The sequence below is a fragment of the Molossus molossus genome, unplaced genomic scaffold (genome assembly GCF_014108415.1).
Source record: "Molossus molossus isolate mMolMol1 unplaced genomic scaffold, mMolMol1.p scaffold_m16_p_12, whole genome shotgun sequence".
NCBI classification, from domain to species: domain Eukaryota; kingdom Metazoa; phylum Chordata; class Mammalia; order Chiroptera; family Molossidae; genus Molossus; species Molossus molossus.
The window spans coordinates 85,625,764-85,729,219 of record NW_023425347.1 but is presented as its reverse complement, the minus strand read 5'-3'; the positions used below and the strand labels follow the sequence as shown (position 1 = coordinate 85,729,219).

General features: G+C 53.5%; 2 protein-coding genes across 9 annotated transcripts in view; both read right to left on the bottom strand.

The window, feature by feature from the left end:
* Window positions 1–21,739: 21,739 nt before the first annotated feature.
* Window positions 21,740–87,012, bottom strand: AHDC1 (AT-hook DNA binding motif containing 1). Of its 3 annotated transcripts, XM_036257281.1 has the most exons (7): window positions 86,922–86,947; window positions 73,470–73,582; window positions 43,444–43,621; window positions 38,232–38,343; window positions 38,048–38,085; window positions 32,736–37,643; window positions 21,740–21,977 (listed from the first exon to the last, which is right to left on the bottom strand). In XM_036257281.1, exon 6 carries the CDS (start codon window positions 37,567–37,569, stop codon window positions 32,779–32,781), a length of 4,791 nt encoding a protein of 1,596 aa, XP_036113174.1. In that variant the 5' UTR covers window positions 37,570–37,643; window positions 38,048–38,085; window positions 38,232–38,343; window positions 43,444–43,621; window positions 73,470–73,582; window positions 86,922–86,947; the 3' UTR covers window positions 21,740–21,977; window positions 32,736–32,778. The 3 variants fall into 3 exon arrangements, with proteins under 3 accessions (XP_036113174.1, XP_036113175.1, XP_036113176.1); XM_036257282.1 differs by lacking the exon at window positions 73,470–73,582 and having other exon boundaries at window positions 86,922–87,012; XM_036257283.1 differs by lacking the exons at window positions 73,470–73,582; window positions 86,922–86,947 and adding an exon at window positions 52,376–52,433.
* Window positions 87,013–96,035: 9,023 nt separating this feature from the next.
* Window positions 96,036–103,456, bottom strand: part of FGR (FGR proto-oncogene, Src family tyrosine kinase) — a 20,243-nt gene continuing 12,822 nt past the window's right edge. For 4 of the 6 annotated variants that reach the window (XM_036256290.1, XM_036256294.1, XM_036256293.1 and 1 more), the window contains exons 6-13: window positions 101,450–101,553; window positions 101,038–101,187; window positions 100,229–100,384; window positions 99,946–100,125; window positions 99,302–99,378; window positions 98,889–99,042; window positions 97,191–97,322; window positions 96,037–97,081 (exon numbers count right to left, since the gene is read on the bottom strand). In XM_036256290.1, the coding sequence (XP_036112183.1) occupies window positions 96,873–97,081; window positions 97,191–97,322; window positions 98,889–99,042; window positions 99,302–99,378; window positions 99,946–100,125; window positions 100,229–100,384; window positions 101,038–101,187; window positions 101,450–101,553 (1,162 nt within the window). In that variant the 3' untranslated portion in view covers window positions 96,037–96,872. Of the gene's footprint in view, window positions 97,082–97,190; window positions 97,323–98,888; window positions 99,043–99,301; window positions 99,379–99,945; window positions 100,126–100,228; window positions 100,385–101,037; window positions 101,188–101,449; window positions 101,554–103,456 lie in introns of all 6 variants that reach the window. The other 2 variants (XM_036256295.1, XM_036256296.1) reach the window with 1 other exon arrangement.

The window sequence follows — 103,456 nt, the reverse complement described above, 5'->3', positions numbered from 1 at the left end:
TGGAGGAAACTCCTACCATCTGGGCTCTTTGTGGCAGAGACTCTTCTGTCCTCCAAGGGAGAGAGAGAGAGGGGAGAAGAGGTGAGAAGGTCCAGGCGTTGAACAGGGATGAGGTGGCGCTATAGCAGGAGCTGGGGGTGTGGGTGGGAGCTGGCAGACTCCAGCTCCTCTAAGACCAGGGTTGGGCTTGGCAGGACAGGGCCTCACAGCCCAAGTCCCCACCTGCAACGCCCTGCCTCATCCCAGTACCTGGATTAAGTGACTTTTCAAGTTGTAAAACTACTTCTTGATTTGCAAGGAAGCGGAATCCAAGCCTGGCCCTGTCCAGTGGCTAAGCAGGGAGAAAGGGAAGTGTTTCCTTTTATTCTCCTTTCTGTGTAGGCAGCACCTTGCAATCCTGGTGTACATCAAAGCAGGTAATATTCAATTTTGCAAACCCAGATTAAGGTCACATTTTCCCCAACTGTTGCTTCGATTGCTGCTCCTGCCACTCCCCCTACTTAAAATCCTTCTCTGTCTTGCCCTCAGGATGAAGCCCTGGGTGGTCTGGCCCCTGTATACTTCTTGGATTTTTTCTCACTTCACTCTCCCCCTGCCTTCGCTTCACTTCTACTGGCCTTTTCTCAGTACTTCCAACAGACCTTGCCCCTTCTTTCCTCTGGGCTTTCATACAGACTGTTTTCTGTCTTGACTGCTTTTCAGCATCCCCTGATACTTAAAATTAATTTTTAGAGAGAGAGGAAAAGAGAGGGAGACAGATAGAAACATCGATGTGAGGGAGAAACAACGATTGGCTGCCACCTGCACACTGCCTATTGGGGATCAAGCCTGCAACCTGACCATGTGTCCTGACCGGGAATCGAACCAGCGACCTCTTGGTCCATGGGAAAATGCTCAATCACTGAGCCACACCGGCTGGGCCCCCTGATACTTTTGTTTTATGTTTAGTGCTTTTGATGCCTAAGAAATCTTTGCCTATCCCAAAGTCATGAAGATATTTGCATATATTTTCTTCTAGAAGCTTTATAGTGTTAACTTTCACATTAAGGTCCATAATTCATCTTGAATTAATTTTTGGTGGTGCAAGATAGGAACTAAGAATCGTTCCCACTCTGTTAATTTCTACATATTCTTTACAGTTCAGCTTATACCTCACCTCCTTTGGGAAGCCTTCCTTGATTACCCTTGCACTAGATCAGGTCCTCCCACTTCACAGCCCATAGCACCTTCTACTTTATTGTAGCACTTGTCACACTTGTAATTAAATAACTATTTGTGTAATTAGTTGTTTAACATGTCATCTCCTTGAATATACTGTAGCTCTGTGAGCTCAATGCTTGTGACTATCTTTTTAAAAAAAAACTTTTTACTGAAAAATACTTTCAGGAAAGTATACATATCAAAATATATACCTTGGTAAATTTTCACAAAGTGCACACACTATGTAATGGTACCCAGATTAAGACATAGAACATTCTGATGCTGAACATTTCCTATACCCAGAAGCCCCCTCATGTTCCTGCCAGCTATAACTGTCTTTTTTTTTTTTTTTAATCCTCATCCGAGGACATTTTTCCATTTTTTGTACAGACAGAGTGGGAGGGAGAGAGAGGAAGAGAGAGAGAGGGAAACATCGATGTGAAAGGGACACATCGAGTGGCTGCCACCCGCATGACCAACCAGGGCTGGGGACAAACTGCAACCGAGGTACATGCCCTTAGCGGGAACCGAACCCGGGCCTCTCGGACCGCAGGTGGACGCTCTAACCGCTGAGCCAAACCAGCCAGGGCGCTGCTTTTTTTTTTTTTTTTTTTTTTTTAACCTTTATATTTTCAGCACCCAGCACAGGCATTATTAGGCTCTCAAAAAAAAAATCTTTGTTGAATGAATGATAGTTGGCGATGCTTAATTCTTCTTCAAAGAACTTGACCTGGAATCGAATACCTCAACGCTAGCTCCAGCTCAGTGTGATCTTGGAGAAGTCCTCCCTGCTTTCTGGGTCTCTGTTTATGAAATGAGGGTGGATGGAGGTAGGTTGGACTAATCATCTCTTTGGGGCTTTTGCAGAGATGGCATTTGGGGCAAAACTAACCGCCCAGGTTCTGACAATATGTTGTCAGGAACTCTTTTGGTCTCCTGCCTGAAAATGAGGACCTGGGAGGAATAGAAACTTGATCCACATAGTGCGTCAGAAGCCTAGACCTTAGAGTCAGAAGACCTGGGTTTGAGTCTTGGCCTGACCTCTAGGTGACCTTGGACAAATCTCTTCCCTTCCCTGGACTCCCTGGTCTCTTTACCTAAAATGAGGCCTGGGTTGACTTTAAACACTTGAGGGACAGTGATGCTGCCTCTGGGCCTCTGAGCACCAAGGTTCAGTTCCTGGAGCACAGGCAATTCTGGCTCTGGGCTCCTCCCTGCCAGGCACTGTGGGGGGAGAAGAAGCACACGATGTGATAACCGCCCTGGGGCAGGGAACTCAGAGTCTGGCCAGGGGGACCCAATGTTCAGCCAGGAACCAAATGGAAAATGGGCTGATGGTCCAAGTGATTCTCTGTGTGTGGGGCTGAAGGGAGAAGAGCTGGAGTGTTCCAAATAGGGGTAGGAGACCTGGGGTTGGGGTGGGGGGGAGACAGAAATGGCTTCCTGGGGGAGAAGCCTTTGGAAATTGGCAGGGCAGCTTAGGGGCGCTTCCCAGAGATGGGAGGAGGCAGGAAGGAGGAAATTGGGTCCAGGTGACCACAGAGCAGCAACTTGGCCAGGCAGTAGAAGAGGAGGGGCTAGCGGGAGCTTGGGCAGCGGCCCCACGGCCCCACAGCTGGGCCTTAACAGGGGCGGGGCTGCTGCCTCTGCTCTGGCCCTGGGAAAGCGCCATCTTCGCAGGCCACAGGCTGGGAAGAAGGGCTTCGTTGTGAGCTCAGGCCAGAGGAGCTTCTCTCTGAGCAGCCCCCAAGGCCCTGCCTGGCTGTGCTGGGACTGCAGAGGATGTGGGGCAGTCAAACTGCAGTCTCCCAGCTCCTTCCACGTGACCCTCCCTTCGGCTTGGATCACATTTCTGCCTCTTCCTGGCTTTGCAACCAGGGGGCACTCAGAGCCCCTTTACTGAGTCCCATTCCTTAGACAGGTGACTGAGGCAGAGTGGTTGCTAGCCAAATTCATAAACTGAGTTATAACTATTATAGTGGTAACACACAGCAGAGCCTATAGTTAAGAGCTTAACTGCCAGGTTCCACTCCCAGATCTTCCATTTATGAGCCCTGTGAGCTTAGGCAAGTCCCTTAACCCTTCTGTGCCTCAGTTTCCCCATCTGTAAAGTGGGATGATAATATTACTTGTATCAGCAGTTGTTGTGAGAATTAAATGAGATAATAAATGTAAAACATGTGAATATGAAGCACTACCACTTTAGAAGCAGTAAAATGCTCAAGTTTGGAGTCACTCCTCCGGTCTGAGCCTCAGTTTCTTCATCTCTAAAACACTGCTAATTCCTACCTTCGAGGGCATTTGTGAAGATTAGCAATGGTGAGCTAGTCCCAGTAAGAGTACGTCAGAGGCCCTTCTCCTCTCCCATCCCCTCCTTGCCCCACCATCTGCATGTTCAAGCTCTATTCACGCGTCCCCAGAAGAGAGCTGTCCTTTGGTCAGCTCTTAGCCTAGGAATCTACCCTGGTCATGGGGTCTGGACTAGGCCATGGCCCATTCAGGCCCCCGAAGCTTGCTTAAGGGACTCTGGGATCTGGGTACTCAGAAGTGGCCTAGAACGGGGTAGAGATGGGCTCAAGGTGTGCATGGCCTCTTGGCTTCTCTGACTTTTCATTTTGTGGAGAAAAGCCCGATACAGCTGGGCTAGAGGGGGCCCTCTGAAATGCTGGGGCTCCTGACTCCCTGGTTGCCTGGACCTAAGGGCCAAACTAATTAAGAACAAATGACAAAACCCAGTACAGCACATAGTAGACACCTGGGAGAGAGTAAGAATGGCTGCCATCCATTATCTTCACAACAACTCTGGAAAGCAGGCACTGTTGAGCCTATTTAAACAATGAAGCAGCTGAGACTCAGAGAGGTAAAGTCACTTGCTTGAGGTCACACAGCTATATCTAAGGGTACAGCTGATATTTAAAGCTGGATCTGATTCTGAAGGGGCTGCTAGCCAAGGGATGAGAATCTCAAGGTCACCAGCAGATCCTTGTTGGGGCTGGGCCAGGAGCCAGAGGCTGGATGGTGTCTATCCCAGGAGGATGACCAGATCCACTCACGATAGAGAGGTTTAATTCACCCTCAGAACCTGTCTGTGAGCCCATCTCACAATCCTCTAGCAGCATTCTAGCTAAAGTTGTTTATTCATCCTACATTTGAACCCCCTCCAGTGTACGGAGCTATGTGCTGGGTCCTGGGAACCCTGGGTAAATCAGACTTACGACCTTTGGAAACTGGGCCACTCACTTAACCTTTCTGAGCCTCAATTTCACATGTGTAAAATGGGGATGATGATTAGATACTTTCTTACAAGGTAGCCATGAGGATTAAATAATGTTGTAAACATAAAATTCTCTATAAAGTCTAACACATAGGAAGAAGCATTCAATGAGCATTAACTGCCTGTGATGAAGTGTAATGGGGGCATAGAGGAAAAACGAACTCTTGTCAGGAAATAGGGGTGAGGTCCTTCTTGGAGAAGGGGACATCTGTGTTGGGCCCTGACGAATGAAGAATTCACCTGGAGAAGCGGGGGTGGGGGGACATTCCAGGAGGAATGTGCTACATGGACAAAGGCCCAGAGATATGGAAGGATATGACCTGTCTGGGTGTGGCTGAGCAGAGTCAGCTGGGAGGAGTGATAGGAAATGAGGCTGGAAAGGCGGTTTCAAGGGCCTCAAGTGCCTGGCTGCCGAGTTTAGACTTTAAAGGACTGGGGACAGAGCAGGATTTTAAGAGTCGGGCAGGGACATAATTGTGCCTATTTTAGAAAGATGATTCTAACTGTAATGTGGAGAATGGACTGGAAGGGGAGGACTGGATGTCAGGGAGCAGATCTGAGCATGCTCCTGTGGGTAAAGTCCCTTAGTGGCTCCCACCTGCAGTTCAGGCTCTGGCCTCTCTTACACCCCCCCCCCCGCCCCCCGCCCCCCGGGATATCTTTCCCCTCCCTTTGTCCAGCTACTTCCTTGTCCTCCTTCAGGTCTCAGTTCACCACACTCTCCTGGAAGCTCCTCTAGGCCCCCACATTGAGGGTGTCTAGATTAGGTCCTCCTTCTCCTCCTCCTTGGTACTTGTGGACTTGCCCACCTCCCTGAACGGACTCAAGCCAGAGCAGGTCTGTGTGGTCCTGCTCACTGCTGTCAACAAGTCCCAGCAGAGTGCCCAGCACATAGAGGCACCCAGCCTGTGATCAGATGAGTGAGTGAACCAGCGAGTGAATGGATAAACCCATGAGAGGGCGGTTGTGGTAGTTGGAGTGAAAGTGAGATGGGCCTGCAGTGGCAATGAGGAGGGAGGAGATGGTGAGGGAACTGACCGGACACACGACTGATGACAGGTGAGCCCAGGGGGGAAGAAGAGTTGGCGATAACTCAGAGCTTTTCTACCACCCTGGCCAGGTAGTTCGGTTGATTAGAGTGTTGTCCCAATACACCAAGGTTGTGGGTTCAATCCCTGGTCAGGGCACATGCAGGAAGCAACCAATGAATGCATAAATAAGTGGAACAACAAATCGACGTCTGTCTCTCTCTGTCTCTCTCCCCCCCCCCCTTCTTTCGTCCTCCTCTCCCTGAAGTCAATAAATAAAAGAGAAAGAAAGTAAATAATCTTTTCAAAAAGTATTCCCTACCAACACACCCTCTCCATTTCCTTCCCAGCCCTCTTCATGATTGTTATCATGTATCTGTTGATTTGTATTTTACTTAAAGTGTGTCTTCCTCACTAAGTTGGAAGTTTCTCCAAGTCAAGGCTCTTGCTTATTTTATTGACTGTGTATACCTGTTGTATGACTGTGTGAATGAGTGAAGGAAGGAGGAATTTGAATGCCATGATAAGGAATTTTACTCTTGACCTCAGGGAATGGGGAGCCATGGAAAGTTCTTAAGGAAAGCTGTGTCAGGATTCAGCTTGCGTTTTGAAAGCTCACCCGGGGGCTGTGTGGAAGATGGATTAGGAGGGAAGGCAGGGGGAATTGAGGAGCCACAGGGGGAGACAAAGACATAGCACCTGGGGCTCGGCTTAGGAGCCCCCCTGCCCGTGGGAGCCCAGAGCCCCCTCCCTGTCCTTCACCACCCCTGTTCAGGCCTGTTGTCTCTGAGCCCAGCGGCGGGCGGCGGGCGGCGGGTGGCGGGCGGTGGGCGGTGGGAAGAGCAGGGCTGGCAAAGCTGACACTCACTAATCATGGCCCTCACCCTGGAGCCGCACTGACTGTCTGGTCTCCATGGAGACACGGCAACCTCCGGCCACTTGTTAATGGCAGCTCAACAAGGCTGCAGCAACAGGGACAGGCCTGACCAGAGTGCCCCAGCCCTGCACCAGCTGTCCCAGCCTGGACCCTTGCAGCAAACCTCAGGGGGTGCCTGAGTTGGGGGACAGGACCAGAGGCCTGGTGGCTGGGAGGCTCCCCCAAACCCTCTGCAGCCCCACCTCCCTTGGCACTGCCAAGCAATGAGAGGGCAGAGACAGCCTCTGCCCTGGCTGACTCCTCCGCAGGGCTGCTGGGAAGCTGAGCTCATGCAGGTCACCCAGGCAGGGCCAAAGGGCTGGAGGGGGATGGTGAGGAGAGTGTTGGGGGGACCTTCCTGCATCCCACACATAAGAGGAATGGAGGGGAGGGCACTTTGCCTGCCCTGACAACCCTCTGCTCTGCTTGCCCGAGGCAGGGACCCGATTGGGAACCATCTGTCCAGAACCTCTTCCCTAGTTTGCTGTCACTACATCTGAAATCTGAAATGCCACCATTAGCAATTCATTCCTTTGGGAGGCATCTGGCATAGCACAAAAAACACTGGTTTTGCAATCAGGCAGGTCTGGGTGGAAGGCCTGACCCTGGTTCTCTACCTATGAGCACTGATTTCTGTAGAATGGGACAAAAATCACACTTGCACAGACACACATTCAAGCATGCATACTACACCAGGCTTCCTCTGACTTATCCTAGAGGCCTGAGCTCAATAACTGTGACTCCTCCCAGAGGCCTTTCTTCACCCCCACAGATGAGCTGGGTGCCTGGTCCATAGTTCTCAGCACTGATCCCCCAGCGTTCCCTCATCACCCTGCTGGATCTGTCTGTTCCACATCTGTCCTCCCCACAGACTGCCCTGTAGCATCAGGAGAGAGAGAGGTAGAGGTTTATGGTATCAACAAAGGAGGTGGAGAGCCTCTTTCTGCCTTTCGTCCTCCTTCCTCCTCAGGAGGGTGCTAAGCCCCAAGAGCACTGGTTGAGGGCCTCTCTTCCCTTCTCTCCTTCATACCTGTTTTTGTCCATCTGCCTGTCCATGCTTCCATCCTGCAAACTCTCCCAGAGTGGGAGCTCAGAGAGGGCTCAGGTGCAACCTCAGCCTACAGGCGAGGCAAAGGCCAGATTCCCCTTTTCCAAACACCTGAGACACGCCCTGGCCGGTCAGGGCCAGCCTGGGGCCTTGGTACAGCTGTCTCCCCCACTGTGTTTCTCCTTCATCACTCCCTAGGCAGCTGTCCAAACTGAAAGGACCCTTGCAAATAAATGGTTTAGCCCAATCCACTGCAGCCAGATGAAGAGACCAAGGCCCAGAGAGGGCTGTGGCTTGCCTAAGATCCCACAGCAGCTCTGTTTTGAGTTGACAATGTACCAATTATGTGGGCCTGCTTGGGAGGCGGCCTTTGGCTCTCTTGGCCCTGCTGACAGCTGTGTTCCCAGTGGCAGCTGGAATGCTGGTGGGAGGCCCGTCTGGCCTTTGCACCCTGACTCCCCAGGGCAGAACCAGGTGGTTCTGGTGGGGCCCAGGGCTGCGGGGAAGGGGGTTCTCAGAGGGGCAATGGAGGGGCATGGAAGATGAGAGAGACAGCACAGCATTGATTTTAGAGACTAAATCAGAAGCCCTGAATTTCTGTCCCAGCTCTGCCACTCACTTGATGGTAATGTTGGGCACCTCATTGACTTTTCTGAATCTTAGTTTTCTCATCTGTAAAATGGTGCTACCTTTGAAGAATAAAAACATTTTGTCAACAGTGAACGGTGTACAGAGGTGAGGGATTTTTACTGCTGGACAGAAAGGCTGAGCCTGAGAGGGGAAAGGACTAGTCCGAGGCCACGGAGTGAACCCGCGTCTCCCTCCGGAATCCTCTTGCCCTGAACTGATATCAGCTTTTGGAGCTGGAAGAAGTGTCCAGTCCAGACTGTTCACTTGCTGAAGGAGAAAACAGGACCAGAGAGTAGGAGCAAGTGGCCCAAGGTCACCCAGTGAGTCTGGGGCCAATATGGGCCCAGAGCCCAGGCTGGGCACGAGGTACCCCTGCCCAGCTGCCTTGCTTGCTCATCCAGCCCCCTTGGTTTTGTCTCCCCCAGTGAGTGGGCGCTGAATGGGCCCAGCTTCCTTCCTGCCGCCCTGCCTGCCGTCTGCCACGTTGGCAGCCGCCTGCAGCCTTCTCGCCCCTGCTGCTGCTGCTGCTGCTGATGCGGCATCAGCCGAGACCAACCCGCGGAGAGTTTGCCCAGAAAAGCCAGGGCTGCTGGAGCAGGGGCTGGGCTGGCTGACTCTGCCAGATGGGAGGGAGCGGGAGTGAGCCAGCGGGCAGAGGGAGGGAACAAGGGCTGAGCCAGCTCTCCACCTTAACAGCCCTTCCCCACCCTCAACAGCCAAGGGAGGGAGGCAGAGGGCTGGGGTTAGGGGCCTGGGGGCTTGAGGGTCTGTGTGTGAGGTTCAGTTAGCTGGGTTTGTTTTTGTGAGCAAGCACACTTAAGTGTGCAGGGAGAATCATGTTGGGGCGATTTGTGAGTCTGTGTTTACCTCAATGTGCACAGGTGATGCTGTGTGTGAGTTTGTGCTGGTTTGTGCATACACAGGGGGCCACTGTGTGCTTGTGTAAGCATAAGGGAAAGCTGTGTGTGTCCTAAGTTTGAACACATGCCTGTGTGTGCACATGGAAGACAACTGTTAGTGACAAGGAATCCAATCTGTGCGTGCACAAAAGGGTCAACTCCTGTGTTTGAGTTTGTGTACTCAGGTCATGTCTGGGTGTGTTCAGGACCCCTGTGAATTTGTTCTTGTGTACAAGAGAATAAGGATGTAACTGTGAGTGTGGGCTCATCTGTGTGTGTCCAGGGGACAGTGATTGTGTGTGCATGGGGAAACGGCTGCATGCAGCTGTGATTTAATGCCTGTCTCTGTGCCCAGGAAGACGCTGTAACCATGTGGGCTGGTGCAAATGTCCAGGGCATAGGCATGTGGTGTCTCTCTACCCAGCAGACCTTGTCGTGTAGTTATCTACGGCAATGCGGGGGACCACCATGTGTGGCTGTATATGCTTGGCTGTGTGCACAAGAGGACAGGCGGCATGGCGTTGTGTCCCTGTGTTGCAGCCTCACAGGGTGGTGGCAGTGGTGGTGGTGATGGTGGTGGTTGTGCTGTGCCGGGAAACAATATGCTAGGGGTTTCACTGGTTTCTCTGCACGGCACAGCCTGTGTGTGACTGTGCTCGTGCGTGTCTGTGAGCACCGCGTTCTGGAAACCGTGCGTGCTTCTGAGTCTGTGGTAAGCTAAGGGTAAGAAGGGGGAGTACTCGGCTGTGTTTGTACTTGTCTGTGAGCCGGGGTCAGATGCGCTCCACGTGTTACCTCCTGTGTGCACAGGTGGCCGCTGTGTCCAGCCGTGTCTTTGTGTGTTTCAGGTCGTCTGAATGTGCACAGGAGGAGGACATGGAGGGAGGACTTGAGTGCGTGCCTGTGCAGGCACCTTTAACGTGGCAAGTCTAAGAAATGTCGGCCTTCTTGGCAACGGATCTGGGCTTGGTTCCACTGGGGGTGTCTGCAGAGAGGGGCTCTTAGAAGGGACGTGCTTGAACGAGAGAGACAGGAAGGGAAGGAAGGGGGGGCCAGCCCCAGCTTGGGGTTTCCAGGAGGGAAAGCCAGACATTGGAACTTGTCAACGCTACCTCCTTCCCCGCCCCCACCTCCCGACTGCTGCCTCCCCTCCTGGCGCCTGAAAGCTGCTGGCAGCTGGACAGACAGAGAGACAGTGCACACATAGACTGGCTCTCCCGCCCAGAGCCGAATGTGAGCCCCTAAATACACAAGCCTGCACGCCAAAGGTCCAGAGAGGGCAAAAGATGTTACTAAGGCTTTGGGGGACACATGTGTTTATATGTGTTGGGGGCAGGGGGTGTATTGGCCTCTGGTGTATCAACTCAGATGAAAGTCCAGGCCTAGAAGGGGGAGGAGGCTTCAGGAAGGGTGTGGGGGAGAGGAGCGAGCCTCTGGGGAGGGGGCTTTTTACTGCTCTAATCAGACTTGCAAGGCTCCTAGGCCCTCTCCCTGATTATGTAACTGCTGCAGTGTCTTTGAGAATCTCATTGCCTCAGAAATCACTGACTGCAACTCCCTCTTTGTACAGAAGCAGAAGAGGGACCCAGAGAGGGACAGCAACTATCTGGGGTAGCATAGCAGAGGCAGGACTAGAACCCAGGGCTTCTTCTCCCAGTCGTGTCTGCTGTTGGCGCTGCATGGGTCAGTCAGTCCTATTCTTCCCTTGGCTCATTTAGCCCTTTCTTCCTCCCAGGTCTGTGTGTGTGTGTATAATTTTTTTTTTTTTTTTTTTGTCTGAAGTGACCTGTCTGTTTGCTTGTTAGTCCATCTGTTTGTCACAAGGCTCCAATATCCTCTAGGGCAGCAGAACCTAGAAGAAGAGAGTTTGGTTCTGGGCCAAGCGCTACTGGGGAGGTGGGGGTGGGATGTGGAGATGGAGAAATAGGAGGAAAGGAACTTAAGGAGCGAGGGAGGAGGGGAGAGTGAAGGGAGGAGGCTGGGGGCAGGTCTGGGAAGCATAGACTCTCTTTTGCCTCCACTTCCAGCCTGGGCACCAGGGGCAAAGTCTGAGCTCAGAGGGAGTCCTGCCTCTCAGGGGCTGGGATAAGAAACCCTAGGGTTTCTCTATGACTTGGACTCAACCCCCAAACCTTGGGGGCAGTAGGGTTGGAATCTTGGGGACAGCATTCTGGGTGCTTGTGTGGTGTGCAGTGACCATACTCATCCAATAAGAAAGGAGAAAGGGCCCTGGCCAGTTTGGCTCAGCGGTTAGAGTGTCAGCCTGCGGTCCAGAGAGACCCGGGTTCGGTTCCCGCTAAGGGCATGTACCTCGGCTGCAGTTTGTCCCTGGCCCTGGTTGGTCGTGCTGGTGGCAGCCACTCGATGTGTCCCTTTCACGTCGATGTTTCTCTCTCTCTTCCTCTCTCCCCCTCCCACTCTATCTGAACAAAAAATGGAAAAATGTCCTTGGGTGAGAATATTTAAAAAAAAAAAAAAAGAAAGAAAGGAGGAAGGGGCTGTGTGGGGAGGGTGATTGTAGATCTGGGTATAAATTGACTTAGAGTGTATGGCTTCTTTGGAGCATGGGAGTTGGGTGTGTATGTGAAGTTGTGAGTGTGCTAGGACTCTGTGTGTACAACTGTGAACGTGTGACAAACAGGTTTGGACTTCACTGGGTGAGGGGAGAATTGCAGGAATGTGTGTATGTGTGTGTCTGAGAGAGGCAGAGACATTTTACCCTGAGGGAATGGTTGTGTGCAGGGTATGTGTGGAGTGCATGAACAGGAGGCTGTATTCTGGATGTGTAGGTAGGTAAATTGTATAGGTACAGCGTGTGTGTGTGTGGCTGGATTTATGTGGGTACAATGTGTTTGAATTTTTTTTAAGTTTAAATTCCATAAAAAGTCCTGTAATTTTTTTTAAAATATATTTTTATTGATTGTTTTAGATAGAGAGGAAGGGAGAGGGGGAGAGAGATAGAAACATTGATAAGAGTGGAACATGGATTGGCTGCCTCCTGCACGCCATACTGGGGATCGAGCCCGAAACCCGGGCATGTGCTCTCACCGGCAATCAATCCAGCGACCTCTTGGTGCATGGGCCAACGCTCAATCCACTGAGCCACATTGGTCACGCTCATGTGTTTGAATTGTATGAGTATGTGTGAAGTGTGCAAATTGTGTGTGTGCTGCTGTATATACACATCTGTGATTGTTTTGACATACATAGTGAAGTTGTCTATATGAGTCTTGAGTAAGGGTTATGTGTGCAATTGTGTGTATTTGTGGGGCAGTGAATGTTAGGGAGCTGTTTGTTTGTTTGTTTGTTTATTTATTCTCACCCGAGGATATTTTTCCATTGCTTTTTCAGATAGAGCAGAAGGGAGGGAGGGAGAGTGAGAGAGAAACATCAATGTGAGAGAGACACATCGATCGGTTGCCTCCTGCACAACCACTACTGGGGCCGGAGATCAAACCTGCAACCCAGGTTTGTGCCCTTGACTGAGAATCGAACCCAAGACCCTTTGGTCCATGGGCCGACACTCCAACTGCTGAGCAAAACCAGCCAGGGCTTAGGGAGCTGTTTAAATGTGTGGTTGTATATTTTGAGGGATTGGGTTATATCTTTATATAAAATTCTTTATTTTTTGTTTATTGTCAAACTTCCCCTACCAGAATGTAAACTCTATAAGGGGTGGAATATTTGTCTATTTTGCTCATGGTATCCTTAGTATTTAGAATAGTGCCAACACACAATAGGCACTGAATCACATTTTTTGAATAAATGATGAATGTGTGCATGTTTGGCGAGGTGTGGGAAGTGTGTTATATATATATATGAATTATGTGTGCATGTATCTGGGTATGTGAATAGATAAACTCTGTCCAGGTGTGAGGTTTTAGGCATTAGGGGCATCTGAACCAAGTGTGTGCAAAGGTGCATGTGTGTGTCTAGATTTGTGACTGTATACCTGAAGCTGTGCCACTTATGTGAGCATTGGGAGTGTTGGGGGATGTGGCTGTGTGCGTGCACAGTTGTGTGTGCCTGTGCACTGTGCATGGGGCGGGAAGGCGCTGTTGGCTTCTCCCAGCCTTCAGCACTCACTCAGCTTCACCCCAGGTCGCCTGCTGTGAAATGTCAGTGGCAGAGAAGCTAAAAATATCCCCTCTCCTCCTGCTCACTGCTTGGGCTGATGGGGCTGTGGGGCCCCAGCAGACCCCTTGGGCCCTGGAGGGAGGAGGAACTGCTGGATGAGGGGCAGGGTGTGGGGTAAAGAGAAGGAGGCCCTTCTCAGCACATTCCCTCCCCCTTTTTCCTTTTGGGCTCCAAAGCCAGGCCCCAGGTTCACCTCAGTCAGGAAGCCCTCGAGAACCCCCCAGGAGCTGCCACATGCTAGCATGTGTGTATGTGGTATCCAAAGCTGCCTGGGAGGGAGCTAGGGCCTCCATCAGACTGGGGCGCAACTGAGCAGTGCCTCTTCTGTCAGTCCAGGGACTCGGAGGACAGAGCTTCAGATAGGGGGCTCCTGGGGATGGGCTGTATCTTTCTGCTCAGTCTGGTGACTCTCAGGGAAAGAGTCGGTGCCACTTCCTCCCTAGAGCGGAGGGTCAGGGGTGCAGCACGGGCTGTATGGGCTCATCTGGCACTGGTCCTGGGGCCACCAGAGCTCTCTGACCCCAAGGCACATCTGCTGCTGCTCAGAGCTGTGGGTAGGGAGGAGTCTCAGCTCTGCCCACACCCTAGGCCGGCATGTGTTTGTTACGGGTATGTGTGTGGGTGCGGTGGGACATGTCAGGGCCCGTGGTCTTTGAGGGACCTCTTCACATGTTGGGCTCCTGGGTGTGTCTCTGACTGTGTCAGTGGTGTCAGTGACTGCCTGCCTTGAGCATTATGGGCAGTCAATGAAAGTTTGAGGTATTGTGTGTTTTCCTTTTTCTTTTCATCCTCACCCTAGGATATTTTTCTATTTATCTTCAGGTAGAGAGAGAGGAAGAGAAAGGGAGGGAGAGAGAAACATCGACGTGAGAGGGGCACATCGACTGGTTGCCTCCTGCACGACCCTGACCAGGGCCAGGGACGAACCACAACCGAGGTACATGCCCTTGGCTGGAATCGAACCTGGTACTCATTGGTCCACAGGCCGACGCTCTACCACTGAGCCAAACTGGCCAGGGCTATTGTGTGTTTTTCTGTGCGTGAAGGTGACTCTGTGTGTGGGTCTGGGTTTCTCCATTTCATAATGCAGACCTGCAAACTCTAGCTGGAAATGAACTGTGTTCGTGTGAGAGTGGCTGGCATAAACATGTGGGTGTTTCTGTGTGTCAGTGTGTTGAGGGTGTGTCTCTATCAGATGGTCAGTGACTGTCTTCTGTATCAAGAGGTTTGTGGGTATGTCTGTTGGGGTTTCAGTCACTTGATTACTGTGTTTGTGTGTCTGTCTGCCTGAATATCATTATGTCAATGGGCATCTCTGCCTGTGCGTGTGCTTGTGCATGTAGGTCTGTATATCCATGTGTTCCTGTGAGTGCTGATGTTCTCTATGTGGGATAAAATCTGTGCACAAGCTGGGCACCCCTAGTTGTCCCCCAGACCTGCTTAGTCTCCCGCCATTTCTGTGTTGAAGGCCTCAGGTTGTGTCTGTGTATTTGCATACATCAACTCTCCCCAACACCAAAGCCTTCAGCTCTGAGATCTGCCCTCCCACTCTCTGCAGCTGGACTTGGGGAGGGAGCTGAAGCAGAGGGCAGGCAGGCACGGAGCCCACCACAGCCGGGTCCAGGGCCAGGCTGCCACCAGGGCCCTGCCTCAGCTTTCCTCCAAGCAAGTGCTAAGCCAGAACCTCAGTTACATGTAAACACCAGCTGTGTCAAGACTGCGCAGCTTCTTCTAGGTCAACAGACAGCTGTGGAGTTGCTAGGCAACTGCCTGGCTCCCCCCATTAGGCCCCCTCCCACTGCCTGTACCTGCAAACCCTCTGCTGGCTCCCTTCACCCCAGGGTACTGCCATGCCCCTCCATGCCAATTAAAACAGTGGGGCTGAGGGGGTAGGGGGGTCAAGGCTGCCGTGAAAGTGGAGCTTTGGGACTGGGATCAAGGTATGGGGAGGTGCTAACCCTTCCGGTGCTGCTGGCCCCTCTCCTCAGTACACAGTGCACTTCTCACCACTTCACCAATCATACTAGAGCAGAGCTGGAGTGATGGTAACTGATGCCCACCTCCTCCGTAGGTCAAGCCAGAACTGTAGGAGAGATGCTGGAAGCAGCTGGAGAGACAGGCGTGTGGGTTGTATTAGCGATTGGTCAAGTCCCCAGCCCCTCCCCAGCCTAGCCCAGGGAAGAGACCGGAGGGCCCGCTGGCAACAAAAGGGTTAAGTTCCCCCTTTCTTCCCCCCCCTCCCAGGATGGCCACCCCCATTTCCAAAGCAGCACCTGCGCTCCCAGCTGCATGCCCTGCTGTGTCCACTTGATGCCCACTTCCAGGCTGGGTAGCGCAGCAGCGCCCCAGGCCCTCAGCCTCGCCTAGCCTGGGCCTACTCTGTGGGGAGCCTGGGAGGCGAGGGTCCTGCAGCCCCAAGCCCTTTGAGTGGGGTTCGAGGACCAGCCGCAAGCCAGGGTGACTTCGGAGGAGCTGGAGGAAGTAGTGGGAGGAGGCAGCCAGGCTGCAGGGGGGCAGCGCCCCTGGCCGCCCCATTAGTATGCGGCCCTGTTCCACTCGCCATGGCAACCGCTCCCCCGCGCCTTGCAGCCAGGCCGCCCCGGGCGCAGTGCGCACCTCTCCTCCCACAGGTGGTGACACGCACCAGCGGGCACACACGCACGGGCACGCACACTCTGGGAGCCCGCGGGCGCCTGGGGGCAAGCTGGGGGCGCCAGGTGCGCCAGGGCCACCCTGTCCTGCCCCCCCAGCCTATGGGCGTGTCCCCAGGTGCTCCAGAGTGAGCCTCTAGGGGCGGGGGTGTACCTGAAGAGGTTCAGCCCATGCCAGGGTGTGTTCTTCTGTGTGCCTTTTGTGCCTGTCTCTGGTGTCCTTGAGGGTATTTCCCTGTCTGTGCTCATGTTTTTGCCTCCTTTCCTGAATGTATGTGGTTCTGAGTATGAGTGCCATGGTGTAATTGTGCACAATTGTCTTGGCTCTCTGTGCCATACTGTAGAAAGGGGTGTGTGTGTGTGTGTGTGTGTCTGTTTGCATGCCCGTGGTCCTGGGTTTCCTCTGGATGTGTGCCCCTGGTGTGCCTGTACCTGGATGAGTATTTCTTTTTTTTAAAAATATTTTTATTGAAATTTTTAGAGAGAAAGGGAGAGACAAAAACATCGATTGGCTGCCTCCTGCACGCCCCCCCACCGGGGACTGAGCTGAAACCCGGAGCTGAAACCCTGGCATATGCCCTGACCAGGAATCCAACTGGGACCTTTCAGTCCATGGGACGACGAATAATCCACTGAGCCACACCGGCCGGGCTGGATGAGTATTTCTTCGTGTATGTGTTGTGTGATCCCTTGGTATCTGTGTCTGGCATCCTGGTGTGTTTCTGGGCACAACTGCATGTTGCATTGTGTATCTATGTGTATGTCCCTGTAAATCCCCGAGAACCCAACTCTCCATGTCATTATGTGTTCCTGTGAGTGCCCTGAGTGTGTGTCCTGGAGTGTGGCTGTGTCCAGGGGCTGCTGGCTCTGTGCCCTCCTCAGCTTCACTCCCTGCTGCCTGAGCAAGCTGACACCTGCTCCCTGAGCACTGAGCCCCCTCCCCCAACCTGGCAAGGACAAGGAAGGACACGGAGACAGAGGCAGAAATGGAGGCAGAGACAGAGACTTGGAGGGGGATACAGAGAGCCAAGTAGGCTGGAGAGGTGGTAACTCTAGAGTCATGTGATCAGCCTTACAGTCCAAGACCCAGAAGAGAGAAACAGGGATGCCAAGATCAAGATATTAGAAAGAGGGAAACCCAGAGTCACAAAGAGACCCAGAGCACCAAGTCCAGAACTGCTGAAACAGACCAGAGATCAGGATGTGGGTCCCTGGCCTCCTCCATCTCTTTCCCTCCCTTCCTCCTACTCTAGAGTTTCCAGCCCTAGCTATGCCTCCTCCTCCACACACCCAAAGCAGAGTTCTCCTGGCCCTGGGACTGGAACCTAGCCTCCTCCTTGCAGCAGCTGGCTGTGTGCGTGTGTATGCACGTGCCACCATCTGTGTGCTGTTCTGGGCTGGTGACTACCTTGCACACAGCTTCCCCCCCCCGCACACACACAGTTGCCCATATTTTCTCAGGCCCAGATCATGCACACAATGCCACACAGTCAGCCATGCTCACTCAAACCTAGAAACATGCCCTGGGTCTCCCTGTCCCAAACACACCTGCACAGAGGGCTGGAAGATCCACCATGCACATGGCTGCACCAAGTCCCACCTTCCTAAACTCTCCCAGCCAGCTACTCATCCCTCAGCAATCTCTGAGGGGTTCCAATCCTCTGCTACCCACAGGGAAAGGTGGAGGACCAAATTGGTCAATCCCATCAGACTATATACTCAAAGACATGGACCCGATCTCTTTTGTTCACTATTGTATCCCCAAGTGCCTGGGAGAGTACCTGGAATCTTGAAGGTGCTTAAGAAATATTTGGTAGCCCTGGCCGGTTTGGCTCAGCGGTTAGAGCGTCGGCCTGCGGTCCCGAGAGACCCGGGTTCGGTTCCCGCTACGGGCATGTACCTCGGTTGCAGTTTGTCCCCGGCTCTGGTCAGTCGTACGGGTGGCAGCCACTCGATGTGTCCCTTCACATCGATGTTTCTCTCTCTCTCTGTTCCTCTCTCCCCCTCCTACTCTACCTGAACAAAAAATTAAAAAAAAAAAAAAAAAAAGAAATATTTGGTAAATGAATTTGTTCATAGGGTGTCTGACAGCCACTCAGAGAATCCATAGTAATTTACAGCCACTTAGAGTGAAAAACACGAATGCACACCATAGTGTACACACAAGAAAGCATCTGATACACACCTAGGGCACCTTGAATATAGATGTTCACATAGGTGCCTGCTTGTGTGCAAACACTCAGCACAATAGCTAGATTAGAGGTTCTCAACTTCAGCTGCACAGAACCACCTGGGGAACTTTGAAAAGTTCTGATGCCCAGGCCCACCCAGATCAATAAAATCAGAATCTCTAGGTTGGGAACCACTGATCTAGATGAATGGACTCAGAAATGTTGACACAGGGTTATTAACAGGGATGGTGGGGTGGACTTGAACATTTAACAGTATAGTGAACAGACTACTGCAATCTCAGGTTTGAACCTTGGTGTCACTATTTACTGCGTGGTCTTTGTAAATTACCTCTCTGCACTTGATTTCTGTAAAATGGGGATAATAATCATTACAATAAAGCCTCATAGAATTGTTGTGGAGACAGAAGGAGCTTATGTATGTATATGTATGTTAAATATTTAGAACAGTATCTGGTACATAGTGTTGTAATTATTTCCAATTTTTATTTCTATAATGAAACATTCTTATTATAGAATGAATCAATTTTAGATGAATTTTATGAGCAGAATCCACCCCCCCCCGCCCAAATTGTTATGAAAAAGTAAGGGCTCAGAGTTAGATTCCGGGCCGACCTGCTTCTGCCACTTCTCATATAATCTTGGACATGCTTCTCATATAATCTTGGACATGGCATTTACTCCAAATCGCTTGTCTTTTAATTTGTAAATGAGTTGAATAATCTTTCTCTACCTCAAGGATTGTTTTGAGGAATAAACACCTCCAGAAAGTATTTAATAAATGGTGGCAAAATCCAAATATCTAAGGGCCACATTGCCTTGATGCATTCTGGGACCAGGTGTGGGACTGTGGCAGCTGTGGTAAGACGGGATCAAATAAATAGGTGCTGTGCCCTGGCCGGGTGGCTCAGTTGGCTGGAGTGTTGTCCCTTACATCAAAAGGCTTCGGGTTTAATTCCCAGTTGGGGCGTGTTTGGGAGGCAACAGATTGATGTTTCTCTCTCCCAAATCAATAAAAACATATCCTCAGGTGAGGATTAAAAAAAAAAAAAAAAAGTCCTGGCTGGTTTGGTTCAGCAGTTAGAGCATCATCAGCCCACAGACCAAAGGGTCTAAGGTTCAATCCCCCAACCCGCTTAGGGGTTGTTCAGGAGGCAACCAATCAATGTTTCTTTCTCTCTCTCCCTCCCCACCTCCCTCCCTCCCACTCTCTACTTCCCCACCTATCTGGGCAGGGTCTCTGCCGCCCTTCCCCAGAGTGCATAGAGAACCTTAAATCCCAAAGGCTGGGCCCTTGGCCCTGACAGATCTCCTGAGTCTGTTCCTCAAAATATATCTGGGCCCTCCTTACCCCTTACTAAGGCGTAGAACCCTGCCCTCCCTGAGCCCCATTCTCTTGCTGACCCCTCCTTTCAGAGAACCATCCCGGAAGCTATAAGCCCTTCTCCGGGTTCCCATTCCTCTCCCAGTGTCCCTCTTTATAGTGAATCCCCAATCCCCTTACAAAACCCTCAAGTTAATGAGCCCTCTTGCTGGGCTATAATCACCTCCCTGAACTCCCATTTCCTTCATGCCCCCCACCCAACTCCAATTCCGTAGTAGGCTACCCTTCCTCCCCATCTCAAGCCCTCAGTCTCCCCCACCTGGACAGCCCTAAGTCTCTTCTGATTCCTCAGGAGCCCTGACCAATTTCCCCCTACAGGCAATTCTAGGGGCTGAAAACAAGACCCCCATCCCACTGGTTCATGCAATGCCATCCACCCACTCCAACCAGCGTCCACCCTGCTGTCTTGCCAAAGCTTTCTCCCCTCCCCACAGTGTCTACTCCAAGCAGACCTAACTATGTGTGACTTCCGCCCCCTGCCACCCTCACACCTCCAGGCTTTGCATGTTCTTTCCTCTTCCGGGAACAAAGCTCCCCTCCCCGACTCTCATGGGGTCTTACTACTCCCCGCCCCCACTTCCAGCACCTTACTGGATTGTCAGCTTGAGCGTAGTGTTGATGACTTTGCTCTCACCATGCGGGAGGGTGAGGACAGTGTCTTCATCTGACTCAGGAATTCATGGAGGGGCCTTGGTGGGTGGATGAGCTTCACATCCAGTCCAGAGGCCGGTTTCGTTACCTGCCCCTCTCTGAATCCTCTGGCCTCCTCTTTCAGACAGGAGCACCCGGAAGGTGGTGGTCTGTCTCCCTCTCAGAGGGAGGGTTCCTTTGACTCTCCAAGGGCTGGAACTTGCTGACTGGGTCAGGGAGGGACATGGAGAAGCCACCCTGGGCAGAGCTTTAACATACAATGGCTCTACAGGAAAAGCTGCTTTGCTAAAGACCAGGCCGCCCAAGGTGGGCATCATTTGGTCAAGCAGCCAAGAGTTCCCCGAGGTCAGGGAGTGGGAAACAGCTCAGCCCTTCCAGGTCCACCAGAAACAGGCACAGGATCAAGAGCTGTCTTTGGATTTCCAAAGTTTACAAAAGGTGGGAGGAAATCCAGATCCAGCATTTGGGGCTTGGGATGGAAAGGTGAAAGCAGAGAAATACTGGGTCACTGGCCTAGTCACACCCTGCAGGGCAGATGTAGATATTGCAGCAAAATGGGGGCCTGGAGACAGAGGAGACCCAGGCCCTGGGGCAAACAGGGAGACAGACACACACACAGAGGGGTACTCTAGTCCTTGTGGGAAAAGGTGGTATCCCACAAGGGTTCCTGGGCTTAGGATGGAATGAGTCTCAGACAAGTGTCCCTGAACCAGAGTAGAACTGTGCGTGCAGCCGAGGATGGGGAGACACAGGACTAATGAAGGAGCTCAGAGACCTGGGACCTAGAGCAAAGTGAGGTGGTCTAGAAGTAGGGGAGACCAGAGACTTGATTCACAATGGGGGTTCCTCAGGGAGAGGGAACTAAGACCTGGAGGAAAACAGGGGTCCTAGAGGCAGGCATCCTGTACTTTGAAAAGAATGGTGGTCCAGGGGCAGGGGAGACCTGGGGACATAAAAACAGGTCCAGAGAGAGGCAGACCTGGGACCTGGGATACAAGAGGGGTCTCAGAGTGAAGGGAGACCCAGGACCTGGGGCAAAATGAGGATAAGAGGCAGAATCCCTGCACCTGGGACACTAGGGGCCAGGAAGCGCTGGGGACAGACTGGGGAGCTAGAGGCAGGGAGACACAGGGCTTGGGAAGGAATTGGGGTAGGGGGCCCAGAGTGAAGGTGACTCAGATCTCAGGCAAAAGGGAAAACTAAGAGGGAGAGAACACATGGCAGTATTTCAACTCCTCTAGGGACCTAGCGGCTGGTGACAAAACCCAGGCATGCCCCTTCCATTCCACCACCCTCACTCACCCCCTTTCACAAGACACAAGGTGTGTGTGTGTTTTTTTTTTTTTTTGCTTTTTTTTTCCATTTCTTTTTAATACAAACTTGGATCTTTGGGTGTGTCCTGCCAACAGAAAACAACAACAACAACAGAAGAGAAAACCCAAGAGTGAAAAATAAGAAAGAAAAAAAAAAAAAAGCTCCCGCAAGAGGTTCTTTTCCCTCCCCCCACCATGCGAATTTGCACACCACGGGACCACAGCAGGTTTACAGAATGCAATATACAATCCACAATTTATAATAAAACAGTATATACAATAAATAGGATATTGTTCATTTCTGTCACACGACCTGTAGATAAATTTCTCAGTGCATACTTGCAGGGCTCTGGACGCTTCGGCCCCGCGCGCAACCTCTTGCACACGCTCGCTCTCTCGCTCTCTTTTTTTTTTTTGTCTTTTTCTAAAACTGTGTTTTGTTTTTAAGTTTTGTACATTTTTAAAAAGTATTTACAATTGCTGGTTTTGTGCAGAAAGGGCTCACCTTGGGCTTCTGCGTGGAGGAGATGGGCAGGGAGGGGTGGGGGAGGTGGGCTGCAAGGGGTGCAGGGGGGGCGTGGGAGGCAGAGGGGCAGGCGCTCCTGCCAGAGGACGATGTGGACGCTGGGAGGGGTCTTGGCGTTGGTTTTCTGAAAGCTGCAAGGAAACACAAGAGAAGAGGCAGACGTCAGTGACAGGTAGACGCTGAGCTCTGAGAACGGGGAGGCTAAGTGTTGGGACCCCACCCAGTTCCTACCAGGATTCTGAGAAGCTAACCCCATTGTTCCTTCTCCCACAGAGCTCCAAACAGTCCCCCATGAGACTCTGGACTGCTCCTGGCTTTCTCTGGGCTCAGTTTCCCCATCTGTAAAGTCGGTGTGTGGTCCAAGACCCACTCCACTGAGAGGTCAAGGAGGTGCAGGGCGAGGAGTTGGGGTTCCAGGCAGTGCAACTTGTTAAGAACTTGAACTCTAGAGCCAGACACAGCTAAGTCCAAAAGCTAGCACCACCATTTAATAGCTCTGTGACCTGGGGCAAGCTGGCGAATCTCTGGGAGCCTCAGTTCACTCATCTGAAAAAAGGGGACAACAGAACTATCCCATAGGTTTGTTGGGAGGATTCAGTGGTAGGTAAATGCATAGTAAATGACACTAATCACCAGTCGTTATTATTTTCCTGGAGCCTGGGCCAGCTAGGCTCTCCAAGCCTGAATCTCCTCATGTAACAATGAGTTTAGAAATTCCTATAACCTAGGCTGTTCTGAGGAATGAACAGCCTAGACCGGGGGTGGGGGGGTGGGGGGCTTAGCACAGCACAGCTGTGAACTGCAGCTTTAATTTCTTCTAAATCCAACCCTCTCCCCAGCCCCCATCAATGCCATTCTGTTCCTTAGAGAGGTGAGGTGAGGAGGAAGTCTGTCTGAATAAAGGAATAAAGAAGTTGCCCAACACAATACCATCTGTTTTGGCTGTAGCTCCTGCCTTCCTGAAGCTCAGGAACTACCTAGAAGGGGTCCTGACTTCCCTATCCAGACCCCCGTTGTGCTGGGATGAGCAAGGTGTCCAGAGGGGCAGGGATGGGCTCGGTCATTCTCAAGACCTCCAGTCATTAGCCTGACCCTTTCAGAGTTCTGTCCTCTCCGAGCCCGGAAGTTCATGTCTCCCACACTTGGGAGAGTGACCATCCCACCAGAATTCAGGGGCAGAGGGAGGGTGCTAAAACCACCTCCTAAGACTCCTCAGCGAGCCAGCCCACCATCCCCCACCCCTACAGGAAGCAAGCAGCCACAGAAAGCCTGCCCTCCCTTGTCCCTTCTTGGCTTCCCTCTCCAACAGGGTCACATTTAAATTCTGCTCAGCCTCGGCTGCTGTCTGCTGGGCAGTCAGCCCCAGGGAAGACTTTTGTCCTGAGGTTGGACTTGCCAGTATTCCCCCAAGGCCAGGGGACCCAGGTGGGTTACTGTAAGGTGGGGGCAACACCCCGCCCAGGTGTCTCAGCCCAGGTGGCAAGCAGAGGTGGAAGGGGAGGGTGGGAGCTGTATCTTTGTTGAGCTGTCAGGTCTCCTGCAGGTGAGGGGAGGACGGAACATTAGCCGCAGGGGTAAGAGGTATGCCGTTAGGGTGACAGCTGTATTACAACTGGGGTGATTGGTAGAAAAGCAACTCTTGGGGCAAGGGGTGCCGTTGGGATGGATGTCAGTGCTCGCAGGCAGGGTGATAAACAGGAACAGCTGCAGAGATAAGCAGGGTATCCATTAGGGGCAGGACTGTTGGATGTGGGGGGGAAGGTTCAGCTGGAGGGCTGGAGGCACCTATCTATAGGACAGTTTTATGCAGTTTAAGAACAGCTGCTAAGCTAAGGAACCTCCTGTTGGGGTGACAGGTATAATGTGTTGGGGAGACAAGTGAGGGGGAGACTTAGAATGGGCTGTTCCAAACCACTTAGCAAGTGAATTCTATCAAACCCCAGCCTCTCCAGTTCCCTCTAAGGGCCCCAGGGCAGGCTGGGAGCCTCCTCACAAATCCCTGTCACCCCCACCCCCTCCAGCCCTTAGCCACTGCCAGTGACCCTCTCCAAGCCAGGTCTCCATGGTGATCTCAGCCCAGCAGGCAGCTCCTGCCAGAACCATTCCCGTGGTGCTGGTGGCTGGGCAGCAGGGAGGCTTTCTCACCCTCTGCTAAGCCATCATGTCTCACCTTCCTCCTCCCACTGCCCTCCCCAGCTTTCATGACTTGGCCAGAATCTGGGGGATGGTGGGGGATGGGGAGAGAATCAAATCCAGAGGTTCCTGAGCAGGAGAGAATGGAACTAAGGCTGACATGCCAGGTGGCCCAGGGCTGGGCATTGGAAACAAAGCACAGAACAAAACTGCTAGTCCCTGCCCTTGAGGGACTCAGAGCACAGAGGAAGCAAAGCAGACCCCAAACAAGGAAATTACAATGCAGGGAGATGAGGCTACGCCAAGGAAAGCCCTGCGGGGCTCAAGGAGCACAGAGGGGCACCTAACACCGCCCTGGCAGGAGGAGCTGTGGCTCTTCTGCTCACTGCTGAGCAGTGCCCTGCACACGCTGGGGTCAAGGATGTGTGCTGACTGAACGACAGCAACGATGGAGAAGACCGGTCTAAGTCTGATCAGGTCGTGCACACCTCCTGGATGCCTCCTTAGACCACCCTGTTACCATAGCTACCAACGCACTTGTCATTTCCCTTCCCTGCTCCTCCAGGGCAAAGACCTGTGTGTGGTACCTCTGTATCCCCAACACCAGCAGGTGCCTGGCGCCCCAGGGCACCAGCCATTGTTCATGAGACTTAACCTTTTAGTGGCTCCATAATGAATGACTGCAGAGTCACTTGCTACTGAGTCCCTGCACTCCTGCAGTTTTACTGTCCGAGGTGCCAGTGCATTAAATGGTCTCTGCTTGTCAGTGCAGGCTGGTACTGGGGGGTGCACCAAGGGGCAGCTGAGCAGGGCCTCAAAGTGCTGCAGACTGTACAAATCAGGTTGTCTGGAGAGAGCTGCTCTCCTCACTAAAGGAGCACACAGTCCACATTTGTTTAAGTAGCCAGCAGACATATATCCACACCCACTGACTGCAAGACACAAGCTAAGGTCTAACCACCACCCTGCAGTCACTGCCCTGAGAAAGGGGCTTCTGCAGTGGAGCAGAAGGCCAAGAGAGCACATGGGGACTGCGACTGGTCGGCTCTGTGACCTAGGACAAGTCCTTTCCCTCTCTGGCCTTCAGTTTCTACATAAAATGAGGGGCTTGATCAGGTAATGGGAGAGATCTTTGGACACTGAGTGCCCCGAAGACAAGTGGTCAGAGGCAAACCACAGCTGCCCAAAGGCTAATCTACCCTCTCTGACATTTTCAGGCAAAGTCAGGCCAGCGAGCCCCTCAGATGTGGAAAGGACACTGGTTCCCTTGGGGCCCAGATCACACCTGAGAGATGGAGATTCGCCAAGGGGTGAGGCTTCCAATTGGGAATGGGTAGACTGTGGGGTGTGGCTCCCCTCTCACTCCAGGGAAGTTTTAAAAAAATCTGTGTTGCCTGGCCAGTGTGGCTCAGTGGTTGAGCATTGACCCATGCACCCAGAGGTTGCCGGTTCGATTCCTGGTCAGGTCACATGCCCAGGTTGTGGGCCAAATCCCCAGTGGGGGGCATGCAGGGGGAGGCCGACTGACGCTCTCTCTCATTGATGTTTCCATCTCTCTCTTCCTAAAATCAATAAAGGAAAAAATAAAGAAATCTGGGTGTTGCCCCATGAACCAAAAACGTTGCCGATTAGATTCCTGGCCAGGGAACATACCCAAGGTTATGGGCTCAATTCCTGGTGGGGGGTGCAGGAGGCAGCCGATCGATGTTCTACTCTCACATCGGTGTTTCTCTCTCCCCCTCCCTTTCTCTCTCTCTAAAAATCAATTATATATATATATATATATATATATATATATATATATATATATAATATAATTTTATCCTCACCTAAGGATATTTTTCCATTTTTTGTTCAGACACAGTGGGAGAGAGGGAGAGGAAGAGAGAGAGAGAAACATCGATGTGAAAGGAACACATCGGGTGGCTGCCACCCACACGACCCAACCAGGGCCAGGGACATACTGCAACTGAGGTACGTGCCCTTAGTGGTAACCGAACCCAGGTCTCTCTGGATCGCAGGCCAATGCTCTAACCGTTGAGCCAAACTGGCCAGGGCTAAAAATCAATATTATATATACTAAAAAATCGGTGTCCACCAGAGAGATGCTTCCTAAATAGCTCTCCTCCTTAGGGACCTCCCACCCTCTCCGCTGCTGGGCATAGAGCGATACTATGGGGAGTTCACATCCATGGTTGCCCATCAAGCTGTGTGACCTTGTGTCTATCTCCCACCTCTCAGAGCCTCATACTTCTTACCTGTCCTGGAAGGAGGCTTACCACCCCCCACACCCTCTCCAGCCTCCTGATAGGAGATGCCTGTGTAAGGACGGTGATACTGATGGGTATGTGTTGGGATGTGGCTGAAGTAGAGGCTAAGGAAAGGGCAGGAACAGTGTGATCCCCAAGGACCCTTCCTGGCTCTACCATGTGGTGCTTCCCTGCCTGGGAGGCTGTGTGTCTTCGGGGGAATCCCTCTCCCTCTCTGTAAACTGGGAGGGTTGTACTTAGAGATCTCCAAAAGCCCAGTTAGTCCTGCCCTACTCTTAGGAGAGTATCTGGTAACAGCGGGGGTGAGAGAAATCATCTTCACTCATTCCCCAACACTTACCCTTCCCTCTCATAATTCTCCCTAGTCTACATACTGTTCTTTAACTCCAGGGGAAAAAAAAACAACCACCAAAAACCCTGACCCTGAAATGCCTCAGGCATGATGAGATACTGGGGAGGGAGATGGGGACAGTGCACAGACATGAGTAACTGGCCTAAAGGAGCTGATGGCACGGGGAGGACATTCCCAGGAAGGGCTGTCACGAATGCATAAGGGTTTGGAGATTAACTGAGCCTGGGAAGGATCCTGGAATGCTTCTTGGAGGAGGTGATGTCTGAGTGAAAGATAGGAACTGACAGGTGAGAGATGGATGGTGAGTAGGAAAGGGTAACCTAGGCCAGAGAACAGCTAGAGCAAAGGCACAGGGCACGCTGGGGAAAGCGCCCCACCCCCACTCCTGATTCTAGTCCAGAGCTGGAAAGGGAGGGTGTATGAGGAGGTCAGGGCTGAAAAAGCAGCTTTGAATACCGGGAATACCAGGCTAGGAAGCTGGGCTTTATTTTGCAGGGAAGGAGGCTGGAGAGGGGAAGGTGCAGTCAAAAGGTGTTAAGTGCTCTGGCCTGTGTAGCTCAGTTGGCTGGAGCATTGTCCCATGCACAAAAAGGTGTAGAGTTTGATTCGAGTTCGATTACTGGTCAGGGCACATGCAGGAGGCAACTGACCGATGTTTCTCTTTCACATCGATATTTCTCTCAAATCAATAAAAAGAAAAAAAATTTTTTTTAAGGTAGTAAGCAATGAAATCATAGGAGCAAATGTGTTTTAATCAATTCATACAATAAATATTCTGGGGGCTCCAGACACCATGCGCTGAAGAACAAAGCACTCCGTTGGCCACAGTGGGGGGAATGGCCTTAGGCAGGGGGACAGGCGTTGGGGCAGGGACTGGAAAGGCGCTGGGTGCTGACCCAGGTGGCTGAGCTGGCGTTACAGCTTCTGAAGTCTCAGATTTGTTCAAGACCCATTTTCTGCCTCCAAGAAGACCATGCTGCCTGCCCTGCTCACGGTTCAGGAGGGTGCTCCCTGGTGTTTCTGGTGGGAGTGTTTTATTCCCTCCCCTGGAGAGTGATACCCACATGGAGGTTTTTAATAAACACCTATTGATAGGCTGCAAACTCCATGAGGGCAGGACTCTGCTTGTCTTGTTCGGTGGTACCCTCGGCACTAGCGGCAATGCCTGGCCCAGAAAAGTGGCTGGTTCATGTGCTTTCACTACAGAATTAACCTACTTCCTCCTGCCCATCAGCACAAACAGAGGGCACTACAGAGCAAAAGTTATGGTGACAAAGGTGGCGAATCTTCCAGGAGAAAAATCATGACCTATTACAAAGTCACAGGCAATCTGTTTTAGGTTATCTGCACGGAGAGGACCAGGGGGGGTCAGTGTGTGGACAGGGTTTTAGCTGACCTGGGTGCTGATGTGCATTAGGCTTCAGGTCCTTCGAGGTGGGGGCCTATGCCTTACCTTGTCTCAGGCCCCCTAGGAAGGACTTAGTTGCTAAGGCAAAGACCTAGGTGGCATTTCACCTTCCACCAAAAGCCCCAAATCCACACTGGTTACAAGAGCCTTCCTAGGAGAGAAGCAGGTTGAACAGGGGAAGGAGGCCTGGCTGCAGAGTCCTGAGCAAGCAGGAAAGGGTCAGGGTGTGTGACTCACACACACTGGATCAGAGGCCCCAGAATTCAGTCTGCGGGGAGTATCTTATCCTCTATTTACCAGCCACTGATTACGTGCTTACTATGTGCCTGGGACTGGGCTAAGTGCTTCGCGGGTAATCTCATTTAATTCTCCTAAGAGACGCAGCAAGGTGACGTGACTCACCAGGTCACTTGGCTGGTATGAGATGGAATCAGATTCTGCACAGAGGCCTGTCTGTGCCCACAGGCGTGCGTGCTCTTAGCATCCCCCCCCCCCACCCTTTCAGGGTTTTGCTCCCTTGGGTTCTTCTTCCAGGGCCACAGGGATGTGGGAGAGGAGCGTGAGAGGGCATGTTCATGGAGAGATTAGATTTCCAGGAAATGAGGGCTCAGCACAAGAAGGCCTGGCCTGAAAATGGCTGCAGAGGCAAGAGATAGGATTGGAGGGAGGATAGCCTCAGGGATTGAGAAGAGGAGCCCAGAAGAGGCAGGGCAGGACTGGCTGACCCCTGACGTGAGGGCCTCTCGCTGAGAGCCAGAAGCAAGATCAAATGACCTCTTGAGGTTTCCAGACACGAAGAGACAAAGCCCAGAGCAGCCGGGGCCTGGCCCAGGTCCGGGCATGCCTGCTGACCCTGGCTGGATGGTGGCTTTGGAAACTGCTTCCTGCTCTGGTCAGGCCCCAGCTGGTGTAACCTTGGAAGACCTGTGACATTTCTCTTGGTCTCAGGTTCAGGCCTGAGAGGGAATAGGGAGGAGAGGGGGACTCGAGATTCCTAAACACCTTGGAGGGCCCTTCCTACCCTCCCACCCTCTTCCCAGGGTCTGGTAGAGCCGATCTTCAGTCACAAGAGCCCAACGAGGAGCCAGTCTGTCTGGCTCTGCTTTCCATCTAAAGGACTAGAGGAGATGTGTGCAAGGGCCCAGGTGCCCTCTGACCTCCACCCCTTTCCTTCTCTGTCCCATTAGCTCGACTCCCAGACCAGTCCAGTCCCACATTCCCTACTGTGGTTCCTCTGAGCTCTCCTCTTCTCATTCCCTTTGGGGTGTGACCTGCCCTTGCCCAGTTCCCTCTGCCTGGAATGCACTCCCCCATTCTCCAGTGTCCAAATCTCGCCTATTCTTCAAGGCCGAGCTCAAATGAAGCTTCTCCCACTGAACCTCAAAATCCATTCAAGATGTCAGACCCAGAAACAGTTGTAGGAAACATCCAACGAATCCGTTAATTAGGGGTGTGGGGCGGAGAGGGAGCAGTGTGGTGGGGATGTGGGGGACAACAGTATTGGGTTCAAATGCTGGCTCCACTGGACACTGTGGATCTCCTGGGCAAGGTTCTTAGTTGTACCAGTTTCCTCAACGCTCTGACTGGGGTGGGGACTCACCTCCGGGCCGCTGTGAGGGGTCAGTAAGTGGTATTGTACAAAGAGCCCAGAACAAAATATTTCCCTTTTCTCACCAAAGGGGCAGAGAGTGACCTTCCTGGTGCACAAGCTTTGTTTCTCCCTGCCTCTGGGCACCTGCCACTTTCCACCAGGTGTTTTCAGGTTCTTTGTGTACTTGTTTTAGTTTCCCGGGGTGAATGCTGACCTCTAAGAACAGAGGTCATGGCTGCTTTGTCCCATCTGGCACCGGGATGGGCATGGAGGGGCTCAAGACGTGAGGCTGGGCTGAAGGACTGACGCCTCAGTACCCGACATCAAGTGCTCTCAGCCCGTTGGTGAGTGAGCATGTCACCGTCCTCTCTGCTTTAGCCTTCTGTTGCCAGTGACCTCTGCTAACTCTTCTTCCTCACCATTCTACTTTCCTGTATCCCCAAATCTTCTCATTCCCACAATGATTTTAATCAGTGCCTGGTACTGGGGGGTTGTCCTGGAAGAGGAACTGGTGTGCCATCTTAGATAAAGGAAGACAACCCTATCACCGCCTTGGCCCAAGCCACTGTCGGGGCTGCCTGGTCTCACTCCTTCACCGCTTGCCTTGCTCCACTGTGACCCTTGACATGTCCCAGCTGAGGGCTCACCTCACTGGTTCCCTATTTGTCTTGGAACACAGTTCAAACTCTCCCCAGTGCCCTGTGTGACTCTGGCTCTGCCTGCCTCACCCCCTCACTCACTTTACCCACTGCTGTTCCCTCTGCACAGAATGCTCTTCCCATTTCCTCCTCCTTGAAGCGTCAGCTTCAGGATCCGGTCGGCCTGCTGCGGTCTCATGGCCTCCTGGCTTTTCCTCTCTTTGCAGTCCTCCTTACGGCAATATTTATCAAATGCTTTGTGTCACTCTGTTTATTGTCTTTCCCTCTAAACTGGAAGCCCCCGGAGGACCGGGACCTCATTTGTGGTATTCACCGTGGTGCCCCCATGCCTGGCACGTAGTGAGTGCTGGACAGATGTCTCTGCAATGACTGAATGCACTGGTCTGAGGATAGTGCTGTCAACTCCTAGCTCTGAGTGGGGAGCAGGGCCAGAATGTGGGGCTGGATGGTGTCCCAGTTCCTCCTGTATTCAGGCCTCACTGGTGGTTCCATTATGTATCTCACTGAGCTGTGACCTGCCCAAACACCCAGCCCCCACACCTGTTTATTTTCCCATCCAGAGCCAGGGAGGAAAGGTTTCCAGATTATTTCACATTTCTGATTATCCATGAGACATCTCCCCCTCCAGTGAGAAGGATCAGGAGTTTGACATTTTAAACCCTAAGCAGCTCCCCCCTGGCCTGCTTCAGATCTGTGGCTTTACTGCTCGCAATGAGACGCATGGGGAATGGAGGCCATTTTACTCTCAACATGGCTTCACTAGGAGGAAAAATATGCTGCCCTCACCGCCCCCCACAAAGTTGGTTCCATTGTCTATGCTATGCAGAATTGCAAGAGCCTAAGAGATGATCAATTTCTTTGAACAGATGGGGGAAACAAAGGCGGGAGTTGGGGGAGGGAGGATAAAAGCTTGGTCAAGGGCTTATAGCAAGTTGATGGCCAGTTGGGGAACGGTCCTTCTCTAAGTCTCCTGACTCCTGCATGCTGCCCTCTGCAACCTTCAGACACCAAGGGAGCTGAGGTCAGGCAGAGAGGGGGTAATAAGTTTCCACTGACATGACTTCAGGACCCTGAGTCACCCTGGCCTTGAATGGCCTCCCCAGATCAGGGCCGGGGCTTTCCAGGAGCCCTGCCGTTCTTTCTCCAGGAAGAGACACCCCCAGGAGGCTGCAGTGGCTCAGACAGGTCTGCTGTTTGAAAGTGGGATCTGATGGGCCACTTGTGGCTGTATTTCTGGAGCAGGTTATTCATCAAGAAAATTATTTCTCTAACCTTCTCCCCTTTTACCATTTTGGGAGCATTTTTTGTCTTTTATTTTCCTTTTCTAAAACAAGATCTTGGGATTAAAAAACTGTGACCCTAACTACTGAGGTCACAGTGCCTGATTAAAACATCTAAATATCGCCCTGGCAGGTATGGCTCAGCGGTTAGAGCGTTGGCCTGCGGCACATACCTTGGTTCCGGCCAAGGGCACGTACCTCAGTTGTGGTTCATCCCAGGCCCTGGTCGGGGTCATGCAGGAGGCAAACAGTCAATGTGTCCCTCTCACGTCGATGTTTCTCTCTCTCCCCTTCTCTGCCCCCCCTCCCACTCCAATTGAAGATACATGGAAAAATACCCTTGGGTGAGGATTAAAAAAAGAAAAGAAAAAAAAACATCTAAATATCTAGCCATATTTAACTGAACTCTTGGAAAAGCATCTGGCTTCAGGAAAGGAACTGGCTTTTCCTAGGCAGGAAACATCCCGCCTGGAGACAGACCCACTGACACAGGCATAGCAGGATCCCAGAACCCCTTCTCCATTTCTGGTTTCCTACCCCACATGCCCAACCACACTGAGACTACCTCAGGCCAAAGACTTTGAAAAGCAGCCTTTTAGGGTACCATGGGAGACCAGAAAAGGATACTCTGGGCCACTCGGTATAGCCCTTGCAGAGTGTATGACCAGACATACTGGCCACACCTTCAGCCTGACCCTTGCCAGACTGCATCTTGGACTAAATGAAGCTCCTAAGGAAACGAAGGAGCAAGTCAGGGTCAGTGCCTCGGATGGCCCCTGGCAGACAATTACGCAACCTACTTCCCCCTTTACAGAGCAATTCGAATACCCTCCCTTACACAAGGTCAAGTGGTGACTGTTTCCTGGGACTCAGGTGGTGCCTAGCATATACGAGGGAAATAAAAATGCTTGATGAACCAACTAGATGAGACCGTCCAGTCTATGGTTCTCTAGCCATTTCAATAGCATCCAAGCCCCATGCTGGACTCTGCAACCCAAGCAACCCGTTTCCATAAGACTGTTCCCAACACCTAATCCCTGACTCCTTACTGAATCCCAACTCCTCGTTTTCAGGCCTCCAATCCTGTCCTTAAATCTTTCCTGCTCATCACTATACCTCTTCCCTTGGCCAAGCTCTAATGTCCTCCCCCCGATCCCCCAGGCCTCTTCCCATTACACCCACATCCCCAGACTCACCCAGGAACAAAACCTCGAGGTCCAGTCGGCACTTCAGTTGGCACTACAGGGAGGTGACGGTGAATGTGTCCTCAGGATGAGGTTCCGCCATGGGCCCCAGGAAGCCGCTCTTGGGGCCCCCACCCAGGCCGGGATGCGCCTGTGGCATAAAGCCTGGATACCTGTAGGTGGTCTCCTGCAGGGGCAACAGCGAGTCCCTCGGCACAGGGGACAGGGTCAAGTCACTAAGGAGCGGGCAGCCATAGCCAGCAGCGGCTGCAGCAGGGCCACGGGGTGGGCCAGGTGGCCGGCCCATCTCCAGTGGCTCCTTGTCGGCCTTGGGCGTGGCTGGTGGGCTAACCAGGTGTGGGGCGCTGAGACACGAGGCCTCCGTCCTGCCCAGGAAGTCAGCTAGCAGCCCTGCACCCACCTTGCCTTCATAGGGTGGGCTGCGTGCAGCCGAGCCTGGTGGGTACCAATATGCTGTGCCCTTGCAGCTGGGGGAGTCGTAGTGGGGCTGGCCCAGTGGCAGGTCCCGGCAGCTCAGGTGGGCCTGTGCTGCAGCCGCATGGCCCAGGCTGGCCCCCTGGAGCCCGTGCTTGAGGGGCTCACAGGCAGCCAGCTTTGTGGGTGGTGGCCGCAGCTCTTCCTTGAAGCCCAGTGTTGGTGAGCAGGTGGGTGAGTACGCCTTCTGCAGGCCAGCATCAAACACCGTGGGCGGGTGGGCCAGTGGTGGGAAATGCTTGCCATCCAGCTCAGGGGCACCCAGGCTAGGCGAGTCACAGTGGAAGCCTTGGCCAAAGGTACCATCAGATGGCGTGGATGGGTTCATGGAGTAGGGTCCCATGAAGTCACAGGGGTCTCGCTCACCCACACCAAAGGCCCTTGACTGCGAGGGCAGTGGTGACATGCTGCTGTCCCCACTGTAGTAGTCCAGGCCGAGGTCTGGGCTGTCCTGGAACAGTGGGTTGACCGGCTGTGGCTTGGGGATGAACTTGGCTTTGGCTGCTGCACCGCCCCGCTCCTTCTTTGCTGAGCAGGCCCCGCCGCCCCGTCCACCCCGTGGCTGCCGGGGCCCTGTGCTCCGTTTGGACGGGTAGCCTGAGGCGGTGGCTGAGGCTGACGATGGGAAGCCCAGATGTGAGGCCTCGAACAGGTCGACCTTCTTCCGCCGTCCACGGCCGGGCTTGGAGCTGCTCTGGAAGAGGACACTCTGGTTCCAGTTGTAGCCAGGGGCAGATGAAGCCTCATTCCAGTCCATCATGAGTTTCTCCAGGCTGGACAGGCTTGACTGGCCCTCACTGCTCGAGGCCTCACTGTTGGCACGCCTAAAACCGCCACCAACTGGCTGATTGAACTGGGTGCTGTCGGAGGACGACTCCGAGAAGGTTTCAGACACAGCTGTCTGCTGCTTCACCTTCTGTGGCGTGTAGTTGGAGATGTCCAAGATCACGTTGGGCTCGCTGACATGGCAGTCGAAACCAGGATTGTAGAGCTGACTGAAGGCCTCTGAGGCCCAGTCCAGGCCTCCATAGCCCTGCCGGAAAGGCCACTGAGAAGCCCCCACGAACTGCCGACAGTTCTCAGGCGAGGGCTGGAAAGAGGAGGAGGAGGAGGAGGCAGCAGAGGCGGCAGAGGCTGTGGTGCCCTTGGGCACCATGTAGCCGCCAGGTGAGACAGTGCTGGCCCGGCTGTCACAGCGCAGGGGTGTGGGGGCTGAACCAGAGAAGGCAGCCCCCTCAGAGCTGTTGAAGAAGGAGGCTTTGCTTGGTGGCAGGCAGGGGCCACCGGTAGGTGGTGGGGCATAGCCACCGCTGTGGGCGCTGCTGGGTGAGGCAGGCAGGCTGTTGCCGCTGCCATAGGCAAAGCTGCAGTCCTTGCTATTAGCACAGTCCTGGCCCGTAAAGGGTTTTGCTGGGGCGAATACACTCTGTCCAGCCCCATAGCCACCGTACTGGGGGGTGTAGGTGTTGGCAGGTGGGTGGGTGGTAGGCGAGCGGGCCACAGCTGAAGGCGGAGGAGCCAGCTTTGAAAAGGTCTCAGCGGCCCGGCAGTCTGAAGTGGCGGGGGTTATCCCATAGCTCGCTGCTCGGCCTGGTGGGAAGGTCTGGCGAGCGGGCAGGACAGGCTGGAAAGAGGGGTCTGCCCCAGTCCCACTGCTGCCCACTGCTACCGGGCTGGCCTTGGCTCCCCGGCTGGGGAAGGTGGCCAGGCCTCGCTGGGCAGTCAGGGCACTGGTGGGGGGCCCCGCATAGGTGCCTGATGCCTTCCGGGACTCAGGGCGTGAGGCTGAGAGGGCAAAGTCCAAGAGGTCGGAGGAGTCATCTGAATCGAGCAGGGAGCGAAAATAGCCAGTGAAGAGGTTTTGGCGCTCCTGGCTGAGCTCGGTCTGGCCTGCAGGTGTGCCCGTGCTGTAGTAGCTGCCACGGCCTGAAGTCCCACTCTCCAGCCCAGTGGAGGCAAAGGCCCGGGCCTCAGTCCCCTGGAACCCACAGTTTCGGCCAGCTTGCCCGCCTGGGTGCCCATGGTGAAGAGCCCAGCCACTACCCTTGTCCCCGGCCCACTCGGCGCCTGCCTCCCCAAAGCCTGGGCCTCCGGGTACCTGCTCTGGGAACAGAGTCCCATTCTTCCGGGACCGCCTCTTGCGCTTGGGCTTCCCAGTCACAGCATCCACCTCCCCCCGGCCCCGTTTGCGGGGATGCCCCAGCTCAGTGAGGCCGGGGCCCCCCACTCCAGCAGCTGCCACTGCCACCACCTTCTTTTTCTTGCCGATGCCCTCAAAGAAGTCACTGAAGGAGCATCGGGCTGCCTTGGCGGCATGGCCCCCACCCCGGCCACCAAAACCACCTGTTTTGCCACCACGCCGCCGGAAGCCCTGCACACGATGCAGGAAGTGGGAGATGCTCTGGGTGTCGGGAGCCTGATGTACCGACTCGGGCTCACTGGGTGTCCAGCAACGGGGTGGAGAGCAGCGCCCAGCACACTGGCTCTGGCGGTTCAGGAAGGCCAGCTTGGCGAGGACGTCCGAGTACTCGGCCTTGCTGTCGTTGGCGTCTGCTGCATAGGATGGCTGGGGAGATGCCAGCTTCTGCTTCCGCCGCCGCCGTTTCTTCACCTCCGGCATGGCCATGGTGGCCGCTGCCACCGTGGCTGCCTCGGCTGCCACCACAGCTGGCTCCTTGGGCTTGCCGGGACCCAGCAGTAGGTTCTTAGGAGGGCGGCCACGCTTACGCTTGAGAATAATAGGCATTTCGCCAGGTGGGAAGACCACCACCACGTTCCGTCCATTGTTCTTCATCTTCAGCAGCGGGGTGGGCTCTGCTGACACACGCAGGCCCAGCTCCTTGCCTTCCACGCTCAGGCTGCTGCTCAAGGATGACACCTTGTATGTGGTCTTGTTCCGCCGTCCCAGTGACACAGGGATCTTGGCCATCTTCACCACCATACGTCGCACACCCCGGCACTTGCTTTTGCGGGTAGGAATCACTGGGTTCTGGGAAGATTCCGGCTCCAGCTCTGGGACTGGGCCTGGGCCTGGCAGGGCAGGTGGTGGTGGAGGCGGTAGTGGTGGAGGCTCAGCCAGGGCGGCTGCCAGCCCTGTGGGCATAGGGAGGGGCAGCAAGCGGCCCTCAGGTCCAGCGTCTGCCTTGCGCCCCCGACCAGCTTTCCGCCGGCGACACAGAATCTTTGGCCTATCAGTGCGCCGCAAGGCGTACTTAGGGAGACCCTCAGGCCCAGGGGGACCATGGGGTGAGCACAAGTCCAGGCGCAGGGGCTCGGCCAGTGAGCAGGGCCCTAGGGGCTGCTGGGGCTCCAGATGACGGCCAGGGACGTCAAGCAACTTGGGCAGGGGGTCAAGTCCCTGAGGGTCAAGCAGCTGTGACTCCAGGGAGTCAGGCAGGGTATCCAGGGCCTGCAGAGACAGGCTTGGCAGCCCCAGAGGGTCAGCAAGAGGTTGGAGGGGTGGCAGCTCCAAAGCTTCCCCAAGTGGCTCTAGTGCCTGTGGGTCCAGGAAGCGGGGCTGGGGGTCCAAGAGCTGAGGCTCTGGCTCAGGCGATGGTGGCTCAAGGGCCTGGGCCTCCAGCAGCTGGGCCTCGGGGCAAGTAAGAGAGGCCAGTTCATTAAGGATGTCGGCATCAGCGAGTTCGGAGTAATCAGGGCCATCTGGCTCAGGCTCTGGGGGCAGACCAGTGGCCGCGGCCGTGGCTCCAGGACTGTGGCCTTGGCTGGGCTGAGGACTATCCCGAGGCTCAGGCTCAGGCTCGTAGAGGGGGTGGGTGGGCCGCTCAGACTTGGCATGGGGGGTGGCCCGCTCTTCAGGGCTTCGAATACTGTTGGCCAGACTGGGGGAGGAGAAGAAGCTATACTGAAGGTCACCAGGGGGTGGGGCGGGCGGGCGGCTAAGCCGGAGCCCACCGCAGTCCAGGTGCACACCACTGTGCTGCAGGTCCTGGGAGAGCCGAGTCAGGTCCTTCATGATGTCAATCAGCTGCACCACTGGACGCAGATTCACCCGCCCGTTGTCCCAGCGACGTTGGGAGCTGCTGCCGTCTCCAGCAGGTGTGGGGCAGTGGGCCTGTGAGACTGGACGAGCTGCCCGAGGCGGCAGCAAGTTGTCCCCCTTGGCAAGAATTGGTAGGCGCCGGGTGCTAGGGTCCCGGCGTGGGGGTGGGCGTGGGTTCTCGGAGAAGGTGTGGGCGAAGGCCTTGTCAGGTGGGCTGGCAGGGGGCCGGGTGGGAAGCAAAGGTCGGGGAGTAGGGGGGCCGCTGGGGTAGTACTTGGGCTCCCGGAGGTAGTCAGGAGAGCTGCACACGGCACTGGAAGTCACCACCAGGCCCTGGGGCTTCACACGCATCCTGACCTTGTCCTCCGAGGGCCGCCAGGCGGGGCCGGGGCTGACATGAGGGTGCGAGAAGCCGGGACCAGGACCTACCGGGCAGGACAGGCAGGAGGTCCTTCACTGAACACCCAAGTCCTCATCAGCTTCCAATATCCTCAATGAGCCTCTGCATCCTCTCTTAAGTCCCCTCCCAAAGTCTAATCTGTTTGTTGACCTCCAGCTTTTCCCAAACCACCACATGCACCATGAACCCCTCACAGGCCCCAGTTCCACTTACTGACAGCTCACCCCCTTCTAGACCCTGGCTATGTGCTCAGGTGGAACAGGACACTTGCCTCTGAGAGGGAAGAACAGCAGGGCAGGGCAACCGCTCCAGATGAAACTTAAGGAGAGGGCCAGGCCCCTGCCAGAGGGCCAAGAAGTCCTATCAAGGCCAGGCCTCCCTCCTTCTTGCCCCCATTCCCAGGGTTCCAGGGGAACCCCAGCCACTCACCCTCGGCTCTGCCGCCTGGGCTGTCACACTGGAGATCTCTGTGGGTAACAAGACAGGCAACAGGAGATCTGAATGGTCTGGTGGCCATAGCCCAATCACTGCCCACCTGCCCACCTGCCCAGTCTTCTCCACGTACCACCCGTAGCTCCCTTGATGTTCCCTCCAGTGCACACACCCGGCTGACCTGGGAGAGAGAGGGCCCCCGTGCCTGGGGGCTCTGCTAGTTGCTGGCTGTCAGCTGAGGGTGCTGTGGAACAACTTCGGCCTGAGCCCAGGCCTCGGGGTGTGGACAGCGCCTGGAAAGGACCATCGCAGCTCAGGTTTAGTGAGCACCTACTGCACGCCAGGCACTGGGCTGGAAGCTGTCCAGGCATCGTTTCATTTAATTCTTCATACCAATCCTGTGAGGTAGGGGCTATTAATAACCCCATTTTGCAGATGAAGAAATGGTGGCTCAGAGATGAAGTAACATCATTCATTCATATTATTTATGGAGTGCCTACTTTGCACAAGGACTGGGTAGACAAACATCAGATAATCAAAATGACTTAATTATTACTGGGATAAAAGCTGTAAAGAGAAAGTGAAAAGTACCTGAGGTCAGAGGTTTATCGATCATACCAGGGAGTCAACAACAATAGAAGCTCATACTTTGGGGACCCTTTCTCTGTTGCCAAACACTGGCCTAACAGTTTATATGGATTATCTCATCTAACCCTTGGCAAACCTAAGATCAATGTGACTATCATTCATTTTTACAGATGAGGAAACCATCCATTGGAAGGTTTTAAGCACCATGAGGGCAAGGATTTTCTGTCCTGTTCACTTCTTTATCTCCCAACACCCTGATTAGCACATGGCCCACAAGTGTGAGTCAAAAAATACTGAATGAATAAAGCAAGAACACAGAGCCCTCAGTCCTGCCTTTTCCCATGGGGCTCTCATTCTTCTCCAGACCCAAGTGTGACCCAAGAAGGAGGCTGAGGGAGGGAGGGAGACAAGAATGTGGAAAGGAACATTTTCTGACATCTCGTCTACCTTTATCAGAAAGGCCCTCTCTGATCCCCCATCCCACCTCTGCCTTGGTCTGGCCCCTGCTACACATCTCAGAGCCCTCTCTATTTCACCTTCACAGTATTTATCATGACTGCAATCAATTACTTGTATAACTGGCTGTTCAGTGTCCCCCTGGAGTGTGGGCTCTTTAGGGGCAGGGACTACATCTGTCTTGTTTACGGCTGTATCCTGACCCCAGGGCCTGGGCTGTGGACACTACATAAATATTTACCAACTGATTCCCTGAGCGGGTCTGGGCAGAGCTGGGATTTAGACCTAGGCATGTTTGACTTTCAAGGGAGCCTGGGGACAAGATGGGATCTCGGGGAGCAAGGAGCTAAATGAGCTCTGACTACCATGAGGGTCTTAAAGACTGACCCTGACACTGCCTAGTGTTTGGCCCCGACCTGATCCCCAAGGTTCATCCCCTATAGACCCATGCAGACTCTCACTAGCTGTCACCCCACAGGAAGACTGCCGAGCTGACTCAGGGACAGGATGGTATGGATAAGGACACTCCTCCATTCCCCTTTGGTGGACATCGATTTGCAATTTACAAAGCACCTCCACACATATGACCCACTGAATCCTTACAGCAACCCAGGAGGCATGATTTACGATCCCCGCATTACAGAGGAAACAGGCTCAGAGTGATTGTGTAACTTGCCTGAAGTCACATTGCTGCTAGTGGCAGGATTCCTAATTCTGCCTTAAGTCCAAAGCCTCCTTCCACTCCAGCTCCTGCAACTCTCCTTCAGCCTCTCCTGAAAGTGCTCCTTCTAGAGCTGTAATCTAATTTGAGGCTGGGAGGAACCTTAAAATCATCTAACCTACTGGCTTCCAAACTCTGGGCCTGGGGGAGCTGTGGAACATTCCAGATGCCCAGGTCTTAGTCCAGGGGAGTCTGACTCATAGATCTAAAGGGACATCTGGGAACCTGTATTTTTAATCCGCTCCCCTAGTGGGTACACTGTTCTAGTGCCACCTCGTGCCCCTACCATTTTACAGATGAGGAAACTGAGACCCAAAGAGGAAAACAGACTTTGCCCAAAGCATGGGGAGGGCCCTTCTGTTGCTCGTCTAGGCAGAACATCCCTCTGTCCACTGTCCTTTCCCTCTGCAGGTCCAGGCCTTAGCTGTTCCTTACCATTGCCCTGCCTGCTGGACCACTCAGGGTTCTGCTCTCTCCATTAGCTCTCTCTGCTTCAAGAACCTCACCACTGCTCTAGCACCACTACCCACTAGTATGGGTAGCATTCCCACAGAGGGGGGAAGAGGCTCAGCCTCTGGAATCTCCAACTCTGATTTCCAACAGTATGGTTGACCTCCTGATACCTTCCTAGAGATGCCTACCAGAAGCCACCATCCCTCCCTTACTGAGTGAGGGTGGTGCTCACCAAGCCTCCCTGCGCTGGAGACCTCCCACTTGGGACCAGAGGCTATGATCTTGGTAGAAGAGAAAAATCTCCTCTCCAGTGGTTGCTTCTGTTCCACCCACCCGTGAAGACCTTTGGGCATGTCCTCCTGCCAGACCTCCTGACTCTGTCCACTGCTGTCTCTTATAGCCTTCAGGATCTGAGGGAAGCAGCTGGCTCTCCTCCCCACCACACCCAGGTGGCCATTTTCTTGGATCCTTCCCAAGAGCACCACCTATCCTATGTCTGTGAACAAAGTCAAAAGGATCCTTCTATCCCTCTGTCTGCTTCTGGGTCAGTGTGTCTGAGCCTGCCCATGGGGACACCAGACAGCTGGGAGGGGGCCCCAACCTGCTGTGCACAGTGCCGGGAAGCGCCAGCCCACATCCTTGAGTCCCCAGCCCCACCCTTGCCGCTGCGGCTGTGACCACCCCACCCCTTCCCCAGACTGCCTCCCCTTCCCCCACCCACAGCCTCCCCAGGGGAGCCAGACTGCCAGGCCCAGCTCTCACTTCCGGCCTCATGACCCTCTCTCCAGCCTGCACACTCCTCCCCCAACACCATTTCCCTCCCAGCCTGGATTGAAGGCCCAGGGATGTCCTCAAATGGAAAACACTGCATCAAAAGGGCTATTACTGCTGCTGCTGCGAGACCTCCAGCATCTCCCTCTGGGGCCTTTATCTCCCAGGATCTGTCCCCTCAGAAACTAAGCATCACCCCTCTCAATCTCCTCCTCTGCAGCCCCCTCCCACACACCCAATTATACCTAAATATCTTCTCCCACCCTGACTCCAGCCCAAAAATCGTAGCAAAAAAAAAAATAATAAAAAAATATTGGAAGCTGTCACTTATTTGGCATTTAACTGGAGGCACAGAGAGGTTAAGTTATGACCTTAAAGACAAACAGCCATGACACGGAAGAGCTGAAGACTTAATTTAGGTTTGTTGGGCTCCTCTACACCAAACTTATTCAGCCCCCTCCCCAGCAGCCTCCTCCACTGTTCTAGTCCCAACCACTAGTTTTAATTTTTGAATTCTAATCTACCCCCTGCCAGCGTCTTCACCCAACCCTCCCATCTCAGCCATTCTGATGCACTACCCTCCCTCGCCACTAGGTGTCCCCTTAGAGCCACCGATGCCCCCAAGGGGAGCAAGCCCCGCCCTGCTCCCTGGAGCCAGCAGCCCCCGCCCCAGCACAGCACACCCCACCCTACCCTACCCCCAGCCACACAGAGCTCCTTTGTGCAGCCCTCGCCCACCCCCTTCCTGCATGGAGTGGGGCACCTGGCAAGCAGGTCTGCCCTAGACCCGCCCCCTGCCAGCCCCCTGACCTGGGTGCCAGGTGTGCAGGCACCACAGCCAGCTCTGGCTGAACCCGAGGGTCACCCTGCCTGGCAGCCCTCCCTTCCTCCCTCCGAGGTCACCCAGGGACTGTGCTTCCCGCCCTGCTCCGCCCCCATCCCCTCCTGCCCTTGGCCCTTCCAGACTTCTGTCCTTGTCTTTCCCTCTGTCTCCCAGAGGACTCCCCTCCTCCAGCCCCACCAGGCCCTCCCCACAGCCTCTCACCCCCGCCCACCTCCTTCCCCTGAGAGCTCCTTGTTCCGCCCCCCTCCCACTCCCTGCCCAGGTCTGAAGAACTCCTCCTCCTGGAAAGTTGCGGCTGGAAAGGAAGTGACTTCAGCGATTTGGCCACAAGGCTGGGCACTGCTGAGCCCAGCTCAGCTGAAGGCTTGCCCAGCCCACCTCCAAAGCACAAATGGTGCCATGTACACATACCACCCCAGCATGCACCCAGAACCCTGAACACATGCTTTCCCAGTGACACACGGAGAGATCCCAATGTATACACACCACACCATCCCAGTGTACCCACTTATCACCCCAGTGTATTCAGATTCTTGTCAACACACCTATCCAGTGTACACTAACCCCCTGTACACATACACCATCCTGTGTGGCACTCACAACACTCCAGTGTTCCCACACCTGCCCAGGACACACTCTGAATCCTGCACACTCATCACTCCAATGTACCACATACACAGCCCTCAAACATCCCTAGCTCAGTCCACTTATATAATAACTCTTGTACACAGAACCCTGCACACATAAAGATAGAGCCCTACTCACACCTGTTTGCATGCCTGCCTGTGTGCTTGCACACAAGATGCTCTATACTTTTATAGTGGGTACATACAGCTCTGCATCCTCCCACAGCTGAACCTCCCCACCCTTATAATCCCAGGAGGCCCCACCCCCAGACCTCAGGCCCCAGGAATGCTCTTTTGGAAGCTGGGTGGAGTCCCCAGGCAGGCTGGGCTCTAGGGAGCTTCCTGGAGCCTGGAGGCTTCATGTGTCAGTTCAGGGAGTTGCCTCTCAAGGGCAGGGCTGCCCCACCTGGCCTCTGTGGCTCTTGAGCCTGGGTGGGCTAATCTGGGCCATTAATAGGGAAGTGGGTACTGCCCCCTGCTTCATCTCATCCAAGTTGGGCAGCCTAGTATACCTGAACTACCCAGGTCCTCTCAGCCCTCGCCTTGGCCTCCAAGCTCTTGCTTCCACAGATTTCAGTCCTGGGGGTGGGCTGCACACATCAGGCTCTCTGGTTTCCACCTCTGCCCTGAGTTCTCACTGTTACAAACTCTCTTCCCAGTTCTCTCGGGTCATCAAGAAGCAGAGATGAGTCCCCAGATGAGGAGGCGGGACTCCGGGAAACCTGCTGTATCCCATGGGCCTCAGTTCCCCTTTCTGGATAATGAGGAGTTTGAGTAAGTTGGGTTAATATATTTGGATTCTATCAAGGGCCTCTTTTGGAACTAAGCTGGGAGGGTGAAATCCCTGCCACAATGGAGAAGTAAGTCCTCCTGATGCCCACTTCATGGGGGTGGCTGGAACACAGACCTGGTTTCCCTATACACTGTTATTTACCTGAGCAGGCTGCGCAGACAGGCCTGGCTCAGCAGGAAAGGCCAGTCTTCACCAGTGATTCCAGGGTGGTCTCCGTGGCAGCCTGAGAGTTGCCCCGAACCCGGGGCCCTCTACACGCACTTAGCTGGGCAGGCTCTGGGGTCCAGGCCGATGGGTAGACAGGCAGGCAAGCTCCCATCTGTGAAAGCAAACAGCACCACAGGCTTAAGCATAGACACGGGATAAGCCAGACAGAGGGACCAGGAGGCGATCCTAGATGGGGTTCACTCTTGCATACAATTAAATCAGCTCAAACCTCATGTCATTGGGGAGTTGTGAACTTCAAAACCTTAGGTTCCTATTGGGAAGCATTATCTTTGAATGTGTAGATACACACATGCATGAACATGAACATACAGGCTATGGTGGAAAGAACCTGGCCTTGGGAGTTAAGTAGTCCTTGGCTCAATTCTCTGTGATCTTAGGCAAGTCAGTTAATTTTTCTGGCTCTCAGTTTTCTCATCTACAAAATGGGGAGGTGCACACTGGAGAAACTAAAAATACTAAGAGCTTATTTATAATGCAGGTGTGAGTTGCTGTTCAAAGTGATGGTGTATGCAGATTTCCATGAAGGGTGTATATGCAGCTGGCATTTATCCTTCTCTATCAGCTGGTTATGTCTATTGTCTTCTTAAATAGCCATGGCCCTTCTCACTACCTTGCTGCTTCCTGCCCATTTGTCTGTCTCCTTGAGGTCTGTACTGGAGCCCAGAGGGGTTCTGAGAACCAGGTCTCATGGACTCCTTACAGGTTCGAGTTGCCGGGGAATTTATATGTGTTAGAGATCCCGCTGGTATGAATGCATGTCTGAGTGCTCAGTTGTCTGCGTAAATATACCTATATGTGGGTTCCTGGGTCTACATAGCCTTCTGAATGCTTTTCTGTATATTTTTGTATGTCTGTGCAGGTATATGTGTACTGAAGAGTATACATGTATGGGATTGTGTTTGTTCAGTTATGGTGTGTGCATGTAGTGTGCCTGATGTATTCCTGGGTTCGGTATCTTCAGTTATACACATGGGTGTGTGCATCTGGGTCTATTCAGCTTTGTTTATGTCCAGCTGAGCTTGTGTTTGCATGCCTGTGAGGACAGAAGTGAAAGTATGTGTGCCTGTGTATGACAAGGTGTGCCCAGCTGTGATCAGGCTATGAGTGTGCCTCTCTGCACACACTCTGCATCCTACTATGTCAGGAGCCACACTGGCTTTTTTGCCTGTCTCAGAGCTCTCTGAATGTGTGTGTGTGGCGAGGTGGGGAGGGGGATTCTCTGCTGATTCTCTGCGGCTGATTCTCTGCTGTCCCTGCAGGTTTCCAATCTCGAGGCCTGTGACTTCGGGCACTGGTGTCATTGTGGATCAGTATTGCCTCCCTCCTACCTCTGTCTTTCTCTGGGTTTTCAGGGTCATGGTGTCCCTGTGGGTCTGTTTCACCGTGGGTCAGTGTGTGCTCATGCACGTGTCCATGAATTTGTGCACTGTATGACCTTATCACCATGTGCCTGTGTGTGTTGATGGGTCCGTGATGTCATGTCATTGTGTCTGTGCAAGTATAGCTGTGCCAGTGTCACCATGTGTGAAAGGGTCTGTGTGCCAAAGTGTGTCTGTCAGGCCAAGGGTACCTCAATATCTTGTGGTACCTTTGTGTGACTCGTCAGGGCGTGTGCACGCATGTGAGAGACTCTGTGAGACAGTGTGTGTCTGTGTCACTGTGTTTGTATGCCTGCTTCCCTCCTCCCTATCTCCTGCCTTCTCTCTCTCTCTCTCTCTCTGTAGGAGCCAGACAGCTCCCCAAGCCTGGATTAGGGACAATTTATCCACAGGCAGAGAAGGAGAATTCCAACCTGCCAGAGCCTCCCTCCTCTGATCCATCCCCCCTTTCCCTGTGGTTGGGTGGGCACAGAAATGCAGCCCAGCAGCTCCCAAGCCCTCAGGGAGCCCCCACCTCTGCAGCTCCCCAGAGGCCCAGGAGGGTGGAAAAGATGGAAATCTGGGCGGCTCCAGTGCCCTCCAAGGGGGGTGGACTGGCTGCCCCCCACCCAGGCCCCCACAGCTCAGCTCATCTTGGCCCTGTTCTCTTACATATGGTGATGGTGGGGGGGAGTCTGCATGGGGTCTGCCTGGCCCTGGGGGCGGGAGGAACCAAAGAGGCAAAGCTGCTCCCAGCCCCTCCAGAACCTGATACTCCCCAACTGATAAATGACAGTTCCCCCAAAACCCCTGAAATGTAAATGACAGGGGAACTTGCGACTGTGCCCACACAGGCTGGGGGAGCCGCTGGGAAGCAGGGGACAGTGTGGTGGGGGGAATGCAGAGAAGGGGGAGCAGGGGCTGAGCTGGGACTAAGGCTCCCTTCACGGTGCTCCAGGCGCAAGGCAGAATCACATGTTTCCCATTAGCTGCTCTGGCCTCCTTGTTCAGGGGGTGTTGGCTGGGGGAGATTTGTTCTGGTTGCAGACACCAGCCGAGACCACACAAGAAAGAGAGAGAGAGAGAGAGAGAGAGAGAGAGAGAGAGAGAGAGATTGAGTGCCAGAGGGAGAGAGAAACACACAGGGAGAATGAGAAAGATACAGAGACACACTGAGGGAGAAACAGAGACAGAGACGTGAGAGACAGAGAGACAGCAATACTAAGAAACTATGAGAGATAGACACATACAAAACGAGCGGAGAGACAGACACTGGTGATGGGAGAGGCAGACAGAGACTGGAGAACAGGGACCAGGACAGGGAAACAAACGACAAAGGTGAGGAGGCTGGTTAGAGGTTGGAGAGCCGGTCAGGGAGGCAGGTGGGACTGAGAGGGAGCGAGCCAGAGGGGGTGGCAGCACTGGGGAGGCCAGCCTGACAGACGGAAACTGAGGGGTGATGGAGGCAGACAGAGGGAGGAGACATGCACAGGGCCAGGATGAGCCAGGGAGAAGAGCTGGGTGAGGATGCCATGTGTGCAGCAGCGGGGCCAGGAGGGCAGGGGGGAGTGAGTGGGGACACAGCAGACAGGCACGGAGGGCAGTGTGGGCAGGGGGAGTGGACCTCCAAGCTGGCCTGGCGGGGGTGGCCAGCACGCCCAGAGCCTCCACCTCCTGACCCTCGAGCCTCCAGCCTTGGAGAGATAACAGGCCAGAATAGTGCTGACTTGCGGTTCAGAAATCCAATATCCTCCACGGCGCACTAATCGACTACCTGAGCTCCGGGCTGCGCGAGCTGCCCCGATTAATCCTGCGGCTCCACAGCCTTAATTAGTTTAACAGTTTCAGAGGCAGAAGAGGCAGGGAATAGGGTCCCCCAGGCCTAGGGGAACAGCCCCTCATGCAAACCCTGCCTGGTGCCCCACCTCTCCAGTTACACCTGCCCCAGTCCCAGAGGCCCTGTTGCACAATGTCTGAAAAACACTGGGTCCTTCCTCCTGGGGAACAGTCTCTAAAGTTGGCACCTGGTCAGAAGGTAGGTCATATGGGAATGAGACACCCCTCCACCCAACCCACACTTGTCCCGGTACTCAGGGCTTTCTCTGGCCACCCCTTTGGGGTCCTGTGGTCTCCATGGGAAGGCCCTGCCAACTGTCAGCTCCATACCACCAGGCAACATGTTGTCTCTTTAGGGTGAGAGACAAGCTCCTAAGTTACTGACAACCTCCCAACAGCATGAGATAATCACACATGTCACTCCCCACAACAGCATGAGATGGGCACATGGTGACATCTCATACATACCCAACAGCCAGAGAGACAGGCATATGAGTGACTACTCTCCTAACCTGTCACTTCCCATAAAGCATGAGATGGGCACATCTGATACCCTCAGACAGTAGGAGACAGGAACACAGGCTGTCACCCTCTCAACGGTGTAACTAACATACAACCTGGCACCCCTACACCCAATAATTGCATGTGAACTGAACGAAGAACCTTCCCCCCTCTACCCTGACACAGAAACAGGCCTTGCATTCCAGGTGTGAGGAAGGTACAGACCTCCCAACCCCAACCCATGGTATATGCCAAGGATACAACCTCACTCCTTCCCCATGAGTCCTCCCTCCAGACTGTGATGGGTACACAACACGTTGCCCAGACTGCTTTGGACAGGAGACAGCCCACTCTCCCACCCCTCCCCCATCACTGCCAGCCCGGGTGGTGCTGTCCTCTGCCCGCAGAGGCGTCACAGCTCACAGGGCATGAATGTCACCCCAGCACTGCCAGAGCCAGGCACAGCCTCACGTTGCCCCAGTGACAAACACCACTGGCCCCAGGAGGAGGTGGAAGCACATAGAGCTCTGGTGTGACCTTGGTCCCTGGACACCAGGAAGGGAGGCACATTGGCCTCCCTCCTGAGTAACCCAGTGGCCTGGTGCTGGGGAAGATGACTGCTGGGAAGGAAGCCACCTGGGCACACAGATAACCTGAAAATGCCACCACCCCAAGCTCCCAACCTCACCTCATTTCTAATTGAATGTAGCTGTTATCTAGAGAGGGGGTAGAATGAGGGGTCACCAAGGCCTGAAGAACAATTCCTGTAAGACTTCTTAGAGATGGGTGGAGGAGAGACAGGTTATGGGTGACTGTCTTAGGGCGCTGGACTGATAGCTTCAAATCCCCCACTGCTGCAAGAGGAGCCCCTCTTTCTTATAAAGGCCCCCCTCCTCGACTCCAAATTCAGACCACAGAGCCTGACAAGAAGGCCAAAGTCCAGGGGCATGACTCACCCAGGGAACAAGCCCAGCCTGCTGGCCAGAGTAAGGGAGGCCGGGAGCCAAGGGGCCTGGGTTCAAGTCTGAACCCCTCCCAGGCCAAGCTGAGTGACCCTGGAGCAGCAGCTCAGCCTCTGGCTTTGAAGTGGGGGGAAGGGGCAGCGGCCAAGGAAGAACCAGGGTCTGAAAGTAGCCGATGCTGGAAACCAGCAAGTAGAACACTGGGGACCACGGGGAGGACACAGCCATCCATCCTTGGTTCTACTGCTTCCTCACCTTTCTGCACCTCAGTTTGCTCATCTATAAAGTGGGGATAATAGTGCCACCCTCAAGAGACAATGTGATATGAAGTGGGCAGGTGTTCAAGAAATGGGAGCTTCTTATTGAACAGGAGAACACAGACAAAGAGAGGACAGGAAACTTTCCCAAGCCACAGAGCGTTAGCATCAGCTGAGCTCAGCCTCCACCTCCTGGCTTCCCACTAGAGCTGTTTTTTTAAGACTGCTTAGAGTTCCATGATGTGTGTATGTGGGGGGCTTAAAGGGGGGAATGCTGGGGTATTGCTGGATACGGAGCTGCCCTATCATCCAATTAAGACCAAGGAAACTGACAGGAGTCTGTCATACACCCCAACCTTTACCCTAAACTCCACTTGGCCCACCTTCAAACACTGGACAAGAGAGCGGGCCAGCTCTAAGGGAGGGAAGCAGCCCATACCCTAGCCCCTCAGGACCAGCATCAGCACCTGCTGCTTAGAAAGACTGGAGGATCTAGGATGTCAGCATCCAAGGCCCTCTTGTATAGGAGCCCAGAGAGGGACTCTGCCTAGCTTGAAGTCACACAGCATGACAGCGGTAGAGACCAGAGACCAGAGTCCTGGCCAGGGACAACCTCAGAGCAGAGTCCCTCTAGCCCCTGGGGGTGGCTGGAGCTGTGGGACCCTGAGGGACTGAGCAAAACGTGGCGACAGATGGCCTGCCGAGGCAGCGGCGATCTGGGCGGCTGGCAGGCCTGCTCCTTCCCGCGCAGGGAAACAGCTAATTTTAGCTGAGGCCTTGATGCCAGCTTTGTTCCCCCCACCCACCCGCGGAGGGAGGCCCAGCATGCCTTGCGTGCAACCCTCCTCCCCCAGGCACCTTTACTCCCCCTCCTGGCCCTGTGGTAAGTACAACCCAGACCCCAGGGTCCTGAAACTTCTGCCTGACTGGGCTTCATCACACCCAGAGGCAAGGGCTGAGCTCTGGAGTCCTGGCACCCCCACCCCAGGGCCTGTTTCCCATGACTCCAACCTCATTCCTTGAAGAGGGGCTGCCAGGAGGAGGGCTAGAGGCTAGAGGCTACTGCCCAGACTGGGAGGGAGGGCCTGACAGCAGGGGCTGCCAGTCTTGGGGGGAGAGGCGGGGCACTATCCTCCACCAGATACTTAAGGAGACAGGACCCTTATTCTACCCCTGCCCTGAGACAAACCCTTCTGTGCTGGAGTCCCTGTGGAGTTGGTGAGCAAAGGGACAGGAGTCACTCTACCCTTTCTCTCTTTATGACTTTGCTCCAGGAACTCAAAATACTTTAAAGAAGTCAAAGATAGAGGAAGGGTAATACCCCTGTGCCACTGGGGGAAACTGAGGGTGAGGCCTAGACATGCTTGTCTTTGAGTCCTTATCGCCAGGACACTTCTTGGGCCAGCTCAGCCCCTGGGACTACCCTCTGCCCCTACTCAGGCTGGCAGAAGGTAGACTAGCTAGATGGAGCCTGTCCTCTGGAACCCTGGAAAGGGAGGCCTCACTCTAGGTTCCTGGTACCCCATCCCTAAGGCTCTTTGACCTTAAACTCTCCTCCCCATCTGAGACTCAACTACACCTGCCCAATGGGGTGCCAGGACATCTGGCTACTTGAGAGGGAACTCCTTTGGGATGCTGCTGGAAGGACCCCTCTCCCAGCTCTAATCCAGGGGCCCGTAAGAGAAATGGCCAGGTGGGAAACAGAGAAATAAGACTTGAAGGAAATTTACATAGAGGGATAGAGCCAGAGAGAAGAGAAAGAGGGAGGAAGAAACCAAGGCAGAGAATCAGATTCAGGAAGAGACAGAAAGAGGAAGAATGTGGGAGCGAGAGAAAAGGGCAGGATGAGGCTGAAAGAGAAAGATGAGGAAGGAAGGAAAGGATGAGAGAGAAAGACACAGATATATGAATGCTGAAAGACAACAGTAAAAAAAAAAGGAAGAGAAGGACAGAGGAGGCAGAACAAGACAAAGAGACAGAGAGACAGGCAGGATGAGACAAAGACAGTGAGCAAGATACAAACAGAAGGGAGAGGTGGAGAAGGAGCCTGCCACAGGCAGGGCAAGGCAGAGAACTGAGGACACCACAGGGAGCTGGAGACAGACAAGAGATTGACACACCCAGAGACCAAGAGACAGTCAGAGGATGAGACATACTCAGAAAATGGGGAGGAAAGAAGGGGGAGACCCTAAGTGATAGTGTGTGAGGGGACAGCAGTAGACAGAGGCAAGGAGGGAGGGGGTATGAGGGGGAGAGATGGCGTCCCTAGAGCTGGGGGGGAGAGGACAGAAATGGAATGTGGGTCTGGGCATGAGGCTCACAGATGCATCAGCTCCGGTTTCAGCTGGGGCAGTTGGCTGCTGGGGGGGGGGGGAGTAAAGCTGGCGAAGGAGGGGGCCTGTTTCCATGGCTGCGGGCACGGCAGGGGCACAGTCTGCTGGCACTTGGAGTTCTGGGCATAGTAGGGGGCTGACTGAGGAGAAAGAGGGGGGCGATGATGTAGCTTCACCCCTGTCCTCGGGGCTTTTCCAGGAAGAAAGTTTCCAGAGAGATGTTAGGAGCTGAGGAAGGCTCTGGGCCCCGCTCTATTCCATGGTGGCTGCCAGTGGGGCACCACTTTCCAGGTCACCTGTGGCCATCCCAGGTTTCCACCCATGCCTCAGGCTGGCCCCTGGGGATCCGCCTTCTCTGTCCCCTTCGGTCTAGGTCTAGCTGCCGATCCAGCATGTTGCAGCGGAGGCTGCTGCTTCTGCTTGCAGGGGAGCAGCAAGATTGTGAATTCAGGATCTGTAATCCTAACGCAGAGCCCAGGCCTACCGGGCTCCAGTTGCCAAGGCGACGGAGGGTCAGAGGGCAGCTCGGGGCGCCCGCTCCTCCAAGTCAGAATCCCAATTGTTAAAGCCCAAGAATAAACAGCTGAAGCGGCTGTGGGGGGGCCGGGAGGGGGGCTGAGGTCTGCATCGGCTCAGTGTGGTGTTGTCAAGCGAGATGTCACTAATTGTCTGAAGGAACGGGCTGAGGCAGCTCTTAACTGCTTCTTTGCCACCGGAGACACCTTGGCTGCCTGGCCCTCATCCTCTGGGCCTCCCAGCATTCCACAGGGGCCGCTTGCTGGTAGGGGCAGTGCTGGCCCAGCATAATCCCTGCCTCCCTTGCCCTGAATCCTCACATACTTTGGCTCCCAACACTTCTCTTTGCCCAACTTGGAACCTCCCACCTGCAAGCTAAGTCCTTATGCCCCTATAACCAGTACCCCTCATTGTGCCCACAACACTCCTTGCAGCCCAGAACTGCCCCTTTGGCCTGCAAAAGCCTTCCCAGCTCCCCCAATATCTCCTCCCACCTACCCCTCCTCCCAGAAGTCAAGGGTTCTGGTTCAGGTGTATGGATTGCAGAGGAAGGTTAAGACTTCAGGTTCTTCTGATCTTTTTTTCAGCGGGGAGGGCTCGTATGGGGGAAGGAAAGACCTATAGCATCTTTCTGTGTAACTCCCTCTCTACTCTAAGTCATACACCAGAACCAAAAAACTGGATGGAGCCAGAAAACCTGGTTTCCAGCTTTGAGTGTACTAACTACTTGCTGTGTGACTTCTGATAAGGTACTGTCCCTCATCTATCATTTATCCCAAACATTTAGTAGTGCCTATTCTGAGCACAGCTATGTCTGCAACCCCTGTCCAGAGGAACTCCCAATCCAGTGGGTGAGAAAGGGTCATAATACAAGGTAGAAAGCAATCAGAGATCCATCCTCAGTAGGATATTCCATGAAAACACGGAGCAGTTGGTACACAGTAAATTGTTCAGTGGACAGCAAGCTGGTGTTAGTAGTAGTACCGGTATTGCCGTCACAGAGGGTCACTAAGAGTGTAGGTAATCAGAGAAAAGATTAGGGGGGAGGTCAGTTCTGGAAGGCTTCCTGCAGAAAGTGGTACCTGGCAAGAGTTGGACAGGTGGGCAAGAGGGTAGAATGCTCCAGGAGAGAGGTCTTGGGAGGCTCTTCAAGGGGAGCTGAGCTGTAAGATCTCAGCGCCGCTAGTTCAGCCCCTCCCAAAGCAGGAAGGGCGAGGCCTTCAACAGTCTCCCTGCCCCATAGGCCAGCCTTGCCTCTTCCTCCACCCACTGCGCCTCGGGATGGCAGCGGAGCGGTGCCTGGGAGGCGGGCCGCCTGTGGGCAGGGCTCCCAGAGATTGGTAGTACCTGGGGTGATATCACAAGGGGCGTGGCCAAGGTTTCGCGTACGCCTCCTGCCCCAGACCCCCACCCTAAAACCAAAGCACCGTCCCCCGGGAGGGGGCGCTCAGGCCGCCTCCCCACCCTCTCAGGTAGCGGGCGGGGCTAGGGCGCTGTCCGTGGGCGGGGAGCTGGGCGGGAAACAGGGGATCCCCCAGAGAGGGCCCAGCCCAGCCCGAGGCTGGACGCTTACAAAAGGCGACTTGTTCTTTCTTGGGATGCCTGCGCCTTCTCAAACATACCTACAAGTCACACTCCAGGGACAGCTACACCCACAAGTGGCTGCACAAAGCATGCCGGCGCGGGGAGAGGGAGCTGTTGCCAGCCCCGGCGGTCGGGGTTAAGAAGTCTGCCCCAATCACCCCTTGTCACAGATTCAATACCATTTACCTTACCCCATCTCACCCCAAGTGACCTGGATACTCCCACAGCCTCAGGCACAGCCCTGGGGACACTGACCCACTCACATTCTCACAACTACCCTCTCCCTTATCTGTAATTCCCCAACTTCTTGTTCTGGAGTCACCCCAGCTTCAGTGTGGGCTCCACATTGCATGTGACCTTGGCACACAATGAAGCTCATTAAATTTACTTTTTACCAAGCACTTATTCTGTGCCAATCCTTGCCATTACCCTTTATGGTGAAAACTATCAGTCCTATTTGTGCTGGAGAAACTGAGGCATGGGTTAAATAGTTTGCCTAAGGCAGAAGCAAGGATTTGAACCCAGGTCAAGCTTGGCTTCAGAGCCCATGTTCTTCCGTATATTATCTCTGCCTCCCAACATACCACCCTCGCTCCCCACCACACACACAACCACAGAGAGCAAAGCCATCTCAGAATTGAGGTGTAATACTCCACCACAAACACATCTCAGTCACAGTCTAATATCAGTTTCTTTGACTAATCACTGTGTACTGGGGGGGGGGGGGGGGGAGTCTCCTACCTCTAAGCTTCTTTCAGAAGCATTATAAATGGGGCACAGAGTGAGAGCAGGGCTAGGACAGGCCACCTATAACCTTTCCAGCAGGCTCACCTCCACCTCTCCTGACCCCAGAATGACAAAGCACTGACATACTGGCTAGGGTGCAGGCCTGCAGCTCTCCTTGACCCCTGGGGCCAGGACCCTCCCCTAGACCCCAACCCCTGCTGAGAACAAGTAGAAACAAACTCCTTCCTGGGGATGTCAAAGCACCTTTCCTGGGGGAGGCGGCTCTGTGATCCCCTGAGCCTGGCTAGGGAGAAGGATCGGGTTACTCTTTCCCCAGCTGTGCCTGGACTCCTTGGGGCTGACCTTTCACCTCATCCAGGCCAGGACCCAAAGGGGGCAGGAGTCCAGCCCTCACCTCCTGTTAACCCTCTGAATTCCTCATCTTTCCACTCCAGAGCCCCTGCCAGGGCCCCAGCAGGTCTCAGGAAGCCCAGCTGGGCATGCCAACCTTTCCCCACCCTCCCATCCTGGGGTCCGGTTTCCCAGAGGGCTTTACAGAATGCTCCTCCCTGCCCCCTGCCCAAGCTGTCCTGCTCTCCCAGGATCAGATACCTCCGCCCAAGCAGCTGAAAATGACCTGGGCTATTTTCGCTCTGGGATCGAGTTGCAAACTCCCCCTTAAACTGGCAGCTTCCCACAGCCCTCCAGGACTATTGCCCCCCACTCTTCATCCCTCACCCAGAATCACTTAAAAAGATAGGAGAGTTTGTAGAGACCACTGACCTAAGCCCCTCGGAAAGGGAGACTGAGGCCATGAGTCAGACACAGGACTGGGCAGAGAACCAGGCTTGCTGGGTTCCCGCCCAGGTCTCTTTCTACTGTCTAGCACAGCCTGCTCTGTACCCTAGATCTCAGAGCCTCTGACCCTGCCAAAAACCCAGCTGACCTCCAAGCACCAGAAAGTCACACTGGAGGCTACCCACAAGTCTCTGTGCCACCCTGCATGTCAGAAATCGCTCTACCACACTCTTTGTTTAGAACTGGGACCAGGTCTGTACCTGTATCATACCTATGTGGACCACGGGAACGTTTTAAAGGGTGCAAACTGGGAGGAAAGACAGGGAGACTAAGGCCCAAAAGAATGGGAGGTGGATTCAGGCTTCCTGAAGTTTATGTTGCACAATACTTCCAAGTTCCTAGCAGCCCCTAACCCCAGCTTCTCAGTACACCTCCTTCCATTCCTACAAACCTAGCCCCTTCCTGGCCCCTGCCCCTCCACCTCAAGCTCCAGCCCTCCTGGGCAGGAATGTGACTGGTCAGGTCTGAGCTGACCACATGAGTGGCTATAAGGCAACAGACCCCCCATCCTCCCATCCCCCCCCCAGCCTGGGGGAGCTCACATACCAAGGCAAGGTGGGGGGAGGGGGAGCAATTTAACTCTTTACAGCCAAGCTTTGGGGGAGAAAAAAAGGGGTACTCTACTTCAAATGGCCACTTCCATGAGTGCTGCAGGTAGGGGAGAACAGGAAGAATCTACTTCATCAAGGGGATGGGATGGAGGTATTTGTCCCACTAGTCCCTGTTAAGAAAAATTAGACTTTGCCACTCCAACTGTTTAATCTCATCTCCCATGGCATTTGGAAAAAAAGTCATGAGGTGGTGCTGAGGGGAGAAGGAAAGAAGGCATCATGAACCCCAACCATAGGAACCCCTAGTCTGATGGGAGAAATACAACCCTGCCCCGGGGAGTCTGATTAAGGAGACCAGCCACAGAGGCTGGGACAAAGAGCTGAGAACAGAGAGAGCATGGAGCTGCGCAGAAGTGGGAGAAAGCCAAGGCAGGAGCAGAACAAGCCAGGTGGGGTCAGATCGGGCAGCCTTCCCGGAGGCCCCTCGGCCCACACCCCTCCCCCAAGGCTCTGGAATCTCGGGGGTCAGGGCTGAGGGACAGCCCCGCCCCCTGCTCCCCTCGGGCTCAGGAATTCCACCAACCAAGGAAGGGGGGCCTGCTTCGGCCTCAGTCCAAGTTGGCTCCCACTGGACCAGGAGCTGAAGCTCTTCCTCAGCCCCCCACCCCCACCCAAGCCGCTGGGCTGGCCCCAGGTCCCCTCCCCTCCCCCTCCATGGCTGGCACTGTGTGTGCCAGGCGCTGGCAGAAAACAAACCCGCCGGGGTGGGTTTGCAGGGAGCGGGGTAACCTTGACACAGTTGCGGCAGTCGCTAATGGCAGACACATACTCCGCCTGTTCTGGGGGGACTGTTGCCGTTGCTAGGAAACTGGCAGCCGCGTGAATGGAAATGGGTCAGTAAACCTGGGGAGAGATAGTGTGACACTCGAACCACTGCAGCTGCTCCAGCCCACACCGAAATCCCTCCTCTTCAATATTTATCACTCCCGCCTGGGTCCTCAGCTTCTTCACTAGCCTGGCCCTCAGCCCCCACCACAACCAACGTTCAACAGGGGAGGGGGGAGACAAAAGATGGGGGGGTTGCTGATCCGCTTTTTTGGGGGGCCCCCCAGGCGGGATGGAACTGGTTCTGGAGGAGATTGAACAGGAAACAGAGTCTAATCCCATGGCGGGGAAGGGGTTAAAAGGTCAATTCACGCCTGTTCCTGATTTAGGCACTGTGGTAAAATTACTGCGAGTGTGAACAGGCTTGCCTGCTGGCTTGCCTACCTGCGGAGGGATTGATTAAGGCCAGGAGACCTCCCTTCCAGTGTGTAAGTGATGGAGGGGGAAGAGGCACCCATATCATGGCCAGGATCCGCTCACAGTCTGAAATCATCCTCCCTTACAACTCAGCAATCCCAATATAGCCCAAGGTTTCCTAACAGCCAGAATTAAAGCCCCCATACAATCTGATAAGCATCCCAGAGGGACAGAAGCTGCCCACTGCCTTACAATAGCATCCTGTACAGACACAAGCACCCTAAACAGACACACACTGTTCAGGAAGCCTTGACAAACACCCTGACACAGATACCCCCACAAGAGAACATGACAACTGCAATTCAGAATAGTGAAGCTCAGTTCAACACTTACGAACAAGCGGACAAACCTAGGCACTGGCAAGACTGCACTGTGTCAGACTGTGCTCAGTCTTCTACCACACTTCCCTGTAAGGCAGGAGCCTCCCCACACAGCCTGCCCTAACCAGGAGCCTGGTTCTTTGGTTTATCTGTGTGTTTTTTCCCCCCCTTCCTCTCGTCAGCCTCCCAATATACTGCCCCTGCAATTGCTCTTCTGGACACACCATCCCACTAACTAGCTGCCTCATGCACCACACCCCCCATTCCCTGGAGGCTGACTGGTCACTGACACACACATTCCCTTCCCCTAGAAGCCTGACACAGCTCTGGTTCTTAGACACAGGCCTCTCTACTGAGAGCAAGGACCCTGGGATTCTGAAGTACCACTCACTTGTGTGATCTGCCCCCTCCACCCACCACAACCTCAGCCAGTATCCTTGAAGGGTGTGTCTTGGGAAGGGAGGCACTCCAGTGTTTGGGGGGGGGGTATACCTCAACAAGAATCTCCCAGCTGACTGGGTTCTGTGTGCTCCTATCTCCTAGGATACATCAGTCAACACAGGCTCCGAGCTTGTCAGAGCTGGAAGGTGCCTTAGGGAGTCAGCAATCCAGCTTCCTCTGCTATGCAGGAGGAAACAAAGGCCCAGAGAGGGGAAGTGGCTGGCCCAGAGTCACACAGCCCAACTACTGCTTCCAGCCCCAGACAGCCTTCAGTGGGTTGCAGAGAAATGGGGAGGGTGGTACAGTCAGCCCAGGAAGGAAGGCTTCCCTGTGGCAGAGGGAGGTGGGACTGGATTCGTTGGAGAGGGTGTGTCTATAATTCTAAAGAGAAGTTTATCAGAATTGAGCCTTCAGTGACATGGGCACCTGGCAGCCTTGGAATCTAGGCTAGACAAATGTGCTCGAATCTAGACTTTACCAAAATGATCTAGTGGATACTCATCCCTACCCCACTTCCTATCCCAGGACCCCAGAGAGCTGACTCCCCAAACCAAAGGTACAGGAAGATTGCTCAGATCCCAGAAAGTAAATTCTTGGGAATCCCTGCCTTTTATCATTTAAATAGATCTACCAGGAAGCCTCTAGGGTATGCTATAAAGTTTTTATTTCAACTCCATTTTGCAGGAAAACAAATTGAGGCTCATAGAGGTGGGGTAGTTTGCTTAAGTTCACACAGACAACAAATGGAGCCTTGAGTTCCTTCCAGTACACAAGGAAGGCCAATCCAACAGGAAACGGGGAGAACTGGGGGGGACAGGGGGGAATGGAAGGGAGGGAGGGTGGGAGTTGACACAGGCCCAGGCCCAAAATTCTGGGCTGAGGGGGAGCCAACAGGCATCTGAATTTGAATCTGGGTGTCTGGGTTGCACCCCCACCCACTCTAGCAGTAGTGAAGTGAAAGGTCAGCATGGAGATGGGAGGGAGAGGAAGCAGAATTCCATCAACCTCTCAGCCAGCCTGGGCCATACCCCAGGGAGCAGGGCCAGGGGCTGCCCCAACTTCCCCCCAGCCCAGAGCTATCAGCCAACCCTGTGCCCCCACCCTCACTTGAACAGCAGAAGGAGCATTATGAGGAGGCCTGCCCCCTTCCTGGGCCTCAGTTTCCACATCTATACTAAGAGCTAGCCTTTTAAGGGCCCTTCCAGCTTTAACATAGCTTGGTGACCAGCCCTAGTTTTCAATCCACAGCACAAATTCAGAAGTCTCTCCTGGTCTGAAGCTAGTGGAAAGCAAAACATTAAATATGGTTTAATGAATAAATGAACACCCAGTCAAACCAAGTTCCTTCAATCCTCCCAGAGTGAATGAAGCACTACTTACCTTTGGAAGCCAAATTTTGAAGCATTGCTGGAGAAGGGTATTTAGATACTTTGATGACTCTGAATGAGACTGTATGTTACAAAGGTGCCCTTTATTTTCTACCCTTACTATGTGCTAGTTGCTTTAAATGTGCAACTTTAAGCCCCAAAACAAGGCCACAGCCCATCTATTATCTAGTTTTTCAGATGAGCAGAGACTAAGGAGTAGTGAAGGGACTTGCACAAGGTCACACAGCCAGTGAGGGGCAGACAAGGGATTCCAACTGTACCTGTCCCCACTACTTTTGTTTAACATGGTGAGGGTGTGTTGGGTTGGGGGCAGCAAATGAGACTGAACCTTTGGCAAGGGGAGAAGCTGGGTCCACCTAAAGTGGGGGAGGTGCCTGCTGAGTTACCAAAAGGTTCATCAGTTTGCAGAGTACCAAAAGGTACTAGAACTAGCAAAGCTGTGGGCAAGCATCCCTTCCCCTCCCCCACAAAGAGCAGGGTAGACCTCCTTCCCTCCCCCAATCCACAGTGCCAAGAGTAAGCCCTGAGAAGTCACTTACCTACTCCCCTGGAGCTCAGGGCTCCTGTAAAAGGAAGCCCCTCCCTCCCAGGAGCACTTTTCTGCAAGGTGCCCAGCCACCCCCAAAGAAATCTGCAGCCACCGTCGGAAAAACTGTCCCGAGTTTTCCCAGCACGTCTGCCCTCCACCCGCTGGGCATTTGCGGGGGTAGGGGTGAGAGGTTGTTGGGAGACTGCCTCGCCTCCGGCCTAGATGCCCTGAGACGCCTCTTACTCAAGCAAGAGGCTTTCTCTGGTCCGCTGGCTCAGCCGATCTCGGGCCTGACCGGTCCGCCCAGAGTTTCCCGCCGCCGTCTCTCCGGCTACCTGGCAGGCCTGGGCTGCCCCCTGATCCCTGCCACCCCCGCCCCCCTCCCAGATGAGGCCGCCGAGCTTCTGACTCCTGGAGGAGGTGACGGGCGAGAGGGAAACCAGGCGGCTGGGGGAGGGGCGTCGCCTGCACCTGGCCCCTCTCTGCCGCCCAGGCCGGGAAGGCGGGACTGGACCCCCGCCAGACCCGAAAAGAGCAGCGGGGGAGGGGAGGTGTGCTGCCTCCTCTCCAGCAGTGTGGAGGCAGATAAGGAGATCTCCCCCACACAACCCCCGCCGCCGAGGCGCCCCCTAGGGTCGGGCTGCGAGGCGCCCCTTCCCGAACCCGCGCTCAGCCCGCTCCCCCGACCCGCCGCGCTCTCCAGCTGCAGGAAATTCCAGAAGCTCTCCATCATCCCGGCGCAGCGCGCAGCCCGGGCTGCCAAGGCTCCCCGAAGGAGAGCCACATGCCGGCCGGCCGCGCGGCCCGCCCTCGCCCCCCCTTCCACCCCGGCCGGGCAGCCACGTCGGGCCGGGCGGGGGCCCGGCCCGCCGCCCCTTCCCGCGCCCCGGGCCGGGCGGAATGCGTGGCAGCCCCGGCCCGGGACTATTTTGAGAGGGAGGGGAGCGGCCCAGCCTCGGTGTTTTCGGCTTTTTCCTGGCCCCCGGCCCGCCAGCCCAGGCCCTCAACTGCCCACGGAGTGGGGGTGGGGGTCACGTGGCGGGGCTGAAGGCGGGGAGGGGGGCGGCGTGCCCAGGCCCGAGAGGCGCCCAGCCGCGGGCCGGACCTGCGCTCTCGGCTTGGGCCCGGCGGCCGGATTATTAATAGCGCGCCTGGTTCGGACAGCGGCTCCAGGGCGCCCGCTACCTGCACGCCCCTCCTCCCGGGAGCACAGTCGGCCAGGGCACTCCCTCCCCAGTGACGGACTCAGGCCTCACTGGATAGCGCGACGGTGCACCAGTGGCCAATCACCGGCCTCCATTTCCTTACCTGTAAATCCGGGTAAATTGGGAATGAGCTCCCTGGCTTACATAGTGGGTACCAAATAAAGATTTGGCTTGCTGTGTACCTCTCGGGCAAAATGTCTCCCTTTTGAGGAGCCTCAGTTTTCCCATTTATAAAGTGAGTAGGGGTCTGACAGGGCTCTTTCGGGGAAAGAATCCCTTACATTTGAATAACGCATTTTCATTTACAACCCTTTTGAGCTTAGCAACTACCCAGTGGTAATAACTACCACTGAACACTTGATTGATTATAAGGTTCCCATAAAGTAGGTAATAATATCCCCCTTTTGCTGATGAAGAAACTGAGGCTCGGGAAAATTAAGTTATCTGACAAAGGCAACACAATGGCAGAGGCTGGAGTCATAAACTCAGACTCCGGAGTCTGAGTTAACCAATGAACCACAGTACCCTGAGACAAGCAGGACAAACACTGCCCCCTTTTTATAGAAGAGGAAACTGAGGTTCAAAGTGTGATTTGCACTAAGTTGTCTTTGGCCAGTCAGTGCCAGAGCATCCAACAGAGACCTTCCAACTCATAGTCTAATGCCCCACTGTAGCTAGTGAGAGCCCCAGGGTAGGGTCCTAGAAATGGGCACAAAGGCATTACCAAGATGGGGCCCCAAGCTGTATCCCAGGGCCCTAGAGATCACCCTTTGCTTCCGAGGGTCAGACCCAGACTCGTGGACCCCCGGGATTCACTATCCACCAAATTATAGACATAGCCTAGCCTCAGCCATGGGGTGGGGGTATCTGGGGGTGAGAAGATGTATGCAGGTGTAACAGCCTTGTGTAACAACCTCAGACAAGGCCTGGAGTTGCGTCCTGCCCCCAACCCCAACCCCAGGCAAGGAAGCACAAAAGTTGGCAGCCCCCCCCCCCTCCTCCCAGGAAACCTGGCAGTTTATTTCTGTCTCTGGGCCCCCTGTTTCCACAGAGTCAGTCCAGGAAGGCTGGCAGCAGCTGGCTTGGAGGGGTGGAGCTCCTGCTCTCTCAAGGGTCCAGCTGCTACCCTGCCCCAGCCCACCTGCCAGGCCAGACTAGACTCCAGAGTCAGAGGTGACACTGGGATGAGGGAGGGAGGAGCAGGAGGCCAGTAGGTCAGGAGTCTAAGGGAGGAACCCCACCTCCCAAACCAGAGCCTAGCTGCTAGCCCAGGGTGAGACAGTCTATACCCAATTCAAGTCTAATAGTATAACAACCTCTGGTGTGTCCAACCCTATTTATTCCATATCATTCTGATTCATGACTCTTCTGGACCCTGGTCTCAAAGAAAATCCTGCTTCTAAACCTGTGCTGCCCAATATGGTAGAAACTAGCTATTGAGCATTGGAAATGTGGCTAGTTGAAATTGGATTGTGTCATAAGTATAAAATATATACCCGATTTTTAGTCTAAATATAAAAACAGTAAAATATCTCAATAATTCTCATAATGATTATATGTTGAAATTATAATAATTTGGATATATTGACTTAGATAAGATATGTTATTAGCATTAATTCACTTATTTCTTTTTACTGTTTAATGTAGCTACTGGAAAATTTAGATTACATATGTGGTTCCCATTACATTTCTATTGGAAGGTGTTGTTCTAGATCATATGGTGCTCTGGCTTAGGACCAAGACTTCGCCTGCTCTAGATCAGTATCTCTGTGGCTTCAGCTCATCAACTTCCCCATATCCAGACCACAGCCTATGTGTGGGTCTAAATCTCAACACCCCACCCCGCTCCACCACACCCCAGCTTTCTGTGAATTTAGCCAGAGATTATGGCTTCGTCTGCTTTAAACCACTGTCTAAATTCTTGTTCAACAATTCCCAATATCTAGATCCACGCAAGAGTACAGCTCTAGATCACCTTCCACATTATCCAGCCTGACACCCCAACCTTGTTTGCTTAGAGATCACTGACTAGTCAGATTTAAGATCTAGACACCCTAAGGAGGAATACGCTTCTAGATTAGGGGTTGGCAAACTATGGTCCAAGGGCCAAATCCAGCCTGTCTATTTTTATAATTCAAGTTTCACTGGAATGCAGCCATGCTTATTCCTTTATGTATCATCTATGGCTGCTTTCAAGGCACAATGGCAGAGCTGAATAGTCATGACAGAGATCCTGTGGTCTACAAAGCCTAAACTTTTCACTGATTTTTTTTACAGAAAGTTTGCTAACCCATTCTAGAGGGCCAACTAGTCTAACCCATCATGAATCTAGATTCCAGCCTGAGATTATGGCCTAATCTAATCTAATCTAATCTAATCTAATCTAATCTAATCTAATCTAGATCACCTCCTGCAAGAGGGTACTGCTGACCAGGATCTAAATCAGAGTTGAACATGTGCCCCATGCTGCTTGAGTTCCAGATTCTGCTCTGATCTCAGACAATGGGACCCAGTACTCTTCTCTGGGATGGAAAGGGTGTCTCCACTTCCAAATTCCCCTAGAGAGATCAAGGCCCACTGGCCCTTCTCAGTGGCCTTGGGAAGAGAGAGGGAGGGTGGGCTCAGAGACAGCGCTGGAGGCTAAGCCAAAGAGTCAGGGGTGAGCCCTTCTCTGCCAAGGGTGCAGAACATAATCAGCCCAAGAAGACAGAGTAGCCCCACATTTCACCCCTTCCCAGAAGGCTGCAGAGCATGTCACTTAGCTGGGAGTCATTGGGACAGATAACCAACCCATCCAGAAGCTAGACCAAAGGGCTCCAAACAGAATCTTTAACTCCAACCACCTGAAGCCTATCACCGGAATGAGTGGCACCACTATCCCCCTAGTTTGCCTCTTGCTCTGCTTCTTCATGGCTTTCTTTGAAAATTCTCCCACATCTGCCCTGGGCGGTTTGGCTCAGCGGTTAGAGCGTCAGCCCGCAGTCCAGAGACACCCGGATTTGGTTCCCACTAAAGGCATGTACCTCGGTTGCAGTTTGTCCCCGGTTCCATTTGGGGTTATGTGGGTGGCAGCCAGTCAATGTGTCTCTCTCACATCGATTCTCTCTCTCTTCTTCTGGCTCTCCCTCCCGCTCTATCTGAAGATGAATGCAAAAAAAAAAAAAAAAAGTTCTCAGGTGAGGATAAAAGAAAAAAGAAAATCCTCCCACATCTGCCTCCCTTCCTACCATTTCTCCTTCCTCCAGCCTAGAAACTCTAGCCTTAACCTTAGTGGTTAAATCTTGGGTTCTGAAGCTGACAAACCCAGGATTCAATTCCAGCTCTGACTTTGGGCAAGTCACTCCACCTCTCTAGGCTTCCTCAGTTTCCTCGTCTGTAACACAGAATAAAAATAATGGTACCTACCTCATAGGGTTGTTGTATAAAAACTTAATATCATGATGTATGTCACTTTGTCCAGCACCCGGCCTATAATAAGCATGAAATGCTAGCTGTTATTTTCATTACTATTAATGATCTAGCATGGTTCCACTGATGAACTTTGGCAGGTTTGTAAACCTCATACTATTTTCTTTTAAATCCTCACCTGAGGATATTTTTCCATTTATTTTCAGACAGAGTGGGAGAGAGAAAGAGAAACATTGATGTGAGAGAACCACATTGATTGGTTGCCTCCCACATGACCCTGACCAGGGCTGGGGACTGAATCGCAACTGAGGTATGTGCCCTTGACCAGAATCGAACCTGTGACTCTTTGGTCCGCAGGCCGGCACTCTAACTGCTGAGCCAAATTGGCCAGGGCAAACCTCACACTATTTTAACCAAAAACTATTTTTGCATTTTTCTGAAGAGAAGGCCCAGGTTCTCATCATCTTCTCAAAATGAATCCTTAGCCAAAATGGTTTTAAAAAAAAAAAAAAAGGAGGGTGTGTGGGGCCTTTAGTTTAATCCAAATGAGGAAACAAGAGGCACACAGAGGGGAAAAGACTAGCCCAGGGTCCCTCAGAGAACGTGAGGCAGACTGAAGCTACCACCCAGGAGTACCATCTCTGAGGCCCCCCTCTTTCTACTAGGCCAAGCTGTCTCTCTAATCTGACTTCACCATTTTGCACCTGCTCAGCAATGATAGCCTCTACCACCATAGTGGGCTCCTGACCTCCAAATGCCTCCACTGAATCTCCTCCACCTAGTACCAGACTCATCTTCCTCAAATCTCATTCTCATTACACTGTCCCTGCTCCAAAACCTTCAATAACTCCCTATTGCTGATGACTACATCAAGTCTGAGGTCTTTAGCCTGACATTCAAGAGCCTTCACAGCCAGCTCTGGCTCCCGCCAACCTCCTCACTGTTCCCTCTTGTCTGGTCAGTGGAGCTGACTTCTACCCCCCTACCCCCCAATCTCCATACCACCCACACAATCACTCAGTTCTGGACAGATCCTGCCCCTTTGCTCAATCACACAGTGTCTCAGACACAGCCAGCTTCCCCCGCTCTGCCCTCAGGGGTGCCCCTGGGTCCAGCCACTCTCTTAACTTACCCTGATCAGGCCATGCCTAGGTATGATGACTGCAGCTCTGGCTCCAGGAAGCAGGCCTCTGCCCCTGCTCTCCATCCCTCGACAATGACCCACCTTAGCCACACCCCATATGCTCTTCGGTTAATCTCTCTTCTTCTGTCCCCTAGACTTTCGAGAACACTCCTCTCATCACAGGGAGAGAGCTGGTATAGAATTATCCTCAGTCATGACTCCTGGGTTAGATTCTTCTCTTTGAGCTTCAGTGTCCTCATCTATAAAATGGGGACAGCAATACCTATACCTCATGTGATTTTCACAAAGGACACATTCCTTATAAACTGGAAGGTGCTTTTTCTACTGAAACTTGCTATACTAACAATACTAACAATATTAACAATACTAACAATAGCCTCCATTTATAAATTTATTTAAAATTGCAACAACCCTGCAACCTTGGCACTCCCTAAGCCCTTTCCTCGTTTCATTTGTCTCCTTGGCACTTACCAGAATCTAATACATCAAATATTTTACTTATTTTTGTGTTTACTGTCTGTTTCATCCTCTAAATGTAAGCTCCTTGAGGGCAGGGATTTTTATCTACTTTGGTCTCTGTTGTGTGCCCTAGAAAAAGTTCCTGTGTGCCCTTGGTAGCTGAGGACGGAAGGAATGAATCAAGTACTTACTGTGTGCCAAGCACTGTGCTAAGCACTTCTCACAGATCATCTCATCTTAGGAGACAGGTACTTTCATTACCTCTCATTTTGAAAATGAGACCTTGAGTGGTTTGCCCTGATCGACCAGTAGGAAGCAGCCTGGCTAGGATTTGACTCTAGGACCAGCCCTCTTCCACTCTATGCTCTATTTCCTGTCCAGATTAGGGGGGGGGGGGTTCTTTCTATTTCTACATTAGCTAAGCCTCTTGAATATGTCACCCTCCCTAGCTCCCTGAGGCTGTTACTCTCTCTGTGCTCCTGAGGCCACCAGCCCTCCAAACCCACATTCTGACCTCTCTCAGCCATTCCCTCCCACTTTTCAGCCGTAAGCCATGAAGTTCATCCTCACCTCAGGGCCTTTGCTGATGCTCTGTTCTCTGCCTGGAATGCACTGACTTCAACTCTACCCATTTCTCAAGACCCACCTCTTCCAGGAAGATTTGCCTCCAGTCTTTACTTGCTCCCTTCCCTGACCTCATGCCTTGTTGTTTACTGTTGGGAAAACCCACTAGAAGAACATAGGCTGGCTTGGTCCATTCCCTCATTCTTTCCTGAATTTGGAGGCCTTGCTCACCTCTGTCCGTCTCCTGGCCAGGTCTCTCCCTCCTTCCTCTGCTGAATCATTGCTCCCACCCCATGCCATCTCTTAATCAGGTTTAAAGCTCTGTGATTAAGAGCCTGGTTTTTCTTCCTTTCTTTTTTTTTGTGGTACGTGCCCCTAACAGGAACCGAACCCAGGACTCTCTGGTCCACAGGCCAACGCTCAACCGCTGGCCAGGGCAAGAGCCTGGGTTTTGAGTCTCTCAAACTCCAGCTCCACCTCGTACTAGCTGTTTCTTTAGGCATGTCACTGTGCCTCTCTGAACTCGTTTCCTATTTGCACAATGGGGATAATATGAGCACTTGCCTCATGAACTAATGTGCCTGGCATATAGTAAGCACTCAATAAATATCATATTGTAATTTCTTCTATAGCATTTTATCACGTTGCTCGTCTGTGTTCTAAGGCCTCAGCCTCCTCTCTTTCTCCTCCCCAAACAGCCCCCTCCAACATGTACTGACCATTTATTATCTGCAGCAAGTAAAAATATGTCTAGAACCCAGCAGGTGCTCAATATTGCTCATGGAATAAATGAAATAACTAGTTTAATCCTCACAACACCCTATGAGGACGGGCACTATTATCAAACCCATTTGACAGACAAGGAAATCGAGGCCCAGAGAGGGTATGCAACTCGTCATTGTTGGGATTTGAACCCAAGCAGTCAGACTCTTAAGCTGAGACTCTTTGCCCTCCTTGTCTTCACTATTCCCATCCTGCTCTGCTCCGCTGCCAACCCCCAGGCCAGGACACTTTCTTTCTCCAGAGGCTGGACCTTAGCATCTAGATGGCTGCTCAAACCCTTCACATTTTCTTTCACTAGAACCTCACAAAACCCTATGGAGTCAGTGCCACCTTATTTCCCCTTGACAGATGAGGAAACTGAGGCTCAGAGAACAGTCAAGTTAACTAAGGTCACATAGGATTCAAAGCCCAAACTCTTTCATCTGCATCTTTGTGATGTTTTTCACCCACAGTCTTATACAACTGTTGGTAACTGTTGACACACATCTGCCTTATTTTCCCAGTCAGTTAGACAGCAAGCTCTCTGAGGGCACAGTCTGAAGCCAGCCCTCCATGTGACCCTACTGTGGCCAGCATTAGAGCTGCATGGGCCATGCTCCTCCCCAGAGGATCCCTAGCTGCTGATCTGCACCTCCCAGCCAGGTTCACCTCAACACTCGACACTTGCGGGCTGCCCCACAAGGCAAGTCTTGATTTGTGAGCTCTGTCTGCCCAATCAGACTTGGGATTGGCGAGGGCAGGACCAGATCTCCTCTTCAACTTAGACTAGAGGCTCCCCAAAGATGCCATATGTCCCAGGAACTGAGGGCTCCCATCTCCCACTTAGAGCACTAAGGAGACAGTGTAGCCTGATGGTTCAGAACAAGGACTCTGAATCCCAGGAACTGAAACTCCACCAAGTTCAAAGGCTGGCTCTACCAGGGACTGGCTGTGTGACCTTGGGCAAGTCACAAGGCTTAACCTAAGCCTCCATATTCTCATATGTAGCCCTGGCCGGTTCGGCTCAGTGGTTGGAGCGTCAGCCTGCGAACCAGAGAGTCCCGGGTTCGGTTTCCACTAGGGGCACGTACCAAAAAAAAAAAAAAAAAAATTCTCATATGTAAAACAAGGATGATAATAATAGGGCTGCTATGATGATTAAATAAATATCTGTGAAGTTCGATGACTGTCTGGGACATGGTAAATGCTGTGTAAGTGTTTGTTAAATAAGTAAAAATAGGGTCCCACTTAACCACGAAAATGTCCCCCTGGTAGGGTACAGTGCAAGTGACAAAGCAAACCCCGGTTCCAAACAGACAACTGAAGGCACTCAGGGAAATGGAAACAGGTGGCCTCTGCCTCGCATCTCAGGAAGCTCCTTGTGGCAGGGGGCTTGCCACTCCTCCTCCCCCCACATCCTCCAGAGTCAGAGGATCCCATTTCCTGGCCACATCAATTTTTTGACCTAATACTTCTACCCTAATCCCCAAGCCACTTCCCCTCCTCTCCTTCCAACTGTTAACTCATTCCACACAGCCAGGCAGATTACTCCTAGAATCCAGTCCCTGCCTCTCTTAGTTGCTGTATGACCTTGGGCAAGTCACTTAGCCTCTCTGAGCCTCGCTTCCTCATCTCTAGAAGGGATAATCGACCCTGGAAGTCTGTCCTAGAGATTAACTGAAATCACGCCCATAGATGTGTTCACAGGTGCTTGGACATAGCGTCCCACAGGCCTGGCCACATGGATGGGTCTGCTACTTGGACAATGGGGTAGGGAAGGGATTACTACCATTAAAAACTGACCCCTAATTTAAAAGTTTTCCCAACCGCTCCTAAGCAATACTTAGGTTGCAAGCTAAGCCCCCTGTCCTTTAAACCACCACCCTATGGCCCTGGCCAGTTTGGCTCAGCGGTTAGAGCGTCGGCCTGCGGTCCGGAGAGACCTGGGTTCGGTTCCCGCTAAGGGCACGTACTTCGGTTGCGGTTTGTCCCCGGCCCTGGTTGGTCGTGCGGGTGGCAGCCACTCGATGTGTTCCTTTCACATCGATATTTCTCTCTCTCTCTCTCTCTCTCCCTCTCTCTCCCTCCCACTCTATCTGTACAAAAAATGGAAAAATGTCCTCGGGTGAGGATAAAAAAAAAAAAACCACCACCCTATGACATTAAAATACTGATTACTACCCTGGCCAGTTTGGCTCAGCAGTTAGAGTGTTGGCCTGTGGACCGGAGAATCCTGGGTTAGGTTCCCAGTAAGGGCACATACCTTGGTTGTAGTTTGTCCCCAGCCTCAGTTGGGGCTGTGTGGGTGGCAACCACTCGATGTGTCTCTCTCACATCGATGTCCCCCCCCCCCCACTCTATCTGAAGATGAATGCAAAAATGTCCTCGGGTGAGGATAAAAATAAATAAATAAATAAATAAATAATAAAATAAAATAAAATAAAATAAAATACTGATTACTGAGGAGTAGCCAGGGGCCTCAGGTCAGGCCTCCATTCACAAAGTTACTGCATCTGAGGCCCTAAAGTAGCCATGGGGGGGCAGGAGGGACCATAAATGAGGGGGAAGGGAAGAGGGCCCCTTTGGAGGAGAGCCAGGGAGAGTGGAAAAGACTCCTGGGTTAAGAGGGGCAAAGGGGAAGAGGGACATGTTCCAAGGCCCTTCCTCTCCCCCACAGCTAACTCAGCAATCCCCTGGCCTGGCCTCCCACCCTCTGAAAAGGGAGAGGAGCCGGCGGCAGCCAGTTACAGGATACGATTATCTGCCGTTAATTAATTAAAATAAACAGCAAATTAAATACAGCAAAATTAAAATAGCACAGGAAATTAATTTTCTACCAGCCCCACCTCACAGGTAAGATGCTTAAAGGGCCCCTTGCAGCCAGGATCCAGGGCAGCTGGGGGGTTGGGTTACGAGAACCTGCCTTACACCACAACTCCCTGCAACCACAAATAGCAGTGGCAGAATCCAGCTACCCACAGGCTCGACCACCCCAACACTGGCCTCCTGGTTCCTCACCCCCCATCTCTGAACCCAAGCCCTGCTCCTTGGGCAGTGGGTGGGGAGGGTCCTGATACCCTCTGGGTCAGGAAAGCATATGGCCCACGTCTACCACCATACAGGTCAGGACAGGAGGGCAGAGGAGCCTTGTCTTCTTTTCTCAGTCCCCTCTAGGGCTTGGGGTCAGATCCTGGCAAAGACTTCTCCCTTCCATACTGAGCACCTGGCCCCTCATTTGGAGCACCCAAAATTTCTCTCTGGGGAACCCCTCACTTTGCTCCTTCCTTTTCCTCAGAATGCTCAGGAAGAAAGCACTGCTGAGGCCCCAAATCCCAGAGGCCCCAAGTCAGGCAGACCAACCCCAGGGACATGATACACAATTGCCTCCCATACAAGACTACCTGCCTCATTGCACAGATGGGGAAACTGAGACCAAGGAGGACCAAAGAGGACCAAGACATTTGTTTGACATCATCCAATGGCTTAGTGGCAGAGCCTGGAGCAGAATCTCTAATGGGCATGTTCCACGTCACCACCGCAACGTGGTCTTTCTAGAGCACAGCTTAGCTCCGTGCTGACACCCTCTCAGCCTGGCCACCAGAGCCTCCCTCCATAATCCCATCCCATGACTCCCCCTTCTTGTGTCCCACACACAAGCCAGATCAGAGTTCTCAACCTGCCCTCAAGCTCTTGTTCACATGCTTCCCTCCACCTGAAGCTCCTTCTCCCACCTCTGCCTGCCCAAGTTCAACCAGACTCTGTAGGGTCCGACTCTGCTTGCTCCTCCATGAGCCACTCAGAGAGCCCTGACAAATGCTGCCTCACCCTCAACCTCCCAGGGTGCTTTGCCCACTCCTATGCCTGGGCCTCCCTGTTGTCTGCATGAGCAGTGGTTTTCAGTGTATGAGCTTCCCGAAGCCACAGATCATCTCGCCTCTGGGCCCAGACCTGGCACAATACCCAGCACTCAGAAGGTGCTCAGTAAATCTCATCTGATATCCCCCATGTCCTACTGATAACTGACAACTGGCCACCATTTATTAAGCATTGACTACAATTGTCAAGGAAGCATTGACTGGTTCCTGCACGTCCCATCCTCAAATGATAGACCCACCTCAAAGAGTCTACGGACTCTTTGTGACTCTTTCTAGGGTCACAGCTCAGGAACTGGAACTCCACTAGTCCTTGTTTCTAAATGAATCTCCTATCCATCCTGCTTGCCTCTTCTAGGCCAGACCACCACCATCTTCTATCTGTACTACCAAAACCTCTCAACTAGCATCCCTGCCTCCATTTTCTCTCCACCTTACCCTGTCACCAAAGACTTCCCGTAACCCACTGTGGCCCACTAGACAAAATCCAAAGCTCTGAGCATGACATTTTGGCCTCTGTTTTCTTTGCAGCTTCTCTTCTAGCCTCTGTACATCACCCCATTTTCCTAGCAAACGGGCAGGCAAGAGTAGGTTTACAGTTGTTTGTATGGAAAAAGACGTAACAGGTTATGATGATTACAATAGCTTTATCAACTCTGTTTTGTGTACTCATGACTGTAAACCTACTTTTGCCCATCCCTGTATCATAATTGGATTCATTTCCAGGCTTCGCATATGCTGTTTCCTCTGCCTGGAACACCCTTCTCATATTTTTCCTACACATTCTTCAACATCCAAGATCAAAGACTACCTTGCAATCTAGTCATACCAGTCAAGCAACAAACAAAACTGGTCACAAAATTGAGAGCTGAGTGAAGGAAGGACCTGAGTCACCACAGTATCCCCAAGGCTTAACACAAAATCAATGCTTGATCAACATTTGTTGAATGAATAGGGGAATGTGCCCTATATCACTGCTGACTAAACGGAGATGCCAAGGCCACAGTACGCAGGGTGGAAGGGAAGGCCGAGGCCAGGGAGGCTGAGGATGCAGTGGAGAGCACACCCATGCTGTCGGGGCTGCGCTGCAGCACAGCTATCCTTCTGTGAGAGACGGTGTGAGGGAGGCTCTGTGTGTGTGTGTGCGCGCACGTGTGAGAAAGCGGTGAGGATGCGTGTGGGCAGAGTGTGTGCTGCATTTGTGAATTAGTCTGTGAGAGAGAAGGTGAGGAAGCATGTGAAGGAGGGCATGGATGTGTGCGTGCAGGGGTCCGTGAGTGATGAGGGTGTGGAGAGCCTGTGTGTATCACTTGTGTGTGGGTCCATGTAAGACAAGACGAGGGTGTATGCCATGAAGGCTGTATGTGTATGTGCTGGAGGTTGTACATGTCTACTTGGGGGGAGGGGCTGAGAAAGACAACAAGGGGACACTTGAGGGTGTGTGTGAGAAATTTAAGTGTGCAGGTGGGCTATGAACATGTGCAGAAGGAAATGGTGTGAGAATGTGCAATGGGGAGGGTAAGAAATGTCAGGGCTCTGCTGAGGGTGTGGCTGCCATGGCCTCGGCCCTGGGCCCAGTGCCAGAGGTGGGGGGCTCTGACTGAGCAGAAGAGTCCTCAGAGTTCTTCCTGGAGCCACAGGCACCAGATTATCATATCCCCAGGCAGGGAGGTCGAGGAGAAAGCCCAGATGTGTGTGCATTCCTTACATCTGTCCACAGCAAAACCTCTGGGCATTTATTTGTCTTTGTCTGTGTCCGGGTGTGCACGCCTGTGCTTGTGTACGCACTGCCGGCTGTGTGTCTGTGCCTGTCTTTGTCTCTGTACGTATCTGGGCCTTTGTCTCAGTGTGTGTGGCTGTTGGTCTATGCCTGTCTGCATGACTGTGTCTGGGTTTGTGTGTGTCTGAGAGTATCTGTGTCTAAGGGGTACTATGTGTCCTCGATCTGTGCAAGTCTAAGCAGGGCTGCAAGCATCCCCCCTGGAATGCCTGTTTGTATCTGTGCGTCCATGTGGCCTTAGCGTGAATGAAGGAATGTTGTGCTTTTGAGGCTGTGGGTCTAGATCTCGGTGTAACTAAGTGTGAGTATGTGCTTGTGTCTCTGTATGTGAGACTCTGCCATATGCTGTAGTATAAAAATGCTTATCTGTGTCTGTGGGATATATGTTTGTGAGACCAAGAATATGTGTTGTCTCTGTGCCTGTGCATGTGTATGTGTGTGTGTGTGTGGATGTATGTGTTGGGTGTGAGGGTGTGAGGGGTTTGTCACAGACTGGTGAGCAAGTTAATCTCAGACTCCGTGACACGTGGAATAAAATCACGCTCCCATAATGGGATCATTCGTCTTCCTGTCCAAGGAGAGAACCAACTCTTCACCCTCCGCCCTGGGGGAGCCAGTGGGGCCAGGGCCAGGCATGGGCCCCCACCCAGGCCCACTCTGGTCTGAGCACCCCACCCCTGCCCCTCCTCTGCTGCACTAGGCCCATTTGCCTCCAGAGTGCCCTGGTGCCCAACGCGGACTGGGCTGGGCTCCAGGACATGTGACCAAGCCTTAGAGGCCTGTCCTAGGCCCCCCAGCACCACCCACTGCTGAGGAGGGCCCTGCCCCAGATGGGAGGGGGGTACAGGAAGGAATCTCTGGGCCCCTCCTCCTCCCAGAGGGGAGGGATGAGCTGCAGGCCCAGCCGGGATTTTCCATCTCTCAGCAACAAGATTCCTGGTGAGCAGGCTGCAGGGTTTGGCAGGGCGCCCGCTGGAGACCCGCCCTCACCCGCCAGGATGCCTGGGTCCCCAGGGCCAGGCAGCAGTCAGTTCTCTGGGGAGCTAGGAGGGCCCCAGAACTCTAGCCTACTGCTGCCCAGGCCTGTGGGAAAGCCAGACCCTTCCAGGCTCCTGCTCCCAAACAAAGATGGCTCCCCAGCCCCCAGGCAAACCACTACCCTTCCTCTAGCCTTGCCCTAGACTCAGCCTTTGCTTCAGAAATCCATCACAGGCCAGTCAACCAGCACCACCCACCCCCCGGCTGAACCTCAGCACATAACCAGCCTGGATTCTAGACCTCACCTCTGGGTTTGAGGGCTCCCAAGGCCAGGGCTGTGCTTCTCAGACTGGGGCTTCTGAAGACAGGGCCATGTGTCCTGCAGCTGGGCAATCCCTCTTGGTCTTAGTGCTCCTTCCTGAATGAGCAGACAGGTACCAGGAGAGAATTTCAAACCCCAGGTTGAGGAAACTGAGGCATCGAAGACCTCTGCCCTACCTACCACTATGAATCAGAAGCCAAATCCAGTAGTCTGGCCACACAAGGCCTTTATCCTGCTCAACTGCAGTGGCTGCAACTCTTCCTTCCCCACAGAGGTGCAACTGTGCAATTTCAGAAGTGGGTGAGCACCAGTTGGAGGGAGAGGGGAATGGGCAGGTGGATTCCCTCAACCCCCAGCCTTGGATGAGCAGCTGGAGAGCAGGTTTGGTAAGAGATTAAGGTTAAGGAGGAAGAAAACTGAGACGTTCCAAGATTTATGAGCTTAATTCTTCTCCCTTAAATTCCCCTCCAAGCCCCCCAGCATCAGCCTGGTCCCTCCAGGGTCATGCTGTGGCCCCAAGCCAAAGTCAAGGCCCTAACCCATCCATCAGCTGTTGCCAGGGAGTTTCCACCCCAACGAGTTCCAAAAGGAGGGGGCTCAACTGACATTAGGAGCCCAGAGTGATGGGGAGGGGGGTATGGCCCTAGAGGCAGCAACAGCCCCCTGTACCCTCCCAGGAGCTGAGGGCTCACAACCTCCAGGAAAAAAGCTAGGCTGGTGGGTGGGGTCCAGGAGGAGGTACCTCCCAGCCCTGGTACCACACCCAACCAGCCTTGCCCTTCCAACAGGCAAGGAGACCTGGGATCCCATGGGGCCCTACAGCTCACAGGGTGTGTGACCTTGGGCTGTTGCTGCTCCTCTCCAGGCCTCAGACTCCCCAGCGCATGAAGCAGGAAGTGGCTCAGAAATCCCAGGTGTCCCCCCCCTTCAGCTCAGCTCCCTCAGCACTAAGCCCTGCCCTCTCTCCAGTACAGGGGTGTCACCCAGAATCTGGGCCAGATGGGGTGAGGCTGCAGCAGCTACCTGGAGAAGTCCCTGAAGCCACCCAAGTCAGAACCGAAGAGCCTGTGGTGATTACCCCTTCGCTACACATCTACTTTCCAGAAGAGTGAAAATGAAGCCCTAAGATAGTGTCTGGGTCTGGACCAAGGCCTCAGTTTTACTGGTGGTTAAGAGTAGAAAGAACAGAAAACCTGGATTAAAATCCTAGCTGCAGCCCTGGCCGGTTTGGCTTAGTGGTTAGAGCGTCAGCCTGTGGACCAATGAGTGGTGGGTTCGATTCTGGTCAAGGGCACGTACTTCAGTTGCGGTTCGTCCCTGGCCCTAGTTGGGGTTGTGCGGGAGGCAGCCAGTCGATGTGTCCCTCTCATATCGATGTTTTTTTCTCTCTCTTCCTACCTCTCACTCTATCTGAATATACATGGAAAAATGTCCTTGGGTGAGGATTGAAAAATAAAATCCCAGCTGCACCAGAAACTTGCCATGTGAGGTCCCTTGCCTTCTCTCAGCCTCAGATTCCTCATCTGTAAAATGGGCAACAGTGCCTCCTGCCTACAACTATTACATTGAAATGAAAAAATGCATGTAAAGGCTGGGCATAGTGTAGCAAGTGCTTGCACATACTAGTTACATGACTGTGGGTAGTGCTAACATAAACCCAACTGGCCACAGGGAAATGTGGGGGGAAATGGCTCATCCTCCAGCCAGATCGGGACCCCCAGGGCCTCAGCCCAGGAGGGCCAGCCAGATTCCTCGAAGCCCCCAGCTGTCTCCCCTATTCGTTAAAGGACTCTCATTAGTGAGCCTGGGCACCTGCCCCTCCACACATAATAAGCCTCATTAGTATCTTAGCCCCAAGCTCTATGCCCAGTCTATGCATGTGCACACGCATGAGGGTGGGGGGCTGCAACAGGCCACCAGCCAGGAGACAGCATCCTCGCCAACCACACCCCCTGCCTGTCATCAGCAGGGCCTGTCACCCAGCTTGTCACCTGCCTGCCTCGCACCAGCACCACCTGTCACCCACCCAGCTCGTCACCCACCCAGCCCATCACCTGCACCACCTGTCACCCACCCAGCCTGTCACCAGAGCTGCCTGACAGGCATCTGGGTGGGGGGCAGGAGATGGGGAGGAGAAGACCACAGGGGTGTGGAGCTGGGGGCCCCAGAGACCCTGTAGGACCCCCACTTCAGCTCGGCATCCTGCAGCATCGCCATGGCAACCTCTCAGCCGCAACCACTTTCCCAAACATCTCCCGCCCCCCCCCCAAGCCCTGCTCTTAGCTAAGCTGAGGCTGAGAAGAGCCTGAGTGACAGCAGAATGGGGCAGGCAGGAGGTGTTCATCAGCTGGTTGGCCTTGGCCATCCTTCCTTGTTTGGACTCGGTTACTCCATCTGCAAAATGGAGGGGCTGGAATGGGTGAGGCCCCTGGAAAGCAGGCCATCCTTCTCCAGCCTGAATTCTCCCAGCCAGGCGCATGTTAACCTGTGAGGGCTGGGAGGTGAAACAAAAGGACAGGAGTTTCTGAGTTGTGTGTGTGTGTGTTTGTGGTACGTGCCCCTAGCGGCAACCGAACCTAGGACTCTCTGGTCCGCAGGCCAATGCTCAACCACTGAGCCAAACTGGCCAGGGCAGCTTCTGAGTTCTTCACACTCCTTTGCCCCTGGCTCAGCCCAGAGACACTGGACCTCTGGCCCAAGCTCACACAGCAAAAGAGGAAGAGTAGACTGATGGGGGGGGGGGCTCTGCCACAGGACTGCCAGCTGGAGACATCACACTGAGTGACCCAAGGTGACCAGGGGCTGAGTTGGCCCCCACCTCTGAGCTGCATTATTTATAAAACCCAGAGCTCAGAGATGAGCCACAGCTGCAATGCTGCCCCTCCAGGGGGCACATGCCACGGTGGAATGGAGAAGACAAGGTGCCTCCTCAGGGAAGGTCCCTGGGGTCCCTGGCTCCCTCCACAGCTGGCTGGGGCAGGGGCTGAGGAGGGAGAGGGGCAGCAACCCATCCTTCCTCTCCCGCCCCGGTCCTCTCCACTCCTCCAGCCAGCAGCGATAGGATTACTTCTGCATGACTGCCTGCTCTGCAGGGTTCCAGAGACCCTCCTGCCTGCAGCAATCTTTAAAATTCCTCCAGCCCAACCTCACTCCCTTCCTCCTGGCAGTGAATGCTCCAGCATCTACCGCAGTGTGCCCGCCACTGCCACCACCAAGCAGGCTGGAGCCCAGGTCCCTGCTGCCCATGGGCAAAGGAGAACCCATCCTCAGGGTGTAGCCCCGGGTCCCTCAGAACCCTCTGAGGCCCAGGCCCTGGTCCATCCCCACAGTGTGGCTCAAGCTGGGGTCAGGCATGCCAGCTGTGCCAAGGTGGATGAGCACATATGTGCAAACACACTTGGTGGATCTTGGCATGCCTACCCATGTCCTCTGCTGCCAGAGCCTGACTGCCCCCTCCCAACCCCAGACCTGACCAACCCCTCCCTACCTCACCGATCCCTGCTACCCCTGGGGTGGGCAGACAGCTGGGCCAGGCCAGTGCCTGTGGCTCCCCAGGGCACAAGAGGCAGGCAGGAGATCGATCCACTGAATTTTTTAAGGCTCTAATGGAGCCTGCATCCTAGGACTTGGGGCCTGGGACACAAGGGATGTCTCAGGGACCCCTCCCTCAGCATTGCAGTTGCTTCATCTGTCAGGTCTTGGGGGTCAGGGAAACCTTTCTAGAAGCCTTCCTCCAGCAACAGATGAGGCACGAAGAGGCCCCCGGGAAAGAGATGGAATTGGGAGGGCTGTGAGCAATACCCAGAGCCCCCTCCCCAATCTCCCCAGCCCTAATGCGGGCAGAAGCAGCTCAGCCTCTAAATCACTCCCCTCATGCTGCCCTCTGAGGCGGATTCTGTGCATCTGTAATTAGGGGGTGGAACAGATGGCGGAGATTCCGTTTAAAATCATGCATCTAGTAAAGTAACCTTCACTGTCGGAACTGACTCCCAGGGAGACCAAGCCCCAAGCCCGGATCTGGGGGGGCAGGGTAGGGAGCATGTCAAGCCAGCACCTTCACCATCTTTTTCCTGAAGCCCAAGGCCCAATGTCCCTCTCAGGTGAGCCAAGGAGGGGGGATTTGGCAAGCACCTGAGGAAGTACAGGCTGGAGGTAAATCCCCTTGTTGCCCCCATACATGCTACGGCCAGGGCAGGGCTGGGTACTCAGAGTTCTTGGCTGAGACCAGAGTAACCAGGTGTCAAGAGACCCCAAAGAGGCCCCAATCCCTCCCCCTCCATCCCTTACAAGACCAGGCCAGGGTGCCCGGAGCACAGGGTCTTGGGTGGGGCAGCTTTGAACCAGATGGGCAGCCTCACTGTCCAGGAATGAAAGGCCTGGGGCAGTGGGCGGAGATGCCTCCCCAGGCAGAGGAGGCTCTGGGAAGTGGGGGAGGTCTGGGAAGCAGAGAGAGAAAACACAAGAGTGAGCAAGTGTGTGTGCAAGGCTATGGCAGTCTGGGCGGGGGGTCTGGGGAGAACAAGGTGGGTTGAGGGAGCTAGGGAGGGAGGGTGTGCTGGAATGTGTGATGGTGGGAGTGAGGGCTGCAGACAAATTGAGGTGGGATATGTGACAGGGTGAGGGGGGGACTTGGGGGTGCAGTGAAGAGCTGCTCCTGAGTTCGTAGGGGTGAATGGGTGCAGGGTTGTGACTGAGCTGAGGCTGTATGTGTGTGAGTGCAGAGGTCTGTTTGGAGAGGTGTGTGGGCTGTCTCTGGGTTCTCAGATGGCTGAGGAAAGTTCTCGAGCTGGAGCTTGTTGGGGATGTACAGAGGACTGTCTTTTTGAGGTATTGGGTTTGTATGGGAAGAGAAGGAGTGAGTGTGTGTGTGTGTGTGTGTGTGCGCGTGCCTGTGCTTGGGAGAGTACAAGAAACTGGGGGGAAATTATCTGTTTAGAGATATACTAGAACCAAAGCTATTAATGTCTGTGTGTTCAAAGTAAATGGTGTGGCTACAGGGGTTGTTCTCATTTGAGTGGATGTTGAGGCAGTGTGTCTATGTGTATGGGGGGAGTTGTGTGTTTGGAAAGGTGTAGTGGGCTGGGGAGATGTGTTTGGGAAGGTGCGGGGCTGCAGCTGGGGGAAATGATGGGGCTGTAGGGAGAGTCTATGTGCTAGTGAGGTGTTGGGTCTCTGAGGGTCTGCACATGTGCAAAGTGTTAGGCTTGTAGCAGAGTCTTGGGTATATCTGGGGAGCTACTGGGGTTGGAGAGGGAGCTGATATATTTGAGGATGTGGTAGAAGCTATGTATGTACATGTGTACATTGGGATGTTTGGGGGTATATTTATTGCGGGTCATAAAAATGTGGGTTTTAGTTAAGTATCAGGGTTGCAAATATCTGCGTGGGTAGGTATGTATGTGGCGGCTGTGTGTTTAGGGGCACGCTGGGGCTGTGTGTGATATGGGGCAGTTGGATGTCAGGAAGGTGTTTGTATACGGAGTCACTGTGTGTCTGCGGAGGTGTTGGGGCTGTGTGTTTAGGGATGTTGGAGCCGTAAGTGTGGGGAGAGCACTTTTGTATATTCAGGAGGTTGATAGGGGCTGCAGTTGGGTCCCTGTGCCCAGATGATGGGGCTGTAGGGTGAGGGTAAGTGCCCCTCTGGAGAAATGAAGGAGAGAATCCTGGCCTCTGCTCACCGGCCCAGGGGGGGAGCTACCAACTAGAAGCCCTACTGAGGATGCCTGCCCACCCCCAGACTCCATGCGGGGGTGCCCAGACAGGCAGTCCATCTGTCTCAGCCTGTGCCCAGGCCCAGGAGCAGCCGCCTCGCTCCTTGGGGGATGGCAGCAGATTCTAGCCCACCCATCTGCCTTCAGATGGTCGAGGCAGGAGCCTCCACAGAGCTGTCTGGAGGGCATCACTCTTTGAAGAGGCATGGGCTGACAGTGGGGGACTGCACAGCAAACAGTCCTCATGGAGGCTCCTTTGCAAACCACTGACGCCAGGAGAGAGGAAGAGGGAGGACAGGGGCGGGTCTGTCTGTCCTTGTGCGGCTGTGTGGGTCAGTGCCCAGCTGTGAGCCTCGGAGCCCCTTCACATGTGTTTGCGAGGCTGGCCTCTGTTCAAGCAGCATTCTGGCCTTGGAAAACAGCCCTCAACCCAGGCTACATGCTCACAGCTTCACAGGCAGCTACCCCCTCATATATGCACACTGCCTACACTCACACAAATACCTCACACACCTTCACATCCACATAACACTGTTCCCTCAGACACATGCAGCTCCCTGCCAGGGCCCTATACCTTCATATATGTATACCCACTGCACACATACACCCACTCTGAGAAACCAGGTACAGTCACACACCTGCCACATATACATGATCCATATATACATACCTGACAATTAGCTACCACACATACACCCACACACTCCACACACCTTGGATCTTCCTGTCACACCCATGTCCCACCTCACATGCGCTGAGTTTCTTTCTCTCACACACCGTAACAGACACTTGCCATCCCTTATATCTGTATATACATGTACATTTTATTTATTTATTTTTATTATCCTCACCGGAGGACATTTTTCCATTTTTTGTTCAGGTAGAGTGAGAGGCAGAGAGACGAACAGAGAGAGAGAGAAACATCGACGTGAAAGGGACACATCGAGTGGCTGCCACCCGCACAACCAACCAGGGCCAGGGACAAACTGCAACTGAGGCATGCGCCCTTAGCGGGAACCGAACCCGGGTCTCTCGGGACCGCAAGCCGACGCTCTAACCGCTGAGCCAAACCGACCAGGGCTATATGTGTACATTTTATATGTACACACATACCTCCTCACCTACTTAGCTCTTTCACATCACACAACACACTAGCCAATTTACCTGTGCCCAGGCCCAGCTCTGCAACTTCCCAGGAGGACTCCCACCAACTGAGGGCCTCCTGCCATCCCACCCTGCCAGGTGGGTGAGAGTGAGGAGGTACACCAACCCCACCGCCACCCCCACTGCTCCCTGATCTTCATGCCTAGAAAGAAAGAGCCTTCTCTCTGCTGTGGTGACTGCCACAGTACGTGTGAGAGTGTGACCGTGTGTGTGTGTGTGTGTGTGTGTATGAACATATCCTGAGACCCCATGGTGTGGCCCATGTCACCACCTGTATGGGTAAGGTAGTATAGATACGAGTTCACTAGTTAGGTATGTGAAATTCTAAATGAGTGTGAAAGTGAAGATTTGTATGTCACAAAAAGTGTGAAGCAAGGCCTGTGTGGACAGGTGTGATCTGGGGACAGGGGATATTTATACAAGGAGACACTGAGTGAGTGGTGAGTGTAAGACGCTATTTTCCAAGGGCCCAGAGGTATGTACATCTCTAAGTAGGGGTCAGGACTGGGAGATCCGCTCTCAGCAACTCCCTCCCCTACAAAAAGAGCAGGGAGGAGGGGTCTCTGAGCTGCTTCTCTCCCTCTCTCTCTCCCTGACCTCTTTAGCAGCTGGAAACTGAGCTGGGGGTGGAAGGAATGGAGACTTGGCTGGCCTGGGGGTTTGGGGAGGGAAGCAGGAGAAAACACCTTCCAGATTCTCATCAAATCCCTGTTTGTGGTTTGTAGCCTGAAGTCTCTCCTCTCTCTCTCCCTGTCTCTCTGTCTGGGGTTCCCACTGCCTTTATCTCTTCCTGCTTCTCACTCTCTCCCATTATCTCTCCTTCTCCCTTCTCAGTCACCTGGTCACCCTGTCTCCAAGTTTCTGTCTCTCTGTTTTTCTCTCCCCAGGCTTTTTCATTTTTCTGACTCTTCTTCTCTCTGCCAGCACCTCTGTCTGTCCGTCTCTCCCTGTCCTGGTCCATCTGTCCGTCTCTCTCCGTCTGCCCGTGCGTGGGTGTCTGTGTCCATCTGTTCCACTACCCATCTGTCTGGTTGTCTGTTGTGAGTGAGGGTGCCCACTCACTCCCAAGGCACCCTCCCCCAGGTCAGCAAAGGCCTCTCCAGGCTCAGGGGGTAGGGAAGGGGTGCAGAGCTGCAGCTTCTGGAAGCTTCAGTAGCAGCTGGGCTGAGCTGGGAGTTCGGGGCCAGCCAGCTGCAAAAGTGGCCCCTCCCTTGGGCTCTCAGGCCAAGGACCCCAGAGCAGAAAGAGGAGAGAAAGCAGGGCCTCACTGCAGCTGAGTTTGCGTATGTGTGTAAGGGAGGAGGCAGGGGGCCTCACTTTACCCTCACTTCTCCATTCCTCCCCCTCACTTCTCCATTCCTCCCCAAAGCCAGGCCCTACAGGACAGGGATCCTCAGTGCCCACCTTCCTTACCCCCCAGCCAATGGAAGAGATGCTGGGATCCAGGAGGGAGGGGCAAAGGGATGCCAGTCCTTGGGGAAAAGAGGAACTGGGAGCCTTAGCTACCTGTCCATTGTGGGGGGAGGGTTCCTCCCATACTCTCTTCCAGGCAGTCCCTGGGGATCTATCCAGTTCTGGTCCCAGCTCCAGGCAAGAGAGGCTGCACAGGCAGTTTTCACCAGCTCCCTACAGGGGCTGTTCCCACCTCCCAGTTTCCCCAGAGCCTCTGATCCACAGGGATATAGAGGGATCACATGAGTGTCACCCCGTATCCGGTCCTCAAATGGAAGGTGGTTCTGGGGACCTTGGTCCTGTCTAGGCACTGGCCATCCTGAGAGGCCTCAGGCAGACCACCTACATCATCAGATTAGCGCTTCACCCACTCACACAAACATATGCACATGCTGCACCCAGCACTCTCTCGGCCAGGCACCCCACCTAGCAACTCAGAGGGTTCAACAGGGAGCCTACCCCAAGACCTTACACTCTACCCTGCACCACTCCAACAGTGGCCCCAGCACAAAGACAGCAGCTGGAGACAGCGTCCCTCAACACCCTCCCAGGATGCTGTGTCCCCACTCCCTCTCCCAGAGTAGCTCAAGGTCCAAATCCCACAATTGATGGAGAAACTGAGGAAGGGATAGGAGGACACAGTCATCCAACCCTGAGACCCTGGGGTGGGATCATAAATAAGGAATAATAGGGAAAGGAAGGGACACTGCAGAGGCAGAATCTGGCTCCTTCCTGACCTACCACGGGCAAAGTCCATATTGGCAGCACCCTCCACACAGCACAGGCCTGCTGCTGGGCCAGGGCCAGGGGCGGGCTCCCTCCCTCTAGAGCTCTCCTTGCCCCTGGCTGGGCCCCCTCCCTCTTCTTGCTTCTGAGCAGCTCTCCCAGCCCTCTCCCTCCCAGTGCTGGCTCTCTCATCTTCAGCTCTTGGAAGCCTGACTCACTGTTTCCCCTCCTCACTCCCCTCCCTCCCTCTCTCTCTCCGCAGTGGCACCTCCCCCTCCCCTGGGGGGGCTCTGGCCACAAGGGTGCCTGCCTGCTCCTCTCCCCAGGCTCCGGCCCCCCTCCAAGCCCAGGAGGCCCCCTGCAGCTGTTCCAATTCTCTAGCTACAGAGAGGTGGAGTGCAAAGAGTATGGGTCCCAGGCCTGGCCCTGCCAAGTGTCTGTGATACTGGGCAAGTGGCTCCCCTCCCTAGACTTGGTTTCCTCCTGTCAAACAAGGAGAAGGGGTCCCAACTGGATGATACCCCTAGTGTCTCTGGGACCCTAATGTTTCCCACTTTTAAAACCCCAGTGCCTCTTCACATAGCACCCACAACCTGTGGGGCTCAGAACCTGCTTCAGGCCCCGCCCCCAGGTCCAAAGAAGAACTCTGCTCTGTCCCCAGACACTGGGATAGGGCAGAGGGAAGACACTGCCTTGGGACAGAAGCATGAATCAAGTGACCCCTGGAATCCCCATCTCCCCATTTTCCCTCCTCCTGTGGGAATCTTTCTCTCTCTCTCCCACCTGTCTTCCTCCCTCTTCCCAGAGACATTTGCTTGTCTCTCCTCCAAAAACAATCCCAGCATTTGATTTTGGGTGAGAGGCCCTCAAGTGCCTGCTCATTTTGGGCTGTGGTGTGGGGAGTGGCACATGCCTAGGCCTTCATGGTCACCTGGACCCCACCTCCTGGGGCTGTGATCCTGGCTCTTCTCCTTGCCTGCTTTCTCTCTCACTCCCTCATCACTGGCTTCTGTCACCATCTTTCCCTCTCCCCTCCCAGCAAGTGGCTGTCTAGGTCTCTCTCCTCCCTGCCTCCCCCATTCTCATCCAACTCTCTCCCTGGGGGGGCCCATCTGCTGACATTAGCAACAATGTTACCCATGCTCCCTTCTGCAGTCCCCAGCTCTAGCCATCCTGGCTTCCCTTTCCAGGCTCTGTCCCAAGAGACCCAGGGGACCCAGAGACAGAGCTGGGCTCCATCCCATAATAGTGAGACTGCTTGACCTTACTCAACCAGACCATAAATGCCTGGGCATCTGGTAGGAAGGCATGGCACCCCCTGGTCTTGGGTGGCTGGCTGGCAGAAGACACAGAGCTCTGTATTCCACAAAAATAAATAAATAAATAAATAAATAAATAAATAAATAAATAAATAAATAAAATTATTAAAAAGATTGGCCTGGGGGTGAAGGGGAGTGGGGAATGAGGGAGATCAGGTTTGCCTGGAGGTAACCCCTGTCTAATGGCAAATAAAGTCAAGAGGAGGGAGTGGCCCAAAGTCAGTGTTCTAGGCAGATCTGACAATAAGCAATGTCTCTCTGGGGCTCTGCCAGTCCAGGGCACCCCCCCCCCAAATGTCCCCTGGTTTCTGCCAGGGACAGTTTGCCCCTCAAGACTCTAGCACAACCACAACACTCAGGTGGAGATCTCATCCCTTAATCTCTTCTAGGACCCAAGTCCAAACTCCCTACAGCACACCTCCATTTAACTCTGCGGGGGTTCCAGAAGCCTCTCTGCCAAGATTAAGCACACGGAAAGGGGAGAACAAAGCCCCCCCCAACTCCCAAGCCCCCCCACCAAAGGCCCCTTAAAAGCTGAGGAGCAATGCAAAATAATCTTGGAACCCTCATATCCCCAAACCAAGAAGCTACACTGTCCATCCACAGCACCTGGTGGGGGAGGGTTGGGGCTCCCTGCCCCCATGACCCTAATTCCAGACCCCCCAGTCCAGCAACCATAATAAACAGCAAGCTTTTTCTTTATGACACCAAATTTCTCCAAGCCCAACAGTTCCTTCCATCACTACCTCAGCCATAGATCACATTAAAAACTCACAGAGGGCAACTTAAACACATCACATTTGTTTCTCTCTATATTATTTCAAAAGTAACGGCATTAAAAATGGATTTTACTACAGAAAATAAATATCAGCACGTGGCCTGGGAGCCTAGGCGGAGGGGAGAGCCCACCCGGAGAATATCCCTGAGGGCTTGGGTACATCTTAGCCACTGACCAAAGAGGTGGCTGAGAGGCCAGATTACATCCTGGGGTGTAGGGGTTTGCCTGGGGAGGGGACAATGCCTGCCCACCTGGGCACCTGCTCCATTGCCAGACCGAGAGAGACTAGAGTACTGGTTTGGACTGGAACTCACTAGTCACCCAAAGCCCTCACTGATCTTTGCAATCTCTGAAGGGTGGGAGCTCTGGGGCAAGGAGTTCACCAGTCTGGGGGGGTGATGGGGTGGTATTCCAACTATTGACACAGCAGAAGAGAAAAAATGAATTCAATTTACTATCCAGTTTGATTTTCCATTACTATAAAAATAAATATACATCTGCTCAAAGGAGGGAGACAGCAAACAGTATGCACATGTCACCTGGGGGGTGTCCCCCCACAACTCGCCACCACAATCCAGCCTACCCCCCAAAGGGGGGGGTGTCAGAATGGTAATCTTTCACTTACAGCCCCAGCTCACAAAGCTACACACACCAGGCCACATGGAGCAGGAACAAGCCAACAATAGAAACACCCCAAATGCTCCTGGAGGACTCTGCCCAAGCCCAGGCACATGCCCCTGCCCTGCTAGTGGCAGCAGTGGACAAAATGTGGTCACTCTCTGACAGGGAGGCAAAACTTGTCCTCACACCCTGAGCTCTGCCCAGGGAGCTGGGGCCAAGTCCCGCCTGACACCAACTGGTCCGGCGGGAAACGCCTGCCCAGCCAGACAGGCACAGGCCCCCCAAGGGTCCCTCCTTGTGCTCAGGGACCAGACTGGTGCAGCCCAGCCCTGCCTCCCAGGGTGACGCCTGGGCCCAAATTCAGCTGGCCCTGCCAGTCAGGCACTGGTGCAGAACCGAGGGCACCAGGCTCAGCCCCTCCCAGCCCAGCCTCAGGGCCCCCAAGCTAGAAGGGAGGGGGGACTCCCCACCCCTCCACATCTGGCCCTGGCCCCCAGGGTCTGCGGTAGAGAATTCCCGCCCCCGCTTCTCTCTCTCCCTCCTCCCTCTCTGTGCCCGCTGCTGCCTCAGGGACAGCCCCAGCTCCCGCCTCCGGCCAGCAAGGCCCACATCCTTCCTCCCTCAGCTGGCCCCTTCGCCTAGCAGGAGGCTGGGGGGTCAGGCTGTTGGGGAACCCCTCCAGCTCCCATCAGTCCTCATCCCCAGCCCCCAAACTCTGGGTTGCTGTCCCTTTTCCTGTAGAACAGGAAACAAGGTTATTTCCTAGACTCAGAGCCAGCCCCCTGCCCCTCTGGCTCTGCCTGGGGACCAGGACCCAGCAGGGGAAGGCGCCCTCAGCCAGAAAGCAGAGGGATTCAGCAATTCACCCGCAACTACGGCCCAGGGGGCTGACAGCTGTCACTCAGCACCCCACCCTCTGGGGAAGAGGGGGCCGATTCAATCAGAGCCCCAGAGGAAATGCATTGATAGGCGATTATTTATTTATTTATGCAAAAGTGAGCCGACTTTGTTCGCCAGGTAACCGGGCACGCGGCCCAACCCCTCCGGCCCTAGCCGCCCCAAATCCCTCCTCCGCCCCACACCCCCTCCGGGTCATTAGGTCCCCGCCCCTCAACTCCCAGAGCACCAGCGGAACCTTGGGATTTGGGGGTTGGAGGGGAGGGGCTCCTCCCTCCGCAGTCTCCCCCTTTCCCAGCGCCGTTCCTAAAATCCAGCCTTGTTCTCCGCTCCCACGGTCCCCCCTACATGCCCCCCCCATTCTCAGCAAGCTGGAGAGCAAATTGCAGTTTTAAATCCAAAGGCGGAGGGAGGGGGAAGGAGGAGAGGGCGCGCGGCAGCGCTGGGCGCGCACCTCGCCCCCGAGCCGGGGGAGCCGCGGGGCGGCCAGGAAACCCGAGAACCCCCCCTCCCCGCCCCCCCTTCTCGTCCACCTCCCCCTCCCCCTTCCCGGCACTGCCTGCCAGGCTTCGAGCCGAGCCCAGCCGAGCCGCGGGCCCCGGTGGAAACAAAGACCGATCGCACCGCGGGCACCGCAGCCACGGGGTCCGGCGGACCGGACCGGGGCGCGCAGAGGGGGCGCAGAGCCCCCCTGGCGCGCTGCACAAAAGAGCCCGGCCAGCCGGTCCCCAGCGGGGGTCTAGGGCTGAGGAGGAGGCGCCACTCACCGGAGTGCTGGACTGCCGGCTCCGTGGGTCCGAGCCAGTCTAGGGGCTTTGGGGGGCGTCTGTCTTCCGGCGGCGGCAGCGATGCGGGGACCCGGCTGCTGGAGAGAGGAGTCGTGAAGGAGCCCTGAGCCGACCGCTGTTGCTGACAGCATGGCTCGCGCCTCGGCTCACATTCTCCGCCGCTAACTCCGCTGGACACGGCCCCCAGCTCCCGCGGTGCCCCCCCACCTCGATCACTCCTTCGCTCTCTCTGCGCCCCCTTCGCTCCCCCCCGCCGCGCACACACTCTCACAGTCCTGGACACCCCCGCCCCCACCCCCAATTGCAAACCTGGGAGAGAACGCGCCCCGCGTAGTCCTCCTCCTGCTCCTCCTCCTCCGCCCTCCTCCCTCCCGTTCTCTCTGGCTGTCTGTCTGTCTCTTTGACTATCTCTATCTCTCTCGCTCTCTGCCTTTCTGCGCTCTCAGAGCTGGGTGGGAAAAGGAAATGAGGACAGAAAGCAGACGCTGGCTTTGGGTGGTGGTAGCTGGATTCTCTCTCCCTCCCTTCCCCTCCTCCCCTCCCTCCTCTTGCCTTCTGCTCTCTCCGCTGCGAGCGGGGCTGAGCGCAGCCTGGCGGGTGGCTCGCTCTGCCCGCCCGCCCGCCCGCCTGTCTGTCTGTCTGGTCTGCCTCGCTCACTCCCTCCCTCCGTCTCTCGCCCTCGCCCTGCCTGCCTGCCTCTCTCCGTCTCCGCCGCCGCCGCCGCTGCCTCTGCGAGCTCGCCTTACCTTCGCCGCTCACCATCCGGAACCCCTGGGGGGAGCGCGCGCGCAGCACGCCGGGACTTGTAGTCCCCGCCCCGGCCGCTCCGCGCGCGGGGCGGGAGGGGCTGCGCGGGCTGTTTCGACGGTGCGACTTGGTACCCACAGGACTCCTGCACCCGAATCCCTCCCACGGGTCGCGTCTTCGTGTACCAAGGGATGCTGGTTTTCCCCAAGGATTGTGAATGTTTCCCAAGTTTCTTGACCCCGGCGGGGGTCTCTGGCTTGGGGGAGGTTGAGGGTGGGAGCGAAGGGGCGGGGTTTGCGAAAGGAATGAGAGTCGAATAGGGAGTCAAGTGATTAGCCAAAAGACCTGAGACTTTCTGGGGAGTCCCAATTAAATGGGAGAGGAAGAGGAGAAAGAGGAGGATAGACTCTGAATTCGGGGACGCTCTGCCTTTCTGAAACAGTGTCTTATTAAGTAAAGCGCAAGAGCTTCTGCGGGAGGGATGCTCCAGAAAACTCAGCCTCACCAGCGTCTCCTCCTCCTGTGACCCTGTCTCAAGCTGAACTCTGGGTTTGGCCCCCACCCCACCCCCATTCCTAGTTTTCCTAGAAGTCCAAGGGCAGCAAGGGCACAAAAGTCCTAATAATCCACAGATAGCGCGAGCGAGCCCCCGCGCGAGCACGCACACCCGTGCACATGCATACCCTTCCGAATTCCACTGAGCGTTTTCATTGGGTCAGGAAGCAAAATTCAAATTCAACAGTTCAAAGCTCCTGCTGCGGCCAGGGGGCTGGGCTCAGCACTTTCACCTACCTCCTCTTCAGGTCACATCTGTTATCCAGCTCCCAGCTCCTAGCTCCGGGCCCCCTGCCTAGCCCATCCCCACAGATGGGAGGAATGTGCACTGCCAGGGCCTGGTTACCAAGGAGAGGTAGCTGGACAGCCCAAGGAGAACTGCTGCTGCTGCCATTTACTGAACACTACAGGGCTCTTGAGTCTGGCAAAGACCTGGTGAAATGGTGCTGTTAGCATTTCCAAAGATTTGGGCACCACCGTTATGCCCAGGTCCCCCAATTAGGAAGTGGTAGAGTAAAGAAAGCCCACTGCCTAATCTCTGAGCCATGCGGGAAGTTGTGACTACCCAGGCCTCTGTCTGATCTTCGTTCCCAGTGTCTGTGAGTGGCTCACAGAGGACACAAAGATGAATAATGCATGGTCACTGTCCTGTCCTCAGGACTAGCTCTAACTGATGATGAGCTAGTCCCACTTCATCTGTGTGTCTGACCCTCTTTTGCCCATGTCTGTTAGCTTTGTCTGTCTTACCCTGTGTCTGAAGTTCCTCCAGCACTGCCTTTGTCCTTGGCCCACCTGTTTCTGACTCCTCCTTTGGCCCTGTGGGGTGATGTAGGGTGATGGCCAGCGTGTGACAAAGGTAGGTGGTGACATTTTGCCAAATACAGCTTCCTGTCACCACCTTCCAAATACCTCCATTTCTTCCAAGCCCTTCTTCTAGGACAGTTTGGAACCCTGAGAGGGCAAAAGAAGGAATCTGGGGGTCACTCTTTATTGGAACTTTTGGTTGGAGGGAGCAGCAGCAGTGGGAGAAGTCTAGGACTCTAAATGGTACACCTATTGATCTGGCATCATGGGACTAGCATGGCCAGCTGGAGGCCCCTGTTTGGGAGCAGCTTCTCTTTGCAGGCATCTTGCCCTAGCTGATCCCCCACTAGAGAGACTTTAACATTGGGAAGGATTAGAGAAGCCCAGATTTCCCTTTCTTTTAGCTTCCTTCACATCCTTACCTATTAGGCTCTACCCCACCCAGTCTGAACCAAGTTTTGGGAAGGAACTGAATGAGGTAATACTGATGGCTGCAGGGAGATAGGGAGCCCCAGGGATATTGGGATAAAAAGGAGTTTGGGAGGGGAGAGGTTAAGTGATGAAGTGCAATGGGCAAGGTTAGTAGGGTCCATGGCTCCATGGAGAAAATAAAAGTTAGGTAGGGTTTTCCAAGCATGCCCCTCCTAACCCAAGCTGCTTCAGCTATCCCCTCCCCAAAGACAGAGTGTGCTTTTAACCAGCAAGATGTTGGGCATCACTGGAAATAAAGAATTACAGGGCTTCACAGTTATTTGGGGGCTGGTCTCCCCCTTGGAGCCTCTCCAAATTGCGTTGGGAGGGGGTCTCCCCAAACAAACTCAAGCTGAGTCTTCCTATGGGCTGCTGCTGCCACCTAGTGTCTAATCTCCATGTCTGCAGGCATAGTCTAGAAGGGTTTAGGGTTAGCTACCCAGTTCCTAAAAATAGTGTGGGAGTCACCACAGGCTGGGCAGGAGAGCCATAAGCTCCCTGAGAAAGTAGACTTAAAGGAGGGGACCCCGGTTCTGGAAGAGCCTACATCATCCCTTTCTGGGCTCAGCTCATTTCAACCACTTTCGCTTCAATGTAAGCAGAAGTTGATACAGCTCGGGTTTGGAGGCCATGTGGAGTAGGAGCCAGATAGACCTGATTCTGATTCTGCTTTTATGTGTGTGTCCTTAACCTCTCTGAGTCTCAGTTTGTATATGTATAAAATCGAAGAGTAATCCCTTCCCTGTGTCACAGGCAGTGCTTGTAAAAGCCTTACTGAGCACATGGATGTGAAAGCATTTTGAAAACTGCCAAGGGCATGTAGAGGGGTTACTGAGTCATATAATAATAATGACAATAACTGAGAAGTCACAGCAGGCTGAAGCCAGGCCCCTGGGGCTCATGGAAAGGACAAATGAAGTGAGCCTTGGGTAGAGATGGGCACTGGCCTCCCTGACTACAAAAGTTCTGGGGCTGGCCCCCTTTTTGGAATTCTCTTAGGAAAAGTGTGGATTGCTAGAGAGGGGTTCATCCCAGTCCACATAAGGGGAAACTGAGGCCAAGAGAGGTTGAGAACCTATCCTAAGCCACTGAGCTACAGATCCAGGAACAAGAGGCCCATTGGACTGAAGCCATTAAGGCCTTGGTTTTCCCCTCCTCTGGATGAGAACAATTTAGAGCCAGGGCCCAAGAGACCATGGAAGCAGAAAACCCCTCCTCATTGTGGTACAGTGGGAACTAAGGCCCCCAGGCCCCCATTTATCCCTCCTCCTATGCTGGCCCTCTCCACTCGCCCCTCCCTACAAGTCCTCCCACATTCCTCCAGGCAACAGGAAACCCCAGCTGCAACCCAGACTTCAAACAGCTCCTCCCTCTGGGCAGGGGGTGTGGGAGGAGAGGCCAGGGGCCAGAGGGCAAGGGTCAGCTTTGTTCCTGCCGGAGGTGGTGAGGGACCCTGGGGGAGACAGGGGAGTCAGGGTAGGGGGAGACAGGGGAGTCAGGGTAGGGCCCCGTGTGTGTGTGTGTGTGTGTGTGTGTGTGTGTGTGTGTGTGTGTGAGAGAGAGAGAGAGAGAGAGAGAGAGAGAGAGAGAGTTCCTGTATGTCCATCAGGGTGTGCATGGTTCTCACTATCAGCTCCTTGATTTCTTTTTGACTTGTGAACCTGAGTTATGTGTCTGAGTGTATATCAGTGCATATTTGTTTATCTGTGGGTGCTAAGCCTAGGATCCCATTGACATGTCTGTGTCATCATGTGCCTGGTTCACAGGCCTGCTCAAAGCTATGTGTCCTTTGTGTGTGACCTGGTGCAGTTCTTTGTATCCAAGAGGGGTGTCCCTTCTTCCCCTCCCATTCTTCCATTACTTTGGTGACTAGAGGTTTCCTTTTGGAAAGTGAATCTGACTTTGTTACTCTTCTGCTCAAAACCCTTCAGTGCTTCCCATGGCCCCAAACTTAGAATCCTAGCCTGCGTGCATGACAGACAAGGCCCACGCCTACCTATCTCCATCTTTAGCCACTATGCCCCCCCCCTCCGAAGTTTGTTTGGTTTTTCAATTGGTTTTTTAGAAAGAGGGAAAGGGAGAGAGAAATAGAAACATCAATGTGAGAGAGAAACATTGATTGGCTGCTTCCTGCACACCCCCCACTAGGGGTTGAGCCTGCAGCAGTCAGGACACATGTCCTGACTGGGAATCGAACTGGGACCTCTCAGTCCATGGGACAATGCTCAATCCACTGAGCCACACTGTCTGGGCCCCCCTCAAACTTTTTACTCCAGTCATACCTACCTAATTGTAGCTATGTGCACAATGCCATTCAAGTCTGAAATGCCCTTCTCTTGTTTCTTTATCAAGCAAACTTACTCCTTTTGCAAGTCTCTGGTGAAGTAACACCTAAATTGAGAAGACTTCCAGACTTCTCCATGCTCAACTGAGTTAGGATTCTTTCCTGTTCTCCCACATTTTCTGCCTATGTTCGTACCCTTGACCCTCATCACCATTACTCTGAAGGCAGGACCTGTGCTGTATTTCCCATCCTATGGGATGGGAAGGTTCCGAAGAGACTTAGTCCTATCCCAGAGGAAAGTTTCCTGCAGTTTTCAATGTAGTACCCAGAGTGACCACTAGAGAGCGTATGGACACCTCTGCTGGACCATCCAGCGAGTGTGTGTGTGTGTGTGTGTGTGTGTGTGTGTGTGTGTAATGGGTGAAAAGGAGGCTTTGATACTGTACTTGGGAGAGAACTGGAGTGGATAGGGGGTCCACCCATTTCAGTACTAGAACAGTGGGATTCAAGGTAGAGTCACCCCCCTCATAGGTCTTATGCCCCCTAAATTTCTCTCTGACTTTCCTCCAAGATTCGGGGGCCATACCCGTTGGTTTTCCAACCTTTCTACCTCTTTTTTTTTAATCCTTACCCAAGGATATGTTTCTGTTGACTTTTAGAGCGAGGAAGGAGGAAAGGAGAGAGAGAGAGAGAGATCGATGTGAGAAAGAAAAATAGACTGGTTGCCTCCTGCACGCACCTTAACCAGGGACCAAACCCGCAACTTATGTACCTTGACCAGGAATTGAACCCGCAACCTTTTGGTGTATGGGCAGACACTCCAACCAACTAAGCCACACCAGCCAGGGCCCAGCCCTACTACCTCTCGCTTCTGACCTTCCAACCTTCTTCTTCTATGCCTCATCTGCGCCCTCAACCCTCCCATATACCATTATTTGCGCTTGCCTGACTTGGCCTTGCTCTTCCATACCTCTGGGCCTTTTACTCATGCTATTTCCTCAGTGGGAGATGATCTCACCCTCTGACTGCTTCATCAGGCACTTTTCTTTTACATCCTCTCAAAAGTCTCTCTTGGCCTCTAGACTGACCTTGCCCCTAAGTGTTGTAATTGTTTACTATTCTGCCTCCTGGGCTGGACCAGCCTACAGGTCCTGTGTGCAGTAAATGTGTGCAAAATCAATAAATGACTTAGTTCTTTTACAAATGCAATCCACAGCATATATGGGGCTACCCCCAGGCCCCTATCTGCACCATGCCCTCCCTGGGTCTGACTCAGGGTTAGTATTACTTTCTCATGCTGCTCCATCAAATAAAGGAATGTGGCACAGTGGGATGTAGGAGACTTTAAAATCACACACACCTGGGTTCAAATCTTGACTCTGCTATCCAGCTGTATGACCTTGGGCAAGTGTTGTAGCCTCTCAGAGTCTTTGTTTCCTCTTTTATTAAACGGAAATAGTCACACTTCTGCACTGCCTCAGGAGGATCGTATTAGATGGTGCATGTGAAACACCTAGCATTAGTCAATTACGTTTCCTCCTCCCCCACCATGAACTTGGAAATAAAATTGCCCTCTGAGTCTTAAGCCAGTAAAATCCACGCATCAGGAGAAGAGCCAGGTGGGGGAGTGAATGAGGCGAGAGATGGTTTTGTAAACGACTGGAAGGTTTTGTGAACAGTGGAAACTGCAATCAAGGTGACCCGCCTGTAATCTCAGGGAGGCAGGGCAAGGATGTGATTGAAATTGAGAAAACAGAAGCCTAATCAATTGCATTGTGCTCTATCTGAAGGAAACAGAAGGATGCACAGAAAAGGGGGTGCAATGGAGAATTTACTCAGCTGCACCAGAGAGAGGGACAGGGAACCAGTAGATACAGGGATTCCAGGCTCAGGAGGCGCTGGTCTCTGCTGAGCAGTGAGGGCCTGATGAACTTCATGTGGTTCACTGCTCTGCTGGCCCTTCGTTTAAACTCAGTGGGCATCCAATACCAGGAAGAGAGTTCCATCAGGCAGACAAATATATTTTGTTCCCAATAAAAGACTAGAGAGTCTAAGAGCACTGATTTTGAAGTCAGAGGATCTGGTTCAAGCCCCTACTCTGCCAATTATGTCCTGTAACCTATTTACTTCACCGTGCCTCAGTTTCCCTATTCATAAAATGAAGATATGATAGTCTTCTCATAGGGTTCTGTGAGGATTAAACGGCAGCATGTACTACCTTTGTAAAAGGTAGTAACAAAGAGAGCTAGCATGTATTGAGCATGTTATTGCCATTTCACAAATGAGGAAATTGAGGCTGGGAGAGATGAATAACTTGCACAAAATCACACAGCTAGCAAGTAGTGGAAGCAAGATTCACACCAAGCAGCACATCTCTAGAGCTGTGTTATCTGCTTATTCCATGGCAGATGGAAACACTGGGACTCTGGCTTATATATCAGGCTCTTGGGAGTTTGGTTGGCTGGAGACCATAGCCCTCAGAAAGCCTTGGCACCTGAAAGTTTGAATGTTCAGAACCAAGGCTCCCACTCCTGTGACCACCTAAGAAGTCACTTGGTCTCTCCATCTTATTGCTCCCTATTCAGCAATCCCTAGCACAGGGCTGAACATAGGGAACTCTCAATCTGCATTGGCCACCTTGTCCCCTTTCCTTTAGGTCACTCAATTTGGGTTTCCAGGCAGTCTTTCTACCAAAATCTAGAGGGAGAAGGATCTTCCAAACATCCATTTGGAGCAGATGTGATTTCTTCCCAAAGCCTAACGACAATAAGGTCTGGTAGAAAGAATATGGGCCGCCCTGGCCGGTTTGGCTCAGCGGTTAGAGCATCAGCCTGCGGCCCTGAGAGACCCGGGTTCGGTTCCCGCTAAGGGCGCGTACCTCGGTTGCAGTTTGTCCCCGGCCCTGGTTGGTCGTGCGGGTGGCAGCCACTCGATGTGTTCCTTTCACATCGATGTTTCTCTCTCTCTCTCTGTTCCTCTCTCTCCCTCCCACTCTATCTGAACAAGAAATGGAAAAATGTCCTCGGGTGAGGATAAAAAAAAAGAAAAAAAGAGCATGGGCCTTAGTGTGAGACTGGGGTTCAAATCCCAGCTCTGTCACATATAGCTGTGTGACCCCTGAGCCTCAGTTTCCTCATCATAGAACCAGATTCAGACTAGATTGAATTAATGTAAACACATCTGGCATTCAGCAGACATGTAAATGAATTATTATAATTATTTCTCTCCAGCCTGACTGTGAACTGCTCCAGGGCAGGGACTAGTCTTGCTCATGTTTGTGCTCCTGGCATACTGCTTAGCAAAGGGCCCTCCACAAAGCTAATGTTTAGTAATTGTTTGCCTATTGCAGCAGTGATTCCTGTAGCTCCCAGCCTCTTTCTCTATCCACCCTCATTGCACAGGTGCATGGCAGGTTGTTCAGCACCTTCAATCCCTGCCCGCTCCATGACAGTAGGAGGCCATTGTCATTGTCACAAACAAAACTGCCTCCAAACCTCTCCAAACACCCCCAGGGACAGAGCTGCCCCAAGTGAGATCCAATGAGCTAGGCTAATTGTCAGGCCTTTCCTCTCCCCTTCTTCTGTCTTCTTTTTGGGGAGCTGCAGAGGGTCCACTGTGACCTTCCCCCACTCCCCCTATTGGGAGAGGCCTGCTGCTATACCTGTGATGAACAGTAAATCTGTGGGAATCAAGTAAAGAATCAGCAAACTGCCTGGCCGGTGTGGCTCAGTGGTTGAGCATCGACCCGTGCACCAAGAGGTCACCAGTTCGATTCCAGGTCAGGGCACACACCCAAGTTGTGGGCCCGATTCTCAGTGGGGGGGCGTGCTGAAGGCGGCCAATCGATATTCTCTCTCATCGATGTTTCTCTCTCTCTCTCTCCCTCTTCCTTCCTCTCTCTCTAAAATATCAATAAAGAAAAATAAAAATTAGCAAATCCATTGCATGCAGATTGAAAGCCACATTAGTAATGAAGGTGACATTTTTGTTGCTGTTAATCTTCACTAGAGAGAGTGAAAGGGTGGGGGTAAGGGGAGAGAGAGAGAGAGAGAAACATCAATGTGAGAGACATGTCGATTAGTTGCATCTGCAGGCACCCTGACCAGGGCTGGGGATCAAACCTGCAACCCAGGTACATGCCCTCGACTGAGAATCGAACCTGCGACCCTCTGGTGCGCAGGCTGATGCTCTAACCACTGAGCAATGCTGGCCAGGGCTGAAGGTGACATTTTGCTCTCTAGCCACCTGTCTTCTGTATCCATCTTTCAACTTGTTCTAAAGTCAGTGAGGCCAAGCATCAGGACTTTTGGGTCCTAAAACACCCCTTGGGTACTCTATGCTTAGGAGGTATTAGGGCACTCTCTCACACCCTCCTCTTTCCAGCAGCCTAAGCAGCCCCACTCACCTCCTACTGATCATCACTCCCCCCAAAGAAAGGGATTTTCATAGCTGGAGGATTCATATAATCATTTTCTTATTTACAAAATCAATAAACACACACATGATTTGGGGGTGAAGAGAGCCCTCCGCAACCCTCTTCCTCAGTCTGGGCCTTGGACTCCAGTCCTGGACTACAGGATACACCAGCAGGAAAGGGATCCAGCAAAGCTTTTCCTTCTCTTTGTAACTTATACGAGAAAATTGAGTAGGAGGTGAATTCTAGAGTCCTGGACCAGGATGGGAGGACAGGGTAAAAATGCAGGATGGGAGGACAGGGTAGGAATGCAGGATGGGAGGTGAAGGAAATGATATAGTTTTATAAATAACTAGACAAGATCTGAGCATTTTTTGGGGGGGGAGGGAGAGAGGGAGACTAGAGGCACATAGGGCCCTAAATTGGAAGGACAGAAATAGTGCCTGGGACCACACTGGGTGAGGGGTAATCTCTGAGCCTCTATTTGCCCGTTTTAAAAATGAGTGGGTTGCCCTCCATGGCATCAAAGCGACCTGCTTGCTCGGACATACCAGGACTCTACAGGGTTCTAAGCCTGGGGGCTTTGGGACTAGAGATGTGGGGATTGAAAAGGGCTTGTGGGCACCCCGAGAGAGGTAGCGGATGCCCAAACAGGCTATGTCTGATCCCCAGGCTGGTACTGGGGTTCTGAGGAGGTGAAGTAGTCCTCCAAAAAGGACTGCAGGTACTCAAACGTAGGCCTCTCCTCTGGGTCCAGACGCCAGGTCTGCAGCATGGCCTCATACAGGGATACTGGGCAGCCTGGGGGGCACGGCATGTGGTAGCCATGCTCCACCTGTTCCAACACTTCCCGGTTATTCATGCCTAGAAGATGAGGCTCCATCAGTTAGGGGGTCTAGCCCCTCCCAAAGAAGCAGCCAGGAGGAAGTCCTTCTCCATGACCACCCTTCCACCTCCCCACTCCCCAGCAAACCTGGGTAAGGGACTCGGCCCTTGCTGATGAGTTCAGTGAGTAGGATTCCAAAGGACCACACATCTGATTTGATGGTGAATCGACCATAAAGGGCAGCCTCTGGGGCTGTCCACTTGATGGGAAACTTGGTCCCTGGAAAGATTGGAGGAGAAGGGAAAGCCAGTGAGAGGGGAGTTCCTGGGAACAGCTGGATTAAAAGAATGGTGTCTTTAAGGTTGGGGACCCTGAGCACAGAGGTCTCTGGACATAACAGAAAGGATCCAGTATTTAACCAGCACCTACTATATGTCTAGTATAGTGCTGGGCACTTTACAAACATTGTAAATTCTCATAATAATAACATCTAACACTTGTACAGTATGTCTTCACTCAATGCTGTTAATAGATTCTTGGAAAGTGCAACTTTAAGTGAAATGATGTATAAGAAAACCAATTTTACCTTAGGCTAATAATTGATAAAAACAAGAGTTAAGTTCCTGCGGCATATATCTGGACACAAAACATCACCAAACTTCTAAATAAAGATCCCAAACACTTCCAATATTAAACATTAAAATAAATGTGAGCTGTACATACATTTAAGAACAATGAATAAAACCACATAGGATAATTATTTTCTAATCTGCTTATTCCAGTTTAGGGTCGAGGGTAACTGAAGCCTCTCCCAGCAGCTCAGGACACAAATCGGGACCCCACCCTGAGCAGGACGCCCTTGCATTGCAGGGTGCGCTCACACACGCTCACTCAGACAGGGCCGGTGTAGACACGCCCATTCACCTCACATGCACAGCTTCGGGACGAGGGAGGAAACCAGAGGACCCAGAGAAAACCCATAAAGGCATGAGGAGAACATGCAAACTCCACGCAGACAGTGGTCCCAGCCGGAAATTAAATTTTTCTCATCAATATTATAATAAAACGACGTTGAACAAATTGACATTATTCGAGGACCTGCTGTACAGCCTTCACTACATGCCAGGTGCTGTCTTAAGTGATTTACATGCATTAACTCATTTAAACCTCACAAAAACCCCTTGAGATACCTACTTTTATAATCCTTATTATACAGATAAGGAAAAGGAGGCAGACCACACAGTTTATAGGTGGTTAGGGTTCATACCCAGGCATTCTGGCTACAGAGTTCATGCGATGATACTTTTTGTGTTTCACTTGAGAATTACAGTAGTACCTGGCACATAGTAGGTGCTTGATAAATATTTGTTGGCTTACTGTTGTCTGAGAGTTTTCTTTTTTTTTATCCTCACCTGAGGACATTTTTCCATTTTTTTGTTCAGATAGAGTGGAAGGGAAAGAAAGGAAGAGAGAGAGAAACATCGATGTGAAAGGGACACATTGAGTGGCTGCCACCCGCACGACCCAACCAGGGCTGGGGACAAACTGCAACCGAGGTACATGCCCTTAGCAGGAACCGAACCCAGGTCTCTCGGGACCGCAGGCCTACGCTCTAACCGCTGAGCCAAACCGGCCAGGGCTGAGAGTTTTTATTTTACAGATGAGAAAAGATAGCTCACAGAAGTTAGATGACTTGCCAAGGCCACATGGCTAATAAGTGGAGGAGCTTGGATTTGAACCCAGAGTTGCCTCTTATACTACATCAGAATAGGAGTGTCCCAGATGGTCTGGGTTGGGGAAGAGTTCCTGAGTATGTGAGGCCCAAGGTGGGATGAGGCAGGGCACCTTGCCGGGGGTTGTACTCATCATCCTTAATGAGACGGGCCAGCCCAAAGTCAGCAATCTTGCACACCAGCCGCTCCCCTACGAGGATATTGGCTGCCCTCAGGTCACGGTGGATGTAGTTCATGCGCTCCATGTAGGCCATGCCGTCAGCTACCTGGGGGCCAAGGTATGGAGAGATGGGAACACCAGGGCTATGTGACAGATCATTTGAAAACCAACTTTCCAAATGAGGAGAGGGAGGCTCAGAGATGGCCAACGCTCTCTGCCTCTGCTTGCACAGCTGATGCAGTGGGTGGGGTTTCATGTCCAGGGGTAGGCTAAGTGCTAAGGGCACAGGGATTTAAGGGCACAGGGATGTGTGGAAGGTTAACAGGAGGGGTGTCTGAGAAATGAAGACTGCTGTCCCAGTTTACCTGGGCTGCCATGTCCACCAACTGGGGCAGTTTCAAATCATGGCCTTCTCGGTCCTTGAGGAATTCCAGTAAGCTACCTGGGGAGAGGAACCCAAAAAATCAGCTGCAAGACCCTGCTCTCAGTTCCAGGCCAGCCTGGTCTCCCTTAACCCCACCCCTAGCTAGAACCCATCTCTACAGCCCCGTCCCTTGCTCCCAGCCCTCTCATTTAGATCCGCCCCCACTCAGGTACCCCAACCCTTCTCAAATCTTACCCGGGCCCCATCCACAGACACCCTGACTCTGACCCCAGCTCTTTGCTTCTCTTCCTATGTCCTCCCCCAGACACGCCCCACACAGACTCCTCCCCAGACCCTACCTCATCTCAGATCCCGCCTTCACTCGCCCAAGCCCCACCCACCAACTGACCACACCCCACGCCCGCGGCTCTGCACCCAGACCCTGACCCCAGTCTTGTCTAATTTGACCCGGCCCCCGTGCCCAGCACTCTTGTGGTCTCACTTCTCAGGCGCCTCTCTCGGACTCTGCTTCGTCCCATCACAGATCGCCACCCAAGTCCCTCCCCTAGAGACACTAACCTTAACTTCGTCCCAAATCCCGGCCTCCCCCCAGTCCCCGGCCTTCGCCCCCGCCCCGCTCCTCACCGTGGCACATGAACTCCGTCACAATGTAGATGGGTTCCTCCGACACCACGGCGTACAGCTGCACCAGCTTGTCGTGTCGCAGCAACTTCATGACCTGCGCCTCCTCCAGGAAGGCCTTCGGGGACATGGTGCCTGGCTTCAGCGTCTTCACCGCCACCTTCGTGGTGCCGTTCCACGTGCCTGCCGAGCGCCCACGGCTCGTCAGGACCGGCTCCCTGCCAGCCCAAGCCCTCGCGCCGGCCCCAGGCCCCGGCCCCGGCCCCGGCCCCTGGGACCTCCGTACCCAGCCATACATCCCCGAAGCAACCGGTGCCCAGCCGGCGCTCGAGCGTGATGGAACTGCGGTGGATCTCCCAGGCGTCCTTGGCCAGGCCCAGCGTCTGCGGCTTCATGGTCGTGCAGGCCGCTGTGAGCAGGTGGCACAGCCCGTCGTTCACCTCTGGGGAGCCGGGTGTTGGAGGTCACAGTAGGGCCTGAACGGCCCCCATTCCTCATCCCACCCCAGCCTCCAAGAGCAATTATAAGGAACTAGGCCACAGGTGAGGTCACAGGCCAGGGCAGAGGCAACTCGTCCCACTGAGTAGGTAAACATGTTGGCGCCCAGGGAAGGAGGTGGCACCAAGAGGGTGAGGTGATCCCTGTAAGGACTGGGGGGCTTCTCATAGAATGTGGCCAGCTGGGTTTCCAAGAAGAAGGTGGGATTCTGACAGGTGGAAATGGAGTTGAGGATTCCACACAAAGATGTGGACATGCAACCCTCACTCTTCCATGGCCCTCACCCTTTCCCTAATCAACCAAAGCAGAAACCTGGGCATGATTCCCACGTTCCCCTTAACCAGGCAGTCCATATTCCAAGTCAGTCCTGTTCTGCCTCCTACCCAGCTCAGGCATTAGGGGGCACCTCTTCACTCTGGAATGAACAGCCTCAGCCCCAGTTTCTGGAATCCTACAGAGCAGTAGCCTGGGTGAGAGCCCAGATTGGGTTCTAGTCCTGGCCTGCCACTCCCGCTTTGGAGACCCCTCTGGGCCTCAGTCTCAGTGGGTTGGGTCAGGGATTTGCAGCACACACCAGCCCCAAGGGCCCACCCTCACCCATGTAGTGCTGCACCAGCTCCTGCACTGAGTCAAACTGGGCCCGCGCCGTGATGTAGTAGCCACCCGTGTCCAGCTTTCGGATCTTGTAATGCTTCACGTGATCACCTCTGGCCTGGTCCCAATCCCGGATGGACAGAGAGTAGGCACCTGTTGGGAGGGGTCACCTTCAGGCCTGCTTTCCCTGAGCCCAGTCTGGAAGCCAGGACAGGCCCCAAAGACTGGAAACTCTGAAGTTGGATGGCCACATCCCTTGAACCCAGTCCCAGTCTTAACTCTGCCCCTCCACCTTGTCCCAGTCTTGACCCTGACCCAAGCCCACCCCATCACTTTTATCCCCACCAACTGCTCCTAGCCCTATCCTAATGGCTAGGCTGTCCCGGTCCAGGGCCAGCTATGGCATAGCTCCCACCTTTGGTGGTCTCGCTCTCCCGAATGAGAAAGGCTCCCTGGGGATTGCCAGGGGAGAGCAGCTGCCTCTCCGAATCCTTCCTTCCGATCTTTCCAAAGTACCACCTGTTGGGAAGGGCCAGCAAGAGTCAGGAGGTACACACTCAGTTCTGCCCCCAAGTCAGCCTCCTGGGAAAGAAAAGTCACCTCACAAGCCAATATTCAGTGTCCTCACCCGTGAAAGGGGGCTCGTACACCTACTTCACAGCCTGGGCGTGAGGATCACAGAAAAGGGGAATTAGAATGCTTGGCACACAGTAGGTGCCCAATAATGGTTAGGCTTCTCCTCTCGACTTTCTGGCTTTCTCTTGGATTAAAATTGCTAGTGACCTCATCAGGGTGCCACCAGTCCATCATTCCATCTCATTATTGCTCTTCCATGAGTTCATTTTATAGATGAGGAACTTGAGGCTGGGAGAGAAGTGACCTGCCTGTGAGGCCTGCGGTAAGCTGTGTTTGAAATCCTTTGCAGTCCACTCCTCATTCTTTTCACACCATCCCAGGCAGTCACTCAGATCCCTCTCCCCACACCCACCTGCAAACCCTTTCCTCCTTTGGCTTCCAGAACAACACTCCTGCCTCTCTTCCCCTCTTTCTGACTGCTCCTGCCTGGCTCCAACCGCTGCTTTTCCTCCGTTCTTAAATTTGGATATTGTTCTAAGTCTCAACTTCAACTTCAGGCCTTGAGCATTCCTGTTCTCTCTTGGATATTCTTCCGTGACTGAACTGTAGCCTCAAACCAACTGTGGGAGTACACTGGGGAGATGAAGTGACCATAGCTGCCACAAAAGAATCAGATGTCATTCAATCACTAAATTGGCTCATGACCATCTTGGGCTCAATTAAAAGGAGCATAGTTTTCAAATCAAGGGAGGTGGCAGTCTCAGTGAACTCTGAAGTTGTCATCCCACACCTGGGTACTAGGTACATTTTGGGGAACAGGGAAAAGCATTGGCAAATGGAGTATCCAGGAGGGTAGGCAGGATGGAGAAGGAAGAACTGTCGAAGGACTGTGTAGACAAGACACATTTCCAAGTTTTTTCAGAGCCCTGCTCCCACCCACACCCACAACATTAGTTACTTCCTTAATAATAACAGCACTTATTTCATGTCAGGCTCTGCTTTAATACATACATGTATTCATTTAATTCTTATAACAATGCTGTGAGGTAAGTACTATTATTAATCCCCATTAGACAGGAGAGGAAATTGAGATACCTTGTGGTTAAGCAACTTGACCAAAGCCACAGGCTCTTAAGCTGTGTTGCCAGAATAGGAACCCAAGCTGTCTGCTCTAGGGCCTGCACTCTTAATGACCACACTATTTTTAACAGTGACACTGCACCTAGTGCTTCTCAGGACTTCATGACACTACCCCCAAGATGTGGACACAAGCATGAACCCCACAAACCTCCCATCTTCTGCATCATCACCCCTCCTCTCCTCCATGCCTCTTACTATCCTCCACAGAAGCTCACCCCACTTGAGCTCTGGACCCTGTCCACCCGCCCGCCCCCTTCTCAGAAACACCTCTCCACCAACCAACCCCCATCTGCAGCCTCTCCATACCACTAACATCTACATATGCCTACATTTATTCCTTCCCCAAAGGAAACTGTCTAAGCCCTACCTTGCCATCAACATTCTATTATCTCTCTCCTTTTCCCTTCACTTGAAAAAGCACTTCACACTTGGGTCTCCACTTCCTTACCTCCTACTCCTTCCCAGGCTCTGCTGTCTGGCCTCCACCCCACTTCACAAAGAGAGATCTCTCACAAAGGTCACCCCCATTGCCAAATCCAGTGGAATCCTCTGATACTCATTTCTCTTGTTTTCTGAAACCTCTCCTCTGCCCTCTTGGTTGACATGGCCTGGCCTGGTTTTCCAGTGGCTCCTTCTTCTTGGGCAACTTTCTTCAAAGTTGGGTCCTAGGGTCAATCTCTCTCATATTCCTCCCTCTTCCTTTACC

What these genes read in the sequence shown, in the direction of transcription:
- AHDC1 (XM_036257282.1), bottom strand. Translation starts at nt 37,569, where the DNA reads ATGCGTGTGAAGCCCCAGGGCCTGGTGGTGACTTCCAGTGCCGTGTGC.